We start from the raw sequence: 123,742 nt of genomic DNA, 5'->3' as shown, positions 1-123,742 counted from the left end.
GTCCTCCGTGGGCACTGGGCACGGGTCCCCGGGGTGCTGCCCTGTCTCCGGCCTCTGTGGGAACCGGAGCGAGGCCACACACCCGCACACCCGCACACGCGCGCGCATGCACGCACACACACACACACGCACACACACACACACAGACACGCACACACAGACATGCGCACACAGACACGCACACATGCACGCACACAGAGACACACACACAGAGACACACCCACAGAGACACTCACACACACATACGCACAGACACGCACACACACAGACACACACAGAGACATGCACACACGCAGGCACACATAGACATGCGCGCACACACGCAGACACGCACACAGACATGCACACACGCACACACGCACAGACACGCACGCACACGCTGTGTAAACACGTTAGGCCCTCCAGGTCCATGCCCTCCGGTGCGCTCCCGTCTTCCTTCCGGAGGGGCGGGCCGGGGAAGGCTATTCCCAGGGCTGGGCCTCAGCTTCGGCCTCTGCCTTTGCCCCCCCACCCCCTCGCTCTCCTCCCTCGCCCGGCTCCTCACCGAGGGGCCTGGGGCTGTTCTTTTCTGGCTAACGAGCGGCTCAGTAACAGGCCGCGGAGCGGAGCAGCGTGCCCCCTGGCTCCCTGATGGTTCGGTGCTGGAAAAGGTTCCGGGAAAAGCAGGCCACCTCGCCGCCTCTTCAGAAGATCAGGGCTGGTCCCTTCATGTGCGAATTTTTCTCCAGTTTTTCTTTTATTTTTAAAGTATATTTTATTGATGTTTTACAGAGAGGAAGGGAGAGGAATAGAGTTAGAAACATTGATGAGAGAGAAACATCGACCAGCTGCCTCCTGCACAGCCCCCATTGGGGATGTGCCCACAGCCAAGGCACATGCCCTTAGCTGGAATCGAACCCGGGAGCCTCAGTCTGCAGGCCGACGCTCCATCCACTGAGCCACACAGGCCAGGGCTTCTTCAGTTTTTCTTACTCACGCCCCTCCCCTCTCACAGCCACCGTCAGCCCGGGCTGTGTCTCTGTTCATCGGTTGTTTTGTGTTTTGGATTCCACACGAGGGAGGCCACCGCGTTGGGCTTCTGTCCGCCTGTCTCACCAGCGCCCCCGGGGGGACGGCCGGGGCGATGGCAGGTGCCCCTCTCCGGGCGGCGGGGTGCTCCCGCAGGGCTGCGCCTGAGCATGTGCCCTGCGGGTCCTGTGTTAGCACTCCCTGCGAGGCGGAGCTGACTGCCCCCCTGCGGCTGGCGGGGAAACCGAGGCCCAGGCCAGGCGCTGGGGCCGGCACCTCTGCGGGCAGTGCCCCTCCCTCCCGAGGGCGGTCAGTCCAGGCCGGTCTGTGCCCGCAGCTGCCGGGCCGCAGGGTGGCTCAGGGAGGGAAGCCGAGCACTCCTCCCAGGACGTCCCAGGAGGGCTGCCTGGGCCGGGGAGGGACCCGCTGTCCTCCTGGGCGTGTCCAGGCCACCATGCCTGGGACTCACACAGGCGCTTATTCTTGCTGGCGCTGAGGCCCCGTCCCACCCCCAGGCGTGGCAGGACCGTGCTCCCTCCGGAGGCTCCCGGCGGGCCTTCCTGCCTCCCGCCCTGGGCTCAGGAGATCCTCAACCAGAAACCACCCTGAGCCCGAGCCCGACCCTGACCCTGACCCTGAGCCTGAGCCCGAGCCTGACCCTGACCCTGAGCCTGACCCTGGGCCTGACCCTGACCCTGAGCCTGACCCTGAGCCTGACCCTGACCCCGAGCCTGAGCCTGACCCTGACCCTGACCCTGAGCCTGGCCCTGAGCCTGCGCCTGTGCCTGACCCTGACCCTGAGCCTGACCCTGAGCCCGAGCCTGACCCTGGGCCTGAGCCTGACCCTGACCCTGACCCTGAGCCTGCACTCCCACCACTTCCTCCGGGAGGCCCCCAGCCTCTTGCTGTGAGTGTGCCCCTCAGGGGTCTGGGGCTCTAGGCTCCTCCCTCTGCACACGAGCCCTCCACATGCCAGCACACAGCACTGCCGAGGGGGTGCGGGGCGGGGCCCCCCAAGTTCCCCCGGGGCACGGGCTGTGCTCTGCCCTTCCCCGTAGGCCACTGCCCGGGGGAGGATGCCGGCGGCTGACTAATTTGCTGACCACGATGGATCACTGGGTTGGGGCAGCGTGAGCCACTTTAATTAACTCCGTCGAATGCTATAGGAGACGGATTTGCCAACAGCAGCAGCTCCACGTTTTCTCTCCACAGTCAGTGCAGTAAGCCACCCAGAGGCCCCGCGGGAGCCGAGGAGCCGTGCAGCGCGCTGGGCTGTGCATTTACCAGACACGCCGACGCCGAGGGAGGCACCTAGGGGGTCCAGGCCGGCATGAGGGCCCCGCAGCAGCCTCACCCTCCCAGGCCTGAGGGAGGGCCACGCTGAGGGCGGCTCAGGGCACCGGCTCTGCCCGTCTGGGCACCTGGGCCAGGGCCACGGCTCAGCCCAGATGCTCCAAGGCTCAGAGTGAGCGGCCTGGCCCAGGCCCCTCCTGTCAGCTGGGGAAACCGAGGCGCGGGGATGGGTGCACTCGGGGGCGAACTTAACCCAGATCCCTCCTGGGTGCCTGACCCAAACCCCCAAGCAGGTCTGCGGGAGGGCTCTGAGCCCTGTGCCGGGGACGCGGGGGGAGGCTGGCCTCTTCCTTTCCCCGCAGCCGGGGGTCCATCCCGGCGCCCGGGAGGCCCCGGCCACCACCGCACGGCCCGGTGGGCGGAGCCGGGCACCATGCCCATCCGGGCGGTTTTAGGAGCGGCCGGGTACCCGTCCGGGAAGTGCCACCGCGTTCACTCCAGATGGGTTACACATGCGGCTGGCATTTACCTACGGCTCTGCAGCACCGTTAATTGGTTAATTGGTTAATTGTTAATTGGTTAATTGAATGATAAACGATTCCACGCTTGAGCCTGCGACTCGCTATGTCAGTCCCGGCCGGCGCTGCTCTGAAAACGCCGCCTGCCCCTCGCCAGGGGCCAGGGGAGTGGGGAGGGTGGGTGCTCTGGCTACCGATGAGGTTGGCATGGGGGTCAGAGGCGCCAGGCGGGGCCCTCGGCCTACGCCCAGGCTGAGGGCGCGGGCTGTGAGGGTCTCTGTCCCATCAGCGGTGTTCCTGTTTGGGTGCCTGGCGGGCTGCACCAGGCCCCCTCCTCACGGCAGCGCTGAGAGAGGCGCCATGTTGTCCCCCATCTTCCCGCCGAGGACCTGGGGTCTCCAGGTGGGCTGTGCGCTGCCCCCCGGGAGGCTCGGTGTGGGGACCGCCTGGCCGGTCTGCCTACACCGGCGGGCGACCCCGTTCTGGGCCGGGAGCACTGGGCACACGGTCCCCTCCTCGTGGGTGCCCCCCCCCCCGACCAGCCCTCCGGGGCCCCAGAGCCCAGGAGACCACCCACCGCCTCTGTCCGGGGTCACCGGGGGAGGGTCCAGCCCCGACCTTCAGGGCCACTGCCCACCAGGCCCTGGGCCGCCCGTCCCTGCTCAGGGCCCGGCTCGGAGACCAGGGCTGCCAGGCTTCGGTGCGCACCGGCGGCAGAGCCAGGCGGGGACCGGACCGGCAGAGGCGGCGAGGTTGGGAAGCGGGTCTTCTCCCCCGGGGCCTCGGGGCGCTAAGTGCTCAGCTCATTCCGGAACCTGTGGCCGCCGTGGCCTTCCCGGACGGTCCATTAGCAGCGGGCCAGTCGGTGCCCGGAGGCCGCTCGCCAGCCCGCCGGCTCCATTAGCACCACCGCCCGGCCGGCCATCTGCACCGGCTCCTCTCACAGCAGAGAGCCGTCCGCCCGGAGGCTCCGGAGCCGCCGCCAGGGACCTGGGGGGCCCCGGGGGGCAGCACCACGGGGCCGAGGCAGACACGCCCGTTCCGCCACCGGCAGCCGGGATGGCTCCTGCTCCGCGGGGACCCCGGCGGCCGGGCATGGCTCCTGCTCCGCGGGGACCTGGACAGACAAGGCTTTTCTGTGCTTCGTCCCGTTTCCGCGGCCGTGCTGCCCCGGAACAGACAGCAGCCGGCCCGAGCGCCCGGCCTTCCTCTCCAGGAGGCCCGTGGGCGCTCTCGCCACCTGGCGTGGGGGTGGCCTGGGCTCCGAGAGGCAGCCGGAGCCTCTGGGAGCCCAGGGAGGTCCCGTCAGGGTTCCGGGGACATGCCCTGTGGCCGCCCGCCCGCGGGAACCGCCCAGCGGCTGCACCCCGCCCGGCGGCCCTGCCCTCACTAGCTGCCCGCTCGCCTGGCAGTTTTATTCCCATCACGTCCCTGCGGCACCTGGCCCTGCCGGCCAGTGAGTCCCCGTGGGCGTGTCCCCACAGGAGGCCCCGCGGAGGGAGGCTCCTCGCGCGGTTCAGGCAACACGAGCCGCAGCGCCCAGCGAGTCAGAGGGAGATGGTGCGTGCGGTGTGTGTGCGTGCACGTGTGTGAGACCATGGGATGTGTGTGCATGAGTGTGAGACCGTGGGTGTGTGTAAGACCGTGGAATGTGTGCGGGTGTGTGAGACCCTGAGATTCTTTAAGGCCATTTATTTGCCTGCACGGCCTTTAAAAAGCCCAATTAGGGCCCTAACCTGTGTGGCTCAGTGGATAGAGCGTCAGCCTGCGGACTGAAGGGTCCCAGGTTCGATTCCGGTCAAGGGCATGTACCTTGGTTGCGGGCACATCCTCAGTAGGGGGTGTGCAGGAGGCAGCTGGTCGATGACTCTCTCTCATCGATGTTTCTAGTTCCCTGTCCCTCTCCCTTCCTCTCTGTGAAAAATCAATAAAATGTATTTAAAAAACTAAAATAAAAAGCCCATTAGAGCTCCAGCCGTGCTGTGAGGCCGCCTGCCATGCTGTGAGGCGGACCGCTGGGCGGCCCTGAGCTGCCCCCCCCCCCCGCCTCAGTCTCAGGAGAGGACGTGGGTGGCCTCTGCACCCCTCCAGCTGGGCGCAGCCGGGGCTCCGTGGGAGGAACCCCGAGCCTCCCAGGGAGAGCCCCCCACCCAGGAAGCGGGCGGCCGTCGGAGGCCCTCCCAGGGCCCGGGCCGGCTCTGCTGATGCACAGACAGCACAGCCGGAAGGAGACCCGCGGCCTTGGGAGGGGGAGGAGGGGTCGGTGCCGTCCGCCAGCACTCGCCCCGTCTGCGACGTCGTGTCACAGAGGGCGCACTACCGGCCGCCATCCAGGCAGTGCCAACCCTCTGTGGCACGCCGTCGGACCAGGACATGGCCGAACGGCCTCTCACGTGTGTTGTGTTTGCCTCTGCCCCCAGGACAGCCATGGGAAGCTGAGCGATGTGACACAGGTGGGCCACGAACCCCGAATCTGGTGCCCAGTTTGGCCTGAGGCCCACCCTGCAGGGAGCACTGGCCTGGAGTCCCCATGCTGCCCATCAGCCTGCAGGCACAGAGGCCCCGCCCTCCTGCCTCACCGCTGGCCAATCACATAGGACAGCAGTTAGCCCCACCCTCCCTGTCTCACTGCTGGCCAATCACAGGAGATAGCAGTAAGCCCCGCCCTCCATGCCTCACCTGGCCAATCACATGGGGCAGCAGTCAGCCCCACCCTCCCTGCCTTCTGGACCCAAATGACAGTCCTAGTCTCATGCCCCCAAAATATCAGAACCCCAAAGGCCCGGCCCGGGACCAGCGTGGGGGCGCCCTGGGGGGGACGGCCGGGTGCACAGGGCCTGTCCGTCACAGCGGGTGGCCTGGAGGGTCTCTGTCCAGCCCGGGGCGTCCTCCTGCCCAGCAGACCCCATGTCCCCGCTCCCGGTCCTGGCCTCCACGTGCGGCTCCTCCCCAGGACCTCGGAGCTGCTGGGAGCTGCGCACCAGGGGCCACGCGCTGAGCGGCTGGCACACCATCTTCCTGCCTGACTGCCGGCCGCTGGCCGTGCTGTGCGACATGGACACGGACGGCGGGGGCTGGACCGTGAGTGCCGGCGTGGGGGGACGGCTGTGCGGGCGGCCGCCGGCTCCCCGGGGGAACCGCACCGGGGCCCTGGTCACACTGTCCACCCCGGTGTCTGGGCTGCCCCTCTCCCAGGGGCCGGAGAGGACCGACGGGTGGTGAGCCCAGGCCGTGGGGCCCGGCCCGAGGGCGCCCCGTCCCTCCAGGTGGGGCCCGGCCTGTGGCGCCCTCTCTGAGCTGCCAGGTCCTCCCTGGCCCACGGGGGCGCCGGCCGCGCAGCAACACACACGCAGTCTCTGCAGCCTGACGCGTGGCCGTGGTCCCGAGGCTCCAAGCCGGCCGAGCGCTAAGCCCTTAGAGGCCAAGGCGGGGCTCCCCGGACTGGACGCTGCAGGCTCCTTCCCGATGCTCCACGAGAACGTGTCCCTGTTCCTGTGGCTGATCCTCACCCAGGGCATGCCCCACTGCGGGTCACAGAGAGGGGAAGGGGAGAGGCCGGGGAGACCGACAGAGACACCTGGATTGGTTGTCTTCCCACACCCCGCCGGGCCCCGGGATGGAGCCTGCTACCGGGGATGTGCCCTGGACCAGAATCGAACCCGTGACCCTTCAGTCAGAGGGCTGACGCTGCAACCACTGAGCCACACCGGCCTCTGGCAGTCCCTGGCCGAGGCTCCTCCCTCCGACTTCCCAGCCAGCGACACCCACCTCTGGCCGGCCCCCGGGGCCACGCCCCCTCTGAGCACAGCGTGGAAGGACTCTCCGACCCTCCCTTCCACCCCAGGCGCCATCCCCCTGGTCACCCAGGGTGGCATGGTCCCGGTGTGGGGTTCGGGCAGGAAGTCTGTGTTTTAAAGTAGGTTCAAGCCTATAAAAAGGGCCAGCGCTCAGCAAACGTGGGCAGAGTTTGGGGCCGTGGCCCAGGAATAGGGCCGCAGGGCCCTCTGTGTACGCAGCTTCCCCATCCCATTGTCCTGGGGAGAGGCTGAGGTTAGGCCTGGCCACAGCCGAGCGGGGACCCCCTCCCCCCCTTCCTCGGTGGTGGCTTCCACCTCCCTCGTAGTCACTCGCATCACTCAGTGCCTCCGACGTGGAAGGCAGCCGGGGAGGAACTGCTCTCGAGGACACACTCCCGGGACCTGGCCCGTCCCTGCTGGCGTCCGGGGTCCTGTTGTGGGCGACCCGCGAATGACGACCCCCAGCCAGCCACACTGGAATGTAGGAAGCCTTTATTACGAACTCGAGTCTGGGCTCCTGTCTCATCTGACAGAGCAGCGAGCAACGAGAGCCTCAACGAGAGCCTAAGCACGCTGCTTTTGTCCCCGTCTTAGGGATGCCTGGCAGATTATGATTGGCTAAAGTTTTAACAAAGAAACATCAGTTATAAGTTATAGAAAATTCCACTAGTGCAGTAATATTTAAAGTTTATACAACACCTGGGGTGGGGGTTTATTTTCAGCTTAAGCAGTCTCTGTTTGACCTGGTGTGGTCTGTTTGTTCTGCCTTGCGGCTACTGGAAACAGGACGTACCTGCCTGGGGGTTGAGCCTTGCAACAGAACTATTTTATGACTAACAGTTACGGTACATTCTCTGTTGTGGATCTGGTTGCTCGTTCCTTCCCTGGCCTGGAGCCCCGCCTCGACAGGGTCTTGCTGGCCATCTGGAGCCCCGCCTCCACCTGGTCTTGCCGGCCACTACAGTCCTGGACCCAGTCGCTGTGGGAGGGGCCTCTGCAGCCCCCGCTGACCCCTCCCCTGGGCCTGGCCGTAGATGGGACGGTCCTTTCTCCCTTGGGGGGTGAGCATCGTGGGGACCCGGGAAGGCTGGGGCAGGCCCCGAGGCCGGTGGTTCCCACGAGGGAGGCGGCTGCAGTGACTTCTGTCCTGGGGCGTCTGGACGGCTGCGCTGGCTCAGCCTTCCGAGGCCCAGAGAGCTGGCCTGGGACAGGTGCCTCCCAGCCCGTCGGAAACACGCGCCTCCCGTGGGCTGGCCCCCCGGCAGGGGTCAGGGGTCAGGGGCCGGGCGGGCTCTGCCTCTGCAGGAGCGCCTCGGTGCCAGGCCTGGGGACGGGGACCGGGTCAGGGGTCAGGGGGCTGGGGTCAGTGGTCGGGGGTCAGGGGCTAAGCGAGGACGCTCAGGCCTCGGCCGCCCCAGCGGGCCGCAGCTTCATCTCGGCCACCTTGTAGCTGTAGTTGTAGCCCTTCCCTGAGTGCCAGTTGATGCCGTTGGCAAAGCTACTGTGGGAACCCCCGAGGTAGCGCCCGTTCAGGTTGGACACGTGGCAGGAGTAGTACCACCAGGCGCCCTCGTACTGCTGGGCGCAGCTGGAGGAGCTGGTGTCGCTGTCCTGGTCTTTGGTGGAGAACAGGGAGCTGTTGTGGGGTGTCAGCGAGTCACCTGGGGGGGTACACAAGGTCACCAGGTCCCCCTCCCCTGCTCTGTGCCCGCCGGCTAACGGCACGGTGCCAGCAGAGGCCCCGGGGGAGGGGGCGCCATGAGCATGGGGCCGGGCACCCCTCCACCTGCTGCCACGGGGCGGGCAGGAGGCAGACCCCCGTTCCTGTGCTCTGTGCCGTGTCCGCCCGCGTCACAGCACCCACGTGGAGGCGTGGCATCCAGCACATGGGTGAGGGGCCGCCGTGGGCTAAGGCCCTGCCCAGGCCCCAGGGACACAGAGCCAGGACCCCACACAGACTGCCCACCCCACTGCCACTGCCCACCCCACTGCCACTGCCCACCCCACTGCCACTGCCCACCCACTGCCACTGCCCACCCACTGCCACTGCCCACCCCCACCCCACTGCCACTGCCCACCCCACTGCCATTGCCCACCCCAGTACCACTGCCCACCCCACTGCCATTGCCCACCCCACTGCCACTGCCCACCCCACTGCCACTGCCCACCCACTGCCACTGCCCACCCCCACCCCACTGCCACTGCCCACCCCACTGCCATTGCCCACCCCACTGCCACTGCCCACCCCACTGCCATTGCCCACCCCACTGCCACTGCCCACCCCACTGCCATTGCCCACCCCACTGCCACTGCCCACCCCACTGCCACTGCCCACCCCACTGCCATTGCCCACCCCACTGCCACTGCCCACCCCACTGCCATTGCCCACCCCACTGCCACTGCCCACCCTCACCCCCACTGCCACTGCCCACCCCCACCCCCACTGCCCACCCCCACCCCACTGCCACTGCCCACCCCACTGCCACTGCCCACCCCACCCCACTGCCACTGCCCACCCCACTGCCACTGCCCACCCCACTGCCACTGCCCACGCCACCCCACTGCCACTGCACACCCCACTGCCACTGCCCACCCCACTGCCACTGCCCACCCCCACCCCCACTGCCACTGCCCACCCCACTGCCACTGCCCGCCCCACTGCCACTGCCCGCCCCACTGCCACTGCCCGCCCCACTGCCACTGCCACTGCCCACCCCACTGCCACTGCCCACCCACTGCCACTGCCCACCCCACCCCACTGCCACTGCACACCCCACCCCCACTGCCACTGCCCACCCCACTGCCCCCCTACCGGCCTCGCGTGGCCCACACGCACCGGCGGTGCCCCCGGCGAAGGCGCCCAGGACCAGCTGGTACTTGTCGGCCGCGCTGCCCAGCCGGAAGGACTGGTACCGGGCGAAGTGGCGGGTGCCCTCGAAGTCCACCAGGTCCACGCGCAGCTCACTGGTGCCTGCGGAGGCGGTCAGTGGCAGCGGCCCCTGAGCTCCAGGACGGGGTGCCGCTCAGGGACGCGCACGTGTCACCCAGGACGTGCCCTGAGGCCCGCAGGACATCGAAGGCTGTGGGGTGGGGCACAGCTCCCCACGGTCCCTGGCCAAGGTCAGGCAGGGGGGCTGGGCCCCTCCCCCCCAGCCCAGCCGGCCTACCCTGGGCGGTCAGGGCGTGGATGTGGTCGTTGCCCAGCCAGAACTCGCCCAGCTGGCTGCCGAAGCCCCGCTGGTAGGCGGCCCAGTCCCGGTAGAAGTCCACGGAGCCGTCCACCCGGCGCTGGAACACCTGAGGGAGGGAGACGCGTGCCGCCAGCTCGGCCCGGCCGCGGCCAGACCCCGGCGGGCAGACGGGCGCCCCGTGGGCCAGGGAGGACCTGGCAGCTCAGAGAGGGCGCCACAGGCCGGGCCACACCTGGAGGGACGGGGCGCCCTCGGGCCGGGCCCCACGGCCTGGGCTCACCACCCGTCGGTCCTCTCCGGCCCCTGGGAGAGGGGCAGCCCAGACACCGGGGTGGACAGTGTGACCAGGGCCCCGGTGCGGTTCCCCCGGGGAGCCGGCGGCCGCCCGCACAGCCGTCCCCCCACGCCGGCACTCACGGTCCAGCCCCCGCCGTCCGTGTCCATGTCGCACAGCACGGCCAGCGGCCGGCAGTCGGGCATGAAGATGGTGTGCCAGCCGCTCAGCGCGTGGCCCCTGGTGCGCAGCTCCCAGCAGCTCCGAGGTCCTGGGGAGGAGCCGCACGTGGAGGCCAGGACCGGGAGCGGGGACATGGGGTCTGCTGGGCAGGAGGACGCCCCGGGCTGGACAGAGACCCTCCAGGCCACCCGCTGTGACGGACAGGCCCTGTGCACCCGGCCGTCCCCCCCAGGGCGCCCCCACGCTGGTCCCGGGCCGGGCCTTTGGGGTTCTGATATTTTGGGGGCATGAGACTAGGACTGTCATTTGGGTCCAGAAGGCAGGGAGGGTGGGGCTGACTGCTGCCCCATGTGATTGGCCAGGTGAGGCATGGAGGGCGGGGCTTACTGCTATCTCCTGTGATTGGCCAGCAGTGAGACAGGGAGGGTGGGGCTAACTGCTGTCCTATGTGATTGGCTAGCAGTGAGGCAGGAGGGCGGGGCCTCTGTGCCTGCAGGCTGATGGGCAGCATGGGGACTCCAGGCCAGTGCTCCCTGCAGGGTGGGCCCTCAGTCCAAACTGGGCACCAGATTCGGGGTTCGTGGCCCACCTGTGTCACATCGCTCAGCTTCCCATGGCTGTCCTGGGGGCAGAGGCAAACACACGTGAGAGGCGGTTCGGCCCAGCCCTGGTCCCTCAGCACCAGGAGGGGACAGAGGCCTTTTCTAGATCCTTCCATAGGAGGCTGGTCCCCCAGCAAGGCCCCTGCCTGCTCCCTGGGGTGGCGGGGGAGGGCACGCACCAGGCCTGCAGGGGGGAAGTAAGGAGCAACCAGGCCAGTGGGGGTGGGGGGGAGTAAGGCAGTTGGGGGTGACCAGGCCAGCGGGGGGGGGGGGGCAGTGGGGGGTGATCAGGTTCAGAGACATTTGGTTCCGGTGATCAGGCAGGCAGGGGGGCAGTAAGGGGCAACCAGGCCAGCCAGGGTGGGGTGGGTGGAAAGGCAGTTAGGGGTGACCAGGCTGGCAGGGGGGCATTTGGAGGCTTCCAGGCCAACAGAAGGCAGTTGGGGGTGACCAGGCCAGCCGGGGTGGGATGGGTAGGAAGGCAGTAAGGGGGATCATGTTCGGAGACAGGTGGTTCGGGGTGATCAGGCAGGCAGGTGAGCAGTTAGGAGCCAGTGATCCTGGATTGTAAGAGGGATGTCGACTGCTGGTTCAGTGGGAAGGGCCTGGTCTCCACCCAGGCCCCTGCTCCACACCCTGGGAACCCCTTGTGTTCAGGGTCCGGGAAGTCACCCCGGGGAGGGCGGGAAGGCCTCACCTTTCTCTCCACGTGCCCCCTTCTCCCCGGGGTCTCCTGCAGAGAGAGGTCAGCATAGGCTCGAGGGCGAGGACACGGCTCCTGCCAGACCCATCAGCAGGAGGAGGCCTGTCCCACCCGTCCCATCAGCCTGCGGACTGGCCTGTCCCCACCCGTCCCGTCAGCCGGAGGACGGCCTGTCCCCACCCGTCCCGTCAGCCTGTGGACTGGCCTGTCCCACCCGTCCTGTCAGCCGGAGAACGGCCTGTCCCCACCCGTCCCTTCAGCCTGTGGACTGGCCTGTCCCCACCCGTCCCGTCAGCCGGAGGACGGCCTGTCCCCACCCGTCCCGTCAGCCTGTGGACTGGCCTGTCCCACCCGTCCTGTCAGCCGGAGAACGGCCTGTCCCCACCCGTCCCTTCAGCCTGTGGACTGGCCTGTCCCCACCCGTCCCGTCAGCTGGAGGACGGCCTGTCCCCACTGTCCTGTCAGACGGAGGACAGCCTGACCCACCCATCCTGTCAGCCGGAGGACTGGGCTGTCCCCACCTGTTCTGGGGCTGAGAGAGCCCAGGGCAGGGACAGGTGACGGGGCAGAGGGAGCTGGGGTCTCACTTCTGTGCCTGGTAGGTGCTGGGCTGGGGTCGGTGCTGGGCTGGGGTCAGTGCTGGGCTGGGGTTGGGACCTGCCCTGGGCTCTCTGGGTGCTCTGGACACAGACCCAGGTCCTGGGTGAGGGAGCACCCTGTTTGGGCAGAGTTAGGGTTAGGGTTAGGAATAGGGTTATGGACAAGGATAGGATTAGGGTTAGGAATAGGGTTATGGACAAGGATAGGATTAGGATTAGGGTTAAGGTTAGGGATAGGGTTATGGACAAGAATAGGATTAGGGTTAGGAATAGGATTATGGACAAGGATAGGATTAGAGTTAGGGTTAGGGTTAGGGTTAGGGTTAGGATTAGGGTTAGGGTTATGGACAAGGATAGAGTTAGGGTTAGGGATAAGTTTAGGGATAGGGTTAGGGTTAGAGTTAAGGTTATTGACAAGGATAAGGTTAGGGTTATGGATAAGAATAGGTTCGGTTTAGGGTTAGGGTTTGGGTTAGGGTTAAGATTAGGTTATGGACAAGGATAGGATTAGGGTTATGGGCAAGGATAGGGTTAGGGTTATGGACAAGGGCAGGGTTAGGGTTAGGGATAAGAATAGGTTAGGGTTAGGGTTTGGGATAACATAGGATTATGGTTGCCGTTAGGTTACGGTTAGGAATTGTCCCATGTGACACCCAGGAAGTGCCCTCCTCTCTCTCTATCCACAGGGCCGGCCCAGGGCTCCCCACGCTCCGTGGTGAGTTACCTTTGGGCCCGGGGGGCCCCGCCTTCCCTGGGGCTCCGGATGGGCCTCGTTCGCCTGCGAATTCAAACATGTCCATGAGCAGAGTTCCCGGACCCGGGCCCGGAGCGCCTCCAGGTTTGACCCTCGGGAGCCGGAGGGTGGGACCCGGACCCCAGCCCTCCTAGGGCCCCGCTGCCCAGTCAGAGGCCACGACCTGCGACCAGGGCCTTCCCAGGGGACCGGGCCTGAGCCCAGCCCTTGTCCGGGAACCCGGGGTTTGCATGGCTGTGACTGCCGGCCGCTGTGGTCGCCCCTGGAGACAGGCCCCGGCTCAGCTGGGACAGGGAGGGCAGGGGGACAGTCCAGCCGGGTCCCCTCAGCACAGGCGTCATCACCAGGAGCCGTGCTGGCCGCCCCCCTGGCCCCGGCGGCCAGTGGGTGACCGTGACCGGCTCCCTCCCACGGGCCCACACCCTATGGCCAGCCCCAGTGCCCTCTGAGCCCTGGGGAGAGACAAGTCTCCTGGGCAGAGACAGGCCCCGCCCTCACTCACCTCTCCCGCCGTCCGTGCCCGCCTCCCCCTTGGGCCCTGCCGCCCCGGGCAGCCCCGGGCAGCCCCGCAGGATGGTCAGCTTGTCGGCCTCCAGCCCCAGCACCTTCACTTCTGCAGAGAAGACGGCCCATCAGTGCGGCCCTGCCGCCTCCACCCCTGCACAGGCCAGGCACACGTGACATGGCCCCCTCCCCCTGCATAGGCCAGGCACACGTGACATGGCCCCCTCCCCCTGCACGGGCCAAGCACACGTGACATGGCCCCCTCCCCCTGCCCGGGCCAGGCACACGTGACATGGCCCCCTCCCCCTGCACAGGCCAAGCACACGTGACATGGCCCCCTCCCCCTGCACGGGCCAGGCACACGTGACATGGCCCCGTCCCCCAGCACGGGCCAAGCACACGTGACGTGGCCCCCTCCCCCTGCACGGGCCAGGCACACGTGACATGGACCCCTCCCCATGCATGGGCCAGGCACACGTGACATGCTCTCCCAGCACCGCAGGCCGCTGGACCCCGGAGGCTCACCTGTCCCCGGCCCAGCCCCGCCCACAGCCCGGGACTCAGAGGGGGTGCAGCCCCTTTGGGAGCTCCTGGGCCGGGAAGGAGGGGGCCGTGGGGTGGAGGGGTGGGGAACCCCTGCCTCCTGCTTCCTCTTCTGGGACCCGGGGGCCGCCTGCCCGGAGGTTCCAGGTCCCCATGCAGGACCCAGCGGGGAAGCGGCCTCGCACGGACCGGCCGGGGCGGGCGCTCTCCACGCTCCCCTCACTCCCCCTGTGGGTGGGACCGCGCTGGCCCCCGTGGGAGGACCCTGAGGCCGGTGCCCCCAGACGGTGGTCAAGCCTCAGTCTGAAGAAGAATGTTCCGGAAGGACGGGTGGGGGGGGAGGGGGGCAGACACGCAGGCAGTGGTCGGTGCCGAGGCTCCCGGCTCCGGGCCTCCGCCCGGCCTGCCCGCCGCCCTGGCTCACCTGGACAGCTGTCGGCAGGGGTGGCGGCGGCGGTGCCCAGGAGGGCGAGGGCCAGCACCACGGGCCCCATGGCAGCGGCTGCTCGGCGCAGTGACATCCAGATCCTCTGGGAGGGCGCACCCCCTTTTATCCTGCGGAGCCCCGCCTCGGCTCTGGCTCCCAGGGCCGCCCGAGGGGAGGGCACTTCCTCCCGGCTGCCACACCCCACCCCCCCCCCAGCGCCCTCCCCCCTGCAGTGCCCGGTCCCCCCTCACCCCCCCAGCGCCCTCTCCCCTGCAGTGTCCGGTCCCCCCTCACCCCCAAGCGCCCTCCCCCCTGCAGTGCCCGGTCCCCCCTCACCCCCCAGCGCCCTCCCCCCTGCAGTGCCTGGTCCCCCCTCACCCCCTCAGCGCCCTCCCCCCTGCAGTGCCTGGTCCCCCCTCACCCCCTCAGCGCCCTCCCCCCTGCAGTGCCCGGTCCCCCCTCACCCCCTCAGCGCCCTCCCCCCTGCAGTGCCTGGTCCCCCCTGACCCCCCCCAGCGCCCTCTCCCCTGCAGTGTCCGGTCCCCCCTCACCCCCCCCCAGCGCCCTCCCCCCTGCAGTGCCCGGTCCCCCCTCACCCTCCAGCGCCCTCCCCCCTGCAGTGCTCGGTCTTCCCTCACCCCCCCCAGCGCCCGCCCCCCTGCGGTGTCCGGTCCCCCCTCACCCCCTCAGCGCCCTCCCCCCTGCAGTGCCCGGTCCCCCCTCACCCCCCCCAGCGCCCTCCCCCCTGCAGTGCCCGGTCCCCCCTCACCCCCCCCCCCCAGCGCCCTCCCCCCTGCAGTGCCCGGTCCCCCCTCCCCCCTTATTCCCATCCTGCAGCGGCGTGGGGAGACATCTGCCGTGCCCCATCAGCGGTGCTCTGTTGGAAGGACAGAGGTGGCGGGGGAAGCAGCCAGGGGGAGGCCACAGGGGGCTCCTGTCCCAGGGGCTGGGGTCTGCAGAGGGCGGCTCTGGCTGCTCATCGCTCCGGCTCACCGGCCGCTCTGGGCGGACGGGGAAGGGGCCCTCTTTCCGGGGGAGCCTGCCCCCCCCCCCCAGCAGGTGAGCGGGTCCTTCTCTCAGACACAGCCACGCTCAGCACAGTGGGGTCCGAGTGCGTAGCGCTGCGCTGGTCCGGCGTCCTAATCCCCCGCTCCCCCCGCCGTTCACTGAGCCGGCCACAGCGGGAGCTGCTGGCAGCCGAGGGGGACACGCCGGCCTCCTGCCACACGGACACGCCCCGGGGAGGGGAGCCCGGGGCGCAGAGCTCAGGACCGCAGCCCTGCTCCGGGGGCGGGGACGCAGGCCCCTCGCGAGGGAGGTGGCCGGGCCTGGAACACGCCTGTGCCCGCGGCCCTCCCCCGGGCCCCCATCCCCCGTCCCCCGGATTCATGCTCTAGTCCAGGACGCCGACCCCCATTCCTTTAACACCGTGGTCGGCGAAGGGCGGCTCGAGAGCCACAGGCGGCTCTTCCACCAAACACCGCGGCCCGGGCGCGTCTCTGCTGAAGACGTGGCGTTAGAAGGAGTTTGTTTAAAAAGTGTGGCTCTCCAAAGACATTTCCGTTGTTTCCTGTTGATACTTGGCTCTGCTGACGGAGGAGTTTGCCGGCCGCGGCGTTAACACGTTTTCCGTGAAGGATGCCTGCTGAGCAGCATGTGACTGCCCATAGCAGCCTGTTTTCTCAAGAATCCTGGGGACTAGTTCACAGGAAGCAGCCTCCGGCCTGCGGACATCCCGGCTCCGAGGCGTTTGCTGACCTCCCACCAGTGATCTGGCCGACGGGGTTTGCAAACAGCTGCCTCAAGGAGAACTGTCGACCCCCTCCTCCAACTCCTTTCTCCTGTCCCCCCCACCCCCCTTCCTCCTTACAAAACCTCTGCCTGAGTCCGTGTGTCAAGATGGTCTCTGTGCCCTGGACACTGTGGCTCAGTGGTTAGAGGGCTGGCCTGAGCACCGAAGGGAAGGGTCTCGGGTTTGACTCCCGGTCCAGGGCACGTACCTGGGTTGCAGGTTCACTCCCCGCCCACTGGTTGGGGCGTGGGTGGGAGGCGTCCCGCTGAAATGTCTCTCTCACACCGATGTTTCTCTCCCTTTCTCTCCCTCTTCCTCTCCATCTCCCTCTTCCTCTCCCTTCCTTCCTCCTTCCCACTCTCTGAAAAGCAATGAATGAACTATCCAATGGTGAGGATTCATGAAACAATTTTTTGAAAAAAGGGATGAATTTGCAGGGAGTCTCCCGTCTCCTCGGCCTGCTGGCTTCCGAATGAACCGTCCTTCCTCGCAGCAGCACAGCCCGGAGGACGGCGGCGAGCAGCGGGCCGGCAGCCGAACCCGGTTCGGTGTCCGATCGGCTCTTGGAGTTGGCAGCAGCTCGGCGGGTGGCCTGTGGGGTGACTGACAGCCTGCTCACCCAATGGGAAAGGGGCCCTGGAGTCGCGGGACCAGTGAGTGGTGGAGGTGCCCATCGGGGCTCGGGAACAGGGGCCAGGCCGGAGTCCCTGGCATGGGCACGCGACCCCCTTTCTGACCTCAGCTTCCGCTCCGCGGCTTCCGCTGAGGCAGACCGCGGAACGCCAGACACACGTCCATCCACCCGCTCTGCAGACGCAGTGAGCGGTGTCGGGTCCGAGCGGCCGGCCAGGGCCGCAGCGAGGATTCCCCCCGCCCGAGGGCTCACGGCTGTGACAAACGGGACAGGTCACGTCTGAATGAACCTAAACACACTGACGCACCAGGCGAGCGTCCCGGAGCGGAGCTGTGAGCAGAGCCAGCTGTCCCAGGTCCACCAGCTTGAAACTGACGCCTCAGGTCCGCCCAGTCCCAGGTGGGGGCTCCCGGCCCGCCCAGCAGGGGCTCCCGGCCCGCACCTCCCGGGGTTGGTGATGGCCCCAACCCTGCGGGTCAGCCGCTTCCCCCCCATCCCGGGGGCTGGAGCCCGGAGAGCCGCCCGGCGCCGGGGCCTGGGGCTGGCGGTCACGAGCCTCCCGCCCCCTCCCGCCTCCCCCGGGCGGCCCTGACCCTCCGCCCGTGACCCCGGGCCGGGCCGGGCCGGGAAGCGAGCTGCTGAGCAGCCGGACATCGGCTGAGATAGGCGAGGGCGCTCCCAGGTCACTTTGCATCCTGGGACTTTCCGGGCTCGGCCTCCCTCTGCTTGTCCCGGATGGGACGTGCTGTCTGTCACCGTGTCCCCACCGGACCCCGCTTCTCCCCTCCTCCTCGCCACCCCCACCCTCGTCCCCTCGTGCTCCTCTGTTTGTGCCAATTCCACCTAAAACGGGGGTCAGGGTGGCTCCGCCAGCACAGGCGGCTCGCAGACGAACCACACGCCTCCAGGGGGAGTCTGTGGTAAAGAGCGGCCGCTTCCAGGACGGGGCGGGTTTGTGCGGGACCTGCCGGGGGGCGCCGGGAGGGTGGGCGACCCCCAGGAGGCGGGAGGCAGCCCCAGCGCCGGCCGGGCCGCAGGCCTGCCTGTCCGAGCCCAGAGGGATGCCGGGAACTTTCTAGAATCACCAGCTCTCGGGGCCACGCACACCTGCAGGGCAACCCGTTCCGTAGCAACAAGCAGTGCGGCCGCCGAGTGGTGTCCTCGTCTGCGTCTCCCTCGCGTGGAGTCCCAGCCCCGAGGCTCAGGCCCGCGGTCCGCGTCCCCAACGAGGCCGAGAACGTCCCAAAGAGCAGCGGTCCCCACCGCCGGACACGCCCAAGAGGAGCCCCCCGCCGGGAAGCCGAGCCGGACGGTCCCGGGCAGCCGTGGCCCGGCCCCTGGGGGGACCACACTCACCTCACCCCGGCCCCGGCTCAGGCCGGCGAGACGAGACTCAGCCCCTGACGGCGGGACCGGGCTGGGCACGTGCCTCTGTCCCAGGACCGGAGCGAGGGCTGGCCGGCCCGTCTCTGCGCGCCTCTCCCGAAGGCCCGCCCGCCTGGGCAGGTGTGGGGGCAGCTGCGGGGGCAGGTGAGGGGGCAGCTGTGGGGCAGGTGAGGGGGCAGGTGAGGGGGCAGGTGAGGGGGCAGGTGAGGGGGCAGGTGAGGGGGCAGGTGAGGGGGCAGCTGTGGGGGCAGTTGTGGGGGCAGGTGTGGGGGCAGCTGCGGGGGTAGGTGAGGGGGCAGCAGTGGGGGCAGGTGAGGGGGCAGGTGCGGGGGCAGGTGAGGGGGCAGGTGTGGGGGCAGGTGAGGGGGCAGCTGTGGGGGCAGGTGTGGGGGCAGCAGTGGGGGCAGGTGAGGGGGCAGGTGTGGGGGCAGGTGAGGGGGCAGCTGCGGGGGCAGGTGAGGGGGCAGGTGCGGGGGCAGGTGAGGGGGCAGCTGCAGGGGCAGGTGAGGGGGCAGGTGAGGGGGCAGGTGTGGGGGCAGGTGAGGGGGCAGGTGAGGGGGCAGGTGTGGGGGCAGGTGAGGGGGCAGCTGTGGGGGCAGTTGTGGGGGCAGGTGAGGGGGCAGCTGTGGGGGCAGGTGTGGGGGCAGCAGTGGGGGCAGGTGAGGGGGCAGGTGCGGGGGCAGCTGTGGGGGCAGGTGCGGGGGCAGGTGAGGGGGCAGCTGTGGGGGCAGGTGAGGGGGCAGGTGTGGGGGCAGGTGAGGGGGCGGCATGGGGGCAGGTGAGGGGGCAGCATGGGGGCAGGTGAGGGGGCAGCTGTGGGGGCAGCTGCGGGGGCAGGGGAGCTCCTGCTGACATTGTCGGGATGTGCCTGCAGGGAGGGGAGGCCCGGGCCTGGAGTGCAGCCCCCAGGCCAGCGCCTCTGCCTGGTCCCGGGACGTACCTGCGAAAGCACACAGTCCTCCCGGGGAGCACGCCCCGGCTCCTGGCTCTCTCCACGCCGGCTCCCGCACCTGCAGGCCCGGTCCTGAGGCCCAGACGGCGGGCGCCTTCCGCAGCCGGGCCTCAAGGGTCAGGGAGCTGCACCCAGGCGTGGGGGCCTCTCAGGGCCTCCCCCTGGGCTTCCCGGAGGCCCCTCCTCCCTCCCTCTCCGCCCCCAGCTCACTCACCTCCTCACCTTCCAGGCTAAGCAGGGGCTCCTGCCCTGGCCGCCCGCCCCTGCCCGCCCACGGGTGGGTGCTCCTGGAACGCGCCCCCAGGGCCAGGGACTCCTGCGGGAGGCGGACCCTCTGAAAGGCAGGGCTCCCTGCCCATCGCCCTCCCTGTGCAGCCAGCCGCCTGCTCAGCCGCCCTCGCCGCCTGGCCTGGGCGGCAGCCCGCACACCGGCCCGCGGCCGGAGCGCCCGCCCCCTCTCAGCGGAGGACGCAGCTCCCAGCTGCCGCCTCGGGGCTGCCTGGCGTTCCCCCTCCGAGTGTTTCTCACTCTTTTTTAAAATATGTATCTTAATGATTTCAGAGAGGAAGGGAGGGGGAGAGAGACATCACTGAGGAGAGAACCATGGATCGGCTGCCTCCTGCAGGCCCCACACTGGGACCGAGCCCACAGCCCGGACCTGTGCCCTGACCGGAATCAAACCGTGACCCGGTGCATCGGTGGATGCTCAGCCCTGAGCCCGCCTGCCGGCTCTCCTCCGTGTTCGCTCTAACGCGGTGCCCGGACGGGGCCTCCCGGCCTGACCGTCTGCAGCCTCCGGGCGCGTTTCCTCTCGCCGGCCAGTTCTCCCCGGAGCTCTCTCCTCAGCCCGCCCGGCGGCCGAGCGGCCAGCTGCAGCCCCGGTGCCCCTCTCCCAGGCTCCTCGCCCGCCGGCTGGCACAGGCAGCCAACGACCGGCTGACCACAGGTGGTGCCGGCGACGGGAGGCAGCCTCCTCCTCCTCCTCCTCCTCCTCCTCCCACGTCCAGCGTCCCGCCATCGTCCGCTGTGCGCCCCCCATGCTGTTCTGAAAGCCGCTGCCCACTCTTGGGGCCCCTCTGCCCGCCCTCAGGAGCCCCAGGCCAGTGACCTGGGCCCCGAGGAGCCTGGGCACCCGGAGGCGTCGTCAGAGCACGTGGACAGCGGTAGCCGCAGGGCGGGGCCAGGAACCTGCATTCCTTCCCTTTCCTTCGTTAATCCTCACCGGAGGGTATTTCCTCACAGATTTTTATTTATTTATTTTTTAGAAGATATTTTATTGATTTTTTTACAGAGGAAGGGAAAGAGATAGAGAGCCAGAACATCTATGAGACAGAAACATTGACCAACCGACTCCTGCACCCCCCTCCCACCACCGGGGATGTGCCCGCAACCAAGGCACATGCCCTTGACCGGAATCGAACCCGGGACCCTTGAGTCTGCAGGCCAATGGTCTATCCACTGAGCCACACCGGTTTTGATTCATTGATTTTTAGAGAAAGTGGAAGAGAGGGAGGGAAGGAGGAGGGAGAAAGAGGCAGAGGGAGAGAGAGAGGCAGAGGATTTAAAAAAAAACCAAAAAAAAACCCAAACCCTTTTCTGCCCTAACCGGTTTGGCTCTCGCCCTGCGGACTGAAGGGTCCCGGGTTCCATCCCGGTCAAGGGCATGTGCCTTGGTTGCGGGCACATCCCCAGTAGGAGGTGTACAGGAGGCAGCTGATGGATGTTTCTCTCTCATCGATGTTTCTTATTCTCTATCCCCCTCCTTTCCTCTCTGTAAAAAAAAAAAAAAATCAATGAAATGTATTTTAAAAAATAAATAAAAACGCCTCTTCCCAGCGTCATAGCTAGCACGCTGTGGCCCTGTGGGCATGCACCGAGTCACGTGAGGTAGGCTAAGGGCCTGAGGTCCTGGAATCGTTCCCACAGGTTTTCTGACATTTCTCTCCCTCAGTGCACATCCGATGGATGGCACAGGCGAGGAGGGAAAAGAATAAAGCACGCCCACAGACGTCTGCAAATATAGAAGTATTTTATTGCAATATATGGTCGGAGGGGGGCACGTTCTGACTTCGGGACGAATTACAGCTTGGAAGGGCTGGCCAATGGAGGCGGACATGACAGGAGGGAAGGAGGGCGACGAGAAATCCAACCGGAATCACATGACCTGGAGAGCCCCCGGGCACGGCTTCTCCGCGGGGGGACGGACGGACAGGGGGACAGTCCTGGGCGTGGTGTGCCGGGCCCCACGGTCTCTGGAAGCGGCTTCTCTTTGGCAAGAGCGGGACGGACTTCCACGGGCGATGGGGGAGTCCTCGTGGGCGGTGGTGGTTCCGTGGCCGTGCAGGGGCTGCCTGAGCCGGAGCCACGGGTGGCTGGGCGGGCGGCGGCTGCGGGAGCCCAGGGGCTGCTTTCACAGTTCAGGCCGCGGTCCTCGCCCTCAGAGGGGGCAGCCCCTCGCCCCCAGGGGCGCGCCCAGAGCCTTGCGGGTGTTGCCGATGGAAATCCAAACTGTGTATGTGGGACGGGCCTGCCAAGTTCATCGCCCGCGTGTCCCCGTGGGCGGGGCCTGGGGCAGCACCGGGGCCGCCAAGCGGGTCCATGAATTAGCAACCACAGAAATTAGCACCAGACGTTCGGGCCGAGGACCATCTGCTTTGGCGACCGGCAGGCATTTTCAAATCACAGGAGCGAGGCCGGACGCGGGCCACGGGCCTGGAGGGTGTGACCGCGGGCCGCGGCGTCCCCGGCAGAGACCCGGACTGTGGAGGGCGGAAGGGGAGGCCCGGCCAGGCCGGCGTCGCCCTCAGGATCTCGGGACAGATAGCACCACAGAGAGTTAAGCACCGAGTGTCACAGTGACCGTCCGCAGGACACACGGCCTCCGGCCCTGGACACGCCGCTGGGGGAGGCACAGGGGCCACCGCCCGCCTTCCACCCCGGTGCCCGCGGAGAAGGCAGCGGGAATGCCTCTTCCTCCCCGTGGAAAAGCCAGAGCCGGTGGAAGCCCAAGGCAGGAGCCGGCCGCGCCTGCGTGTCCTCGCACCGCCTGCCCCTGCAAGGCCCGTGGGGCGGCGTGGGCTCCGGGTCTTGCCAGAGGGACAGCATCGGGTGCGGGCCTGGCACCCCTCCCCGTCCCCTTCTCCCTGGGACTGAGCTGGGCTGGCCTCCGTGGCTGGAAGTCCGGGACACTGAACGGCCATGACAACACAAGTCACACGTTTACTTCACATCACACGACAGAGCACCTGGGAGGTGGACGGCAGGGGAGCGGCTGGCACCTGGCGGGCGGGGCGGGAGGGCGGGCTCCGCGGGGGGCGCCGGGACTTTGTGGAAGGCACGTCTTCTAGCGGGGTTTTAAGTGTCGGCCCCGAACCCCAGGCCCGCCCCGCCCGCAGAGGCTCCCGGGCCAGGTCGCCAGGTCGCGTGGCCTGTCCGTCCGTGGAGCAGAGAGAGCCGGGCTGGAGCCGGCGGGCGGGGGCGTCTCGGTCATGTGATTCGGCGCTGAGGGGGCGCGGCCCTCTCCTCTCTCTGCGGTCGGGCGGCCTGGCGGGCGCCGGGCGGACGAGGTCGGGGCGTGACGCCCGCGGGCGCGCTGAGGTCAGGAGTTGGTGGGGCGGCGGCCCCTAGCCCAGGAAGCAGGCCGGCCCCACTTCGAACCCGAACTTCTGGGCGGCCTCGCCGAAGTCGTTGAACATGATGTCCACGATGGGCACCTGCTCTACCTTGGGCGTGTCGATCGCCAGCACCGTCTTCTGGTAGCCCTTCCGCGTCTGGGGGCGCGGGGGCGGGGGCGTCAGGCCGAGCCGGCCTCGGGGCGGCCCCCCACCCCCCACCGGCCCCCACGTCCCACCCCGGCCCCGCCCGCGCCCGGCCTCACCGCGCAGCCGTCCACCAGCGCGCGGATGTAGGGGCTGTTGTCGTAGGACATCTCCTCGTCGTTGGAGCCCAGGAAACGCATGGCCTTGTCGTAGCCGCCCGTGGCCGCGTCCTGCCAGGCCACCGACTGGTAGCAGTTGTAGGTGACGTTCTGGCTGGCCGAGGCGCTCAGCAGCCGCAGGAAGGTCATCTGCACCACGCCCACGGGGCTGCCCTCGGCGTCCACGTAGGACAGCTGCGGGGGAGGGGGAGGGCGCTCGGCTGTGGGGCCACGTGGCCAGACCACGCTCAAGGCGGCGCCCGCCCCGCCCCATCCACGGGCTCTCCCCCGCAGCGTGAGCCACACCGGCGACTGCCTCTCGCCCGCAGGACGCCAGCACACACCGGCTCTGAGGGCCCCTGGGCCACACCTCCCTTTTCAGGAACCCAAATAACTCCCCCACCTGTGCCCGGCCCCACCCTGCACATCCTCAGGGCTCAGTGCACGTGCCTTCTCCTCCAGGGAGCCCCCCTGGGTTAGGTGCCCTCACCGCCACCGTGGCCCCAGGGTGAGGGGCGTGGGTGCCTGGGGCCTCGACGGCAGCCCTTTCTGGACAGTGAGCTCCCTCCCTGTCTCTGTGCCCGAGGCCGGCCAAAGGCTCATTAGATCCCGTTAACCATGAGTGCCCTGTGCTGAGGGTCAGGGATGGGAGAGGCCTGGCCAGGGGCCTGAGGACGGCAGGTCAGAAGGCCAGGCCGTACGGCCAAGAGCTGGGAGGTGGGGTGACCCTGGGGTGTCCCTGCCCCCGCCGGGCACAGAACCCAGGTGGTCACGTGCGGGATGGAACCGGGCGCCTGGGCACCCTCCGCCAGCACAAGGCCGGGCGGGAGGGGGTGCTGATCTGGGGGACCTCCCCAGCGTCACCCACTGACATCCCCCCGGGCTCCCAGCCAGAGGGGCGTAGGCTGCAGGCTGGGCCTGGCGCGGGGCGGGGGACCGGCCTCTGGGCCCGGGACTCCGCCCGCCCGGGGCCCAGCTTCTCTGCCCAGACGCCCCTGCGGAGCCAGGCTCCCCTCGCTGGCAGTGCCCGCCGAGCCGGGAGAGGGTGGCACCGGCAGGGTCTGAGCCGGCCCCGCCCTCCCGGAGAGGGGCTGGAACACGGAGACCTTCCCGGGCTCTGTCCCCGCCCCCGACGTGGGGCCTGGCTGGAAGGGGCACCCACACGCCCTCCGAGGACCTTGGGGGAGGACTGATACCAACCGTGCGGCGCCAGGTGCTCCTGGGAAAGGTGACTGACTCGGGAGAGGACGCAGGCGGCGGGGGGAGGTGTGCGGGGGGGGGGGGCGCAGGGAGGCGGCGGGGGCTGGACGCGGAGGACCTGCAGCTCGCTGTGCCCAGGGCTGTGCGGACCCAGATCCACTGTGACACCCGCCCCCATGGGTAAAGGCCTGCACTGCCGTCTCCACGGGCACGGCCGCCCCATGAGCCCTGTTCCCTCGAGGGACGGCACCTGTCCTTCCACTCGCAGGTCAGAGCCAGACATGACAATAGGAGTGGGGACAACAGGAGCTTTGCCCTGGCCCTCCGGCCTCCCCTCGCCACCCCCCACCCCTCCGCGCCACCCTACCCCTTGCCAGCCTCCCCCTGCCAGCCTCGGCCTCCTGCCTGTGAAACAAACAGGACGTTCACCGAGGTGGCTCCTGGGCTGTGGCTGGAACGAAGGTCCCGTCATGTCTGGGGGATTCCACTTCCTCCCTGGCTCTGGGTACCCCCCCCCCCCCCGACTCCTGCGCCCGTCACCCTGACCTCCGCCCACCCTGCTGAGCCCCGGGCACTGGGTCCAGCCCCTGGCCCCAGGTCCTCCGTGTGCCAGTGCAGAGGGGCAGGAGCGGTGAGGAGGGCAGAGCAGACAGGAGGCCAGAGAGGCGGTGCCCCCGGGCGTGGCCAGCTCAGCACGGGCCTGCGTGACCAGCAAAGGTCGGGGCGATCGGGAGGGGCTGTGCAGGCCGGGGGGGGGGGGAGGGGCCGTGTGGGCAGGCGGGCGATAGCCATTGGCCACCATGCGGTGGAGGAAGGAAAGGCCTTCAGAGCGTGACCGGGCATAGCGACCTGGACGCCACCGCCCGCTGCTCACGGGGGCGTGGCCCTGTGCCCACGGGAGAGGCTGGGGCGGACCGGGGGCGGGTGGTCAGGTGGGAAGCCACGGGGCCCCAGAGCTCGCTTCCTGGGAGACAGAGCCTCCTTCAGGGCCGCTGGGGGCGGGACCGCCGGACGGAGGTGGGGACCACGGGACCAGGGGCACCCGGCCCCAGTGGCAGCGGCTGTTCAGCCCGGGAGCGGGCGCACTCAGGTCCACACCCAGAGGCGTGGGGTGGGGTGTCCTCTGGGCGCCTGGGCCACTGGCCTCGGGGGTACGGACCCTCGTCTGTCTCCCCAGGGACTGGAAGCGCCCCCCTGTGCTTTCCAGGCACAGCACGCATTTCACTTCGGGGAGGGGGTTGAGGCCGGCCACCCGGGAGCTGCAACAGGCACGGAGGCGGCCATCTGGGAGCATGTGAGACGCCCGGGCCAGCTCGGCCATCAGAACGGGCTTCGGGCGGGCAGGGCCCGCGGACGGGCCCTGGAGAGACCCGGGGGCGGTGACCTGAAACCTGCCCCAGCGTAAAAGAAAAGGCTGAGCATGGGAGAGCCTTCGTGGGGCCTGGGTCCCGGCCACGGTGGCTCCGGGGTCCTGGACGCCCGCCCCTGCCCGCAGCCTGGCACACCCTCTGCCCCAGGCCGAAGGCAGCGGCCGTGGGGGCGGGGCGGGCGGGGGTGCCTGTGCCGTGAGCGGTTCGGCCAGAGGCGGAGCAGGTGCGCCGGCGGCGGAGCCCATGCAGAGCCGCGAGCCAGGCGGGCGGCGAGCGGGCGCCGGGGCACTTACCAGCGACCCGCGCTTGAACTGACTATACCAGGTGGCCGGCCGCTCTTTGGGCCAGCGGGCCATCTTACTCTGGAAGATAGGACACGGCGGTGAGGGCACCGCCGGGCGGGCCGCCTTACCAGCTTCCCGCGCTTGAATTCGCTGAACCAGGAGCCCGGGTTCTCCTTGGGCCACGAGGTGATTCTGGCCTGAGCGCGCAGCGGGCGCCGAGGGGAGAGAGGACAGGGTTACTCTCCTGCTGAGCCACAGCCCTCCACCTGCCGCGCGGGGACCCGCCCGGCCCCCTCCCCACCCCCCGGTGGCCACAGTGCCCGGCCAGGAAGGACCTGTGGCGCCTCCGGCTGCCCCAGAGCGGAGGCACCTGCTTCCTGTGAGCAGTTTATCCCGCATCAGGGCCACGGCCCGGCCCCTGCCTGCTCAGTGCCTGTGGCCTGAACGAATGAGTGAATGAACGAATGAACAAATGAGTGAATGAATGAGTGAGCGAATGAATGAACAAGTGTGTGAACGAGTGAGTGAGTGAATGAACGAGTGAGTGAACGAGTGAGTGAACGAGTGAGTGAATGAGTGAATGAATGAGCAAGTGAATGAGTGAATGAACGAATGAATGAATGAATGAGTGAATGAACGAATGAGTGAATAAATGAATGAGCAAGTGAATGAGTGAGTGAATGAATGGAGTGTCAGAGGCTGGGATGCTGGTGAGATAACCAAGCATCATTGACTGACGGGCTCAGGGAAGGACCTGGCAGACGGCTGTGGCTCCGTGGGCGTGGCCCCCACCTGGGACAAGTGGGCAGGGCTCACCGGGTGTCAGTGACACAGCTGGGCCAGCTTGGTGTGAGCGGTGGGTGCATGTGCTGTGTGTGCACGCGTGGCTGTGTGTGTACGTGCGACTGTGTGTGTACGCGTGGCTGTGTGTGTATACGCGTGGCTGTGTGTGTGTACGTGTGGCTGTGCGTGTATACGCGTGGCTGTGCGTGTATACGCGTGGCTGTGTGTGTACGCGTGGCTGTGCGTGTGTACACGTGGCTGTGTGGCTGTGTGGTAGGTGCTCTCTCTTGGAGGAGTGACCTGGGGAATGCCCTGCAGCACAGCGCCTGTTCCCCCTCCCCGCACCCCCCACTGGAGGGAGGGGTCTCCCTGTGCAGTTTGCAGGGGCCGAGGCCGAGGCTGCAGGGACGTTGTGGGGCCTGAGGGATGAGGGAGGGAGGGACCCCCAGGGGAGCCGTGTGCCCCATGGGCGAAGGGGCAGAGCCACGGCTGCGGGCACATCCACGGGCTGCAGGACAGACTGTGTCCGGTCACACGTCCACGGGGCCTCTGCCTGGGCCTCGGCTCCGTATCCCTGTCCCCCCCACCCCCCCCCCCGAGCACGATGGGGCCCCTGGAGGACCAGGGTGTCCGAGCCCCCGTCCCCTCGTGGCTCCCCGCTTAGTGGCCCGCACCGTGGCTGTGGTGACTGCTCAGAGGGCCGCTCCTCGGGGACACCCCACCCTCCTGCGGCCCAGGGGACCAGGCGGGGTGTCCGCCCGCCCCGGCGCCGGGCTGGCAGCACACCGCCGGGGAGGGGTGGGCCGCCACCAGCCAGGGCCCGGGAGCGCGGCCTGCCGGCGGACGGGCAGCGAGGCCGCTGGCAGAGGCCGGGCAGTGACGGAAGCGGGAGAAGCTGTGCCGCCCCTGACGCTGGGCCCCAGCCTCTGCCCACGGGGCCCGGGCTGCATCTCCTCCCGACTGCAGGGGCCTGCTGCCCGAGTGCCAGCCCCCGGGGTCCAGGTTCCGGTGGAGGGCACACAGAAACGGGGTCCTCGCCCGGCTGTGTGGCTCAGGGGTTGAGCACTGACCTATGAACCAGGCGGTCATAGTTCGATTCCCGGTCGGGGCACAGGCCCGGGTTGTGGGCTTGATCCCAGGAGTGGGATAAGCAGGAGGCAGCCGGTCCGTGATTCTCTCTCATCACTGATGTTTCTCTCTCTCTCTCTCTCTCTCTCTCTCTCTCTCTCTCTCTCTCTCTCTCCTCTCTCTCCCTCTCTCTTCCTCTCTGCAATCAGCAGAAGTATTTAAAAATAAAATAAAATAAATAAAATTGAGATCCTTGCCGGTGGCTCAGTGGTTAGAGCGCGGCCCTCACAGCAAAGGGTCTTGCACCTGGTTAAAGGCACCCACCTGGGTTGCTGATCCACTCCAGCTCCCGGTTGGGGTGCGCGCAGGAGGCAGCGATCAATGTTCTCTCCCTCCCCCATCCCCTCTCCCCTTCCCCCCTCCCTTAGAAAAGCCACGGGGAATCCCCTCGGGTGAGGGGTGAGGGTTAAAGGATGAGAGGGCCTCAAATCGCCTGTCAGTCAGCGGGGAGCCCAGGTCCTGCGAGCCCCAGGCTGACTCCCTGTGGCTGCAGCGGGGTCTGGGGGGGGGTGGGCTGGAGGACGGGGTGCAGACAGGGCTCCTGGGCGCAGCAGCCACCAGGGAGCCGAGGCTGCGGCTGCTGACCGCCGGCCGAGCCTGAACCTCACGCAAACCCGGCCCCTGGACCAGCCGCCCTGTCCCAGGACAGCGAGCCGCCCAGGGGGACGGGGGGCTGCCAGGCCATGCCCAGGGCACTGTGGCCGCATCTCTGCCCTCCCACCGGAGGCCGTGTCCTCCCACCCGCCCGGGCCCAGCCTCCAGCTCGTAGGAAGCAACACACACCTGTACACACACAGACACACATATACCATCTACACGTCTGTCTCTGCATGTGTGCACATACATACACACACACCATCCACACAACTGTCTGCACACACACTCCATCCACACAACTGTCTGCACACACACTCCATCCAAACACCTGGCTGCACACACACCCCATCCACACGCCTGGCTGCACACACACACCATCCACACGCCTGGCTGCACACACACTATCCAAACACCTGGCCGCACACACACCCCATCCACACAACTGTCTGCACACACACTCCATCCAAACACCTGGCTGCACACACACCCCATCCACACGCCTGGCTGCACACACACACCATCCACACGCCTGGCTGCACACACCCCATCCACACGCCTGGCTGCACACACACCCCATCCACACGCCTGGCTGCACACACACACCATCCACACGCCTGGCTGCACACACCCCATCCACACGCCTGGCTGCACACACACCCCATCCACACGCCTGGCTGCACACACACATCATCCACACACCTGGCTGCACACACACACCATCCACACGCCTGGCTGCACACACACTATCCAAACACCTGGCCGCACACACACACCATCCACATGCCTGGCTACACGCACACACACACACACAGCATCCAAACGCCTGTCTGCACATGCGTGCATACACACACACACACACACACACACACACCAGCGTCCCCCTGGAGGGCAGGCTCTGAGACCAGAGGTAACTGAATTGACACCCACAAATCGCAGTGGTGAGCCTCGCTGGGAAAGGTCTCTGCCGACCACAGGGCTGACTGCTCGGGGCAGCAGCAAAGCCGCCAAAGTGGCGGCCCCAGAACCAGGGACACCAGCTTCTCCGAGATGCACCGGGTCCCTGTGCTGCATGGGCTAGGGCGGTCTGCGGTCATGCCGGATACCACTTCCGGCAGGTAATAATTACAAGAGTCTCACCAAAAGGTGGGTGAAGCGTGGGCGGCTCAACAAGGGTGAGCCACACATGTAGTTCACCTGGTGGAATGGCTAAACGGCACTTCCCCCAAACCTGAATAGGATTGTCTGTTGCCAGACAGCTCAGGGCACTTTATTGCCTCCTGTTGGCCAAACACGGAACAGCTGTGGGCTATTCCCCAAACCGGCGATCTCTGTAACCCTTTGATACCTCACCCTTTGAAGTGTGTATCTCCACCTTGTCTTTAGGACAAATTGTGTTAAATAACTAGCATGAGGTCCTGAGACAAGGTGAGTCTTCAGTTCCTTTAGCTGAAGCTCCTCTGACCCCCAGTGCCTCTCAAAATCATCTTTCATCTCCGGACTCCTTAGTCATCCACGCATCAGCCCCTTTCCCCAGAGTGCTGAACCGAACCCTTTGTAAGGCCGGGACAAGCACTCCGGCAAGGTGAGAACTGGGGACATGAGGGAGGGAGCTGACCAGCTGTGGCGGGAACCTGGACCAGCCCCAGCTGCGGGGAGAGAGGAGCCGGCCTCCGTCCATTCAGGAGCCCGGGGTGCAGTCCCAGCTCATCACAAGAACTCTCACTGCCCCTTACGGCGACCTCGGGAGCAGACCTCGACCAGAAACCGGCCGGTCCCCGTTCCTAACGCTGCCCGGGAGCCGGACCTCGCTGGCGGAGAGGGGCGGCAGGCGGGCAGGCGGGCACTCACCCCCTCGGACTTCTTGTCGGGGTAGACGCACGTGGCGCCCCCGGCCGTGAAGTTGCAGTAAACTTTGAAGGAGTCCCTGGAGCAGCCCTGGTTCGGGTCCACCCAGTATTCGCCTGCGGGCGGGGCGGGGAGGGGTGTGAGGACTGTGCGGGGCCTGGCCCTGCCCACCCGGCCGCTGCCCGGGCCGCGCCCCACCGTCCGGGAAGTCGGGGTGGCAGAGCTGCAGGTCCTTGCAGGTGCGGGCGGGGTTGTCCTGGGTGCCCAGCGGCCGCTTCATCTGCTCGATCTCCAGCTTGAGCGAGTTGAGCGAGCCGAAGATCTCCTCCATGCCGTCGGCGTAGTCGGCGTAGCTCTCGCCCTCGGCGTCCTCCAGCAGCTGGCTGGCGTCGATGTTCCGCCGCGCGCGGGCCTGGATCGGCAGCGGCTGGATGACCTCGCCCGGGGGGCCCTGGGGAGGCAGAGGGGGCGGCGTGGGTGCGACAGGACGGGCGGGGGGCCCTGGGCCCACACACCTGTCCGTCTCAGGACGCGTCTTCCCTCTCGCTGCCTCCGGAACATTCCGCACCGTCCCCGCCACGGGGCCTGGTCTGCACCGAGCACCTCCCTCCTCTGACCAGCCAGCCCCGCCGGGGTCCCTCTCTGTGCCAGCCCTCGGCCGCACACCCCAGCCAGGCCTGGTGTTCCCGAGTCTGTCCTCAGCGAGGCTCACAGCGCCGACGTGGGCTGCACACAGTGGGGCTGCACAGTCGGACTGCACACAGTGGGGCTGCGGGAGGCTGGCAAGGCCCGAGCCTGTGTCCCTGGGGCTGTGTCAGGGGCCCAGCCGAGGACAGGCACTCAGAGGCTGCGCTGCCAAAGGGTGCGCTGCCTGCACCTTAGGCCTTGTCTACTGCGCCCACCCCAAAGGCACACACACACACGGATGTGCACACATGTGCACATACATGCACACACCGGCATGCACACAGACATGTGCATACACACACGTGCTTTTTCCTGTCTCTCATCTCCATCCTGTCCATCCCTCCCTCTGCCTCCCCCAGGGAGCCCACCGGGGTTGCACTCCCTGGGCTTCCTCCGGGGACAGGCCCTGCCGCCATGGCCACGCTCCTGACGTGGCTATGGAAACGGAACGGCACAGACACATCTTCCCACGGGGCCCTCGGTGCTCGGAGAGCCCCACCCCACGTCCACGTCCTCGGCTGCTCACCGGTGGGCCGGGGGGTCCTGGGTGGCCTGCCTCACCCTTCGGGCCAGTGGGACCCTGTGAGGGGGGAAGAACCAGCTCTGACCACCGGGCCTGCGGGACCGGACTCCCCGGGGTCCCTGTCAGCCCCAGTGGGGGCCGGGGGGGGGGTCTGACATGCAGGGAGGTGACAGCCCCCCGAGATGGGAGCGTAGGGGACAAGGTGCTTTCTGTGGGGCAGACACAGCCACCCCCTCAGGCTGGGGGTGAGCTGGACAGGACGGTAGGAGAGGGGTGTGACCCAGGGGGGTGCGGGGCCCAGGGTGGGGACAATGCAGGGTGCACACCCTCCCCCGGGGGGCGGGCCCTGCAGGGTGCACCGCACTTACCGAGGAGCCCTTAGCACCTTTGGGGCCGGGAGGACCCTGTGGAGAGGGGGGAGGAGCGTTAGTGAGCGGGAGGCCCCTCCCCCAGGCACCCACCTCTGACCTGTTCCTCTTGGGCCGGGCCTGGCTGTCACCCTCTCCCGCCCCATGTCCCTTCCCGGGAGCCGGCACTGGTCTCATGGGACTGGGAGGCGGGGTGGCTGTGCTCACCCCACAGAGCGGGGAGTGTCCTGGCACCAGGGCCGGCTCCCCCCTCAGCGGAATCACATGCAGGTGGCCAAGGGCGAGGGCGAGGGCGAGCCGGCCCAGACCCTGGCGCCCTGCCCTCTGGCCAGGCTCGCACCAGCCGGGGGCCCGCCGGCCATGGGGACCCAGGCCCTGGCCCGGGGGGCACCGGCTCCAGGCCAAGGGGACTGACTGAAGTATGGGTACTGCCCGGCCGGTGTGGCTCAGTGGTTGAGCATCAACCCATGAGCCAGGAGGTCAGGGTTAGATTCCCAGTCAGGGCACAGGCCCAGGTTGCAGGCTTGATCCCCAGTGTGGGGCGGGCAGGAGGCAGCTGGTGCATGATTCTCTCTCACCACGGATGTGTCCATCTCTCTCTCCCTCTCCCCTCCTCTCTTTGAAATCAGTAAAAAATGTATTTAACATTTTTAAGAAGTTGAAACAATCATTAAAACAGTCCTGGCTGAGCAGAGCCGTGCCTCTGCTGCTCGGCACCCTCGTGGGGAGTGAGGACCCAGAGCCCCAATCCCGGGTCCTCACTGTCTGACTCCCAGCTGCACGGGGCCCACGCCCGGCCCCCCTCCCCGCTCTCCCACCTCTCCCCGATACACACCGGCAGGCCCGGGGGCCCCGGGGGGCCGAGGGGGCCGGAAGGACCAGTGATCCCCTGTGAGGAGCAGAAAATGCCATTATCAGGGTGAGGGGGTACGAGCTCATTCCCACCCACACGGCCATGCCCAGGCCTGTACCCCGTCTCCCCTCCCAGCCGCCCCCCGACCCTGAGCGGCCGCCCCACCAGAGGGCAGCCCCTCCCGCGGAGCCTGGGGCCTGACTCCAGCCAGAGCCGACCGTGCCCAGGTGCCCAGGTGCCAGGCTGAGGATCGCCCACCACCTCCCAGCCCCTGAGCCCGGCCGGGGCCCCGGCGGAGAGGTGGCCGGACTGTCTGCCCCCACGTGGCCACCGGGGGCAGGGCCCGGGTTCCGGCTGCTCCATCGCCCTGAGGGGCAGAGGCTGCCCGCCTGCCTTAGGCCTGCCTGGCACAGAGAGCCCAGCCCCGATGCCCTCCCCCAGGCGGGCTGGGCCATCACCCACCTGCTCTCCCTTGGGGCCGGAGGAGCCCTGGGGGCCCGGGAGGCCGCGGTCGCCCTTCTCGCCCTGCTCGCCCGGGGGCCCGATGAGTCCGATCAGGCCTGGGTGACCCTGTGGGGACAGAGGCGTGAGGCAGTGCCGTGGCAGAGCCCAGGCCCCACGCGGGCAGTGAGACGGGCGCCACGCCAGGCCACGGGCGCCACGCCACGCCAGGCCACGGGCGCCACGCCACGCCAGGCCACGGGCGCCACGCCACGCCAGGCCACGGGCGCCACGCCACGCCACGCCACACCAGGCCACGGGCGCCACGCCACGCCACGCCACGGGCGCCACCAGCTGACGCCTCCTGATGGAAAGGGGCCGGAGGGCAGTCGGGTCAGGACAGCGGGTCTGACACGGAAAGACCCTGAAAGAACGGCCAGACGCAGGCCAGGCCCCGGCTCCGGGGACCCTGGCCGGGCCTCCTGCCCGGGTCCGCGGTGGGCACGCGCGGGAGCGCCGGGCGGCATGTGGGGGCCAGGCTCCCGTGGACACGATTGCTCTTCACGGTGTGTTTTTAACGGGGAATCCTCTGCGTGGGTTCGAGTGAGACTGCCTGCTTTCTAGGAGCCGCGGAAAGTTCTGGAAGGGCTCCTCCAGCTTTCGCTGTGCTGGGGGCAGTGAGGGCGGAGAGAGGAAGACCCCACGCCGCCCGCTCCCCCGTCATCGGGCTGTGAGGGGCTTGGCGTTTACAAACAGATGAACGTTCCCCAGAAACCACTCCTGAGGGGAGGGCGAGAGCCCGCCCCCTTCCTGGGGCTGGAGCGCGTCCCCAGGAGCCTCTGCTCCTCGGACCCGAGGCCCTTCCCCTGTGCCCTCCGTGCCCGGGGCCCCCAGGCTCTGCCGGGCGAGGGCGAGGGGCCCAGTCCCAGCCCCACGGCCCCGAGCGCCCCTTACCTTTTCCCCTTTGGGGCCAGAGTCGCCTTTGAGGCCGGGGAGTCCTGGGGGGCCCTGCAGGAGGAGGCGGGTCAGGTCTCTCCCCGTCCCACCGCCACCCCTGCCGGGGGCTCCCGGGGTCACTCACCATGGGCCCGGGGGGGCCGTCGGGGCCTGGGGATCCTGGGAGTCCCTGTTCGCCCTGAAACACAGCCGCTCCGTGTGAGCCCCGTGTGAGCCCCCTCCCCGCCCCATGCCCCACCGCCCTGTGTCCACCCCGTATCCACCCCATGCCTTGCCCCGTGCCCCCCTGCCTGCCCCGTGGCCAACCAGTACCCACCCCGTACCCGCCCAGTACCCGCCCGTGCCCGCCCCGTGCCCGCCCCGTGGCCACGCCGCCCCTGTGCCCCCCTGCCCGCCCCATGCCTGCCCCCTGCTCGCCCCGTGCCCGCCCCCTGCCCCCTGCCCCCTGCCCCCTGCCCCCGCCGGCCTCGGGCACTCACCACGGGGCCGGGGATCCCCCGCAGGCCGTCGGGCCCCGGCTTCCCGGGGGCCCCCTGGGGGCCGATGGGGCCAGTCTTCCCAGGAGGACCCTCCAGGCCGGCTTCCCCCTGCGGGCGGAAGGCGAGTGAGCGCATGGGCTGTCAGAGGGGGTCACCAGGCCCAGACATCCGGAGGGGGGGGCCCCATTTTCCATGTTCCCGTGGGAGCCGCCTGGCACTCCCATAGCCAGCGGGCTCCCAGCCCTGGGGCACACCAGCGGCTGATGCCCGCAGCGACGGCGGCCCACACGTGTGCTGGCCGAGTGCGGCCCGTCCCCCTCAGCCTCGGCCCCGCCACGGCCTCGCCTCCGGGGGGGGGCAGCTGCGGTGGCCCAGGCCGGACCCAGTGCCAGCGCCCTCCGCGCAGTGCCCCAGCCACTGCCGAGCCGCCCTGTGGGGCAGCCAGAGCCGCGATCCTAGGCCCCGCCCCCCCAGCCCCAGGCCGCCTCCCCGCCCCAGCTCCTCACCTTGGCTCCCTTTTCCCCCTGTCGGCCTTCAGGGCCTGCGGGCCCCGGGGGTCCCTGGAGCAGAAGAGAAACACGGGGGGGGGGGTGAGTGGGCTGCGGGTCCCAGTGAGCACAGCGTCTGCAGGGGACAGGCCTGGGGGGCATGGGGGTAGCCCTGGGCCCCTGGCCAGAGGATGCAGCCCCCAGATGCAGCCAGGACTCCGGCCTGGAGCAGGCCCAGGCCAGCATGGGGCGCCCTGGCTGCTGTGAGGGGGCACCCTCCCTTGGCTCCGCCCTGCAGCTCCGTTTCTGCAGCAGCAGAAGCCGGTCACCAAATGGGAAACGGAGGACACGCTCACAGAGAAGCACTGTCCCACCAGCGCCCCCTCCCCCCCGCCCCCGGAGGGGAGCTGCTGTGGGACCCGGCAGGGGGGACGGGCAGGGGGGACCGTTACCCGTTTTCCTGGAGGCCCGGACGGGCCTGGCTCACCGGTGGGGCCCGGGGATCCCTGGAGGCAGAGAGAAGGGGTCGGTTGGCTGCGGGAGGCGCGGGGGGCTGGGCCGGAGGAGCACGCTGAGCCGTGTCCTGGCAGCCGACCCTGACCCCCGTCTCGGGGCTGATGGACCCGCCCGCTGCCCCTGCCCCCCGCTCCCCGGACCCCGGTGACGGGCTCGCCTCCGTGAGCGCCGCCTGCTGGAAGGGGGAACAGTGACACCCCGAGGGCGCGGGCGGGAGGGGGAGCTGGAGGCCTCAGGCCCTGAGCACCCCTCAGAGACGCGGCTGGACACCATGTCTCAGACCCTCTCGGGGTGCGGGTGCCGCTGTGTGGCCCAGCCCGGGGGCTGAGGGAAGAGCCCCTTCCAGGAGGGACACACCGGCCAAGCAGGAATAAACTGCCTCTGCCCTGGCTGGGGTGCTCAGTGGATAGCGCATCGGCCTGCGGACTGACGGGTCCCAGGTTTGCTTCCCGGTCAGGCCACACGCCAGGGTCATAGGCTCGATCCCCAGTGTGGGGTGTGTAGGAGGCAGCTGGTCCCTGATTCTCTCTCATCATGGATGTTTGTATCCCCCTCTCCCTCCCTCTCTGTCATCAGTAGAAATGAATTTAAAGATAAAATTAATTTAAAGCTTATTTGCTTCCCCTGAGGCTCCTGGGCGGCTCTGCAGGTTCCGGGCTCCCTGTGGGCAAACGAGTGGCAAGACGGAGAGCATGCTCCTCCCAGGAGGGGTCCATGCTCCCCAGACCCCACAGGGGGCCAGGCCCCATCACCGCCACCGGGTTAGGGTTTGTCAGAAATGAACAAAGCGTCCGGCCGGCGTGGCTCAGTGGCTGAGCATCGACCTATGAACCAGAAGGTCACGGTTTGACTCCCGGACGGGCACAGGCCCGGGTTGCGGGCTGGATCCCCAGGAGGCCGTGCAGGAGGCAGCTGATGGGTGTTTCTCCTCACATCAATGTTTTTCTCTCTCTCTCTCTCCCTCTGTCTTTCTAAAATCAATAAAAGCTTACATATATAAAAAGCTAGTTGCCAATCCCCAGAACCCACAGCCGCCTCCACCTGACCCGGAGGCCATGCAGGAGCACTCACCGTCTGCCCGGCCTCGCCGTCATCCCCTTTGTCCCCAGGGGGGCCGTCCTGACCCTGCGGGGCGAGAGCGAGGTCCTGTCTCCGGACGGAACGGAGTCCGTCCCCAAACCCAAGCCGTCGAGGGGGCGGGACACAGCGGGTCAAAATGGGACCGTCTGCCTCTGACCCCTGTGGATGCCCCGGGAGGGCACGTGCCCAGAGGAGCTCAGGAATACCTCCCCCCGCCCCCAAAGAAAGCCGGGCTGCAGGCAGGTCAGCATCGCGGGGGACGCCGGCTCAGGGCCCCAGACCTACCGCGGGGCCGGGCTCTCCGGGGGGACCGGGGTCTCCGGGGAAACCGACGGGGCCCTGGAACGGAGAGGGAGGCACGTGCTGGCCTCAGCCCCGCCCAGCGACCTCCCGGCCAGCGCTGCGTGAGGCCGTCCCCACCCCACAGCCACCCTCCCCCCAAGCCCCCCTCCCCCGCCTCCCCTCCCTCCCCTCCCTTCCCTCCCCCACAGCCTCCCCCCCCACGGCCTCCCCCCCGCCCCCCCGCCCCCCCCCCGCCTCCCCTCCCTCCCCTCCCTTCCCTCCCCCACAGCCTCCCCCCCCCCACGGCCTCCCCCACGCCTCCCCTCCCCCCTGCCTCCCCTCCCCCACAACCTCCCCCCCCGCCCCCCCCCCCCCCCCCCCTCCCCCCCCCCCCCCCCCCCCCTTCTCCCCGGGAGCCCTTCTTGGGCGTCACCGAGCCCCCCAGGCGCTGGGGCGGGCGGCTCCCCAAGGCCATTCTCCGTCTGAGGCCCAGCCGGGCCCTGGCTTCCAGAACGTGCAGCTCCAGGCCTCCGAGGGGAGCCGGGGCGGGGGGGCAGCCACACGGGGCTCAGTGCCATCCAGCACGCTCCCTGCCCGCTCAGCTCCCCGCCCGGGCTCTGGTCAGGTGAGAGCGTCTCCCTAGCCGCCTCCCAGGGGCCCGTGGCGCGGGGGGATCGGGGACCAGGGCCCGGACGTGGGAGGGGGGATCGGGGACCAGGGCCCGGGCGTGGGAGGGGGGATCGGGGACCAGGGCCCGGACGTGGGAGGGAGGATCGGGGACCAGGGCTCGGACATGGGAGGGGAGATCGGGGACCAGGGCCCGGACGTGGGAGGGGGATCGGGGACCAGGGCCCGGGCGCGGGAGGGGGGATCAGGGACCAGGGCCCGGACGTGGGAGGGGGATCGGGGACCAGGGCCCGGACGTGGGAGGGAGATTGGGGACCAGGGCCCGGACGTGGGAGGGGGATCGGGGACCAGGGCCGGGCGCTGGAGGAGGGAACGGGGACCAGGGCCGGGCACGGACGTGGGCGCAAGCGAGCGGCTCAGTACTCACGGGGCTGCCCTTGGGGCCGTCGTCGCCGGGCGGGCCTTTGGGGCCGGGGGGTCCAGCAGCACCAGAGGGGCCGGCCTCGCCCTTCTCCCCCCTCTCGCCTTTGGGTCCCTGCAGGAAGGGGCCGTGAGCCCAGAGCGAATGCAGACGGGCCCTCGGGGGCCGGGGGGGGGAGGGGGGCAGCTCCCCGGGGAGCCAGCACGGACCTGAGGGCCCCTCCTCTGGGGTACACAGCTGGGGGGCAGCTGGATGCCAAGGAGGCCTCTGCCCCCCAGCCGCCTCCTGGGCCCCAAAGACCCCAGCAGCCGGAGGGGGTTCCCACTGACCGCAGGGATGGGTCCCTCCCGGGGCCGAGGAGGGGACACGGCCCACAGGACCCAGCCTACAGGACAGCCTGTGGAAAGGCCCGGAACGCCGGCCACCCAGCCACTGCTGCCGCCAGTCATACCTGCTGACGTCTGTCTGCACCCCCATACCCTCCCACACACATGTGCACACACGCAAGCACACACACGGGAACATCTACACATGCACACACGTCCGCCCTTTTTTGAGGTGGGCATGGAGGATCTGTGGCTCCGACTCCTGGACGGCACCCCGAGGCAGATGGCCCCCCCTGTACCGTGCGCCCCCTCACTCACCGGGGGCCCCCCTTCTCCGGGAAGGCCATGCTCGCCAGCTTCTCCAGGCTCGCCCTGCGGAGGACACAGGTCACATGGGGCCGGGAGCAGAGGCCCCAACACCGGGTTCTCACACTCACACACACACGCACACACACATGCACACACACATGCACAGACACGCGCGCACACACGCACACACACACTCATAGGACACGGGGTGTCGGGGGTCACCTTCTCCCCCACGGCTCCGGGGTTGCCGATTCCTCCGGGGGGCCCCTGCGGCCCGTCAGCTCCGGGCGCTCCGGAGGGCCCTCGGGGGCCGGGCGGGCCGGGCGGGCCCTAGGAGGAGAGAGCGTTGGGCGCGGGGAATGCCACGTGGCCGAAGGGAACCGCCGCACGGCCGGCCCACACTTACCATCTGGCCCACGTCCCCCGTCTCGCCCTTCTCTCCCGGCGGCCCCGGCAGGCCCTGCGGACAGAGGGTGAGCAGGGTGGGGCGGGGCGGGCAGGGGGACAGGGCAGAGCGCGGGCACGCTGAGGGGCACCCGCCATCGGACACGCTCCCCCCGTTACCTGCAGCCCCACGGGCCCAGGGGGCCCGGGGAACCCTCGTGGGCCTTCGTCCCCTTTCTGCCCGAAGAGGCCCTGCTGGCCGCGGGGCCCCGGCTCTCCGTCGGCTCCCTGTGGGGACGGGCGGGCGGGTGAGGCCTGCGTCCGGCTGCCCGCCGCCCGGGGGAGGGGCCGGGGCCTGAGCGGCCTGGACGCAGACACTCACCGAGGGGCCCGGCTGTCCGATGGGGCCTTGCGGGCCCGTGGGCCCTGGCGGACCCTGTGGGGACAGACGGACACGGATGTTTCCGGAGCCACGGCTGCAGCCCGCGGAGGGGCCGGCGGAGCAGGCGGGCGTCCGGGGAGCTCCGCGGGGTCCTCACCTGCTCTCCTTTGTCCCCCTTGCTGCCCTTCTGCCCCGGCTCCCCGAGCTCTCCCTGTGGGCGGAAGTGGAGGCCCGTCAGCCGGGACCGGGGGTCTGACCTGCTCCCGCCGCCCACTGGCCTCCGCGCCCAGGGTGACGGCCGTCCCCGCGGCTCAGCAGGTTCCGTCTTAACGTGCGCGCTGGGCCGGACGGCCCCACCGACACCACACGGACGCCGCGCCGACGGGAAACGGCGGCCAAATCCCAGCGGAAATATCTACTCCGCTTGTCCGGCCGTCTGACCACAGCGGGCACCGATTCCCCGCCCGCAGAGCCACCGCCTTCGGCCCCTGCGGGCGGCTGGCTCCACCTCCGAGGCGGGGCAGTGTCTGCAGCGAGCTGACGGCTCCAGCCACGTCCGCGGGAGGCGGCGCGGGAGGGGCAGCCGGAGAGCCAGCCCCGGTGTCCTTACCTTGTCCCCGTCTTCTCCGGGGGGGCCCACGGGGCCGGCCGGGCCGGGCAGCCCCACCGGACCCTGGAGGCCGTCGCGACCGGCGGGGCCTTGTGGGCCTTTCTCGCCCTGAAGGAGAGAAGACCCACGTCACACGTGTGTCAGCTCAGCCGCATGTCACATGCGTGTCAGCTCAGCCCCATGTCACACGCGTGTCAGCTCAGCCCCGGGAGGCCCGGGCAGGATGTGGGGCATGACGGGCCTGTCCGAGGGACGTCAGCCAGATTGGCTGAGGCCGCCCTCACCACCCCCACACCCCCGCTCCCGAGCAGCACTCGCACCGTCCGGGGAAACTGAGGTACCGTGGTGAGCAGCCAGGCCTGGATCCGGCCCCGGCCCAGCAGACCCCCGTGTGTGCACGTGTGTGTAATGTGTGAGTGTGGGTGGGTGTGCACATGGGTGTAATGTGAGTATGGGTGTGTGTGCACATGCATAATGTGTGTGAGTGTGTACATGTGTGTTTGGCAGGGAGGGTGTTGGCGGAGAGCGGAGGTAATGACGTTGCCGAGGCTGGAACTGGGCCCTCCCATCACACATCCCCCGTCTTCCCTCCACCCTGGCCCCGGCCCACCAGGACCTGCCCGTCCCAATGCCACCTCCCCCACAGGCAGGGCGTGCACACTGCAGGCGGTGCCCCCACGTGGCACCGGGCCTGGGCGGCCACTCTGGACACACCGTCCCAGCCCCCGTGCCGGCACGTGTTGGCACAGATGCGCAGGCGTGACGGCTGTTCTTGCCGGGAGCTGCCCACACCCTCCGGCTCAGGACACGCCGTGGAAGAACCTGGTCAACTCAGGGACCCGCCCCCGGACTCAGTCAGGACACGCCTGACCCTGCACACTCACCTGCACACACTCACCTGCACACACTCACTCACCTGCACACACTCACCTGCACACACTCACTCACCTGGAGGACCACCTCAAACGCCCCCCCCCAAACCGCCAGGTGAGGGGAACCCCCAGGTGAGGGAACCCCCAGGTGAGGGAACCCTCAGGTGAGGGAACCCCCAGGTGGGGGAACCTTTAGGTGAGGGAACCCCCAGGTGAGGGGGAACCCCCAGGTGAGGGAACCCCCAGGTGAGGGAACCCTCAGGTGGGGGAACCTTTAGGTGAGGGAACCTTTACGTGAGGGAACCCCTAGGTGGGGGAACCCCCAGGTGAGGGGGAGGTACTCACCGGCGCTCCTTTCTCGCCGGCGGGCCCCGGGGGTCCCTGGGGGCCAGGTCTGCCTGGAATCCCGATGGGCCCGGCAGCTCCGGCTGGCCCTCTCTCCCCGGGAGATCCCTGGGGCGGGCAGGAAAGGGGTTCATTTCCGGCTCCCCAGCGGCACACACAGACCCCTCAAGCACTGCGATCGCCCCCCTGCTCCAGAGCCCACGGGGGCTCCTGGTGCCTCCGCAGACTCTGGTCCTGCGTCTCCCCTGCCGCTCAGGACCAGCTCCTGTCCACCCCCGCCCGCCGCCTCTCCCCCCAGGACCCGCAGGCGGGCCCTGAGCCAGAGGACAGGGAGGCCTGGGCGCCGCACTCACCGCGGGGCCCGGCGGGCCGGGGGGGCCCTCGCTGCCCTTCAGTCCGAGCGCTCCCTGCAAGGCGTGGAGACGGGGTCACGTCGGGGTCAAGGGCACGGCGGGAGGGCGCCCGGCCGGGCAGTGTCCGCCCGTCCCCGCCGCCCCGCACTCACCACGGGGCCCGGGAGCCCGCGGTCCCCGGGGAAGCCGCGCAGTCCTGGGGGGCCGTCCTTCCCGGGCAGGCCGGCAGGGCCGGGGTCCCCCTGAAACAGAGCGCGGGCGGATGGGGCCGGCCACGGGTGCAGGAGGGGGACTGTGGGCGCGTGGCTTAGGAACCGGGCCGGACCGGACCGGGGTGGAAGCTCCGGGTCCTGGCGCGGCCCACACTGTGCCCTGGGCCCGTGGTCTGTCACGTCTGTTCTCTTGTCCCTCACGTGGGGGACTGTTTCCAGAAAACGTGGGCAGTGAGGGGTCAGGGCATCCGTGTGTGGCAGCGGGGGAGGAGCTGGAGACAGACCCTGCCCCAGGCCGAGAGCAAGGACGGCTGGACCCCCAGGCCCTTTAGGCCCAGCGCTGCGGCCGTCAGCCATCCCGTTCTCATCAAGCAGCAGCGGGCTGAGGTCAGGGTCAGGGCAGGGGGCTGGGCTCAGGGTCAGGGCAGGGGGCTGAGGTCAGGGTCAGGGTCAGGGTCAGGGCAGGGGGCTGGGCTCAGGGTCAGGGCAGGGGCTGAGGTCAGGGTCAGGGTCAGGGCAGGGGGCTGGGCTCAGGGTCAGGGCAGGGGGCTGAGGTCAGGGTCAGGGTCAGGGTCAGGGCAGGGGGCTGGGCTCAGGGTCAGGGCAGGGGGCTGGGCTCAGGGTCAGGGCAGGGGGCTGAGGTCAGGGTCAGGGTCAGGGTCAGGGTCAGGGCAGGGGGCTGGGCTCAGGGTCAGGGCAGGGGGCTGAGGTCAGGGTCAGGGTCAGGGTCAGGGCAGGGGGCTGGGCTCAGGGTCAGGGCAGGGGGCTGGGCTCAGGGTCAGGGCAGGGGGCTGAGGTCAGGGTCAGGGTCAGGGTCAGGGTCAGGGCAGGGGGCTGGGCTCAGGGTCAGGGCAGGGGGCTGAGGTCAGGGTCAGGGTCAGGGTCAGGGCAGGGGGCTGGGCTCAGGGTCAGGGCAGGGGGCTGGGCTCAGGGTCAGGGCAGGGGCTGAGGACAGGGTCAGGGCAGGGGGCTGGGCTCAGGGTCAGGGCAGGGGCTGAGGACAGGGTCAGGGCAGGGGGCTGGCCGGGGGCCTGTCTGAGAAATGACCATCCATCAGCGAGGAGCAGAGCAAACAGACCCTCGGCGATGGTCCTGGGAGAGGCTGCGTGGGAGGTCTGAGCACTCACCTTCGTCCCCTCCTTCCCGGCGAGGCCCGGGAGGCCCTGCTCGCCCGGCGGGCCCGGCGGCCCCGGGTGGCCACGCTCGCCCATCGGGCCCGTCTCTCCGGTGGGACCCTGTGGAAGACCGGCACCAGCCACATTTCAGGGGCGCCCAGGGGAGCCCCTCTGCTCCCCAACCTAAGGCGGCCCTGGCTGCGGAGCCGAGGCTCGCACAGTGACCCGGTGACGCTCTCACCTGAGGGCCGACCACGCCCGGGGGGCCCGGGGGGCCGGTCTTGCCTTGGAAACCCTGTGGAGAGAGTCGCAGCTGAGAGGGCTGCAGCGGCCCGTCCCCCCCCCCTCCCCCCCCAGCCTGTGCGGTTCCCACGGGCTGTCCCGCCCATCCATCCCCGCGGGTCCCCACGTTGGGGAGGACCGGTCCCGCCTCCGCGCGTGCGGGCTCCAGAAGGCCACGAAGCCGACTGGGCAGGTTCCCCTCTCCCTCCTGTGTGCGGGGGACGTGCTGTAACACCCTCCATGCGCCCGCCCGCCCGCCCGGCAGGGCCGCGGCTGAGCGTGGACCGGGCAGCAGGAGCTGTGGTTTGATTCCCGGTCAGGGCACAGTGGGGAGTGTGCAGGAGGCAGCGGACCCCTGATTCTCTCTCATCCTGGGTGTCTCTCTCTCTCCCTCTCCCTTCCTCTCTGAATCAATAAAAAGGTATTTTAAAAAAACTGCTCCTCGTTATAACGTCAGGGAACGGTTCATTTTCTGGGCAGATTCGATGCTGTTTCCAGCGTCCAGAGCTGGGCCAGGCGCGGCCGCTGGGCTGTGCCTCGTCACCGACGCGCGGGGACCCTGCTGCTCACGTGGCCAGCGCTCAGATCGGGCAGGGTCATGCTGCCCCCCCCCCCCTTAGCCAGGAGCGCAGGCTCCTTCCTGGCGCAGCGTCTGCGTGTGCCAGGCCCGCGTCCCCAATCTCCCATGTCTGCTCTGCACACGGGCACGCACACAACCACCCGCCTGAGCGCCATGGGCTCCTGTGGGGAGGCGGCGGGCAGGCCCCGGACGCCACAGTACCACGATCCGCCATGGTCAGCCACGCTCAGCCACTCTCTGCCACGCTCAGCCACTCTCTGCCATGCTCAGCCACTCTCTGCCACGCTCAGCCACGCTCAGCCACGCTCAGCCACTCTCTGCCATGCTCAGCCACGCTCAGCCACACTCAGCCACTCTCTGCCACGCTCAGCCACTCTCTGCCACACTCAGCCACGCTCAGCCACTCTCTGCCACGCTCAGCCACGCTCAGCCACTCTCTGCCATGCTCAGCCACGCTCAGCCACACTCCACCATGCCGGCCCGGCCTCCACGTTCCTGCGGGCTCCCTGCTTGGGCCCTGCTGGCTGCAGGCAGAGGCCATGCCATTTCTGGAGCAGCTTCCTCGGCGGGCGGCGCTGACAGGGTCAGACACGGGAGCCGACGAGCCCAGGGCCCTGCTCAGAGGCCAGGAGGGCCGGGGCTGGGGGGCGGGGGCAGGGAGCAAGAAAGGCCTGGCTTGGCCCTGGCCGGGGACCCCGTGCTGCCGAGGAGGGCATCGTCCCTCAGGGAGGAAGGGGGGAGAATGACCGTGTCTGCTGCTGGTTTCATTTTTATTTGTTGGTCCTCGCCCGAGGGTATTTTCATTGATTGTTAGGGAGAGTGAAGGGAGAGGGAGAGACAGAGAGAAACATCGGTGTGAGGGACACACATCCATGGCTGCCTCCTGCACGCGCCCCGACCGGGGCCCGGCCGGGAGGAGCCTGCCACCAAGGTGGGTGCCCTTGACCGGGATCGAACCCGGAGGGCCTCTCTGGTCTGCAGGCCGAAGCGCTAGCCGCTGAGCCACACCGGCCAGGGCTGCTTCCGTTTTTAAAGGAAGAACAAAGCCGCGCCCAGGAGGCCCCTGGGCTCCCCGGGGAGGCAGCGGTCAGGGGGTCTGGAGCGGGTGCCCTGCACCTGCGGGCGGCCGCGTGGCAGAGGCAGAGGCAGCGCCCGGGAGCCCGCGGCACAGACGGGCAGCGGCCGCCTGCCAGCCTCTCCGAAGGCCCCGGCAGGGGAGCTGCCCGTGCGAGCCCAGAGCAATGTTTTCATTTTCCCGTAAACCGAGAGCAGAGCAGCTTCCACCCATCAGCCCCGCGCCTCGGCAGGGGAAGGCGCGGGTAAATGCGGCTCCGTCACCGCCAGGGAGACGGGTTTAAAGCCGGCGCCGAGGAGCGGATCACACACACACCAACGCCGCCCGCCCGCCCGAGTGCTGGGCCCGCAGAGGGCGGACCGGCGAGGGGCTGCGGAGAGAGGAGAGCACGCGCGCGCCCGCACACACACACACACACACACACCCGCCCCCGCGTGCGGCCACACGGAGCTCCCAGGCCCTGTGAGTCTTGAACCCGCTGAGCCCGGAGCCTGGAGGTCACTGGTGAGCTCAAGGTCACTGTGTTCCCACTCCCACTGCTGGGACACGTCTGCCGTGGACACAGCGTGAAGCTGGACCGAACCCCAAGTGGCTCACGGCGGGGCGTCCCCGCCTCTCTCACACCTGGCCTGGCAGGGCCTTCCCCTCCAGACGCCAAGCCCACCACGGGCGTGGCGAAGGGCAGGGCAAGGTCAGAGGTCAGCCCGGCTGGCCCAGCCGCTGTCAGCGGCAGGCGGGCGAAGGGCCCTCCAGGCCCCCCCGTGGCCAGCCCCGCGGCCGGAAGGACCTGGCTGGACAGCCAGCGTTGGTGCCAGGCCCACGGCCCTTCTCCTGGGTTTCTGGTTGGTTTGTTCAGTTTTTGGTAATCCTCACCCGAGGATGTTCTTCCCATTGATTGTTAGAGAGAGTGGGGGGGGGGGGGGGAGGGAGGAAGGGGGAGAGGGAGAGGGAGAGAGGAACATGGATGTGAGAGAGACACCGCAATCAGGGCTGGAATGGAACCTGCAGCCAGGTAAGTGCCCTTGACTGGGAATCGAACCCTCAACCCTTCAGTGCACGGGCCAAGCTCTAACCACTGAACACACCGACCAGGACCTTCTCTGGGTTTTTCACTGAGAAGCAGCCGAGCGGCAGCCGGCCCTGGGAGCCCACTGCGTCCAGCGAGAGCACGAGGGAGGAGGCGGCCGCACAGGCTCAGGGTGCCCGGGCCTTTCCGTGTGACCTGACCCGGGGCGGCGCCCGCCTTCTGCAGAGACGTCCCGTGTGGCTGGCCTGCGTGGCCTCTCCCAGGCTGACCCCTCCCCGCGGCCCGGCCGTGCCCACAGCCCAACTCACCGTCTCGCCTCTCTGGCCGGGGTGTCCGGGGAGGCCGTCCTTGCCGGGGGGGCCCTGGGGAGAAGCGGGGGACGGTGCTCAGCGCTGAGGAGCCGCCGGCATCGGCCCCTCGAACCCGGTCAGGGTCAGAGGTCAGCTCCTTCCTAACCACAGCCCCGCGGGGCCCCGTTAGGCAAAAATCCCCTCACGAGACGGGTCTTCCTTCCCACGTGGACCTGGGCCCCCCCACACTGTCCCACAGTCCCAGCCACGGGGACGGGCGGGGCCTCGCTGGAGGGAGGGCATTGCTCATGGCCTCAGTCAGGGCCTGGCCGATGACCGGTGTCCTGGTGAAAACAGCTCTGAGGACTCGGCCACGGGAGGGGCGTGGGAGCCACGGGAGGGGCGTGGGAGCCGCGGGAGGGGCCCGTGGGAGCCGCGGGAGGGGCGGGGGAGCCACGGGAGGGGCGCGGGAGCCGCGGGAGGGGCCCGTGGGAGCCGCGGGAGGGCGCGCGGGAGCCACGGGAGGGGCTCGGGAGCCGCGGGAGGGGCGTGGGAGCCACGGGAGGGGCGTGGGAGCCGCGGGAGGGGCCCGTGGGAGCCGCGGGAGGGGCGCGGGAGCCGCGGGAGGGGCGTGGGAGCCGCGGGAGGGGCGTGGGAGCCACGGGAGGGCCCGTGGGAGCCACAGGGGAGGCCCGTGGGAGCCCTGGGAGAGGCCGGAGGGGATGAGGGTGAGACAGAGGGCGGCCTATGAGCCCAGCTGCCAGCAGCACCAGGGGCCGGGGCGGGGAGAGGGGCGCCCCCGGAGCCCTCAGGAGCGAGCCCTGCGCACGGGGATGGCACTTCGGCCGCCGGAGGGGGGGGCTCCTGGTTGCGTAGTGACCGGGACTGTGGTGCTTGGTGATGTGGCCCCGGGACCTGACGCAGAACCAGCCAGAAAGTCCACGGCCCAGAGGAGAAAGGGGCCCACGCCTCCCCAGGCGGCTCCCCTCCCTCACCCCCTCACCCCGACACCCCCTTCACCTCCCCCCTTCCCCCCTTCACCTCCCCCCTCCCCCCTTCACCTCCCCCCTTCACCTCACCCCGACCCCCCCTTCACCTCCTCCCTTCACCTCACCCCGACCCCCCTTCACCTCCCCCCTTCACCTCACCCCGCCCCCCCTTCACCTCCCCCCTTCACCTCACCCCGACCCCCCCCCTTCACCTCACCCCTTCACCTCACCCCTTCACCTCTCCCTTTCACCTCCCCCCTCCCCCCCTTCACCTCCCCCCTTCACCTCACCCCCGCGCAGGAGGGGCCGGTGGACGCAGCCGCGGCCGCTCCGCCTGCAGCCCGCGCCGGGGGCTCCCGCCCGCTGACCCACGGCCCACGTGGAGGCCACATGGGGTCCCCAAAACCCCGTGTACTTACAGGGGGGCCCTTGGGTCCAGGAAAGCCCGTCGGTCCTTGGGGTCCGTTTGGTCCCTGGGGACAGAGAAGGGCCAGTGTGAGGTCAGGCGGCCCCTCCCAGCAGTGGGGGCGGGGCCTCCCAGGGCCTCGGGGTCTGCTCTAGGCACAGGCCCAGTTCCTGCCACCCCCCACCTCTGCCCCATCAACCCCAGCCTCCCCCCCGGCTTCCCCTCACCCCCCGGGCCTGACGGAGGGCCAGCCGGGGCCCGGAGCGGGTCCCAGGGTGAGGCCCCCCCCGCCCCCCGGAGCAGAGGGGACCGGCCGGCCGGCGGCCCCTCCCGCCTGGACCCAGGTCCCTCCCCCGGCTCCTCGCCCGCGGGGGACTGCTCACCCGCTCACCCGGCGGGCCGGCCGGGCCGTCGCCTCCAGAGTTGCCCTGGAGGGAGCAAGGGAAGCGCGGATGTTGTGACCGTCTGACCGGAGCCTCTGCCACGGCCGGTCACTGCCCCCAGCCGTCACCCGCCCCCCTGCCCCAGTCACCCTCCCCCCAGCCCGTCACCCTCCCCCCCCGTGCCCCGTCATCCACCCCCATGCCCGTCACCCGCCCCCCTGCCCCAGTCACTCTCCCCCATGCCCGTCACCCTCCCCCATGCCCGTCACCCGCCCCCCCCCCGTGCCCCGTCATCCACCCCCCTGTGACCCGTCACCCTCCCCGTGTCTGTCACCCTCCCCGTGCCCGTCACCCTCCCTCCTGCCCCGTCACCCTCCCCCCTGCCCCGTCACCCTCCCCCCTGCCCCGTCACCCCCCCCTGCCCCAGTCACCCTCCCCCATGCCCGTCACCCGCCCTCCCCGTGCCCCGTCATCCACCTCCATGCCTGTCACCCTCCCCCCAGCCCGTCACCCGCTCCCCTGCCCCAGTCACCCTCCCCCATGCCCGTCACCACCCCCCTGTGCCCCGTCATCCACCCCCTGTGACCCGTCTCCCCGTGTCTGTCACCCTCCCCGTGCCCGTCACCCTCCCTCCTGCCCCGTCACCCTCCCCCCTGCCCCGTCACCCGCCCCCCTGCCCCATTACCCCCTCCCCCCTGCCCCGTCACCCCCCTGCCCCATCACCTGCCCCCGAGCCCCATCATCCCCCCCCCCCCCCCCCCCCGTGCGGGAACGTACCTTGGGCCCAGGCTTCCCCGTGATGCCCCGAGGGCCCCTCTCGCCCCGAGGGCCCTGCAAATGGGAGGGGAGAGAGGTCAGCTCACCCGGCTCCAACCCCCCCCTCCAAGCCCTCCCCCCACCCCCAATGGGCTCCCGTTTCTGAAGGGCCCTCGGCCCAAAGCGGGGGCAGTTACCGTCGGGCCTCGCTGCCCCCGTGGTCCCGGCTTCCCAGGGGTGCCCTGGAATGAAAGAGGGGCTCAGTCCGCGCCGAGGAGTCCCGGACCACAGGCCCCTCTGGAACCCGTCCCGGTTCTGACCACCGTCCGGGAAGGAGCCGGAGCTCCGGGCCCCCTGCCGAGTGGCCCCGAACGATAACCCCCGAGCTCAGCGCGCAGAGCCACGCCCGGCGGCCTGTCCTTACCCGGCCCCCCTTCTCGCCATTGGCGCCGGGGAATCCCGGAAATCCGATGGAGCCCTGGAAGAGAGGGGGAGGGCGAGCCTGAGGCTGGGCCAGAGCCAAGCTCTGCTGTGTGAGTCCCGGGACACCTGTCCCCACCCCAGCCTCCGACCCACACTCCTCCATCCACCACCATCTACCATCCATCCTCCATCCTTCCTTCCATCCATCCATCCATTCATCCATCCACCATCTACCATCCACCCACCATCTACCATCCATCCACCATCTACCATCCATTCTCCATCCTTCCTTCCATCCATCCATCCACCATCTACCATCCATCCTCCATCCTTCCTTCCATCCATCCATCCATCCATCCACCCACCATCCATCCATCCATCCACCCACCATCCATCCACTCACCATCCATCCATCCATCCATCATCCATCCATCCTTCAATCATCCATCCACCATCTACCATCCACCCACCATCTACCACCCACTCCCCACCCGCCCACCATCTACCATCCACCCACCATCCATCCATCCACCCATCCACTCACCATCCATCCATCCACCCATCATCCATCCATCCATCCATCCATCATCCATCCATCCATCCACCCACCATCCATCCACCCACCATCCATGCATCCATCTGTCATCCATTCATCATCTACCCATCCATCCATCCACCCATCATCCATCCATCCATCCATCCATCATCCATCCATCCATCCACCCACCATCCATCCACCCACCATCCATGCATCCATCTGTCATCCATTCATCATCTACCCACCCACCCATCCATCCACCTGCCATCCACTTCATGGACATTTCCTAAGCATTTCAAAGACTCCAAACCTAAAAACCAAAACTGAGTCCTGACCGTGTTTTCCCTCCCTCCTCCCTCCACACCCTCCTCTCACATGGCCGTGTCTCCAGAGAGCTGTGTTGGGAGAAAAGGAAACACCTATGACTAAGATTAGCTGGCGACAGCGTGTGACTCTCACTGCACCTGTTATCACGTTTGCTGTCTTCCGGAGCGCGCTAAATAAAGCGCGGCTGTGAGTCAGAAATGCCAATCACCACCACCTGGAGCCCAGCTCTGGCTACGTCACCCCAGGCCCCACACGTGCACAGAGGCAGAGCCCCACACAGTGCACGTGGACAGAGGGAGGGCCCCCGTGGACAGAGGGAGGGCCCCTGTGGACAGAGGGAGAGTCCCCACACAGTGCACGTGGACAGAGGGAGGGCCCCCGTGGACAGAGGGAGGGCCCCCGTGGACAGAGGGAGAGCCCCCCGTGGACAGAGGCAGAGCCCCACACAGTGCACGTGGACAGAGCGAGGGCCCCTGTGGACAGAGGGAGAGTCCCACGTGGACAGAGGGAGGGCCCCTGTGGACAGAGGGAGAGTCCCACGTGGACAGAGGGGAGAGTCCCACGTGGACAGAGGGAGGGCCCCCGTGGACAGAGGGAGGGCCCCACGTGGACAGAGGGGAGAGTCCCACGCGGACAGAGGGAGAGCCCCACGTGGACAGAGGGAGCGCCCCACACAGTGCACGTGGACAGAGCGAGGGCCCCTGTGGACAGAGGGAGAGTCCCACGTGGACAGAGGGAGGGCCCCTGTGGACAGAGGGAGAGTCCCACGTGGACAGAGGGAGAGCCCCCGTGGACAGAGGGGAGAGTCCCACGTGGACAGAGGGAGGGCCCCCGTGGACAGAGGGAGGGCCCCACGTGGACAGAGGGGAGAGTCCCACGTGGACAGAGGGAGAGCCCCACGTGGACAGAGGGAGAGCCCCACACAGTGCACGTGGACAGAGGGAGGGCCCCCGTGGACAGAGGGAGAGTCCCCCGCGGACAGAGGCAGAGCCCCACACAGTGCACGTAGACAGAGGGAGGGCCCCCCGTGGACAGAGGGAGAGCCCCCCGTGGACAGAGGGAGAGCCCCACACAGTGCACGTGGACAGAGGGAGGGCCCCCGTGGACAGAGGGAGAGTCCCACGTGGACAGAGGGAGGGCCCCCGTGGACAGAGGGGAGAGTCCCACGTGGACAGAGGGAGAGCCCCACGGGGACAGAGGGAGAGCCCCACACAGTGCACGTGGACAGAGGGAGGGCCCCCGTGGACAGAGGGAGGGCCCCCATGGACAGAGGGAGGGCCCCCGTGGACAGAGGGGAGAGTCCCACGTGGACAGAGGGAGAGCCCCACGCGTGCACAGAGGCAGAGCCCCACACAGTGCACGTGGACAGAGGGAGGGCCCCCGTGGACAGAGGGAGGGCCCCCATGGACAGAGGGAGGGCCCCCGTGGACAGAGGGAGGGTCCCCCGTGGACAGAGGGAGAGCCCCCGCGGACAGAGGGGGAGCCCCACACAGTGCACGTGGACAGAGGGAGGGCCCCCGTGGACAGAGGGAGGGCCCCGTGGACAGAGGGAGAGCCCCCGTGGACAGAGGGAGGGCCCCCCGTGGACAGAGGGAGAGCCCCCCGTGGACAGAGGGAGGGCCCACGTGGACAGAGGGAGAGCCCCACACAGTGCACGTGGACAGAGGGAGAGCCCCGTGGACAGAGGGAGGGCCCAACATGGACAGAGGGGAGAGCCCCCCGTGGACAGAGGGAGGGCCCCCGCGGACAGAGGAAGGGCCCCCGCGGACAGAGGGAGGGCCCCCGCGGACAGAGGGAGGGCCCCCGCGGACAGAGGGAGAGTCCCCCGCGGACAGAGGCAGAGCCCCACACAGTGCACGTGGACGGAGGGAGGGCCCCCGTGGACGGAGGGAGGGCCCCCGCGGACAGAGGGAGGGCCCCCGCGGACAGAGGGAGGGCCCCCGCGGACAGAGGGAGGGCCCCCCGTGGACAGAGGGAGGGCCCCCGTGGACAGAGGGAGGGCCCCCGCGGACAGAGGGAGGGCCCCCGCGGACAGAGGGAGAGCACTATCTGCGGGGCGGGCACTGGCGCTTCTCAGGGGGAACAGGGGCACAGAGCTGAGGGGTGCAGAGAGGGAGCCGCCTGAGCGTGGCTGACGTGAGGAGCTGCGTCTGCGTCTCCCGAGTGCGAGCACAGGACCTTCTGGTCCCGGGGGCGTCCGAGCCCGCGGCTCCCCCTGAGCTCGGGGTGCAGAACCCGAGGCAGAGGTGCCCCATCTCGGCTGCGTGTCCCTCCTCTGACGCCACTCACTGCCCCAGCACCTCCGTCCCCTGCGGCCACGTCCCCGCCACGGGCAGCACGAGTGGAGCTGACACAGCGGCACGGGCCTCTGTGTCACGGCAGCCGCCCGCGAAGGGCCGATGCCGGCGGGGCGGGGGCGGGGGCGGGGGAGGCCGGTGCCAATGCCCCGGGCGGGAGGGGAGGGCTCGGTGGTACGTTACCTTCGGCCCTTGCCGGCCGGGGTAGCCCGGGAGCCCGGGGACGCCGAGCTTTCCCTGCGGAGAGAGGCTGTGTCAGGGGCCGCACGGCGTTTCTGACCGGAAGGACACGGTCCACGGGAGCCCCTGCCGGGCCGGGCCGGACATCCTCCCGCCCTGATGTGAAAGCACAGCCCCGCCCGCCCGGCCGCGTGGCTCCGGCTGAGCATCGACCTGGGCGCCAGGAGGTCAGGGTTCGATTCCCGGTCGGCACAGGCCGGTGGCGGGCCCTTGCCCCGTGCGGGCGGGCGGAGCGTCGGAGGAAGCCGGTGGGACGGGAGCCGTGTCGGGAGCCACAGCGCCCAGGTCCGGGGGCTCAGCCTGACCCGGTCCCCAGCCCGCGCCCGGCCGTCGAGCGGCCCTCCGGCCACAGGAAGTGCCGCCCTCGCCTGCGCACGTACCTTCTCCCCAGAGGGGCCCAGCGGACCGGGGTCGCCGTTCGGGCCGCCGCGTCCCTTGGGGCCTTCGGGGCCGTCCTCCCCTCGGGGGCCCGGGGGCCCGATCTCCCCCTGCCGGTCAGAAAGAGAGGGTGAGGGGCCGCCGTGGGCACCCCCACAGGGGACCCCACAGCTCGGCCACGGGCTCCCGAATCCGCCGCCTCCTCCTGTGGTGGCGAGGCCGGGCCCCTCCCTCCGGCAGAGCTTCCGGCCGCACCCACTCCCAGCACAACCCCCCCCCCCCCAGTGAACGACTCTGCAGCCCAGAACTGGTCCGGCTGAGCACTGGGCAGGTGCAGGCCGAGGGGGGAGAGCACACGGTGACCCCGGTCACCAGGAGGTCACCCCAGGGGCAGCGGAGAGCTGCAACCAGGAATCCTCAGAGGCGTCCCCCGCCCCCGCTCTGAGAAGCCGCCCCGTGGGCCCCCCAGACTTCCTGCGGGTACTCACCCGGTCCCCCTTGATGCCCATGTCTCCTTTGAACCCCGGGAAGCCGTCTTCGCCCTGGACAGCGAGAGAGGGGACCGTCTCCACGCAGGAACCCACGCCCGATGGCTCCCCCACCACACACGCCACGGGCCACGGGCCACGGCCCACGGCCCCGCCCCGCGCTGGGCACGCTGGAGGGAGGGTCCGAGACCCGTCCCCTGACCCGTGACATGTGTCCATCCCCGTGACGTGTGTCCATCCCCTGTGATGTGTGTCCATCCCGTGACGTGTCCACCCCGTGATGTGTGTTCACCCATGTGACATGTGTCCATCCCCGTGACGTGTGTCCATCCCCGTGACGTGTGTCCATCCCCTGTGACGTGTGTCCATACCCGTGACGTGTGTCCATCCCGTGACGTGTCCACCCCGTGACGTGTGTCCATCCCCCGTGATGTGTGTCCATCCCGTGACGTGTGTTCACCCATGTGACCTGTGTCCATCCCCGTGACGTGTGTCCATCCCGTGACCTGTGTCCATGCTTTGCATTCCCAGGGACGGAGCTCGAGGGCCAGGCCGGCTCAGCACCGCAGCGGTCGGCCCCCGGGGACCCGCAGGCCGCCCCCTGGGCGGAGCGGCCCTGTGGCCTGTGTGCCATCTCGGTGGGCGCCGTGCCCGCTGTGGGCCCGGGGCAGCGGCGTGCCCAGCTGAGGTGGGGGCGGGAGGGCCGTCTCCCCGGGGACGGGGCGGCTCTGGAAGGAGGGGGAGCGCCAAGGGGCCGGCCGAGGGCCAGCAGGCCCGAGGTGCACGACACAGGCTGCCCGGCCGGGCGGGCGGCACGCCGCGGGGACCGGGAGCCGGCGGGGAGACCTGACAGCGGGCCGGCTGGGGCGGGCGGGCCGCCGGGAGGAGGGACTCACCTTCTCGCCCTTCGTGCCCTTCAGTCCACGGATGCCGTCCGCCCCCTGCGCAGACGGGAGGGGGAGCGTCTCACCCAGAGCCTCGCTGGACCCGGGTCCGAGCCCCCCCAGCTCACACCGCCAGTCCGTCCCCGCGCCGGCGTCTGAGCAGGCGCCGCGGCCCGGCTGCCAGCGGCCTCCTGCGGCAGCACTCCGAGCCCACGGGGCAGTCTGGCCCTCTGTCCGCGGACAGGGCCGAGACCAGGTGGAGAGACGGAGGGATGGGCTCGGACAGACAGACAGGAGATGGCCCGGCCCCGCCCGGAGCCTGTCCCCCCGCGGTGAGGAGCCCGGGGCCAGGAGGCACCGTCCGCCATCCGCGTCGTCATGGACGCACGGGGACTGTCCGGCTCCGGAGCTGCCCTCCCGGCTCCGTGCTCACGCCCTGCCCGGCTCAGGCCCCGGCCGGGCCCGGGCCCACACGCAGACGGGGGACCGGCCGCTCCCGTCGGCGGCAGCAGGGAGGGGACCCGGAGGGATTCCGAAAACGGACACGCGCGCCGGCAGACCCAGCCCCGCCCCCAACCACCCACGGGGAGCCTCACCTTGACTCCTCGGGGGCCGGGGTAGCCGATGGGGCCCTGGGGGCCAGGGGGGCCCTGCAGCCAAGGGAGAGACCATTAGCGCCTCTTGGGGGCGGGGCCTGTGGTCAGACCCGGAGGGGCCACAGGAAGACACAGGCCGGTGCCACGGCCACGCACCAGCCCCGGCAAAGGCAGGCACAGGCCGTGTCCCCGGGACGAGCCATGGCCAGGCGCCCTGGGGCCACGCCCGGCCTCGTGCCGGGAAAGTGGTGGGAATCGGGGGCGAGCTGCCATTGCACAGACCCGCGAGGGGCCTGGAGCAGCACGGAGCCCGCGGCGGGAGCAGGCGGGCGGGCGGGCGGCCCACGGAGGGGGGTCCTCGAACTGCACACACACCCCCACAGGTAGAAACCGGGGGTGTCCCATGGCAGGGGGAGGGCGCAGCTGCCCGCCTCCCTTCTGAGCGGTGGGCGGGCCCAGGCGACAGCCCCAGGCCGTCCTGCAGGGGGCGCCCAGGCCGGAGCGCGGCTGCACCCACCTGGGTTCCTTTCTCTCCGGGGGGGCCCTCTTTGCCAGGGTGCCCCTGTGGGAAAGAGAAGCCGCGTTAGTGGGTGGGGTGCCCCCTCCCCACCATCCTCTCCCCTGTGCAGGCGGTCTGCAGTGAGAGTCAGAGCCAGCCCGGCCGGGTCCCGCCCACTCCTTCCCTGCACACACACACACACACACACACACACACACACACACACTGGCGCGCCCGCCCCCCTCGCCCCCGCGGACAATCTGCCACGGCACTGTTCCCGGCAGCACAGCTCGGCCACAGCTGTGCCCCACGTGGCGGGCTCCTGCTCACACCCTCCGCGGCGCGTGAGCCCCAAAATACACTCACAGACGCCTCCTCCTTCCAAACGGGGACACGGGCCCGCCTGCGCCAGCCCCGCCCCCGAGGGAAGCTGCGAGGCTGGGTCCCCACGTCCCCACTCCCACGGTCACCGCCCGGGGGACACACGTTCCGGACAGCGGGCCCAGCGCGGCCTCGGAGCGGTCCGGTCCGGCTGTCTCCGGGGCGGGCGGTGAGTGACAGCCCTCCCTGGGCCGTGACGGGGAGCGGCCAGCGGGTACTCACCGGGGGTCCGTCGGCGCCCGGCATTCCTGGGAGGCCCGGCTTCCCCAGGGGGCCCTGGAACAGAGCAGACCATGAGCAGGCGCCGGCTCCCAGCTGCCCCCCTGCTCTGCACGCCCCCATGGGGCACCCCCTTTCTGCTCAGAGACCACTGCTGAACGGGAGGCCCAGAGGCAGTCCCCACCGTTGGCCTGGAAGTTTCCGGCACACGGAGCACGGCCAGGCCGGTCAGCCTGCTGCCCCAGGGCCTTCGGGTGCTGCAACCGGAACAAACGCCTGGCCAGGTGGGGGCAGCACCCCAGGTGGGGGCAGCACCCCAGGGAGGGGCAGGCCTGGCCAGGTTCAAATGTAATGGGGCCCCCATGTTTACTCTTCTTCCTAACCTGGTCGCCCTACACAAGGCTAGAGAGTGAATGAATGAGGGAGTGAGCGAGAGAGTGAGTGAATGAATGAGAGAGTGAATGAATGAGGGAGTGAGCGAGAGAGTGAGTGAATGAATGAGAGGTGAATGAATGAGGGAGTGAGCGAGAGAGTGAGTGAATGAATGAGAGTGAATAAATGAGGGAGTGAGCGAGAGAGTGAGTGAATGAATGAGAGAGTGAATGAATGAGGGAGTGAGCGAGAGAGTGAGTGAATGAATGAGAGGTGAATGAATGAGGGAGTGAGCGAGAGAGTGAGTGAATGAATGCGGGAGTGAGCGAGAGAGTGAGTGAATGAATGAGAGGTGAATGAATGAGGGAGTGAGCGAGAGGTGAGTGAATGACAAAGATCCACGGCCTCTGGCCTGCGTGCCTCAGCCTTCCCCACTCCGGGAGGACAAAGCTCGCACGCCCAGCTGGCGATGCCCAGTGCCCTCCCGGCCTGGACCACACCTGCACCCGCAGGCCGGCGAGGGTGCCTGCACCCAGCCCGGCCACCTACCTTCTCTCCTGGAGGCCCGATGGCGCCCTGGGGGCCTGGCAGGCCCTGGGGAGGGGAGAGCAGGCCGAGGTCAGAAAGGGGTGTCTGGGAACCTCCCCCCCACGGACCCTCCCCCCAACTGCCCCCCTCCCCCACGGCCCCTCTCCCCCACAGCCCCTCTCCCCCATTGCCCCCTCCTCCCCAACACCCACCTTCCCCCTCTCACCCACCTCCCTCCCAGGTCCCCTTCTCCCTAACACCCACCTTCCCCCTCACCCACCTCCCCACCGGCCCCCCTTAGGCCCCCATCGCCCCCCTCCCCCCTCCCTCTCCTCCCGCACCTGCCGGTTCCAGCCCACCTCCAGGCAGCAGCCCCTTCAGGCGGCCAGCAGGGGGCAGCTCAGGGAACCAGCCCCACCCGCTTACCTGGGCGCCGGGGTTGCCCTGCTGTCCGGGGGGGCCGGGCTCTCCCTGGGGACCCTGCAGGCAGCGGAAGCAGAGCCATGAAGGGGGCTCTGGAGGGCGGGCCGGGTCTGCACCCCTCCTTTGGGGGCCCGGTCCCCCCTATCCTGGCCTCCGTCCTTCCAGTCTGTCCCCTGCGGATGCCAGCGCCCAGGAGGCTGCCCCCGGGAAAGGCCGGCGGCCCAGGCCAGCGCCCGCAGGCCCACCCCGGCCGAGCCCCCTGCTCTGGAACGCAGCCCAGTCCACCACCGGGAGGGCAGTGCCCGAAGTGTCCACCGGCAGGAAGTCCCCCCCCGGCCGGCCGCCAGCGCCCCGGGACCGCGGGGGCCGGGGGGGGGGATCGGGGGGCTGCCCACCCCCTCCCCCGCAGTGAGGGGGACCCCCCGCTGGGCTGGCCGGCCCGGCTGGAGCGGGCTCTCCCGGGGGGCTGCCCAGTGGAGGCCCGGGCCCAGGCGGGCTCCTCTCACCGCCCGTCTGGTGGGGGGATGGCATCGCCCTGGCTGGGAGAGGACCCGCAGACTTACCACGTTCCCTTTGGGGCCTGGCTGGCCGTCCATCCCCGTCACGCCCTGAGGAGAGGAAGCGGGGCTGAATGTGGGAGAAGGCCCGCTCCCCGCTCGGCCCGGCCGCCGGGCCACAGGACGCGCGGCCTCGGGAGGGGCAGCCGTGGCCCCAGGCAAACCCCCAGGCTTGATGGGCCCGGGGTACAGAGCTGGGCCCCGCGGTGGGCGCAGCCCCGCGTTCACCGGAAGCAGGTGAGCCCAGGGCGGAGGGCCGGCCCTGGGGAAGCCGCCCTGGAGCCAAGCGCTTCTCCCTCCTTCCAGAACTTCCAGAAGCTGCTGGAAGTGCTGTCTAGCAGGGAGCACGTGGCGTCCGGATCAGTGTTTATAACAGCACACGTGTGTGAGAACCGGGGTTTATACTGTACACGTGTGTGTGAAAACAGGGGTCTATAACAGCACACGTTTGTGCGTGAGGACAGGAGTCTATAACAACACACGTGTGTGCGTGAGAACAGGGGTCTATAACAGCACACGTGTGTGCGTGAGGACAGGGGTCTATAACAGCACACGTGTGTGCGTGAGGACAGGGGTCTATAACAGCACACGTGTGTGCGTGAGGACAGGGGTCTATAACAGCACACGTGTGTGCGTGAGGACAGGGGTCTATAACAGCACACGTGTGTGCGTGAGGACAGGGGTCTATAACAGCACACGTGTGTGCGTGAGGACAGGGGTCTATAACAGCACACGTGTGTGCGTGAGGACAGGGGTCTATAACAGCACACGTGTGTGCGTGAGGAAGGGCTGTCACGCCAGCTGGCTCTGGCCGCCCGCACCCTGGCTCTGGGAGCGGTGAGCCAGCCCGGCGGTCAGCGCGGGAGCCAGCGGTTGGAATGCCTGGGGGGCTGCGGGGCGACGGTGGGACAGACACACGAGCAGGGACAGGACTTACGGGAGGTCCCGGGGGGCCCGGGGGGCCCTTCGGCCCCAGCAGCCCGCGCGGCCCCTGGAAGGGAGAGAGCACAGGTGATGCGGACTCGGCCGGGGTCCGCCTCTGCCACCCCTCCTCCCGGCACAGACCCTGCTGCCCGTCCAGGCCATGCCGCCGGCTGCCACGCAGCTCTCCGCGCTGCCAGGGGGCGTGGCCAGCACCCGCTCTGCCCGCCCCTCTCCTCCCGCCTCTCCACGGGGACCGGAGCAGATGGGACTCCGATGGGCGCCATGGGTGCCTCGGGGAGAGGGGCCTCACTCCCAAGCCCGGGGCAGCCCTCGGCGTGTCTGGGCCAGGCGCCCGCGGGGCAGGGCAGGGCGGAGGCGGCCTCGGGTCTCGGGGCCCGTGGCCGCGCTGTCCCCCGGCCCAGGCAGCGAGGGCAGGTGTGGGAACAGATCTGAGCGGCCGCTCGGCGCCCGCCGCCCCCGTGGCTCCCGCCCCGGACCCCAGCGAGCTGGCGCCTGGGCCGAGGCGCCCGATGTCACGGCCACAGGGGGCCCAGCTGCGGGCGCCGTGAGAAGGCCCGGCCACGCTCCTGCCTTCGCGGCTGGAATCCTCGCCAGCGCTCAGCGCCCTGCTCTGGGGCTCAGGGCCCGGGGGGACCCCGGACGTGCGAGGAGCGTGACGCCCCTCCCGGCTGGTCCCCGCCCCGAAGAGGACCCGGAACCCCGTCAGCACTCACCGGCTCCCCGGGCAGCCCTCGGGGCCCGACCTCTCCGTCGTCACCCTGCAGGGAGCGGGGCGGGTTAGCCCGGACGTGTGTGCACACAGAGACACGCGCACACACACACACACACACACACGTGAACTCCAGTGCGCCGGCCCACGCCCCAGCCTCTGCCCTCCCGCCCCGGCCAGTCACCCCCAGACTGCCCACCCGAGCTCCGCCCCTCGCCACCTGCGGACTCCCCTCCTCCCAGCGACTCCCCCCAACCCCCTTCCACCCCCGCCCGCCTCCCCTCCCCTCCGGGCACCGGTCCCGCAGGAGGGGCTCCGGGGCCTGACGCCCATCAGCAGGAAGGAGGAGGGTCTACATCTGCCGGGGGTTGTTGTCTGGGCTCCGAGCTCCCCCCACGGTCCCGTCCGCCCCGCCCCTGCTCCCCCCACGGTCCGCCCGCCCCGCCCCTGCTCCCCCCATGGTCCACCTGTCCCGCCCCCAGTTCCCCCCGTCCTGCCTGTCCCGCTCCCCAGCTCCTCCCATTGTCCCTCCTGCCCCGCCCACTCTCCACACCGTGTCCCTCCACCGACCAGGTGCCACCTCACTCCCCCGCCAAGCCCGGAGGAGAGGGCAGGCGGGGACGAGGCCGGGGTACGTACCCGGTCTCCGTCTTCTCCGGGGGGTCCCGGGGGGCCCGAGGGACCAGGGTCACCCTGGAAGCCAACCAGAGCCAGGTGAGCGCCCGGAGCCGGCCACACAGGCCTGCCCCGCCCCCGTGGCTTCTCCCACCCCACGCAGCCCCTCGGGGAGTCGGGGGGGGGACCTGCAGGAGATGGTGAGGCCTGGCCGGCTCCCCGGCAGAGACTGGCCCCGGAACCCTGTGCCCACCCCAGACACCCACCGAGTCCCAGCCTGCGCCCCCCACTGGCCCTCCGTGATGGCCGCCCTCGGCGCGCCTCCACCAGCACAGCCTCACGTCCATGGCCCCCGGGGGGCGCCTCAGCGGCCACGTTGGAGTCAAGGGCCCTGCCGCACGCACCCCAGCAACCTGAGGCGGGAAGGGCCTCCGAGACCCGGCCTGCCCCGCGCAGACCGCCGGGACCTCGGGCTGGGTGCTCCCTCCCCCCTCCCCGGCCTCCTCCCCGCCCCCTCCCCGCACTCACCCGGTGGCCCTTCTCTCCGGGCAGCCCCGCCAGCCCGTCGAAGCCGCGGTCACCCTGGGGAGGACAGGCTGCTCCGGCCACACCGACGGGACCTGTGTGCCCCTGGCCTGGGCCCGCACCCCCAGCTCCCCCCTCCCCCCCCCCGTCCCAGGCCACCCTACTGCTCACCCCCCTGAGGAGCAGTCTGCCCCACACTCACTGACCACGTGCTCACGGAACTCACCGCCAACCCCGGACCACGGACCGACTGACCCCGGTCAGGGCCGTGCCGGGGCCAGTGGAACCCTAACAGGACCCCCTCCCTCTGACCCCGCCCCCATGGGGTGAGCATTGCTGCCTGCCCCCATAGCCACGCCCGTCACTGTAACCGGCGTGCCCGCCACGTCACCGGCACAGGACTCGGGGCCCTGCGTGGCGCCTACCTTGGGGCCGGTCTGGCCAGGCATCCCTCTCGCACCGTCACTGCCAGCCCGGCCCTGGAACACACGGCGAAGGGTCAGCCCGAGCGGCTCCTGATGGAGCCGAGGACAGTGCCAGCCCGACGGCCAGACCCTGCATCCGGGCCGGACCCTCCCGCTCTGCTCCCCGGCCTCGCCCCCGGGACGGCCGGCCGGGCGAGGCCACGCGCCCTCTGTGCTGGGAGGCGATGGGGCGGGGCGGCAGGCGAGGCCTCTCGGGAGGGGGGAGAGGGACCACAGGGCCAGGTCCGCCTGGGTTGGCCGGCCGGGACTCGGGAGCAGGGCAGGGGAGGGGCACGGGGCGGGAGCGAGGGCCCTGACAGCCGTCCCGCGCAGCTCCTTCTCGCCGCTCAGATTCCGGCTGAAGCCGGTGCTCAGGCCCGGCCACGCGGCTCAGGGGCGGAGCATCGCCTGTGAACCCGGACGGAGGTCCCAGTGCCACTCCCGGGCGGGCACAGGCCCGGGTGCAGGCTCCATGCCCCATGGGGGCGTGCAGGAGGCGGCCGGTCCACGATTCTCCCTCACCCTCCATGTTTCTCTCCCTCCCTCTCCCCTCCTCTCTGACTTCAACCAAAACAGACTTTTGAACACGTTTGTTAAACTCACTGCGCAAGCTCAGGACGGAGGCCGGGAGGCCGGGAGGCCAAGGCCGGCCAGTCCTGGGGGAGGCACCGCGGGCTCGGCTCGCCAGGGACGGGGACCGGCAGGGGACGGCCATGCCTGGGACACGGGAGGCGGCCCCCGGCTCCCCGGCCGCGCCCGCTCGGGGAGCGTGGAGGCCCAGGCTCGGACCCGCCCCGTCGGTGCCCAGCCGGTCAGGGGCCAGGAAACACTCACCCTTCGTCCAGGCTTTCCGGTCGGGCCGGGCGGGCCCTGCACCCCTCGGGGGCCCTGTCCGAGGTCAGAGGGCAAAGGTCAGTTCCTGCCCAGTGGTCTCAGAGACAAAAGCAGACTCTCGTCCCTGTGGCTTGTCCCCCTGGCTGCACCCACCCTGGGACAGGGCAAGGGACTCGCCGCCGAGGGAGGGCCGGGCAGGGGAGCGCCTGCCGCCGCCCGCCGGGGTCACCCGTGCTTCCGGTCCCTCCAGCTTCCCACCACGCACAACACCCACGGACGTCCCCCCCCGCACCCCGAGTCAGCCGCCCCCTGAGACGCCCCTCAGAGACCCAGCCGGGGCCCACGCACCTGCGGGCCCATGTCGCCCGGCTCGCCCTTCAGGCCTCCGCTCCCGGGGGGGCCCTGTGGGGACACGGCGGTTAGGGACGCAGGGGTAACGGCTGCGGGGGGCGGGGTTGGGGTCCCCCGTGGACAGGGCTCCCCGTGGGGGCGGAGACCCAGCCCTGCCCGCCTGGGACCGAGGGCTCATGGTTTGGGTCTCTTCCTGTTTCCATGGAAACTGTGGACAGTGGGGACCAGAGCCGCAGAGCCACGGTGACCTTGGGGGTGAACTTGACCATGGGGGCCGGGGGGCAGTCTGTGGCTCAGGCGTGTGTGAACATCCCAGGGCCCTCAGCCAGGCAGGACGCAGAGGGCGCCCGGGCCACGCCCCCGGGCAGCGCTGAGTGTAAGGGGGGGGGCGCGGGGGGGCGGGGGGAGGCGGGAAGGGAGCACTCACATCCCTCTCCCGGGAACGGCGATGGGGACACGGGCCCACACACGGCACCCGGCTGCCCCCGAAAGGAGGGCCCAGACCCGGGCAGAGCCGCAGCTGATGCCAGACCCACGCTGGCCCCAGCACCAGGGCTGCTCCCACCAGCCACAGCCTGCTCCCCGCCGGGACTTACCACGGGGCCGGGCCTCCCGGTCAGACCCATGGGGCCGGCCGGGCCCCTCAACGCCAGCTGCAAGAGAAGACGGGGTGGCTGAGCGGCGAGTGGCCGCCAGGGCCAGGGCCCAGAGCCGATGGGGCAGGGAGGCCGGGGCAGGGGGAGGCCGGGCAGGGGGAGGCCGGGGCAGGGGAGGCCGGGGCAGGGGGAGGCTGGGTCAGGGGGAGGCCAGGGCAGGAGGAGGCCAGGGCAGGGAGGCTGGGGAAGGGGGAGGCTGGGGCAGGGGAGGCCGGGGCAGGGGAGGCCGGGGCAGGGAGGCTGGGGCAGGGGAGGCTGGGGAAGGGGGAGGCTGGGGCCGGAACCGCTGGGGCAGAGGTGGCTCGCTGAGAGGTGGTCGGAGGCAGCCCAGAGCCACCCTTGGGCCCCTCTGGGCTCCCACGCCAGCCGGAGAGACGGGACAGGAACAACGAGGCGGTGGACCAGGTGGTGCCTCTCCCTCTGGGGAGGGCGCTCCTCCCGTGGGTGCTCAGAGCTCGTGCTGACCGCCCGGCCCCCAGCCCCCTCCCGGCTGGACGGAGGGGCGTGCGTCCCACACGCTGCTCCGGCTGGGCAGCGTTTTGTTCCCAGGCGTCTGGCGCCCTCCGGTGGCTGGAGAGCCTTCAGCCGGGGAGCCGCCACCAGCAGACACGGGGTGTGTGTGTGTGTGTGTGTGTGTGTGCGCGCACATGTCTACTCCCGACCCGCCCGCCCCCCAGTCAGCCTGCCCGCCCCATGGGGACTGCGCCCACCCCCCACCCCTGCCCACAAGGAGCCATGTCCTGCAGGAAGAGGCTCTGTGCCCCCCGTGCCACACCCCCAGGCCCCCACTCACCCAGCCCCACCCCCAGGCCCCCACTCACCCGGCCCCACCCCCAGGCCCCCACTCACCCGGCCCCACCCCCCACCCCCGGACCCCACTCACCCACACCCCACCCCCCACTCCCCAGGCCCCCACTCACCCGGCCCCACCCCCCACCCCCGACCCCACACACCCACACCCCACCCCCCGGACCCCACTCACCCAGCCCCACCCCGGACCCCACTCACCCACACCCCACCCCCAGGACCCCCACTCACCCGGCCCCACCCCCGGACCCCACTCACCCGGCCCCACCCCCCGGACCCCACTCACCCACCCCCCACCCCCCGGACCCCACTCACCCGGCCCCACCCCCGGACCCCACTCACCCACACCCCCCCCCCAGGACCCCCACTCACCCACACCCCACCCCCCACCCCCTGGACCCCACTCACCCGGCCCCACCCCCCGGACCCCACTCACCCACCCCCCACCCCCGGACCCCACTCACCCACACCCCACCCCCCACCCCCCGGACCCCACTCACCCGGCCCCACCCCCGGACCCCACTCACCCGCGCCTGCTGCAGGATGGCTTGGGCCTGGGACTCCTGGGCGGAGACCATGGGGCCTTTGGATCCGGCATCGCCGCCCCCTCCGAAGCGGAACTGCGGGGGAGGCGGGCCATCGGTGCCTGTGGGCGCCACACCGGGCCCCGGCCGGGGACGTGCATCCTCGCAGGTCTGCCAGGGCGGCTGCTACCCCTCCGTGCACGCCGCCCGGCCACATGCTCTCCCCGAGGCCTGGGCCCCCAGGGAGATGCCCATGACCTTCCCCACACGGTCACAGGCAGGGCGAGCTCAGGGGACCTGCTGGCAACCTCGCCCACTCGGGGCCCAAGTGGTGACGGGGTGTTGCCAGCAGCAGCTCAGCTCTCCTCCAGGGCCTGACCCCACGCCCGCTGAGGGGCACCCGGGCGCCCCTGGGGTCCACTCCTCTGCGAAGGCCCCTCTCCCCCGCCAGGAGCCTGCCTGCCGGACACGGCGTCCTGGTTGGGGCAAGTCTGGGGCCAGATTGTCCCCCTCAGAAACAGAGCCCGGGCCCACGCCCCATCGGCCACAGCCTCCCATTGGCCACGCCCCCATCGCCCCCCCCCCCCAGCCAGGTACTCACGGGCAGCATGAGCATGGTCCCGGGGGGGCCGGGCAGCCCGTCAGCCCCCGGCAGGCCTGGGCGCCCAGGGGGGCCCTGTGGACAGAGGGGGCAGGGTGGTCAGAGCGCAGTGGGACGGAGCTGGGCCGGGGGGGGGGCCACGGCCAGCTGGAAAGACATGGACCAGCACAGAGCAATGTAGGGCCTGAGGCTGGAACATTCCAGAGCCCAGGCCGGAGCAGGGGTGTCGCTTGGGGTGGGGTGGGGAGGTGCTCCGGGCGGGTCCAGAGAGGCGAAGCCCCGGAGGTCAGGGATGGAGCATCGGGGCGTCCACCCTGAGGCACCCCTTCCAGGTCTCCTCCCAAACCGGACGGAGGCAGAGCCGGCCGCTGCTCAGAGCGACTCCTCTGGGCTGTCACCGAGGGCCATCTGCACCCTGTCTGTGTGGGGCTGCCAGAGGGAAGGGGTCAACATGGCCACCTGCTCCGACAGACACGGGGAGCACCTGCTCAGACACGGGGAGCACCTGCTCCGACAGACACGGGGAGCCCCTGCTCAGACACGGGGAGCACCTGCTCAGACAGACACGGGGAGCATCTGCTCAGACAGACACAGGGAGCACCTGCTCCGACAGACACGGGGAGCACCTGCTCAGACACGGGGAGCACCTGCTCCGACAGACACGGGGAGCACCTGCTCAGACAGACACGGGGAGCACCTGCTCAGACACGGGGAGCACCTGCTCAGACAGACACGGGGAGCACCTGCTCAGACACACGGGGAGCCCCTGCTCCGACAGACACGGGGAGCCCCTGCTCAGACAGACACGGGGAGCCCCTGCTCCGACAGACACAGGGAGCACCTGCTCCGACAGACACGGGGAGCATCTGCTCAGACAGACACGGGGAGCACCTGCTCAGACACGGGGAGCACCTGCTCAGACACGGGGAGCCCCTGCTCAGACACACGGGGAGCACCTGCTCAGACACGGGGAGCACCTGCTCCGACAGACACGGGGAGCCCCTGCTCAGACACGGGGAGCACCTGCTCAGACACGGGGAGCCCCTGCTCAGACACACGGGGAGCCCCTGCTCCGACAGACAACGGGGAGCCCCTGCTCAGACAGACACGGGGAGCATCTGCTCAGACACGGGGAGCCCCTGCTCTGACAGACACGGGGAGCCCCTGCTCAGACAGACACAGGAGCACCTGCTCAGACAGACACGGGGAGCCCTGCTCAGACACACGGGGAGCCCTGCTCAGACAGACACGGGGAGCACCTGCTCAGACACGGGGAGCACCTGCTCAGACACGGGGAGCCCCTGCTCAGACACACACGGGGAGCACCTGCTCAGACACGGGGAGCACCTGCTCCGACAGACACGGGGAGCCCCTGCTCAGACACGGGGAGCACCTGCTCAGACACGGGGAGCCCCTGCTCAGACACACGGGGAGCCCCTGCTCCGACAGACACGGGGAGCCCCTGCTCAGACAGACACGGGGAGCATCTGCTCAGACACGGGGAGCCCCTGCTCTGACAGACACGGGGAGCCCCTGCTCAGACAGACACAGGAGCACCTGCTCAGACAGACACGGGGAGCCCCTGCTCAGACACACGGGAGCCCCTGCTCAGACAGACACGGGGAGCACCTGCTCAGACACGGGGAGCACCTGCTCAGACACGGGGAGCCCCTGCTCAGACACACGGGGAGCACCTGCTCAGACACGGGGAGCACCTGCTCCGACAGACACGGGGAGCCCCTGCTCCGACACGGGGAGCACCTGCTCAGACACTCGGGGAGCCCCTGCTCCGACAGACACGGGGAGCACCTGCTCAGACAGACACGGGGAGCACCTGCTCAGACACACGGGGAGCCCCTGCTCCGACAGACACGGGAAGCACCTGCTCAGACACACGGGGAGCCCCTGCTCAGACAGACACGGGGAGCCCCTGCTCAGACAGACACGGGGAGCCCCTGCTCAGACAGACACGGGGAGCACCTGCTCAGACAGACACGGGGAGCCCCTGCTCAGACACACGGGGAGCACCTGCTCAGACAGACACGGGGAGCCCCTGCTCAGACACGGGGAGCACCTGCTCCGACAGACACGGGGAGCACCTGCTCAGACACACGGGGAGCCCCTGCTCTGACAGACACGGGGAGCCCCTGCTCAGACAGACACGGGGAGCACCTGCTCAGACAGACACGGGGAGCACCTGCTCAGACAGACACGGGGAGCCCCTGCTCAGACAGACACGGGGAGCCCCTGCTCAGACACGGGGAGCACCTGTTCAGACAGACACGGGGAGCACCTGCTCAGACAGACACGGGGAGCACCTGCTCAGACACGGGGAGCACCTGCTCAGACACACGGGGAGCAGCACTGAGGTTGAGAGCTCAGCCATGTCCAGCACCATGCACAGCGCATGCTCCCCTGCCACATCTCAGAGAAGCAGCATCTGCTGTGCACGGGGATTGGCCATGCCCCTGGGTCCAGCTGCGGACCACTGTGCGGCCCATGCCACGTCTCCCGCGGGCCTTTGGAGCGAGCCGGGCAGACAGGCAGCCACGGCAGCATTCGGGCCAGGAGGCAGGAGAGCAGCCGCCTTCTTGTCTGGAGCCAGGATGCCGACGGGGGAGGGGATGCCAACTGGGGGAGGGGGCGGGGGGAGCAGGATGCCAGCAAGTCGGGACCATGGGGCCAGGCAGCCTATAGGGGAGCTGAGGCCCTGCCACAGAGAATGAGCTGCCTATTCCAGGCCCCAGAGCCACCGGCCACACACACACACACACACACACACACACAGATACACATGTGTCCACACAAACATATTTATGCACATGCACGCACACAAATACACGGTTTACACACATGTGCACCCACAAACAAATACACACAAACACGCACACACAAATGGCAGGAGTCCTGCTCGAGGCCCCACCCAGCGGGACACTGAGGTCACGGCCACAGAGAGCCAGGGAGCCTCCTCCTGATCCAGCTGCTGACCCAGCGCTCAGCGGCTCCACCGGGGCATCCGGCCAATCGCCCGGGGCCTGACAGGCAAACCCGGGGCCTCCCTGCCGGGCAGCTTTGGGGCAGCTTCCGGGCAGGCCTCAGGCACCGGCTGCTCCCGGCCCTGCCGGGTCCTGGGGGGGATGCCCATTGGGCACACACGCTCTCTCCCCGGCTCAGCCAGCTGCCACGCGGCTGCTCATAGTCCCCACGGAAACCAACGTGAAAGGAACAGACCAACAGCCAAGCTGAGCCGGTACCCCAAGCTGCAGTACCAGGAAGCCCCACTAGGTGTCAGAATGGAACCGCCACCTCCTGGGTCCAGACCTCATCCCTCCTGCAGGGACCGGAGGCGCGTCCCTCTGACCAGGGTGACCCCAGACGCACCCCTCTGCTCCAGAGCAGCACCCCCCGATTCCCAGGAAAGCGGGGTCGAGGGGTCGAGGCCGGGGTTCCCGGACGGGGAAGGGTCCTTGCAGACCCCGGTGAGCACACGGCCTGAGCTCTCGGGCCGGCGCTGTTGGGTCGCGGTCCCAGGATGCGGGCGCCGGCCCTCGCCGCGTCCTGACGCCCTGGCGGCCTCGGTGGGCAAGAGCGTGCTGGGCCTTTCGGGCAGGGGCCGCCTGCCCCGGCCGGGCCGGAGCACCCCTCACCCCGAGGAGACGGCCCAGGAAGCGGGTGGCGTGAGAGGCTGTGGGGCCCGGGCACGCGGAGGACGACGTCGCCGTGGCAACGCCGCCCCAGAGCGGGGACGCGGGCCGGGAGCCCAGGCGGCCTTACCCGTTCTCCAGGGTCGCCCACTTGGCCGGTGGGGCCCATCGTCCCGGGAGGTCCTGGGAGGCCCTGGAATCAGAAATAAATTCAGAGCGGAGCTCAGCCCGAGGTGGGCGTGAGGCGGCGAGCCTTCTCCCCGTCAGGGGTCTGAGGGGTCCCCGGTGGCCCCCTCCACCTCCCGCTTGTCATGGGAACAAAAGGGGACACTCACCGCGGGGCCTTCGGGGCCTGGGGGCCCCTCCAAGAGCATGCCCTGGAAGAGAGGGGCGGGGCGCTGAGACGGGAGCCCGGCCCTCAGGCCCTGCGGACCCTGGCAACCCCGGACCCTGACTCCCCCAGACCCTGATCCCCCACGAACCCTGGCCCCCCATGACCCTGATACCCCCCGGACCCTGGCCCCCCCGGACCCTGGCCCCCACAGACCCTGGCCCCCCCGGACCCTGGCCCCTACAGACCCTGGCCCCCCCGGACCCTGGCCCCCCCGGACCAGAGAGACCAGGATGAGAACATGTGCTTACGGGTTCGATGATGGCGGGCTCTCCCTTTTGCCCTTTCTCGCCCCGCGGCCCGTCGATCTGGGGTGAGAAGGAGGGGGCAGGAGGGCGGAGGGGACAGTGACTCCGTGATCACGCTGCCCCCCCCCCGTCCCGCCCGGAGGCCCCTGAAGGCCGCTGCTCACCCCCTCGAAGATGGTGTCCTGGTTGGCGGGCATGCCCGGCCCGATCTCGGACGGGGACACGGTGGGGTCGTAGTACGGGTCGTAGTAGCTCTCGTTCTCGTCCAGGTTCTTGATGGTCTCCTCCGTGAAGTCCGCGTCCAGGTCCTCCTTCCCCTCCCCCGGGGGCGGGGCCGGCTGGGGGCAGAGGCGGCGTCAGGGGCGCAGAGAGGGCCGCCCGCTGGGCTGCGGCCTCGGTCTGGGGCTCGGCGGCCCCCAGGCCTGCAGCCTGACTCCCAGGGCAGCTGCCGGGTGCCAGGGTCTCTCTGCACCCCCTCACTCTCACCGCGCCCCGGCCCCTCGGCCGTGCCTGGGGAAGCGGTCCCTCAGGGCGCAGCCCCGGGCCTCAGGGTCGTGGGATAACATGACCCTAACCCCACGCCAGGAGGACAGCGTGTCCACTCCGTGGCCGCCGAGAACGTGGCCGGCTAACTGCCACGCGCCCAACACAGAAGCCACCCTTGGGTCTGTAGCCGCTCACAGCACACAAAGGGTTAAGTTTCTATGAGGGGGCGCTGTGCTGGTCCCTCCCCCCAAAAGCTGGGCGACTGAGGACACAGATCCGTCATCCCGCCCCCCCGGCCACGGCCCAGGAGCAGCCACCTCACGTGGTGTCCAGGTCCCCGGCTCCAGCCCCCGTCCAGCCGGACCGCCCGGCCACAGCCCGGCCACGGGGGTCTGCGCGCCCTCCTCGCCCCCCTCGCCTGCACCGGACGCCAGTGACCCGCGCTCCCCCCGCCCGGTGTCCGCAGGGAGAGGCCGAGCCGGGAGCCCGCCCGCCGAGCCGGGGGAGGCCATTACGTTGGAGGCGTTGGCGGTGCCGGCCGCATCGGGCGGCGCCTCGGCGCCCGGGCCCTCGCCGTAGCTGTCCTCGTACGGGGCTGGTGTGTAGTAGTCCTCGCTGGGCACGTAGTCGTAGTCCGGCGGGTCCAGGTCCTCCTTCCCGGCCCCCGCGCTGGCATCGGGCACAGCCGGGGCCCCCGTGGGGGGCAGAGTCAGCTCCTGGGGGGCGGGGAGGCAGGGCTGGGCCTTGGGGTCCCTCCGCCCGTCCAGCCAGGACCCCGTGGGCCCGGGAGGAGGCAGCCCAGCCAGGGGGATGCTGGGAACGGAGCCCACACGTGGGAAGGGGGAGCTGTATCCCAGACACTGGTCTTAGGGGTAAGAGGGCGTGCCCCGGCTGGTGTGGCTCGGTGGATGGAGCGCCAGACTGAGGACCAAAGGGTCTCGGGTTCAATTCCCGGCCAAGGGCATGTCCCTTGGGTGCAGGCCTGATCCCCAGCCCCAGGCACGGGCGTGCAGGAGGCAACTCATCGATGTGTGTCTCGCACATCAATGTTTCTCTCTGCCTCTCCCTCCCTCTTGCGCTCTCTCTAAAAATCAACGGGAAATACCCTTGGGGGAGGATTTACTTTAAAAAGTGAGAGACGGTTCCAGACAGAACAGGATAAGCCGGGCTCCCAGCACCTTGGGGAGGGACAGCGCCCCCTCACCCCTCAGCCCCTGAGGTCACACATCACCACCGACACCCTCTCCCGGCCCGCATCCCATGGGGCCGCGCCTCCACCCCCGCCTCCTGGGCGGCCCCAGCCACTCCACAGCTTCCCCCGCCCCGCGCCGCCCCTGCCCGGCCGCCCCTGCCCGGCCGCCCCTGCCCGGCCGCCCGCACCTCGGGGACCTCCGTGGTCTCCTTGGCGGCCTCCGCAGGCGCCGTGGTGGCGGCGGGCGCCTGGCTGGGGCCGTCGGTGTCCTCGTAGTAGGGGTACTCGTAGTAGTAGGGCGCGCTGTCCCCGTCGCCGTCCGGGTACTGGGAGGAGACAGCTCGTGAGGACCAGACCCTGCGCTGCACACCGGGCGCGGCGGGAGGCGTGGACTCCAGCCGCCGTGTCCCCCGCCGGGCACCCCCCTCCAGCCGGGGCAGCTGAGCCGCCCCCAGAGGTCCGGGGCGGACACGGCCGGTCCCCTTCGAAGAAAAGGGAGTGCGAGAGGCCCAGCCGCTCTGACCTTTAGAGCCCGAGGGTCAGCCAACCGGCCCGACCCCGGCTCGGTCCTGGCCACCGGCCACCGGCCACCGGCCACCGGCGCCGCGAGGCCCCGCCCCAGGACGTGTGCACGCCCGGACCAGGAGGCTGGCGCTGGGCTCGCTGGGAGCGCCGCCCAGCTGTGGGGGAGGGTAAGACGGGCTGGGCACCTGCGGCCTCCGGGCCACGTCTCGTCTGTGGGACCGAGGGGGCGGGGGAGCCGGAGAGCGGGATGGGTGCTAGTAAAGAGAAGGGCGTGGAGCTAGCAGCGCAGGATTCTCGCTGCAGCCGGGGAGGAACTGCCAGAAACGTTAGCCAGGCGCTGCCGGGCCGAGAGGCAGGAGTGAAAGCCGGACCCCAGACCAGAGGTCACGGGAGGGGACGGAGCTCAGAACACACTCCTGAGGCCCTCGGGACCAGGCTGCTCCCGGGCGCAGCCACACTGGGTCCGAGGGCCCATCGTTCACAACAAGCGGCCCTCGGCGCTCCGCGGACTCCACCCAGGGCTCCTGCAGCACATGCCCGGGCCACTGACCGCCCCCCCGCCCGGGCCACTGACCCCCCGCCCGGGCCACACCCCCCCTGCCGGGCCACTGACCGCCCCCCTGCCCGGGCCACTGACCCCCCCGCCCGGGCCACTGACCGCCCCGCTGCCCGGGCCACACACCCCCTGCCCCGGCCCACTGACCGCCCTGCCCGGGCCACACCCCCCCCGCCCGGGCCACTGACCACCCTGCCCGGGCCACTGACCGCCCCCCTGCCCCGGCCCACTGACCGCCCTGCCCGGGCCACACCCCCCCCACCCGGGCCACTGACCGCCCACCCGGGCCACAGACCATCGCCCGGCCCACTGCTCCCCGCCAGCCCAGCTGCTGACTCACGTATTCGTCCGGGTTGGGGTCCTGGGACTGGGGGGTGTCGGGGACGGCGGTGTCGCAGTCGGGGCTGTAGTGCTCGCAGTAATCGTACGCCGCCCGGTGGTCCGAGACGAAGAGCAGCTGCTGGATGTCGCCCTGGAAAAGGACAAGAGCCCTGAACGCGCAGCTCAGGGGCCCCAGCTGGGACCCAGCCCGTCCTCAGCCAGCCTTCCTCTGGGAGCTGCTGCCTCCCAACCACCCCACCAGGCTATCTGCCCACCTGTCCATCGTTATCCGTCCATCCACCCAAGAAGCCACCAACACACCCAATATCCACCCACCGCCCATCATCCATCCATCACCCACTATCCATCCATCCACCATCCACCATCCACCATCCATCCATCATCCATCCATCACCCACTATCCATCCATCCACCATCCACCATCCACCATCCACCATCCATCCATCACCCACTATCCATCCATCCACCATCCACCATCCACCATCCACCATCCATCCATCACCCACTATCCATCCATCCACCATCCACCATCCATCCATCATCCATCCATCACACACTATTCATCCATCCACCATCCACCATCCATCCACCATCCACCATCCACCATCCATCCACCATCCACCATCCATCATCCATCCACCATCCATCATCCATCATCCATCCACCATCCACTATCCATTATCTATCCACCATCATCCACCATCCATCCACCATCCATCCACCATCCATCCATCCACCATCCATCCATCCATCCATCCATCCATCTACCATCCATCCATATATCCCTCCCTCCCCAGTAGCAATCAGTAGCAATCCTGAGCATCTCCCAAATGCTAGCCGCTGCATCGCACACAGGGGCACAGCCATGCCCAGAGCCGCACTGCCTGGTGGCCCCACTCCCCCTAACATCTCAGCAGGCCTTCCCTGAGGCCCCTCCAGCCAGGCCGCCCCCTCTGGTCGGAGGCTCGGCGGCTCCCGTGCCTGTGCCCCCTCCCACTCCGCTGGGTCCAGCCACAGCCGGGAGGGCAGTGCCATGAGCTCGGCCGGAGGAGGGAGGCACTGCCCGTCAGACCACAGGCCCAGCCAGGCGCCGGCCCTCCCGCCTCTCCGTGGTGGAGGTGTGCGCGCCCTGCTCTGTGCCAGGAAGGCAGAGCGCCCAGGAGGGCCGGAGCGGCCTCCATCCTGTCACTAAGCCTGGTCCCCCGACGGCCCGGGGGTGGGGCCAGGCGCCGGTGTGCACCGCTCTCACGGGTCTGCACCCTCCCGGTGCCCACACGGCCCGGGCCGGGTGACTCGATGGCAGAACGGAGTCACGTCCTAGAGTCAGACTGGACCCCTCAGCACCTGATCCCGGAGGCACGAGGCCCAGCCCTCCCCTCCCCTTCCTCCCTTTCCCCCGCTCCTCTCCCCTCCCCTCCTTTCTCCCTTCCCCTCCCTCCCCTCCCCTCCCCTTCCCTCCCCTCTTCTCCCTTCCCCTCCCCTCCCTTCTCCCTTCCCCTCCCCTCCCCTCCCCTCCCCTCCCCTTCCCTCCCTTCCCCTCCCCTCTTCTCCCTTCCCCTCCCCTCCCTTCTCCCTTCCCTCCCCTCCCCTCCCCTCCTCCCCTCCCTTCTCCCTTCCCCTCCCCTGCCCTCCTCCCCTCCCTTCTCCCTTCCCCTCCCCTCCCCTCCCCTCCCCTTCCCTCCCTTCCCCTCCCCTCTTTTCCCTTTCCCTCCCCTCCCTTCTCCCTTCCCCTCCCCTCCCCTCCTCCCCTCCCTTCTCCCCTTCCCCTCCCCTCCCCTCCCCTTCCTTCCCTTCCCCTCCCCTCTTTTCCCTTTCCCTCCCCTCCCTTCTCCCTTCCCCTCCCCTCCCCTCCTCCCCTCCCTTCTCCCTTCCCCTCCCCTGCCCTCCCTCCCCTCCTGCCAGATGTCCGGCTCCTGGCTCACAGTGTAAACTCTCAGCAGAGGAGAACTGGCGAAAGGAACAGTGAATCAAAACCACACATTTTATGAAGCATCAGGACTTCTAGCTCAGATCCCTTCCAACCCAAACAAAACATCCGCCTGCCAGGAACCGTGCTCTCACCGCAGTCACCGGAGGCCAGGCCCTCGGCGGCCCTCGAGGGAGCAGCTGCCTGGAGAGGGGCCTGCAGGCGCCCCGCCCACCAGGGCGTCCCCGTGCCCGGGCGCCACCTCAGGAGCACAGGCCTGATCCTACCTCTAATCCCTCACTCAGCTCTAATGCCCACCCCGTGGTGCCCGCTGTGCCCAGCCCCTGGCTCTGACCACGCCAGCTTCTCCTTTCATACACACTTCCTTCCTGGCCAGGTCAGTAGGCGCGGCTGAGCCCTAGAAGCTTGAGCCAGCCCGCTCTGCTGCCAGCCTCGATGCCAGGGCAGCCCCCGCGCCCGTCTCTGGGGCACCAGCTGCCGGCCCCCGGGATGCATGCGTCTGCGGCCACGCTGCTCCGGGAGCATTTTGCTGCGGGATCGGCGCTGCCTTTTCCGACCCTGAGGCCGCACCCACGATCCGCTGTGAGTGGGCGGGGCGGCCACAGAGCCACGCAGGGAGCTCTGCCACCGGGGCCGTGGGCACAGAGCATGGACGTCCGTTTGCCAACCCGGCCGACCCCGCCTTCCCAGCCTGGCTGTCCGTGCCGCCCTCCGCACCCCTCCCTGCACCCCAGCTCTGCACTCCGCGCCCTGCACCCCAGCTCTGCACTCCGCGCCCTGCACCCCAGCTCTGCACTCCGCGCCCTGCACCCCAGCTCTGCACTCCGCGCCCTGCACCCCAGCTCTGCACTCCGCGCCCTGCACCCCAGCTCTGCACTCCGCGCCCTGCACCCCAGCTCTGCACTCCGCGCCCTGCACCCCAGCTCTGCACTCCGCGCCCAGCACCCCAGCTCTGCACTCCGCGCCCTGCACCCCAGCTCTGCACTCCGCGCCCTGCACCCCAGCTCTGCACTCCCCTCCTGGCCACACCCCGGCCCCCGGCCTCTCCGCCCAGCAGGCCGGGCCCGCGCGGCTTTCCCGCGATTTGACAGCTGATTTTCGCTGCAGCGCTTCCCGCGCAGGAGGGAACCCAGACGCAGCCCCCGACGGAGGTCAGCCTGCGGATCAGCCCGGCCGCACGTGTGCGGGGACCGGGACAGAGGGGGCCAGCACACCGGGCTCCATCGCCACCAAGGGAAGCTGAGAGTCTCCCAGGATGGGGGGGGGGGGTAGCAGAGGGGGCCACGCCGGGGGCGGGGGCTGCGGGGACAGGAGCCGGGGCCGCACGGCCTTCACACGTGACCGGCCGCGATCCCTGCCCGGCCGGTGTGGCCGAGCTCCTCGCCCTGACGGCGGCCGGATGTCCTCGCCGAGAGTCACCCGCCAGCGCCAGGCCATTCTGTCCACGGCTGTGGGGGGCGCGGGGTCGGGACCAGCCTGACACCGTGAACGTGAGAGCAAAGGAGGAACTGCCTATGCCCCGCCCCCTCTCTCCTGCCCCTCCAGCCCGCCCCTCTCTCCTGCCCCCCACAAGCCCCGTCCCCTCTCTCCTGCTCCCCACAAGCCCCGTCCCCTCTCTCCTGCTCCCCAGCCCGTCCTCTCTCTCCTGCCCCCCTCCAGCCCTGTCCCCTCTCTCCTGCCCCCCAGCCCCGTCCCCTCTCTCCTGCCCCACCAGCCCTGTCCCCTCTCTCCTGCCCCCCAGCCCGTCCCCTCTCTCCTGCCCCCCCAGCCCCGTCCCCTCTCTCCTGCCCCTCCAGCCCTGTCCCCTCTCTCCTGCCCCCCAGCCCCGTCCCCTCTCTCCTGCCCCTCCAGCCCTGTCCCCTCTCTCCTGCCCCCCAGCCCGTCCCCTCTCTCCTGCCCCCCCCAGCCCCGTCCCCTCTCTCCTGCCCCCCAGCCCGTCCCCTCTCTCCTGCCCCCCAGCCCGTCCTCTCTCTCCTGCCCCCCTCCAGCCCTGTCCCCTCTCTCCTGCCCCCCAGCCCTGTCCCCTCTCTCCTGCCCCCCAGCCCCTCCCCTCTCTCCTGCCCCCCAGCCCTGTCCCCTCTCTCCTGCCCCCGAGCCCGTCCCCTCTCACCTGCCCCTCCAGCTGCCGCCCCCGGGGCCTGGGCCTGGGCCTGGCCACTCACACCTGCGCTGGTGCAGCTATAAATGCCACACGAGAGGTTCCGTGGGGACCGGGGGCCAAGGGTGCAGGGATGGGTGGGGGGTGGCCACGTCCCAGCCTCATGGGACCCTGAGTGGCTGGAGGGACTGAAGGGCCAGCCTAGTGAGCTGGGAGGGGCACTGCGTCCCCACGCCCCGGGGCGGGCTGCAGGGCCAGCGTCAGGGCCTCCTCCTCCACAGCCCACCAGGCCTTACAACGGGTCTCAGCCCCGTTCCCGCCACTGTGCCGCCCCGGACAGCGGGATGCCCGGCCCAGCCAGGCACTCGGCGGCCTGGGCACTCAGAGGACCACATACTCGGAGGCCCGCACATTCAGAGGTCACCACCACCATCACCATTACCACCGTCACCTGACAAAGACTCACCATCCCCACCCCAGCCCCCCACACACACACACGCACACACACACACGCACACACACATGCACACACGCACACACGCACACACACACGCACACACGCACACACACACACACACACGCACACGCACACGCACACACGCACGCACACGCACGCACACACACGCGCGCGCACACACACACGCGCGCACACGCACGCACACACGCACGCACACACGCACGCACACACGCACACATGCACACACGCACACACGCACGCACACACACGCACACACGCACACACACGCACACACGCAACACGCAGCAACCTACGACACACACGCACACATGCACACACGCACACACGCACGCACACACACGCACACATGCACACACGCACACACGCACGCACACACACACACGCACGCACACACGCACACACACACACACACGCCGCACACACGCACACACGAAACGCACGACAACACGCACAACCGCACGCACACGCACGCACACACCACGCGCGCGCACGCACACGCGCGCGCACACGCACGCACACACGCACACACACACACACGCACACACGCACACATGCACACACACTCACACACACGCACACACACACGCACACATGCACACACGCACGCACACACGCACACACACACGCGCGCACACGCACACACACACACACGCACACACGCACGCACACACGCACACACGCACACGCACGCACACACGCACACACGCACACACGAAGGCCGCCATCTCGGCTGCTCATTCTTTCACTCGTTCCCCAGCACGCGCGGCCCCCGTGCTGAGCCTCACGGACGCGGGCGAGCACGTCCGAGTTCCTGACCTCAGGTCTCAGCCCGCGGCCCCTCCTCCGGCAGCAGCCCCAGCGAGCGGGCGGCTGGCTGCCTGGGGAGGCCCCCGCACTGGCTCCTCACCCCCCGAACACCCGGGGGCCGTGACTGTCCCTCTCACAGACGGGACCCTGAGTCTGACAGGCCGGGAGCGGCCAGGCCGGTCCCGCCCGCCCGGCCTCGGCGGCCGCCGTCGCAGCAGGTCCTTCCCGTCTGTGCTCGTGGGAAAACGCTCTCCTGGCTCAGGGGAGCCGTATCTGCGTCAGGACCTAATGTTTTAAACACTCGATAAAGCTGTTTCCTGGCTCTCAGTTAAAGGCACAGTCACACACAGGCCTGGCCATCACAGGCTGACCCGCCCCCGACTCCACTCGGAAACAGGCGGGGGCAGCCGCGCCCGGCCCCGGAGCTGAGTGGTGCCCGCGCCAAGCCGCACGGTGAACCCAGGCAGGCTCCGCCCCCGCCCCCGCCCCCGCCCCGCCCCCGCCCCCCGCCACGGCCACGGCCACGGCCACCGCCTCCGCCCCCGCCTCCGCCACGGCCACGGCCACCGCCCCCGCCCCCGCCACCGCCCCCGCCCCCGCCCCCGCCCCCGCCCCCGCCTCCGCCACCGCCCCCGCCCCCGCCCCCGCCCCCGCCCCCCGCCCCCGCCCCCGCCCCCGCCACCGCCACCGCCATCGCGTGGGCGGCATTCCTGGTCCCTGTTCACTGCGGAGAGCCCTGAGGTTCACCCCGCTTCCCGCTCCTCCCCCAGCCAGGTCTGCGCCAGCCCCGCTCCCAGGACGCCAGCCACCACAGCGCGCCCCGAGGGTGTGTCTGCGTAATTGCAAAAGTGGACACGGCCAGCGGGGTCCAGGCGCCAGCCCCCTGTCGCCCCGCTGACCCCGTCTCCACCAGGGGTGGCTGCTCGGACCCCTTCCTGGGTGTCCACGCCTCCCCCACCTGACGCTCTGGGTGCCAAGGACAGCCCATCGCCGGTCAGCGTGCTGTCCCAGGAGGGCAGTGCGGGGGCTGCCCTCACCCTCTCAGTGCCCGGGACACCGCTGGCTCAGAGCCCGTCTGAGCCGGGCCGCACGTTTTCCCAAAGCCCCACGCAGGCCGAACTCTACCCCACGTCCACCCACAGCGGCTGCCCCGTCCCAGGCCGGCCGCGGTGTGAGAGGCAGTGTCCCCTCCACGCCGGTCCTTGGCAGACCCGGGTACCGAACCCCCTGGACGAGGGTGGCCTCCATGGTCCTCACGGGGCCTCTGCACCCCCACAAGCCACACACTCATCGGGATGGCGGCAGGGGCTTCAGAGCCACAGAAGCCACGGCCACGGTGACACCGACGCGTCCACGCCCACCCACCGAGGACACCGACACGTCCACACCCACCCACAGAGGACACCGACACGTCCATGTCCACCCACGCCAGACACCAACGTGTCCACGCCCATCCACACCGGACACCGACGCATCCACGCCCATCCACACCGGACACCGACGCGTCCATGTCCACCCACGCCAGACACCAACGTGTCCACGCCCATCCACGGGGGACACCGATGCATCCACACCACACCCACGCAGGACACCGACGCGTCCATGCCCATCCACGCCGGACACTGACACGTCCACACCCACCCACGCCGGACACCGATGCGTCCTTGCCCATCCATGGCGGACGCCCGCCGTCCCGGCCAGCAGCGCCTCCGAGCAGCGCCCGCCCCCGCGGCCGCCCGCTCACCTCGAACACGTCCTCGTCCAGGATGCGGGTGCCGAACACGATGATGCCGTTGGTGTCCACCACGGGGTGGTCGCTGCGGTCCAGGAACTTGGTGGCCTTCTTCTTGCAGTCCAGGAGCAGGGTCACGTTTTTCTTGTGGACGCTGAGCGCGATCCTGTGCCACCTGCAGGGGCGCGGACAGCGGTGGGTGGAGGCGGCGCGGTCACGGGCGCCAGTGCCGGGGGCTCAGCGCAGGTCACAGGGACACGGGGGGACACTGAGAGGAAGTCCCTCTCCCTGCGCTCGGACCCCGGCCACGCCATGCACCCCCACGACACGCCCTCCGCCCCGACGCCTCCGATTCCTCGTCTCTCAGGCGGGTCACCGTCTGAGCCCAGAGTGCATGGCGAAGCCCTGAGAGCAGGCTCTGGAGCCCTCGTGGGCTGGCCGGTGGGCCACGGGCCGGGACACAGGCGGGACAGCCTGGGGGGCCGCCTGAACCCCACCAGAGGGCAGGCTCCGGGGAGGGGAGCTCGGTGGGGAACCCTGGCCCGGGGACCCACACGGCACTCTCCGGCGTGGCAGAAGGCCTTCCTTGCATGTGGCGTCCTCCGGGCCAGCCACCAGGGAGGCCACGGCCACGCCGCCGGGCCTGGGTGTGCCCACGGAACCCGGGACGGTCTGCCTGGGTTTCCTGGTTCCGTCCCACACCCGGTGCACCTGTGCCGCCAGGGCCCCGAATCCTCGGGGGGACACGTGGGCACAGCCGCTCGACCTCCCCGCGTCCCTCCCGAACGGAGGGCTGGTGTGTGCCCGGCGCCCGGGGGAGACGGGGGCCCAGGGAGCAGGGCCGGGACCAGCTCTGGGTGCTCCCCGCCGGTGCTCCCCGCCGGTGCTCCCCGCCAGTGCTCCCCGCCGGTGCTCCCCGCCGGTGCTCCCCGGGGGCCCTCCGCCCGCTGCTGTAGCACAGCCTGTGGGGCGCCCCACCTGCCCGCGGGCCCGGGGCTGCCAGACGCTCCCGGGGCCTGGGGGCCGAGGGCGCCCACTCACTTGCCGTCGGACAGGTTGATGCCGCGGAAGAGGGGGTAGTCCTCGGGGCCCGGCCGCCCCGTGTGGTCCTCGTACAGGAAGACGGGGGAGCGGCCCATCTCCAGGCCGAGCTGCTGGATGCCCTGCTCGTTGTACACGGACACCAGGAAGGCCTGGCTGCCCTTCTTGGCCTTCACGGTGGCGAGGATGGAGAAGTCCTCGGGGAACGCAGACGCTGGGGCAGAGGGCAGAGGGCAGAGGTCAGAGGGCCCAGCCACCTCCTACCAACCCGCTCAGGGACCTGGCACCCCGGCCGCCTGGCTCACACTGCTTCTGCAGCCCCGCCTGTCCCCACATGGCCACGCCCGGCCCCTTCGAGGCTCCGTTCAAGTGCAAAGCTACCGGGTCCTCCCAGCTGCGGGCTCCCCGCGGCCGGCCCGCCCGCCCCCACCCGGTAACACATCTGCATAGACATCCTAGCGGGGCCTGGGATGTGGGGGACCCCGGATGTGAGCGTCTGGGGGCAGTGCTGTCTCAGGGCCCCCGAGCCCTGTGCGCGCCCAGAGCTGGGCCAGCAGAGGGTGTTGTTCAGCGCCTGCGGGGGACCGAGGGCGGGCGGTAGTGGGGTCGGCTAGAATCGCACTTGTTGCCATGTCCTGGTTGACACGCAAAATAGAGAGAAGGTAGAAAGAAACCAAAACTTCCATCCAGATTGCAAAGAACCGAACACAGAAACAAAAGGAGGGACCTGCTGTGTCGGTGGCGGGAGGCTCCTACGGCCGGCCAGGCCCTCGAGGCCACCAAAGCCAGTCCCCTGCGGGCCTGCCCCGCTCCTCCAGACCTCTCGGCACGCACACAAGCACACACATGCGCTCGCACATGCATGCGTGCACCCCTTCCCTCCAGCCAGGTGCCCCTCGACTCTCCTGCCTGTGCACCCGCAGCTCTGCCGGGAGCCTGGTCCAGCAGCCAGAACCGTCCGGTCGGCACACTTCTCAACCCCCTGCGCGGGGAGGGGACACGCTCTGTGCTGTGAGGGCTGTGGGTCAGGCTTAGGGCCTGCAGGACAAGGTCACCCAGATGGCCGATGGCCAGCCCTGCAGGAAGCTGTCTGGGGCGCCCTCTGCTGGGGTAACGGCCACATAGTCGGGCAGCTAGCCTCTGCTCTGGTCACAGGAGCAGGGCGTGCAGGGTGCCAGGCTGGGGGGAGGGGACATCCAGGCGGCCTGAGACTTCACCTGCTGTGACCTCGCATCCCCTGGGACCAGGGTGGAGCGATCAGGCGAGGGCGAGGGCGAGGGCGAGGAGAGGGCGAGGGCGGGCACGGGGGCACCGCCGTTTCAGACACTAAAATCAACATCCCCTAACTCAGAGCAGGGTTTGGAGGGAAGGCAGAGGCGGGCTTCTCTGGATGCACAGAAACCAGACCCCGCAGTTCTCTGTGAGCTCAGCGAGCGGGCCTGACAGTGACCTCCGTCTGCACCGAGGGTCAGACAGTCCCTAGGCTGCATCCCGGACCCGGGGCCACTGGGGCGCCCCACGGGGGGCTCCCCAAGGGGCTCATGTCCCCGAGTGACCTCATCAACCAGAAATGGCTCCTTACAAAGCGCCGGCCGCCTGGACAGACCTGAGGGGGCGGAGGGAGGGGTACAGGCAGGGTGGGGGAGAGGGCGCGGAGGCCAAGGCGCAGCCCCTGAGGAGTGCGCCCCTCGGGGACCCAGCGGGGACGCGGGGCGTGCAGAGAGCCGTCACTGGTCAAAAGAGAGCCTGTGGCCAAAACCGGTGTGGCTCAGTGGATAGAGCGTCAGTCTGCCGACTGAAAGGTCCCGGGTTCGATTCCGGTCAAGGGCATGTACATTGGTTGCGGGCACATCCCCGGTAGGGGGTATGCAAGAGGCAGCTGGTCCATGTTTCTCTCTCATCGACGTTTCTAGCTCTCTATCTCTCTCCCTTCCTCTCTGTAAAAAAATCAACAAAATATATTTTAAAAAGAGAGAGAGAGAGAGAGAGAGAGCCTGTGGGGAGAGGGAGTATGTATGGGGGGGGCAGTGTAAAATATGTACACAGATAATAATTTAATAAAAATAAAAAAAAAGAGAGAGAGAGAGAGAGCCCGACTCTGGGTCAAGGCCATGTTCAAGCCACGAGAAGGCGGCCCAGCTGCTCACAATCACAGGGCACGTCCATGGCGGCCGCCTCAGCCCGGGCCCCGCCCTCCCGCCCTCCCAACGGGATCAGAGACGCGCTCCCTGGGGCCGGGAGGTTATGGCCCTCGGCCCCTCCTCCAGGTGAGCCGAGCCGCTCCTGACGCCGGGCGGTGGGAGCGGTGCCTCTACCACCATGGCTGATGCCAGGACAGCTCGGACAGGGTCTCGGCAGCTAACATCCCCTCCCCCCCCCCGCTCCGGGCAGGAATCAGCAGTCCGCTCTGTGCTCGGCCAGCGATCCTCGTTAGGAGATGGCTCTCAGCTGGGAGGTGTGATGTGTGATTCATGCATCTCTCGGGGTCACTGTCCCCCATTAAGCTTCTGTCTGGAAGTGCTGCCTTTCCCAGGACCCTGAGGCTTCCCTCCGCGACACCCCCCTCGCCCAGGCCCAGGAGCAGCCCCTCCATGCCCTCGGGCCTGGCATCAGGGAGGACGGACACCTGCTGGAGGGCAGGTCCTCCAGGCCACCGCCCCTTCGGGACAGCAAACCCGGCTGGTTCCCGGGGCTTCCCAGCATCCCGAGCGTGACCTCGCCGCTCCTGGACGAGGCGGGAGGGACGGGCTCACATAGACACACCCCGCGCCCCGCGCCCCGCGCCCCGCGCCTCACCGGGGTACAGCTGCTTGGTGGGCGCGCTGAGCTGGGCATCCTTCGTGACTCTGTAAGCCACGTCCGGGCCCCGGGAGGACCGCCGTGTGGAGCAGAAGCCTGTGGTCTTGGTTATGCCGTCGGGCAAGGTGTGGAAATCTAGAACCTTCAGGAGGTCGGCGGGCTGAGCTGGAAGGACAAAGGGGGGTTAGCCACAGGCGAGCAGAGCACCCGGGAGGGGAGAGCGGTGGCTGCACCCAAACCCACTCAGAGCCGCCCCGACGCCGGGGCCAAGTGGGGGGGGGGGCGCGGATCCCACTTTACAGATACCCCACCCCAGGCAGGCAGCTGGTTCTGTCCCAGGCCCGCACCCCAGCAGCCTCAGTGCCCACCTGACAGCCACTCCGTCCCAATCGGAACCAACACCGATCAGAACCAACACCACGTTCCCCCAAGTCCCAGTGCGGGGGCAGGGGGTGCAAGGGCCGGACACGCCAGCCTGGCTCCCAGACTCGGCCCCTCCCTCACCGGGAGGCGATCAGGCCGCTGCGGAGGGGGGTGGCGTGCGGGCACTCAGGCTGGACGGCGGACAGCACAGGGACCTCATGTGCAGCTGCCGCGTGCTGGGGCCTCGGTGTCTGCAGGCAGCGGGCCCCTCTGCTTCCCACCGGCACCTGATTCAAACGCCATTTCCCACAGCCGCTCACAGCGTGTCGGCTCCCACGGCCCCGGAGCCCCAGGCCTGCGTGCAGGATGGCGCGGAGCCATGGCGAGGAAGGAGCGGCCCCTGAGCCCACCGGGAGGCGCCGCCCTCACCCCGGCCACGGAGAGGGCGGGGACACTGGCGCCCACGGAAGCCACCCACACACAGACTGCACAGCTCGCCTCTCCCGCGCCCACACGAAAAGACGGCCTCCGTGCCGCCCCACACAAGCCAGCTTCACATGTTGAGTTCAGTCCCGTCACCACCCTCGCAAGGCCCCTCGGCGTCCCGGTGAGGAACTACACGCGGGCGTGGCATCACGGTGACGGGGCTCAGGGGCAGCCGGGGGGCCGCCTCCCGGGGCGCAGGGAGAGCCCGTCTGGGATGCAGAGACAGACTCCCACCAGCTTGTGTGGGCGCCTGGATCGAGCTGTTCCTGAAGAAGGCTCAGCTTATACCAGTTGGCATTCGATTTGACGCCTGCTAGGAAAAGGCTGGCGCCCTCTGCTCGTGCCTCTGTGCCCCTCGGGGCCTGGCCAGCTCACTGCCTCCTCCCCAGGGGGCTGTTACCGGCCTGGGGCCCACTCAGAGGGGAGCCCCCCCTTTTAACCAGGGCGGGCGACCGGAGGTGAGAAAGGACCCCCATGGGGGTCTCCCGTGGAGCTCAGCACAGCCATGGGTGGCCCTGTGTCCCCTCTGTTGTCCAGACAAGACAGACAGAGCCCTGTGCCCGGGAGGGCGGCCTGGGAGGGAGCAGTGCCCGGCCAGGGTGGCCAGTGCCGGCCCTGCGGAGGGCGCCATCCCCAACCACGACAGGCTGGGAGGGCGGGCCCACGCAGGGTGGGCGGGTCCGCGGTGACAGGTGGACGGGAGAGGGAGCTGCTCTTCCCGGGCACAAAGCACGGCCCAGGCGGTGGCCGCTCGCACCCCGCACCAGCCCCCGTCCCGAGGCCCCGCCTCCAGGGGAGCATTGCTACAGCCCAGCTCCGCGCAGTCGCCTGTCACCTCAGCAAGAGCCCGGAGCCCGGCCGTGTGGCTCAGCGGCTGAGCGTCAGCCTAGGAGCCGGGCGGGCCAGTGTGATTCCCGGTCAGGGCACAGGCCCGGGGGGTGGGCTCCGTCCCCAGGGTGGAGCGTGCAGGAGGCAGCCGATGGATCTGCCTCATCACTGATCTTCTCTCCCTCTCCCTCTCCCTTCCTCTCTGAAATAAACAAAATACATATTTAAAAAACTAAGAGAGACCAGAAGCACGGGACATGGATTTCCCAGCTCAGGAAGGAAATGCCCGGTAGGACAGAGGGAGGGGCAGTGTGGGGGCCGGCGCCCGGGGTCACCACCTCCCGCGGCCTCTGACCTTCCTGGGTGGTGCTCGGCTCGGACCCAGCGCCCAGCCCCCACGGAGGGGTGGTCCGTCCCTCGCACGGGGGTGGCACCGCCGAAGAGCTCGGCGCCAGGGACTCCTGCCCCGGCCGCCACCGGACACCAGAGCAGCGCTGGCGCAGGTGCCCGGCACGGCCCCAGGCCTGGCCTCGGCCGTGGGAAGAGACGGCCGTGCCAGCCGCTGGCTCACCTGCCGCCGGGACAGCCTGCCGAGCGCTGGCTCATCCCTGAGCCCGGCTCCCAGGCGGGCGGCCAGGGGGATCGGAGCGGCTGATGCTCTTCCCAGACGCCGTGTTCTCCGTCGCTGGCGGTTTACAGCCGCTCGCTGCCACCGCGAGTTGAAAAGGCCACGGACCTTTCCAGGCCCCGTGCCACCTGCTGGCCGGGGCGCCGGGCAGCCCTCGCCGTGTTTTCATGTTCATGTGGCAGGCGTCCGAGGAAGCGGGCGGGACAGGCCTCCTGGGCGTGCAGCCTCCCCGTCAGCCGTCTCTCGGCTCCGCCTGGACGGGCCCCCGGGGAACAGGCCCCGCCCGTGCCCACTGCCCAGAGCGGGCGGGAGGGACTCGGCCCGATGCCACGGCCCCGGTGACCTGCCCGCCGACGGGAAGCGCGGCCAGCGGGAAGGCGGGGAGGAGGCAGTGGGAAGGTAGCCGAGTTTGGGTACCAGGTGCCAGGAGGCAGCAGGAGGACTGAGAGGAAGGCGAGGGGGCCGCAGTGACACGGGGGAGCTCAAAGCAGACCGAGGGGCAGACCGGCCACGCGAGAGCCATCTCAGAGCCGTCGCACCATCTCACCCCCTCTCGGTCAGCTGCTGAACCGAGACCCGAGACCCATAGGACACGGGGTCCCTCTCACCAGCCCTGCCCTCACTTCCCGGCTGCGACCCCGCCGCCCAGCCCGGAGCACGGCCACTGTGGGCGATGGGACCCAGAGTGAACCCCAGGGGAGGACCCAGCCCACGCGGTGGCCCAGGGGCGTGGCACCGGCCCTGCCAGCAGGATGGCCCTCCGCAGCCAGCCTGCCGGGCCCTGGTGGGCAGCACCGCTGTCATCCCAGGAGCCGGGCTGGCTGCTGGGGGCTGGCTCTGGCCTCGGCACCCGGGGCAGCAGGTGGGGGCGGAACCTGCACTGGCTCCTGGGCATCGGCTCATGCCGGGCTTCAGGAAGCCCCTCCTCAGCGCTCAGAAGGAAAGATGGCGGGGCCAGGCCCCTCACAGGCTCAGCAGCCCCTTCCTTTGCCAGTGGGACCCCCGCCCCCAGGGCAGCACCCTCCTCCACAGACAGCGGGCAGCCCGCCTTCAGGAGGGGCCCGGGAGCGAAGTCAGACAAGCAGGGGGCGGGCCTGGGGTCACCACCGTGAGCTACCAGCACCCTGCCAGCCCCCTCCGGAGGGAACACCCAGGAAGGGGCTGCCCTGAGCAGGTGCTGATGCCAGCGGCTCCAGTCCCAGCCCTCCCCAGCCCAGAGCCTGGTGCCAGCAGCAGGGAGGGGCTTCAGACAAAGGACTTAGCCAGGACCCACAGACTGCCCTGCAGGTTTAATTATGCACCGCAGGGAGGGGGCGGGCCTTCCGTGTGGGCGGGGCTCAGACCCAGACTGCCCTATAGGGTTTCATTATTCACCCCAGGGAGGGGGCGGGGCTTCCGAGTGGGCGTGGCTCAGTCCCGGGGACGGTACCCAGGGCCCTGGCTCTGGATCTGACAGGCAGGGACAAGGGAATGAGGACTCGGTGGGGTTTCGCCTTGTAAATAAGCCCACCTGCCGCCCGGAGTGGGGAGCTGGGGGGGGGGGGTTGTGAGAAGCCTGAGAGTCTGGCTCAGCCCCCCTAGGGCGCACAGGGCCTGCCTGGCCCTGGGCCTGCACCCTCACTCTGCCTGCTCTCCTCTGCCTAAGGTCACACCCACCGGCCGCTGGTGAGGGTGCCCAACGCCCAGGCCCGTCCTGCCTGTGACAGTGTGCTGGCAGGGGGACCCCAGCCTGGGTCCGGGTTCGGGGTGGCGGCTCTTAAGAACCTGCCCTCTGAGCCTAGCTTCTCGCCAAATCGCCCCTGGTTGGTCATGGGTGCCCTCTGTCTGTCCTTAGGAAAACGGATGGCATGTATGTCCCTCTGCCCGTCATTCCTCACAGGGTCTGACCACAACAGGCCACGCGCAAACTTTAACCCTGCGGGCACAGAGGTGGCGAGGCGGTGGGGCGTGGGGCGGGGCACACACGCTGCCAGCAGGCGCCCGTCCAGGAGAAGCGCCCGCAGGTGGCTGGATCGGGCGGCTCGTCTGGGCTTCCTGGGGGTAATTTGCCTCCCCGTCTGAGGAAAGGGGAGGGGATGGCACCGGTGCCAGGCTCCGCACTGCGGTGGGCAGTGTGTGTGGCAGGCTCCGCCCCCGCCCGCTCCCGGAACCGGAGGCGCGGCTGCCAGAGCGCCGTGCAGGGGGGCGGCAGAGCGTGCTGGGGGTCTCAGGCTCCGGGGCCTGGCCCGTGGACTGGCAGCTTCCGTCAGGCTGCCCGGAGCGGGGCGCCCCCCTGCAGCTCCTCCCGAACGCCGGGGACAAGGGCCTCGGGAGAACGGCCACAGCGGGCGGCATTCCTCCGGCTGCACCTGCCGGCAGGGCCCTGGGCGCCAGCAGCCAGAAAGGGCGATGGCTGCTCGGGTTTTCTTCTTTGCGCTTCCCTGTGGCTTCCTGGCGGGCGTGTGCGCTTTCACAGTGAATCCGTGGAAAACCGCTGCCCGCTGAGTCTGGCCGGAGGTGGGATTATATAACCGCCCGGCCACTCAGGCGCCCGACACCCCGAGGCGGCCCCGGGCCACGGTCTCTGCTGGACAGTGGACACTGTGACCGGTCCGCGGGCAGCCGGACCCCGTGCCCGTCTCAGGAGCACCCCTGTCCCCAGCCCGGGTCTGACAGGGGCGCCCCCGCAGGGCCCCGTGGCCAGGCCACCCTTGCCCTTGGGACAGGAATGTGGGACGGGCCGATGTGTGTGCCCTCCGCCCTCCGCCCGGCCTGGGCGGCGCTGGCCTGGCGTCCTGTCGGGAGAGGCAGCTGAGGCTCAGGGGAAGCCGGCCCGGCGGCGGCTGGGCCCCTTAACCTTCCCAGAGTGGGTCGAAGGGTCGGGGAAGTTACCAGAAAGTTCCCTGTGACACTTTCAAGTCCCTGGAGAACCCACAGGGGTCCGTGGCTCCTCCCACAGCCCCGCCAAGGGCACCCGAGGCCCCGCAGACATGCGCGCTGAAGCTGCCTCATCACGGGGAGCAAGCAGGGGCGCTGGCCGCTGGCCGCCGCCCGGGGGTACGGCCCCATCACTTCCTGTCCCGCCTCTCTGGGACCTCCACCCCTGTCCCCATCCAGCCCGCCCTGGTGCCCCAGACAAGCCCCACCCAGGCCGAGAGACGCCGGGACCCACGGCCCCTCCTCCTCCTCCACGCCCTCGCCAGCCCGGGGCTGTGCCTGTTCTCCCATAGAGATGGGCCCGCGCCCTGAGGGGCACTCCTGGCGCTGCTGTCCGTCCCCCGACACGCCCTGGGGACCGGCCAGCTCAGCAGGCGCAGCCTCCCCGTCCGCCCTGAGCCGCACGGCTCCTGTCTGAGGGGCTCCCACGGGGGCAGGTGGTTAGGTGGATCCTCTGCTCCTCCCAACTGTGCCACGTGACTGCCCGCCTATCGGTGTCTGCACACACCTGTGCCTGTCCGCGGCAACATCCCAAGAGAGAGCCTGTGTCCGGCCCGCCTGGCACCTGAATTGGCACAGCGCTGCAGACAGTAGGTGCCCAGCGCATGCGCCTCCGAAGGCGGTCTCGTCACCCGGCCCCTCGGCACGGCCGTGCCGGCTGCCCACCAGCGCGTCCGCCGGCTTCCACCTCGAGCGGGATCCCCGGTCCCTTCCCAGGTGGGGGCTCAGCGGGCGCCGGCTGCGGCAGGAGTGTGCGTGCGGGTGTGAGGTTGTGTGAGGTGAGGTTCGGAGCCTCTGACTGCAGCCTCTCCGGGTTCAGAGCCACGGGCTCGGGCGCTGACCGTGAGGCCCAGAGAACCACGATGAGGGACGCCCAGGCTCCGTCCCAGCCGGAGCCGCACACGGGTCATCGCTTTCCCAGCTCCGCCTCCTCCCCGGAGGCCAGGACCCCGAGGCCGGGCCCCCGCCGTGAGGACAGAATCCCCGAGTCTCCCGCGGCTTTGGGGCTGTGTCCCCAGCAGCCTGACTCCTGCCCGGCCACCCGCCTGCCCAAGGGGTGAGAATGTCCCCCTGGGGGGCCTGGCGGGAAGCGCCCGCACCTGGCCGGGGGCAGGCGGGTTCTGGGAGCCGAGCCTCCCAGCTGGCACAGCTGGCGCCTCCCAGGGCGCGGGGAAGACAACGGGACGGGAAAGGCCTGGGCGGCCGAACGGACAGGAACAGTGAGTCGCCGGAGAAAAATGCGCTCGGCTCCGGCCTGACAAACCCAGCGGCGGTGCCCTGAGGATGGCGATGGCGGCCGGGGGCCCGGCGATCCCGGCTTTACCGGGAGGCATCGCAGCGGTTTAACCAGCGGCCGGAGAGACACCAGACTGCCCGCCTCCAGGTGGTGCGTGTGGGTTTCTTTTTGGCCAGACACTGACAGGCATGGACAGGCCTCTCCCGGGGGCTTAAGCTCAGAGCAGGGGCAGAGCGCGGGGACCAGGAGGCATGTGCAGTGCAGGGCTGCCGGCCACAAGGCTGCTGGCCTGCTGGCCCGTGGCCATGGCTCGTGGCTGTGGCCTGTGGCCGTGGCCCATGCAGGTGAGAGGGGGGAGGCGGCACCCCGGAGCCACCCTCAGCCCCTGCGAGTCCCCTAGCAGAGCCGCAGGAGGGAGGGCTCCGGGGAAGGCGGGCCCCGAGGAGGCAGGGGCGGCGCTAACTTGCTGAAGGAATTCCACAGCCTGGGGAGAGTTTCTGGAAGTTATCCACAGGCTCAGATCACTAATCCCCCGTCCAAGGAGCCCAGGCGCCGGGCCTGGAGAGCCTCATCTGGAGAGATTACGGCAAAGGCGCGGGGCGGCTGGGAGAGTCCTCCGGAAAGAGGAGGGGGGGGGGCAGGCAGATGCAGCCGGGGGCTGAGTCCAAGGCCTCGGGCCCCAGCCAGCCCTGTGCCCCGGGACTGGAGACCCCGCAGGGCAGGCGGGTGCCCGCGCCCGCTCGGGCCCACTCGGCTCACGCACACCCTGCCACGGCTGGTCCGGAGCTCCGGTCCTTGCTGAGGGGAAGCCGAGAGCAGAGTCCCTGGCGTCCGGCACTCCACCGGCATCTGGCCGAGGGGATAAAGCGGGGCTCCACACCCAGGCCTCAGGGCCTGCCTCTCCCGGAGATTTTTCTTTTCTGAAAGGCTGATGGTTTAAAGATGTGGACGGGGCTTGGTGCAGCTTCCCTCTGAGCCAGCTTCACTCTCGGACACCTCATGGGCCGCTGGGCCACCCTGCCCTCCGCGGGGGCTCCCAACACGCCCACCCTACCTGCCGCAGCACGTGGCTGCCGGCACGGACTCCCACACGCCTCTCTCACTGTGTGCCAGCAGAGTCCACGGGCCAGGCCCACCTGGCTGCAATCCCTCGCCTATCACTCTTTCCTTCCCCCTGAAACGGAAAAACTGACTCAGACCAGGGCAGCTCACCCTGCACACACACACACACATACACACACGTGCGCACATATGCACACACACACACACACACACACACATGCACATACACTCGCATGCACATACACACACACTCACGCACACACACACCGCTCGCAGCTGGGTGCAGGCTCCAGATCCTGAACTGTCCTCAGACGTGTGTGGACACTGAGGGCCCGGGACTCAGGCGGCTGGGAAAGCGGGTACCAACAGGCAGGGCCCACATGTCGGCTTCCTCAGGAGACCGGGCCCAGCACGCACCACCGACGGGGCCCGAGGGCAGGGAGGTCCCGTGGCGGTCCCGGGTCGCACCGCCTCCTCCCCCCTTCTCAGCCCTGCTGCCGGATGAAGACCCCGGAGAAAAGGGGAAAGTGGCCGTGGCCGGGCCGGCGTGGCTCCGTGGCTGAGCATCGACCTATGGAGGAGGTCACGGTTTCTTTATGGTCGGGCACAGGTCCGGGTTGTGGGCTCGATGCCCAGGGTGGGGCGTGCAGGGGGCAGACGATCGGTGATTCTCTCTCCTCGTTGATGTTTCTCTCTCTCCCCCTCTCCCTTCCTCTCTGAGATCAATAATAACTAAAAGTGGCTGTATCTCCTCCGTGGGGTGAGACCCCTCACGCAGACTCCAAGCATCGCGTCTGCTCCCCGGAGGCCAGAACCCGGAGGCTCTCGCGATGGGGCTCTGAGGGCCGGGCTCCCGTGTATTTACTTTACTGGTTTGTGGTTGTTTGTTAATCCTCATTCAAGGCTATTTCCCCCACTGATGTTTAGAGAGAGCGGAAGGGAGGAAGGGAGGGAGAGAAAGACAGAGAGAGGAGCACCCATGTTGCCTCCCACACATGCTGCCTGGGGGCCGGGGACCGGACATGCAACCCAGGTGCATGCTGTGCCCTTGACTGGGCCTCGAACCCGAGACCCTCCGACTTTCAAGCCAGTGTTCGTCCAGTGAGCACACTGGCCAGGGCCGGGCCTCGGGTTTCCTGCCTGTAAAAGGCGGATGACACCTCACCTTGGGAAGATGTCAGCGGGATGAAAGAGTGCAGGAAGCAAAAGCACTCAGGATAGGTAACAGGGATGGGGGGGAGAGAGGGGGAGGGAGAAGAGGAGAGGGGGGAGGGGAGGGAAGGAGAAAGGGGGGAGGGAAGGGAAGAAGGGAGGGAGGGAAAGGGGAGAGGGAGGGAGAAGAGGAGGAAGGGAAGGAGGGAGAGAGGGAGGGAGAGAGGGAGATAGGGAGGAGGGAGGGGGGAGGGAAGGGTCCCAGAGAATCATATTCTTTCCTTCACCCCGGCTGTCCCTCCTGAGTCCCATGCTCTTCCCACTCTAGTTCACATTTCAGCCGTTAGACTCGGCTGAGGCCTGGGACGGTGCTGGACCCAGGGCCCGCCCGGCCCCAGCCACCCCTCACCCCAGCCGGGCCTGACCACTCCTCGGCGGCCTCCAGCTGAGCACACCGTGGTGGGTGGGCCCGAGCCCGCGGGACAGCCCAGGGGACCCCTGCCCTCACCTCCGCTCTCCGGCGCAGAGGAACCCCGCCATGTGCCTCGCAGGCCTTGGCCAACAGCCTCCCAGTGTTTGTAAACCAGCTCCGGGCCAGGCAGCTGTTTGCAATCCGGAGGCCCAAAGGGGAGGCGGGGCCCGTCCCCAGGAGGGCCGCCTGCGGGGCGCGTGAGGACAGCGGACTGAGGGGCAGAGGGCGGCTCCGCTGAAGCTCGGTCCCACCGCCCAGCCCCCTCGGGCCAGGCCCTCCCCCCCCAGCAGAGACCTCGCCCACAGGCAGGAGAGGAAAGCCAGAGTCCCCTGCTTGAAGGGGCGCCCCCTCTGCCCTCCTGGCTCCTCCCTGGGAGGTGCCCTCCCCCATCTCTAGGCTGAACCCTGCAGGCTGTCAGATGAGGGAGGACGATCCTGCAAGGACCTCCGCTCTCTTTGGTCCCAAGATCCTCCCACCTGAGCACACTCCGCCCACCCTCCTAGCCCCGCCCACCACCCGCCCCGCCCACATTCCTCACTCCCTTCTCACACGTCGCCCCGCCCACACTCCTCGCCCCGCCCACACTGTCCACACACATCGCTCCGCCCACGCCGCCTTGCCCCGCCCCATCGCTGGCACCACCACACTGGGTGCCCTGAATGCTCCCAAAATACAGGTCAAACACAGGGAGACCAGCCACTGCCGCGCGGCCTCGGTAGACTCTGCGCCTGGACCACAAGCCCAGTCCCTGGACCGTCTACACTCAGGAACCTGTTCCTGCTCTTCCATCCCAGGGAGTGCCCTCCGCCGCCTCCTCCGGGGAACCCCTCTAACGGTGCGGAAGGTGGTGTCCCTCCGTCCTTCCTACCTAACCAGCGGCCCAGCCCCCGCGCCGCCAGGAAAAAGAAAAAGAAAAAGAAAGGCTGCCATGGGGCTGTGGCCCCCGCCCCGTCCCAGGCGGCAACCCGCACCAGCACAGGCCCGGGCCACGCGGGCTCATCTCAACTCGCCAGGCCCCATGTGCTGGCAGTTGCCTCCCTCTGATTGGCCAGTGCCCCACTGATGTGTGGCAGTTGCCTCCCTCTGATTGGCCAGCATCCCCCATTGGTGCTGGCAGTTGCTCCCTCTGATTGGCCAGCGCCCATGTGTTTGCAGTTGCCTCCCTCTGATTGGCCAGTGCCCCACTGACGCTGGCAGTTGCCTCCCTCTGATTGGCCAGCATCCCCCATTGGTGCTGGCAGTTGCCTCTCTCTGATTGGCCTGAGCCCCTCTGGGCGCTGGCAGGTGCCTCCCTGTGGGGCTTCCTTCCTCGGATTGGCCAGTGGCATGCCCTACCTGCCTCCCTACCAGCCTCCCTACCTGCCGCACTGGATACACCTGCCTGCTCAGGGTCTGACCCCCACTGCTCCGGGGGCTCCTGTCGGGCAGGACGGCGCACCTACTGCTCGCTGGGCACTGCTGCCCCGAGCCCGGCACAGCCTGACGAGGCAGAGGTGCCCAATGGCTCACCGAGGCTTCTGCCCTCCCAGGTCTCCCTCCCAGCCTCTTCCAGTCCCTCTGGACCCCCTGCAGGAGAGAAACCCCAGGAGCCCAGGCCACCGCCGGCGATGCGTCCTCAGGTACCGCGGCTCCCTCCGCCACAGGGAGGACATCAGTCCCACCTCCCACCGAGGCGAAAACTCTCCCACGTGAGGTCACTATCGGTTCAGTGCAAGGGCCAGAGTCTTTACAGCCATTTACGTTTATTGACATCAGAGAGGAAGGGAGGGGAGAGAGAGAGAGAAACATCAATGATGAGAATCATCAACCGGCTCCTGCACGCCCTCCATTGGTGATCGATCCCCCAAACCGGGCATGTGTCCTGACCAGGAATTGAACCATGACTTCCTGGTTCAGGGTCAACCCTCAACCACTGAGCCACACCAGCCAGGCCAGATCACACTGCTACACACACACACACACACACACACACACACACATATTTTGAAATAATTTGTGGCATTTGTGTTTTCAAAAACAGAGATGTTATTAGGATCCCTAGGGCTGGAAGGAACAGAGCATTTCCCCAAAATAACACAGAGCCGGGACACAAAAGAGGGGGACACTCCCCCCTCCCCTTGCAGAGACATGGCAGGACCGGCGGCTTCTGTCTGAGTAATGAGTCTGGAGAAAAGTGGGTCAGACTGTGGTTCCACGGTCTGAGTCACCCCAAGTGGCAACACTGACTCGCAATGTGGGGTCATTGCTGGGGTGGGAGCTGCCAGAAAACCTGTAGGGGGGGTGGGGTTCGAACCCGCAGAGAGGAGGGCTGAGACTGTGTGCCGTGTATAACCAAGTTCCCCCATCGCCCGAGCCAGGAACCCGCACTCATCCATCCACCCTACAGACTCCCTCCAGCGCCACCCCCTGTGCCCACCGGGCCGCCCCCTCCGATGTGTCATCATCACCGAGGGCGTGTCTGGGAGGCGGGCGTGGGCAGGTCCGTTCCCTTGTCTGGACCCCGATTCCTCCTGGTCACGTAGAGGTGGCCTGAGGACAGGGAGGGGTGTGGGCCACATGGTGTGCCCACGTCTGCCCACAGACACGCCCCCCGCCTGGGCTCAGAACCTCACCCCGGGGGCCCCGCCTGTGTCGCCTCTTCTCATGCTCACCCCGGGCAGGGGGCCCCGGGGTGGCTGCGGGTCAGACAGAGCAACCGGAGGCCGGCCCACAGGCAGAGCCAGGCGCTCAGGCCGTCCCGCCCCGCCCCGCCCCGAGGGGCCTGGGAGGACGTGGCAGCGGTAACGGGGTTTCCCCTGCGCTTCCTACATGGGATGCATTGAACGCTCATGAAATCCTGCAGGAAGTCCCACAATCACCCCTTTCGCACAGAGAGGGAAACTGAGGCACGGGCAGCTCAATGCGCAGCCAGGAGGCAGGCCCCAGGACTGGAGCTGGCCGCCCGCCCCGGACCACGGCCCCGCCCTGGGCGTCGTGCTGCACCCGTGGCGGCAGCGGCTCTGCCAGGAGAAGGCCCCCCGGCCCCGCCCCGGGACCTCAGGCCCCAGCTGGGCCAGAAACCCTCAGCCTAGCTGTGGCCAAGTGCTGACACCAGCACAGCGGTGCCATGGGGAGTATAAATAGAGGGAGGCAGAAGCCATAATAGGGCTTTGCCCTCTGCTGAGTAAAAAAAGACTCGACAAATTATCGGATCCAGCTGGCCCTGCGGCAGCCCGCGGCCTGGGGTGGCCAGCAGGCTCCGTGGCCACGTCTCAGCCGGCGTCGCCCACACGGCGGGGCGGGCGTGGCAGCAGGAGAAATGGCGTCTGACGTGAGCTCCCCAGACAGCCGGCCCCTCCTGCAGGAGCCGCTTGCCAGACAGTGTGCACGCGTGTGCATGTGCCTGGGTGTGTATGCTCATACACACGTACACACACACACACACACACACACACACACAATGGTCCATGCGAACCGCACAGCCGCACACGCACGTGCTCACACAGCCTCAAACAGGCCTGCAGCGCGGTTCCACCCGTGTGGCCTCGCATGGCCTGGATGGGACCAGAGGAAGCAGACCCACCACGCAGACGGGGCCGAGGTCCGGGAGGGAGAGGCGGGCCCAGCGGCTGTTGGGGGCAGAGCCCTGGCGTCTCCCCGGCGACCGGAGCCTCTGAGGACACTTCCACGGAGCGAGGACCGTGGCAGTGCTGTGCCGTCTGCTTTGGCAGAACATCACCAAACCAGGGCCAGGTGCTCACCTCGCCGGCTCACAGCGCTTCCAGGTGTGGCCTCACTCCATCTTCACAGACAGCCCTTGAGCGAGCTGTCCGCCCTCCCTTCTCCATCCTCCATTCTTCGTCCTCTCCCATTCTCCGTCCCCCATTCCCCGTCCTCCATTCTCCGTCCTCCATTCCCCGTCCTCCATTCCCCATCCTCCATTCTCCGTCCTCCATTCCCCGTCCTCCCTTCTCCATCCTCCATTCTCCGTCCCCCATTCTCTGTCCCCCGTTCTCCGTCCTCCATTCCCCGTCCTTCATTCTCCGTCCTCCCATTCCCCGTCCTCCATTCTCCGTCCTCCATTCTCCGTCCTCCATTCCCCGTCCTCCGTTCTCCATCCTCCGTTCTCCATCCTCCATTCTCCGCCCCCCATTCTCTGTCCCCCGTTTTCCATCCCCCATTCCCCGTCCTCCTTTCTCCATCCTCCGTTCTCCGTTCTCCGTCCTCCATTCCCCGTCCTCCCTTCTCCGTCCTCCCATTTCCCGTCCTCCCATTCCCCGCCCTCCATTCTCCATCCTCCATTCTCCATCCTCCATTCTCCGTCCCCCATTCTCTGTCCCCCGTTTTCCATCCCCCATTCCCCGTCCTCCGTTCTCCGTCCTCCTGTTCTCCGAGAGGAAGGCTGAGGCCCGCCCGCCAGCCGCCAGGGTCTCAGAGGGAGCAGCTCAGTTTGCACTTTCTCGACTGCCCACCTGCCTGGGGTTTGCCAAGGATTGTCCCCCACACCCAATGCCTGTGGCTCAGCACAGGGGACCCCCCCGCCCCCCAGTCAAGCTGTCAGTGTCTGTCTGTCTGTCTGCAGAACACCAGCCTCGTGTGCAGGGCAGAGAAAGGCGAGAGACCCCCAGATCTCCCACTGCCCCCTCGGAGACCCCCTCTTCCTCACAGCAGCACTCCTGCGCCCAGCACTCCGGGGGATGCCCCGCCGGCCCGGTGACTGAGGGGCTTTCCAGCGGGAAGCTGGGCGCCCTGGGAGAGCAGCCCACGTCCTGCCAGGAAGGAGGGGCCGGACTGCACCGGGGGCCGGGCACCACGAAGGAGGCGTGTGGGTGCATTTCTGAGATGAAAGGAAGGGAAGAGGGGGAGGAGAAAAGGCCGAGTTCAGCGCCACCTCCTCCAGGAAGCCTCCCCAGATCTCCCCATGTAGACGACCCTCCCGGCTGCTTTGAGGGACGCTGGGCATGGAATGAACCGTGAGGTGAGTGGGTCCGTGTGCACCTCCCTCTGAATGCAGCTCCTGGAGGGCCCTGCCACCCTCGCCTCTATCTCCCCGTAACCCCAGGCCAGCCTGGGGTGTAAGACAACACCCTTCAGGGGCAGGAGGCCATGCAGGTGGGAGGAGGGCCCGGCTAAAGGCAGGCTGGGGGCTCAGGCAGCTGGGACGTGCCGATCAAAAAGAAGGGAGAAAGGAGGAGAGAGGAAAGAGGGAGGAAGGAAGGGAAGGAGAGAGGGAAGGAGGAAGGGAGGAGGGAGGGAAGGAAGGAAGGATTCTGCTGGCAGAACCCCCTCCCCAGGGCAGAACTCCCCTCCCCCGGGCCATACACGGGCTGGTACCCAGGCCCGGCCACAGCGCGGGGTGCCCTCCCAGGGGAGAGCGGATGTGGAGTGAGAAGGTAGCCCCTGACTGTCAGAGGCACGGAGGCCTGGTCTTGTGGGGCAGGAAGGAGGGAGAAGCTCTCTCGGGGCCCAGAGGGCAGACAGACCCAGAATCCGCGGCCCCTGCTCCCCGCTTCCCAGCCTCTTAGAGCCCCAGTCAGCGACTCCCTGACCAAAGGCTGCGTGAGGGTCCGAGGAGACGCCGTGGGCACGGGCTCAGAAGCCCCTCACAACCGTCCCCCACGTGTGGCGGTCTCCCTGAGGCAGGAGCCCCCCCTCTTCTCCCAAGAGACCCCAGCGCCTCAGGGCTCTGGGGACTGATCCTGACCCTCCCGGGCTCCGAGCCAGCCCGTGCCCCGTCACTGTCAGGAAGGGGGTCCAGGAGCAGCGGGTGCCCGCTCCCCGGGGACCAGGGAGGCGGCAGGGACAATGGCGAGGCGGGGCAGGCAGCATCAGCTGTGCTGGCCGCGGGCGTGGCCGTGGTGAGGATCCAGAAATATCTGAAGGGCGGGGTCCCAGGCAGGCTCCGGCCAGCACCCCGGGGACCGCGCTGGAACAGAGCATCAGAGAGGGGACCGCCTGGGCCGGGGGCAGCAACGCCCGCCGGGCCACGGCTGGTGGCCACTGCCGCTGGGCAGTGACCACACCGCCAGCCACCGAAATCCGGAGCAGATGAGGGAAGGCCTTGGGTCCGGGGCCGCCCACCGCTGTTCCCTTCTGGGGGGGAGAGGGGGTGTCTCTGCAGCCAACTCGATTGAGTCAGAGGAAACTTAACCCTTTGAACCCGGACGAGTCCCACCAAACTTGGACGGTTCTTCCCACAAATTATGGCAAGAAGCGGTCACGTGACCGGGGCCGGCCAATGCCGTGCAGAGGAGATGACCTCAATTTCCAAATATTGGGGTCATGTTTCATTTCACATACTCTCCTTTGCCCGTTACGACGCTAAACGGCCCCAAATGCAATCTTAATAACTTCTCGTTCCCCCGCTCCTTGGCCGCGGAGGGAGGAGAGGGAGCGCGTCCAGGGAAACGCAGAAAACATCTGGAGCCCCGGCCCGCGCCCCTCCCGGCCGGCCACGCACGGCGCTCCCTCCAAGGTCCCACCCTGGGCGGCGTGGCGGGCCCGCCAGGGACATGGCTGCTTCTCACGCTTCCAACGTCTTCTGGACGGAGCACACGCCTGGAGCGGCCGCCAGGCCCACCCCCGGCTCCGGCTCCGGCTCCAGGCCCGGCCCTCCGTTTGGAAGGGAAACCGAGAGGAAGCAGGGGCGGCGGGCAGGGGGCAGGGGTGGGGAGCAAACTGCCAGCCCCGTGCCCAGGCACACGCACGCTCTGCACGCTGCTGGCCTGCACCCAGCTCCAGCTTTTTGGGGTGGCCGCTCCCCCGAGCTCCTGGGAGAGAGCACATCCGAGGGGCTGGGGCCAGGTCCCTGGTGGGCTGGGGGTCCCCTGAGCACATCCCCAAACCACTGGCACCCTTTCCTGGAGGCTGCCCCTCCCCCCCCATCCAGCTGACCTGACGGGGCTTGCCGGCACCACGGTGGCAGCCCAGGGGTGAGACCTCAGGTCCCCCGGCCAGGCAGGCGCCCCCCGCCCCCAGCCCCTGCCTCCTGCTCGCCCCCCTCCGGGGCCCACAGCACTCCGTGGCCAGGAAAAGGGGAAGAATCACTGCCTTGGCGAGTGAAACATGGAAACTGGTTCTTCCCACACATCCCCGAGCCAGCAGCGAGGAGGGGGAGGGGGGCTGCCCTTCCCTCTGCCTGTCCTCCCCCCAGCACTCTGGGGCTCATCTCCCGTGTCAGCGGGGACTTGGGGGGCTTCCCGAGGAGACCCGGCCATAGGCCCCAGCAGGCGATGCTTAGAAAGTCACTGTCCAATCAGGAGTCTCGCCACCAGGGCAGCTCCCAGGGCGCCTTCTAAGGGCAGAGCTGGCAGGGGAGCCTGAGTCTGGGCACCCAGAACCCGCCAGCCTGGCCTGCTCCCCTGCCCGTCCCTGGGGGCTCCGGGTGGGACCCCCTCCCCCTGGGGTCTCAGGGCCAGGACTGCCAGAGGCCCGGCCCCTGCGAGGCAGAGCCAGCGGGTCTGAGGGGGGAGAGCGGTCCAGGGCGGAGCAGGGCTGGGGCTCCTCCAGCTTCCGGGATCCCCGCCGGGGCCCCCACCCCAAGAATGGACAGACTGTGACTCTAGGGGGCGACCCTGCCCGGTTTGGGGAGAGGAAGCTGTGCAGGCCCCTTGGCTGGGTCGTGGGGCGGAGACCGCGAAGTTTCTGCACAAAAGTGTGCGGCTCGGGCAGCCCCTGGCGGGTCCCACGTGCAGCGCCGGCCCGCGGGCAGCCCCACCCGGCCTGCCACGGCGCGGGGGGCACGGTCTCCCTCCCGGGGGCCCCAACTCCTGGCATTCGGGGTCCCGCCCGTGCATTCCACAGCCGGGGGGACCCGTGCAGGCGCGAGACAGGCCCGTGGCCGGCGCCGGGGTGACAGCCGCACCGGTCCGCGCGCCTCCTGCAGCCCCGCCCGCGCCCCGCGCCCCGCGCCCCGCGCCCCGCGCCCCGCGCCCCGGCCCCAGCCCCCGCCCTTACCTGCGCGGCTCGGGGGCGGCGCCCACAGCAGGAGCAGCAGCAGCAGCGGGCGTTGGGACCGGGAGCCGGGCGCCCGGACGGAGCGGGCTGCGCGCTTTCCAGCGGGTGTGGACGTCCATGCCGGCGGGCGCGGGGCGCGGGGCGCGGGGACTCTCGGGCGCGGGCTCGGCGGGCGGCCCGGCCTCAGGAAGGCATGGGGGGCGGCCCCAGCCCAGGCCCGCGCTTTGTGGCCGCGGCTCCGGGCGCGCTCGCCCACGGGCGGGAGGGCTGGACCGTGGCCCCGGGGCGGCCGGGACCCCGCTCGGCGCGCTCTCCTCGCCTCCTCCGACGCTTGCAACTCCCGCTCGTCCGCCCTGGCCGCCGCCGCCCCGCGACCGTGCTCCGTGGGCGCTGCGCTCGCGGGAGGTGGGCGCCGCGGGGACCGAGTGCGGGCCGGGCCGGGGCGCCAGCACTTTTCCCCGCGCCCGCCCCCCGCCCGGGCCGCTCCGCCGGCTGTCGCTCCGCCGCGCCGGCCGCCAATCAGAGCCCGGGCTGCGCTCGGCCGGGCCGGCCCCCGCCTCCCATTGGGCGCCGCGGCGCGGGGCGGGGCCGGCGGGCCGGCCGGGCGAGGAAGGGGCGGCCCGGGACGGAGCGGACGTGGGCGGGCGCGGCCCCCATCCCGCGGGGAGCCGAGCGGAGCGGGGCGCGCGGCGGGCGAGGGCGGCCTCGGAGCCCCAGGCCCACCGGCTCCGCGCCCCAGGAACCCGCGTGGAGGCCCGATGTGATCACTCGGGGTTTCGAAGAAGGGGGGAGGGGGAAAGTGGGGGCTCCCCCCGCCGGACTGTCCTCGTTCGCGGAGGAGCCAAGCTGCTCTGGGTGGAGCAGCTTCGGGCCGGCCAGTCCGGGCGCCCCAGACTGCAGCCGGGACAGGCCCGCCCTGCCTCCCCCGCGGCGGACCGGACCGTGGAGGCCGGGAGGGTCTGAGCTCCAGGGAGGCCTCCATGCTGCACATCTGGGCCAGGAACCCCGAGAAGTCTGACCCACACCCCGAGCTCCCCTCCTCACTCAGCGGGACGCCCCCCTGGAGCTGACAGCAGGCCAGGGAGTGAGGGGCCTCGATCCCCCGGGGCTGTGGGCGCTGCAGGCACTGCCTCCCGCCTCTGAGCTGTGAGGTCTCCCTCCAGCAGGCCCGCAGGTTCCTGGCTGTGGGTGGGCACCCGCCCGGCAGGCTGCCCAGGCCCAGGAGCCTCTGGCCCGGCTGCAGAAGCAAAATAGAGGGTGTGAAGTGAGGGGCTCCCCCCACCGAACCCATCCGTCCCCTTTGCACACACAGCCCAGCCCTGGATGCGGAACCGGGGCTGGACCCCGGCCCTGACCCCGTTCCATCTGCAGCCTCAGCGAGAGGTCCCTCCAGCCCCTTCCGCTCCCTTCACCTGGGACCTGACAGGAGGGTGCAGGGAGGGGGGGCTGCTGGGGCCCCTGTGGCCTCTGGCTTGTGGGAGGGTGGCTGGTGCAACCTAGCAGGTTAGGGGCCACATCCCTCTGCCCCCTCTGCCCCCTCTGTCCCCCCTGTTCCTCCCCACCCCGCTCTGAGGGGTCAGATTTGCCTGGGCACATACCCGGGGAATGGATGAGTGAGATGCATTAAGGAAAGCAAACTTTGCAGTTTTCTTCCTTTCTTATTTGGCTTTTTTGCCACGTGCACATCATTCCTGTGACGGGAGAAGACGTGTTTGAGTTGCATGCATGTGTGTGGGTGCATGTGTGAGGTGTGGGGGGGGCAGGCTAGACCCGCTGGATCCTCACTGTCCTGTGAGTTCATGAGAGACGTCCCATTGGGCTCCCTGAGCCGCAGCGCCCCCAGGCGCCCCCTCCCCCAGGTGCCCACCGGCGCCTCAGGTGGGAAGGCCAGTGTCCCCCTGAAGACAGCCTGGGCATCAGAAGGGAGCACAGACACTCAGGCTCAGCTCTTCCCGAGCACCTGGGTCGCCTCTGAGCCACCTGAGCCTTCGTCCCGGCCGCCAGCCTCCCAGCACCTAGGGCTCAGGATGGCACCTGAGCTGGGCTGGTGTGGGCACCGCTGGTCCCTCAGGAGCTGAGGGTCAGGACCAGCGGGTGCCCAGAGAGCGGCCTCTCAGGTACGAGAAGAAGACGTGGACCCGGCCGGCGTGGCTCAGGGGCTGAGCATCAACCTATGAGCCAGGAGGTCAGGGTTCGATTCCCGGTCAGGGCCCGGGCCCAGGAGGCAGCCGGTCTGTGATTCCCTCTCCTCACGGATGTCTCTCTCTCTCTCCCTCTCCCTTCCTCTTGAAGCCAATAAGAAATGGGGCCTGTGGTGCAGACAGGGGCCCCGGTGGAAGGCGGCGAGTGTGTAAACCGTGGGATGTCTCGCTGAGGCGAGGGTCCTGCTCCCCTCGGCACCAGGTGCTGAGGGTCTGACTCTCCCGCGTCCCTGCGGGATGCCGGCTGCTGCGGCCGCCGCTGTGCCGGCCCCTCCCCGTCCGGGGAAGCCGCTCCGGTGCCGGGACACGCCTGCCCGTCCGCAGAACACCCCCGCTTACTGTTTAGGAAGCTGCTGTCACCCCCACAGCGGCCGGGTCCGTGCACACGCCGGCTGCTCTCCTCACGACCAGACGGGCGATGGGAACGAACGGCAGACGTGTGTTCCCTCCGAGCTCCGAGGCCGGAGGTCTGAGACCAGGTGTCCTCCGCCTCACGCCCCCACGGGCCCAGGGGAGGGTCCCCCCTGCCTCTCCGCTCCTGGCCGTGCCAGGCGGCCTTGGCTTGTGGCCGCATCCCTCCGTCTCTGTCTTCTCCTCCACACGCCCTCCTCTGGCGTCTGTGACTCCATCCCCCGCCTCCCTTTCCTAAGGACGCTCCCGATGGCACCGAGGGCCGCAGGGACACCCCGCAGGCCTCCATCTCCCTCCCGGGCCTGAGCCCAATGACGCCTGAAAGACCCTTTTCCCAACACTGGGCCACCCACCCACCGCGTCGGACAAGTACGGAGCCCCCGAGCCTGGAGCCCCTGGCACTGCCCACACCGAGGCCGAGGGGACACCGAGCCAGACACTGGTGTGAAGGGAGGGGTCAGCCACGGTGTGGAGGGAGGGGCAGTGGTACCTGTTGGCAGCCGGCGTCCTCAGGGCTGGCACCAGGCAGGCCCAGGCGGCAGGAGGACAGGGACTGGGAGCCCGGAGCCCGCCGCACGCCCCTGGCCTGCCCGCGCGCTGGGCGGCTGCTTTGCCCGCGGGGCCCGGTTTTGCTTGTTTGCATGGTTCGTATTAAGCCAACATTTTCCACGGAAACAGGCCCAGGTTAGACCTCCATCGGGGAAGCACCGGGTGGACGGGGTGTGCGGGAGCCTCCTGCTGGGAGGCGGCCCCGCACACATTCGTTTGTGCCTCGCAGGCAGTCCGGAGCGCAGTGCTGTGCTGGGTCCTGAGACTGCGCGGGACTCGGTCAGACGGAGCCTGCAGGGCCAGGAGCGGTGGCGGGAGAGGTGCCGAGCTAATGCGGGGAGCCTGGCTATGTGGCTGTGGAGGCTGACAATGGCTCTCCCCCCCGAACCTGGGCCGTGACCTTATTAGGGCACAGGCCCTGCCGATGCGCCTGCGTTTAGGGCCTGGAGATAAAGCTCATCCTGCTCAGTCCTGGCCCAGCCACCACCCACCCCACTCCACCCCCCGGGCCCAGCCGCCGCCCCGGCCAGTCGACCCTCCCTGGGGCCTCCGGAGGGAACACGGCTTCTGGCCTCCAGAGCTGAGAGTCCCCTCCTGTCACTTTAAACACCCAGTCCGCCCGTCCACCCAGCCGTGGTCCTCTGTTAGGGCAGTTGCAGGGGACAGCCTGCGCCGGGCGGGCCCCGCTCCCCGGGGAGCCCAGGACTCAGAGGAGGGAGCGACCAGCAGGACGGGGTGGCGGCTGGGAGGCGGGGTGTCTGGCGATAGGAGGCACCTCCCCTCGGGGCACCTCGGCTCTCACACCTGCAGGAGCTCAGCCAGCTGTGGCCGGGCAGCCGCTGGCATGACCACCCGCTGGGCATTCACATGCCACCCCTCAGCCCGGGAGAACCCGCACTCCGTGCCAAGAAACACGAAGCAGAGAGTGCGAGGGGGCTAATGAGGCCCTGGGCGGGCGTCTCCCCGAGGCCCTCCCCGCCCCAGGCAGGGATCGCCTGGAAGCCCCCGCCCGCCTGCTGCCCGGGGAGCAGCTCCTGGCGGCGAACGGCGACGGTTCCCTCCGCGCTGGCGGCCAGGCTCGTTCCAACGGGAAGCAGCGGCGCCCGCAGCAGCGTCCAGCGCACAGGTCCGCACAGCCCGCTCCCACGGCTCTGGGTGGGGAGGGAGGGCGCCCGGAGGGGGCGGCCGCCTGCCGACTCTGCCTCTTGGCGGGCACCGGGCCTCCTGCCCTCGCCCTCTGCCCACGGCCCCAGCTGCTCCTGCCGAGGTGACCCCGGGACAGAGGCAGCCCCTCCCTGGGGTGAGTGGAGGCACCAGCCCGGAGGGCACACGTGGCCTTGCCCGCAGGCTGGGCGGCCTCGGAGAGCCTCGAGGACTCGGCAAGACGGTTCACGCCTTACCCGGCCCGCAGAGGGCACGGCTCCGCTCACTGGTGTCAGGCTCGCTCTGGCCTGGGTGGCGTGTGTTCCTAAACTGGCGTCACGCAAACCGCGGCCACTCGGAGGCCTGCACACGGGATCATCACGGAGCTGGTGTGAGCCCTTCCCCACGGGCCCGGACCGGGCTGCCCCCGGCCGCTCGCACCCCCGCAGACGCCGCTTCGCTGAGCGTCCTCGCCAGGCGCCAGGGGGTCCGCGGAGGCCGGAGCTGGGCGGACGGGCGCAGAGCAGCGGGCCGTGCGCTCTGCTCGGGGCCCCGGGCTGCTGGCCCAGAGCCAGCGCGGTGGGAGCATTTACACCACGGACATTGGCGAACTGGTGATCTGGGCCGGTCATCGAGCCTCTACCAGCGCCCGCCGGCCTGCCCTGAGCGGACCTGACCGCGGCCACTCCCCGGGGCCGGGAGGCCAGCTTCCCCCGAAGCCCCTCATGGCACGTCACCCTGAGGGGCGGGCGGGAGGAAGGCGGGAGGAAGGTGCGTCCCTGACCCCTGGCAAAGCCGGGATTTCCCGCGGGCGCCGTCGGCTCTCCCCGGAGCCCTGGTTCCTGCACAGCTGTCCTCAGACACGGGAGGAGCTGTCGTGCGGGGAAGGAGGGTCCACGGGGGCCGGAGGGGAGCAGACACCGGGGCAGACAGGGCGCACGGCTCTCCGCCCCCACCAGGGCTCGGTGCCACCCACCTTTCCCGGGGGCTCTGTCTGAGGGCCCCCAGGCCTCAGCCATCCTCAGAGCCAGGAGACAGCTTCCTGTGAGTGCACTCCCCTCCCCCGGCCCTCTCCCCACGCCCAACTCCACCTCCAGAGGGTCCCCGGGGAGGTGGGGCCCCGCCCGGCCGGGTGCACGGCCCGCCCAGGTCAATAACGCAGGCACGGGGGTCACCAGCTCCCCGATGTGCATTCCGTTTGGACCTGAACGGGGCGAAATCAGGAGGCGGGCGAAGAGCAAACTCAGTCCCGCCCGCTCTCAGCAGACACGCAGGGGACAGGGTCCTTGTCACAGCCCCCGACCGAGGCCTGAGACACCTCCGTGCACTGTCCTGCCCGCCCTGCCCCAGCCCCACGCCGACCTGGGCCACTTTTGCGAGAAAACTACTGGCTTCCACTCAGACCAGCAACCCAACATCCTGGATGCAAAGCATGCTGGGGCTCTGTTTACTTTTTAAACAAAACAACGAACGGCCGGTTTAAACTTGGGTTGACAGATGGCCTTTTTTTGGGGGGAGGCAGGGGGGGAGTGGTGTCGGTTGCGTTTGCCTGACAGTCATGCTAATGTCACAGAGAAAGGACAGCGCTCCCAGCGAACACAGGGATGTTTTCATCGCTCGTCACGGTTATGTAACGCTCCGAGCACATGTGTTTGGGCTTCACCAGGAACTCCGCGGAATGGGAAGGAAAACACGAGGCACCCTGGCAGGGCGGCTCCGCCGGCGGAAGCACCGTCTGTGCGCCCAGAGCGCCCGGGTCCGACTCCCACCGGGGCCCAGAGCGGCACTCTGCGTTCAGTCCCGGGTCCGGGCGTGCGTGGGAGGCAGCCGGTCGATGTTACTCTGTCTCCTCTCTTCCGCTCTCTTCCTCTCTCTCCAGTAAAAATCAACAGACGTGTCCTCAGCTCACAGAGCCGTGTGTGCAAAGCCCGCGAGAGCCCTGGTGTTGAGAACCCCCCACAGGGGGTCGACTCCACCCAGATGCAGAGATGACTGGGACGCTCACCCCGTGCCCTGCCTCGTGTGTCTGGAGTCTGCAGGCTCCGTGTGGGCACCTGGCGCAAGGAGCTGTCTGCCTCTCACAGCTCCTGGGACCCGGCGCTCACCGGCCTCACCGATGGGACCCGGGGCTCCGTCCGGGCCAGTCTTCCCTGAACACCCTCATCGCCGAGGGCCCTGGTCCAGCTCCGGGGCCGGCACAGCGGGGCCTGAGCGGGCGCAGGGGAACCGCGGCCCCGGCCGGAGGGAGGTGGAGGCGGGCGCTCGGAGGCCAGCGCAGGTGGAACCGAGGCCCCGGGCTATCAGAGACCGCCAGCCTCCGAGGCAGGAGGCCTGCGGGGTCCCTCGCTGCCTGATGCCCAGGGCTGACCTACTTTCCCTCTGGGGATGGCACTTCCAGGAGGACTGCGCCCGTCTGCTGTCCCCCCCAGCGGTGAGTCAGCGCGGGAAGTCTGGGCCACCTCCGCCTGGCAATGCTGCTGGGGGGGGGGGGGGCGTCTGCCGGCCCCCGAGAGCCCCGTCCTCGGCAGAGACGGTTCTCGAAGGCTGGACTGCGGGGCTTCCTCCAACGCAACTCACACGCCGGCCCCGCCGCAGGGCCCGCCGGTGGCTAAGGAGCTCCCAGGCTGAGGCTGAGGTAGGGGACCCTGTGCCCCGACAGGCCAGGTCAGGGTGAGCAAGAACAGACAAGCTGATCAGAGTTTGAGCCGCAGGCCAGTGTGTGGGCATGGGCGGGACCGGCCATTCTGAAGCTGTGCAGCTAGGGCTTCTGGAACATTCTGGAAGCTTCCGGAAGGTTGGCAGCCCCCTGTGCGTAGATGATATCCGAGGTCGACCAGACGGCCAGACGAGTTTCTGGCCCATTCTTTCTTAGGGGGTTTGAGGCACTTTTTATGGGGTTCCGGAACATTTTTCTCCTTTCTCGGTTCTGGAGCAAGAATCTCAGAGCATCTGGATGCCCAGCTGTAAACCAACCAACCGTGTGCTCCCTGCGCCGCCCCGGGGATGGAGTCAGACATTGAACTCTGACCCACAAACCCTGGCCGGGTCGTGACCTTTCACTGTCCCCTCTGGCCGCCGGTCCCGGTGCACCTGAGCAGAGTGGCTCCGGGTGCGGGCCCGGGTCCCGGCAGGAGAGCCACACCTGGCCCTTGTTCGGGGCGGGGAGACCGCGGCCCAGCCACCGGCAGTCCTGCCACCGTGCTGAGCGGTGTCACAGCCACTAGCTGGGCATTAAATTCTGTACAATTTAAATTCACTGCCCCGGCGGCACCACCACATCACAATGTCAAGTGGCCACCGCACACAGCATGGGCACGTCCGTCCCATCCACACGCAGAGGTCCCGCCACGTGGACAGCGCTGGTCCATATCCACAGCAGCCACTGTCATCCAGCCACATCAGCCAGCCACAGTCAGCCAGGCCCACAGTCAGCCAGGCCCACAGTCAGCCAGGCCACGGTCAGTCAGGCCCACAGTCAGCCAGGCCACGGTCAGTCAGGCCCACAGTCAGCCAGGCCACAGTCAGTCAGGCCCACAGTCAGCCAGGCCACGGTCAGTCAGGCCCACAGTCAGCCAGGCCACGGTCAGTCAGCCAGGCCCATGGTCAGCCAGGCCCACAGTCAGCCAGGCCATGGTCAGCCAGGCCACGGTCAGTCAGTCAGGCCCACGTCAGCCAGGCCACGGTCAGCCAGGCCACCATCAGCCAGGACTCAGACGCCAGCCCGGCCGGCGTGGCTCCGTGGTTGGGCATCGACCCATGACCCAGGAGGTCACGGTTGGGTTCCCGGTCAGGGCACAGGCCCAGGTTCCAGGCTCGATCCCCCGTGTGGGGCGTGCAGGAGGCAGCCGATCCATGACTCTCATTATGGATGTTCCTCTCTCTCTGTCTCCCTGTCCCTTCTTCTCTGACATCGATAAAAATAAAGAAATGTTTTAAAAAATAAAACGCAGACCCTGTGCTCCGTCCTGGGGACTCTGCGGGAGGAGCCGGGCCTGAGCCGTGGCCGGCATGGGGAGGAGCTGCAACTCGCTGAACAACAGACACCCGCACAGATGGGGCCACGGGGGCCACAACCCGTGCACGCGGGGGCCCAGCCTGCTCCCCAGCTCCTGCCTCGGGACCCCTTGTGTCCGCGTCTCTGCGTGGTCTGGGCTGGCCAGACCCCATCCGTTCCTGCCTGCCTCTCGGGGTCCCCGGCCACACCCACGGCCCTCGGCGGCACCGGGGCCCTGGCGGGAAAGAACCAGTCACGTGGCTGCCAACCCGTGGCTCAGCCGCGCCGGGAGCCGCCTCGCCTCCGGGACGTCTTCAGGAACCACGGTCACAGGGCGGCGGGCGGCCAGGACAGCTTCTGGGAAATGAGTCACGGAGTGCGGCCTCCCCTGTCCATTCAGGCTGTAAGCGGCTCCGGGCCACGGCGGTTCTGGAAAATCCATCAGCGTGGCCCGCAGGAGGGCCCGACGCCCGTGGCTGCCCCGAGCCAGCCCTCCTCCCGCAGCTCCTCCCGCAGCTCCCGCGGGAGCCCCTCCCGTCCACAGCCGGCTCCTCCCACCGCCCACTCCCGACCACGTGACGTCAGAGCGCTGCGCTCCCCTCTGGTCACCAGACACCACCCCCCGCCACGCGGGACGTGCCGGCCCCCCAGCACCAGGCTCCCGACAAGACCATCTGAGCTGCCTGTACACACGCGTCAGACTGTGCTGGCCATGGGTTTGACATGCATGTTGTACAAGGCAGGGTGGGTGTCCAGAGGGGGCCGGGGCTAGTTCCGGGGGCAGGAAGTGGGGGAGGGGGTGGAGAGGAGGGAGAATGGGAAAGGAAGAGTGGGGCAGGGGACGGGGAGGTCAGAGAAGGAACACCTGAGTGAATGATGCCCAGAGCGTTAAAGAGCCAGAGCCTGCGTGGGCAGTGCGGGCATCGTGTTTGGAGAATGGCGGGGGGTGGGCGGCAGTGGTGGGCGGGGCTGTTAATCATCGAGGGCCTGTCAGTCATCAGTGGTGTGAGTTTTGTCCCCCGACTGTCACTGAATGAATCACAGCACTGAAAGCATGGCTTCTGGGCTCCTTGGCTGATCTTCCGGTGTGAGCACGGGTGTGAGTGCGGGTGTGAGCACAGGTGTGTGCACGGGTATAGTGTGGGTGTGTGCACGGGTGTGAGTGCGGGTCTGAGCATAGGTGTGAGCACGGGTGTGAGTGCGGGTGTGAGCACAGGTGTGTGCATAGGTGTGTGCACGGGTATAGTGTGGGTGTGTGCACGGGTGTGAGTGTGGGCATGTGCACAGGTGTGAGCACAGATGTGTGCACGGGTGTGTGCACGGGTGTGAGTGTGGGTGTGAGCACAGGCCTGTCCTCCGGGGAGAGTGACTGTCACCCCCAGCATTGCTCCCAGGGCCACGGCCCAGGAGGTTCAGGCCCGACACCTGATGCATCAGGACTTGTCGGGAGGGGCTGGACGCGCTGTCCTGGCTCTACAGGCCACGCGCCTCCGCTGCCTTCCCTCCACCCCGGCCGGGGGCCAGGCCGCCGGACAATAGTGAGTGAGGGGCGTGGCCGTGCCCAGCCCGGCCTGATTCATGGACGTGACCTTTGAGTTGCACATCACTGTGTGTCCTCAGACCGCCTTCCCTCTGGCTAGCCTTTGGCGGCGGGAAAGCCTCACCAGTGTGGGCTGTGCGGGCTCAGGCGGCGGTGCTGGGGTCCAGCTTCGCTGACCCGCCCAGGCGCACACAGACCTCAGCACTGTGCCGGGGTCTGCCCAGCCTGCAGCCATCGGACAGGCCCAGCCTCCTCATCCTCCCGCGGCTGGCTCACTCCCCCGCCCCATCGGGGACGGCAGCCTCTCCCGGGAGGGGCGGCCCATGGCTTCTGTCCGGGACACTGAGTGGAGACATCGTCCCCCGGGCAGGGCGGGTGTCTGGAGGCGAGTGGGCAGGGCCGCCCTAACGGGGAAAGGCCGGCTAACCAGGCCACGGCCTAATCCCGCTCCGGGGAACGTCACAGGAAGTGACAGGGTGTCGGGGGCGCCCGAGCGCTGGGCCATCAGAACGCAGCTGCTCCACGTGTGGGGGAGGGTGGGCCGCCCCGGGCCCTCGGTGCTGTGCTCGCTGGGGGCCCAGCCAGAGGGGTTCGCCCTCCAAGACCGGCCATGCAGGGTGGCCATTCCGTGCCCGTCCACTGAGCTGCAGCCCGGGGCTGGGAGGCAGCCAGGGGCCGAGAACCACCGCGCTGGGCTCCCCAGGGGCTGAGGCCGGGATGCAATTAGGATGCCCGGCAGGCGTGGTCTTGTCCGCGGCGGACACGCTGGCTGTGGGCGAGGGTGGAGCCCGGGGGGGGGGGTGCGGCCGCAGGAGGACGCCGAGCGGCCAGGGTGAGTGCCTCCGGCCAGAGCCAGGGCAGTCACGGGGAGCCAGGCTGAGCCACGGACCCGCTGTGTGGGCGCTGGGGGTGCAGGCCTGTCTCCCCCCACCTGGCACATTGCAGAGACAGAGGGCAGGCACCCACGCCCGTGCCACGTGCCCACAGGACACCAATCTCTGTGAACCCACGAGCCCAGGCAGCCCAGTGCCAGCCTTGCCAAGCCGCACCGCCTGCGGCCCCTCTGGTCCCTCCCCCAGGACGGCTGACCGTCTGGTCTGTGTGAACCAGCGCCTCTCCTAATCCCACCCGTGTCAAGGGTGATCCCTGACCGGGTCTGGCCGCCATCCCAGCACCGATAGGTTATCTGCCCGATGGTGACCCCAGGGCAGGCCGAGGCTGCTGGGGGTGGGGGTGGGGGAGGCCCCGTGTTGCCCGTCCTGTGCCGTGGATTCCTCTGGGGACACACAGACAGGGCGTCGCTCCCACGGTCACACCCCCCACCCGGCCCCTCGGTCTCCACGGGGCTGCCCAGCGCCCGGAGCTGACGGGCCTGTCACCCACCCGGGGCTCCGGGGCACGGTGCCCCTCCCTGCCAGGAGCCCGCCCCCTCGAGGAGACAGACATGGACGGGGCGTCAGAGCCCCCCACGGCGGAGAAGGCGGGCGGCGGGCCTGGGGGCGCCCCGGAGACATGGCGAACCCCGCTCTGCCGCTGACCGCGCTGGCGGACGGTGCCGCCGCCTGTGGAGCTGGGCCCTGAGCCAAGCCCAGCCAAGCCCCCACCGTCTCAGCGGGGGCACCGGCGCCCACCGCTCGGACCCGTGGGGACGGGCTCCGTCCTCAGCCAGTGGCGACGGGTCCTTGCTTCCCCCCTGGGGCGGCCGCTCAAGGCCTCTCTCACCCCGAACAGCCCGTGTGTGGGGAACATTCCAGACGCATCGCATCCCCCCCTCCCAGCCTCCAGGCTGGAGCGGGACCGGGGAGGCCAAGGAGGGAGCCACCGGCCACGGGGTCTCGGGAGAGGGGGGGGAACTGCCTCTCCGTCTCCCTCCCTCCCCGCCTCTCTCTCTCTCTCTCTATCTCTCTCTCCTCTGTTGGCTCTAACACCTACGCAGGGTCACTGGGCACATCAGAAACAGGCGAATGAGCCCCCGGACGGAGGCCGTCTCCCCAAGAAACAGGGAATGCGCCGGCCGCTCCGTTCCCACGGGGCTGCCCGCCCCCCGGGCCCCCGTGGCCCCGTAGCCGGAGCGGAAGCTGGCCCATCGTGGCCGGACAATGGCCGCCTTGTCTCGCCCCCTCCCCCCTCCCGCCCCCGCCATGGCTCTGAGGCCCAGGGAGCCTGGTCCTGTGTCTTTATCTCTGATCGCCTGGGGAGGGGGCGATGCCGCTTGGATAAAAGGCAGAAAAGCACCGCTTCTATCAGCAATCACCCATCAACAGGGGGCCTAGGGGTCCCAGCGTGTGCCCAGCCAGACGAGGGTGGCGCCATCACCCACACCCGGGCATCGTTCGGGGCGGGGGCGGGGGCGGAGGCGGGGGGCAGGGGCGCGGGCTCAGCCAGGGGGCCGGTGCCCGTCTCCATGCCTGAGCAGCCGCCCCCCGGGGCGAGGGGCCCCCGGAGCAGGCAGTTCCTCGGCCGCTGCAGGCATGCCACACGGGGTCTGGGTGTGAATCACTGTGGGTTTGGAAGACGGTGCGGAATCAGAGCGGACGGCCAGGGCCCCGGGCGGCGGCGGAGGCCAGGCGCGGCCCTATCTGCCGATCGGCCAGGCCTCAGGCAGCATTAGTCACAGGCTGGCCGGCCTTCCCAGAAGCCTGGCCTCCCGGTCACCGGCCCGACCACAACACAGCCCCTCAGCCCTGCGCTCCCCCCGACCAGCCCGAGCGGGGGCTGGGGGGCCGGGACCCAGGACCGGCACAGGAAGCCCCTGTGCGGGCGACAGCACCGGAGCTGAGAAGCCGAGAGACAGGGAGGGCAGCGGGTCAGTCAATGGTCAGCGGGGCGCCCGGATAGGAGGCTGAGTCTCCCTTGTGTCCACAGAGAAACTGAGGCAGAGCAAAGAGGGGGACCCTCCCTCCCCCAAGCAGGTCCTGGAGGGCCCACAGCATTGGCCACAGGTCACTCATCTCCTCTAGAAAGTTCCCTCATTAGCTTCCCTCCTCAGTGTCTCAGGGTCTCAGGGGGCATGTCTGCCCTTTCAATCTCATTTATTTTTAAAGATATTTTTTCATTGCTTTCCGAGAGGAAGGGAGAGGGAGAGACAGGAACATCCATGCTGAGAGAGGGTCATGGACCGGCTGCCTCCTGCACGCCCCCCACGGGGAATCGGGCCACACCCCGGGCCTGTGCCCTGACCAGGGATTGAACCCTGACCTCCTGGTCCACAGGTCGGTGCTCAGCCACTGAGCCTAGCCCGCCAGGGTGCCCTTTTCAGTTTTATCATCAAACACATGGGCCGGACGCGCACGGCGCCCCCACGCTCTCCCGCACAGCTGGAACGCACCCTTCAGGAATGTTCTAGAAGAACAAGCCGCCCGCGGGAGGGTGCCTTCCCGTTCACGTCACAGGAGGTAACTGGCCGGCTGGGCGTGGAATGTAGGGTCACGACCTTTATCTTTCCGGGTCACCGGGCGTGGCTCCGGGCACTTCCTGTTGCGGAGACATGGGGCGGCTGCTCTCTGCCCCTCTGCAGGTGCACGTCCTCTCCCTCCCTGAGGACCAGCGTGCGCAGGTGGCTCGCTCTCCCACAAGCAGCGGGGAGCAAATCGGCCGGGTGCCCCTCAGCTGCTGGGGCACCGCTTCGGGTCAAGGGTCAGGCGTGGGCCAGACGGTCGATGCGATCACTAAGGGGTTGGTGACCGGGAGGTGTCCCTTCAGCTTTCTAAGGCACGTGTGACCCCTTCTGAGCAAGGTGCCCAATCTACCCTTCTTGTAGATTGCCTTTCTGTATCTGTCAGCGCGGCTCAGTTATGCTGAGAAACAAACATCCCCACATCATCACCGTCAAGGACGGGGCCGGGAACCTTTTTTCTGCCAACGGCCATCCTGGTGTTTATAACATCGTTCGTGGGCCACACAAAATTATCAGCTTTAAAAGGAGCTGCACCCGGCCTGCAAGGCTCAGGGGTTGAGCATTGACCTATGAACCAGGAGGGCACAGGAACATGCTAGGGTTGTGGGCTCGGTCCCCAGTGTGGGGTGTGCAGGAGGCACCGTTGTTTCTCTCATCTCTGAAATCAATAAAAGGAACAGGAAAGACAATCAGCCAGCTCCATTTATCAGGTATTTCAGTAACTCCCCCCTGATGTCTGGGCAGGGCCCGCTGCCCGGATGGTCCCAAGGCCCAGCCCAGAACGAGGACGTGTGTCCTGCCATCTGCCCTGGGCCGCCGGCCGATGACGGGTTCCTGCCTGCAGGGCGGGCGTGAGAGCCTCCCCTCCACGCTCTGCTCAGCAACAGTCTCTTCCCTCAGGTTTCTCCTGCGAGGCTGGAAGGGAGGCCTAGGCCGGCCTTCAAGGGGGAGGGAGAGCCACTGGCTGCTGGGGTGCAGGGAGCACACCTCCCAGAAGGGGGGGGTCCCCGGGAGCCGGATGGCCAGGTGGGGTGCCTGCAGAATCTGCCCCCCACTGGCTGGAAGCTGGAGCAGCCAGAAGGCCGGGTGGGAGTCTCTCCTCACTGTGGGAGCCCCAGACAGCAGCAGGGTGACGGGCTGGGGTGTCTGGGGGCAGGCTTGTGTCCAAAGAGGTCATGAGGGGGCAGCAACGTGCTTTCACATGACCCTCACATGGGATGGGGCTCAGCGGGGAGCTGGCCTCCAGTGAGAATGGGGTGCATCTCAGCAGGGCCGTGGTCTGTGCCTCCCTCTGTCTCTCCCTCTCTCTGTCTCTCCCCTCTCTATCTCTGTCTCTCTATCTCTGTCTCTCTGTCTCTCCCCCTCTCTGTCTCTCAGTCTCTGTATCCCTCTCCTCCCCCTCCCCCTCCCTCTCTCGGCCAGCCAGGGAAGATGTAGCCACAGCCTGTAAGCCTGAAGGATCCAGGGGTTCTCGGAAGCACTGCCCCTTCCTGGAGGAAAAGGAGGGAAGCAGCCTCGTCCGGGGGTCCCTGACATGCCCGCTGGGCGCTGGAGCGGAGACAGCCCTGCTGGTGGGAAGGCCCCCAGGCGCTGGTCTCCCAGCCGCAGCCCCGGAGCTGGCAGAGCTGAGGGTTTGGGCTGATGAGCATCGCAGACGCCTGGCCGCCGGCCTCCCTCCCTCCCAGGCAGTGTGTTCGCTGCACTGTCCTCCTCTGCCGCCCGGGTGCAGGCCACACTGCCGTGCCAGGGCCGCAGGGAGAAGTGCTGGGTCCCTGGGGAGCCGGTGAGAGGGGCCAGCACAGCAAAGGAGGGGTACGCCTCCAGTGCAGAGGGATGGGGCTCCCGTTCCATCCCGTCCCCGGGCCAGGACCAGGCCTCACGCTCAGGACGCCTCTGTCTCCCCCACCCACCCCCGTCGCCCCCGAAGGAGGCCCCGGAGGGAGCGGGAGGCCCACAGACAGCCTCAGAACGCATGCCCGTGCCCAGGCCGCGTGGAGGGGGCATCTGAGACGGGAAGGCTCTGCTTTGCCCTGAGAACCGTCTGTGGAGCAGTGGGCACGGCTCCCATGCCCGCTGGGGCGAATATAAATGGCGGCTCCAGGCGGGCAGCCCGCAGGCGCGGGGACACGATTACAGGCCGACCGCTGCCTCGGCCGCCACCCTCATCACACAGTCACAGGTGCCTCGTGGTCCCTGCAGGCTCAGAGCCGTCCAGCGGCGGCCACGAGGACAGTGGGTTCCAGCCGGCCGGCCTGGCTCAGTGGTTGAGCCAGGAGGTCCTGGGTTCGATTCCTGGTCAGGGCATGTGCCTGGGTTGCAGGCTCCATCCCCAGTAGGGAATGTGCAGGAGGCAGCCGATCGGTGTGTCTCTCTCATTGATGTTTCTCTCTCCCCCCTCCTCTCTATCTAAAAATCAATAAAACATATTTAAGGGGGGAAAAAACACACAAAAAAACAGTGGGTCCAAAGCATCGGGGACTCTGCCTGCCCTGCCAATGGCTCCTGTTTTGGGAACAGAAACCCGCTCAGCAGCTCTTCCTGTGGCAGAACATTCTGGAAGGCACCAGCCTGAACATCGCTGCTGGCCACAGCTCCTGCTTGTCCTGGGGCAGATTTTGGCCAAAAGACTGCGGGAATGAAACCAGGAAAGAGCAGGTCAGTGTCTGGGCTCCCAGCAGGCCCAGTGGGCCGTGTGTTCGCCCCATGGACGGGATCTGTCAGGCCATGAGCGGCCGCTGGCCGGGCTGGGCATCGGGGTGAGCGGGCGAGCCAGCCGGGAGGGGCGGGCGCCCAGATGCCCAGCAGGGGCCGTGTTTCGGGACCGTGTCCGGGATTTAACTCAGGGTGACGGGGCCGCCACGGAGGCCCGATGACGTGGAAACGCATCGGCTCCTTACTCTTCGAAGGCGGGGGCCACAGCACACGGCCACACGGGAGGCACGGGGAGGGGGGCGGGGGGAAGAGAGGGGGGACACGGCCCGGACACCTGACTGTGGTTTCTGAGGGCGGGGCGGGAGAGTGGCGTCACAGTGACCTTGGCCTTGTCGACATGGGCTCTGACGCCGGTTGTGGCTCCGGCCTGTGGTTGGCTGGAGGAATGGCTGTGTGGGGGGCAGGCGGGGCGGGGCGGGGCTCCCGCGGAGGCTGTCAGAGGGAAGGGAGCGGGGGAAGGGGTCCTAGTCGAGGGGACAGGAGAAGGTCCGATTGGGGGAGGGCACCCGGTGCCTTAGCCGGATCTTGTAAGGGAGACCCCACACCGGACCCGCATGTCCACTGCCACGCCAACGCCTTCACAAGTGAAACTAAATGTAAGCGGCTGCTTCTGGGAATGAGCTCTGGTCTCGAAGGGACGGTCTCTTCCCGGCCAGCGAGGTCCCCAACACGGGAATAGAGAGCGTGACCCGTGCAAGGGGGCGGGTCTCTGGCCTGGAGCTGGTGCCCGCAGAGTGGTCAGCACGGCCGCCACTCACGTCCCCGGGGCCGCCCCCGCTGGGCGCTGGGCGCTGGGCGCTGGGGCTCCTGGCTGGGGCTCCCCACGCTGTGCCTTCCTTCTCACTCCTCTGCCTGCCTCCTCAACCCCGAACGCTCCTCTCCCATCGCTGTCCATCTCTGTCTGCTCCCCTGAGCCCCACCTCCCTCCCCCAGTGCACCCCCCACCTGAGTCCCCTGGAGCCCCCGCCCCCACCTGGCTCTGTCAGCCTCAGCTCCCTCTGCGTCTCCCTGGGGACCGCCACCGGCCCGTCTTCTCCGAGGCCCCGTGTGGGCAACGTAACCCGTGGCCGCGGACTCTGTCAGGTCAGCACAGGCCGGCACCTGGGCCTCCGCTCGCTCCGGGAGGACCGCCTCCTGTCCGGTCCTGGCGGGGTCTGCCGGCCGCTGACCCAGGCCCCGCTGGCCAGGCGGCGGGTGCTCCCTCAGGCCCTGCCTCCGGGCCCCTGGGTCAGCAGAGCAGGACGGGGCGGGGGCCCGGAGCCCTGCTGGGTCCTGACCCTATCTCGCTTGCTGAGCAGCTTCCCCTCTGTCTGCCTGTCAATCACCTCCGCAATTTCCTCTCCCGTCGGACCCTGATCCCCACCAGATGCTCATCCCTCGGCCGCACCCATGGGGGAGGGGCACACGCACCAGAGAGGCCCGGCGAGCAGCGGCCACGGCTGGGCCGGCACATTGTCAGACCGTGAGTCAACCGGCCGCCAGCGGAGGCTGTTCAGTCCCCGTGGCCGGCGGCCGGCAGCCCTTCCCACCGGGCAGGGTTGGGGGGGGCGGGGGGCAGTTTCTAGAAGGAAGGGGGGCCACGGGGTGAGGGAGCCCCCAGGCCTCTAGGCCCACCTCCACTGTCCCATCAGCCACGGCACCACGTGGCACCCCCTCTCTGACCCAGCGGTGACCTCACACACCAAACCTCCCGCCTGAGCGGGGCCTGGGGGCCTGTGGGGCCTGAGCGGGGCCTGTGGGGCCTGTGGGGAGGAGGGTGATGGAGACAAAGAAGAGAGAGCAGGAGAAGAAAGGCGGGTCCACGTGAGGAAGACGGACACCGGAGGGGACTGGTGGGTTTATTTGAGCCAAACGGACCACCGGAAGCAGACCCACCGGAAGCAGACCCACCGGAAGCAGACCCACCGGAAGCAGACCCACCGGAAGCAGATGGAGAGGAAGCCCGGAGAGGAGCGGCGGCTCAGCCCTCGCCTGGGTGCCCGGGGGAGCCGGGGGGGAGGGGGGACATGACGACACGCGGAGTCCGTGCGATAGAGCAGGGGCGGGGCGGGGCGGAGACAAGCGGGGAGACAAGCGGGGAGACCTGGGGTTGGATGAAAAGTGAAATGATGGACAGGTGCTCTTTCTTGAGAGCATGTGGGGGAGGCAGGTCGTTAACGCTAACAATGAACAGATAACGGTAACGCCGAGGGCACCGGGCACGTGGGCTCCGCTCGGCCTGGAACAGGGAAAGCCAGCCCCGCGGGGCTCGGGCTGAGTGTCCGCCTACGAACCTGGAGGTCACAGTTCCATTCCCTGTCGGAGCACAGGCAGCTGGTCCATGATTTCCTCATCATCGATGTTTCTATCTCCCTCTCCTTCTCTCTTCCTCTCTGTAATCAATGGAAACGTAAAAATAAGTAGATGAGCCCTGACCGTGTGGCTCAGTGGATAGAGCGTTGGCCTGCGGACGGAAGGGTCCCGGGTTCGATTCCGATTGGGGGCATGTACCTTGGTTGCGGGCACATCCCCAGTGGGGGGTGTGCAGGAGGCAGCTGGTCGATGTTTCTCATCGATGTTTCTGGCTCTCTATCCCTCTCCCTTCCTCTCTGTAAATCAATAAAATATTATATATATATATTTGTAAAAATGAGTAAGTAGATGAAGTGGGGGGAGCGTGGCCGCCCTCAGTCACCGGGAGCGCGGCTCCCACCGCACAGCTGGAGCCGGAGGAATGCTGACCCAGTGCTCTGGCTCCGCTACTTCACTCGGAAGGAATGCGAGCCGCAGAGCCCCCGCCGCCCGCCGGCCAAGCCCTGGCCCGGAGGCACCCTCAAAGCCAGCCGGGGGCTCCCCCGGGTCCTCCGGTCACGGAGGGGCGATCGCCGGCCGGCGGGGTCTGCAGGCGTCACCGTCCACGCCACCCCCCTCAGCGTCAGCACAATCTCCACCCCACACGGCCCACACTCACATTCACACACTCACTCACGTTCACTCATACTCACACACTCACATTCACACACACTCACACACTCACACACATTCACACACTCACACACTCACACACACACTCACACTCACACACTCACTCACATTCACACACTCTCACACACACTCACACTCACACACACACTCTCACACACACACACTCACACTCACACTCACACTCACACACTCACTCACATTCACACACTCACTCACGTTCACTCATACTCACACACTCACTCACATTCACACACTCACACACTCACACACACACACACTCTCACACACTCACACACTCACTCACATTCACACACTCACACACTCACACACACACACACTCTCACACACACACACTCACACACACTCACACACTCACTCACATTCACACACTCACACACTCACACACACACACACACTCTCACACACTCACACACTCACTCACATTCACACACTCACACACTCACACACACACACACTCACACACACACACACTCACACACACTCACACACACACACACTCACACACACACTCACACTCACACTCACACACTCACTCACATTCACACACTCTCACACACACTCACACTCACACACACTCTCACACACACTCTCACACACACTCACACACACACACACTAACACACACACTCTCACACACACTCACTCACATTCACACACTCTCACACACACACACTCACACTCACACACACACACACACTCACACACTCACATTCACACTCACACACACACTCACACTCACACACACTCTCACACACACACACACACTCACACTCACACTCACACACACACTCACACACACACACACATTTACACACACTGTTATTCACATGCACTCACAATCACACACTCACACACACTCACACTCACACACACACACTCACACACACACACACACTCACACACACACACACACACTCACACTCACACACACACACACACACACACTCGGTTCAGAGTCAGGAGGGAAGATGGGCTACAGATGCTAAAAGTAATCCCGGGGGCTTTGCAAGGGGCACGATGGGAATGGGGGGGGGGGACCTCTCTGTCCTCCATCTTCGTACCAGTGGGTGTGTGTCCGAGGGCGGCCCGCCACTCCCTGAGCCCGAAGCTCCAGAGGCTCCCGCTGGGCTTTGCGGCTCAGACAACCATCGCAGCCAAACGCCCGGGAGCGGTTTAGCCTGGTTAACGGGACGCAGGTGAGGAGGCGGCTCAGACCCGCCCGGCGAGGGGGAGCGAGCACGGAGCACGTGCGGTGCGGGTGCGGGAGCGACAGCCGGTCAGGAGCCCCGGCCGCCCCTGCCCACGCACAGCCGGCACCGGACAGCAGCGCCGGCAAAGGGCGAGCGGCCCGCGCACAACGCACTGAAGGCCCACAGCTCAAGGCAACGAGGACGCGCCGGCGCCGGAATCCACGGGGGAGGCGAGAACGGACCACGTCCATGGGACAGGGCCCTGGCGGCTCAGTGGTCAGAGCGCGGCCCCACCCCGGAGGGTCTGGGTTCGATTCCCAGGCAAGGCATGTGCTTGGGTTGTAGGAACACCCCCACCCCTGTCAGGACGTGTGCCGGAAGCAGCCACCGATGCGTCTCTCCCACATGGCTGCCCTCCTCCTCCACCCCTACCCCGCTCTCTCTAAACGCCATGGGAACGTCCTGAGGACGAGCAAGACGAGCAGAGCGGGGAGAGCAGCTTCCCGTGGACAGGCCGCGTGTCAGACACGAACACGCATTTCCTCCCAGACCCTCTGCCAGGGCCACGGCCTGACACCCTCACTCCCCGTCCCACAGAGTCTGCCCCGGGACAGGCCCCCCGGCAGCCCGCACGACGCCAACCACCATTTCAGACGGCCGGGGCCGGCCCCCGCGGACCCAGGTCAGCCCAGAGCTTCGGGACCTGCGGACACGGCGGCGAAGGGGCGGTCCCTGAGCCGTGGCCCATGGCGCTCACCCGGAGACAGAAGCGGGAGGAAGAACCGGACTCCTCCCGCCACCTCGCCCTCCGGGAGGAGGTCCCGCGGGGAGGGAGGGGAGAGCTGTGGGTTTGTGAGACACGCCTGGAGGAGGGGGGACCGTCTAGCAGGGCCACGGAAAGTGGGTTCCGCCCGGCTGGCCGGCGTGGCTCCGTGGCTGAGTGTAGACCTACCAACCAGGAGGTCACGGTCCAATTCCCGCTCAGGGCACAGGCCCGGGTTGCAGGCTCGATCCCCAGTGTGGGGCCTGCAGGAGGCAGCCGATCAAGGGTTCTCTCTCCCTCTCCCTTCCTCTCTGAAATCAATAAAAATATATCTTTTTCTAAAAAAAATTGATTGATTTTAATAATACAATTTGAAGTGTTACACATCACATACATGCGTGTACGTGTATGTCGAGGTGTGTGACACACCGATACTGAGATACCACAGGCATGTCTGTGTGCGCATGTGTCCCAAATGCCCCCCGTCCACCTTCAGACACCAAGGGGAGCTGGCAACGAGAAGCTGCCACGGGGCGGGCCCAGCCGATGCCTGAAGCCAGGGCCGCCCACGTCGTCCACAGACAGGCTGGCACATGGAGGCAGGAGGCAGAGGACCTGCCTTCACCACATCCAAACCCACGTGGTCTTCAGCAATGGTGGCAAACATTGAAAGTTTACCCCTGACCGGCGTGGCTCAGTGGAGAGCGTCGGCCTGCGGACTGAAGGGTCCCAGAGCACAGGCCTGGGCCGCAGGCTGGATCCCCAGTAGGGGGTGTGCAGGAGGCAACCAGTCAATGATTCTCTCTCATCATGGATGTTTCTATCGCTCTCCCTCTCCCTTCCTCTCTAAAAATCAATCAAATATATTTTAAAAATAAATAAATATATTTGCAGCCACGGGGAGTGCCTTCGGAAAACAGGCAGAGGGGAGGTGGGTGGGAGCAGGGAGCCTCGGGCCCGACACAGCCACTCACACAGGAAGTGACCTTGGCCACACCCTTCCCTCTCAGTCCTCAGTTTCCCCGATGAGGGGCTGCCCGCGTGAGGGGACCTCAGGTCCCCGTGGCTCCGTGGGCGTCTTCGTGGGGCTGCGGGTGCGTGGTGGTGCGAGGGCAGCTGGGCCGGGGCTGCGGAGGGACAGGCAGAAGCAGGCAGAAGGCAGCGGGGCTGGGAGGGGGGCGGGACGCCCACTGAGGGCTTGGATCACACGGAGGCCCAGCTCCGGCAGGTCCCGCACCAGCAGCGCCGAGTGAGAGGGAGGGGGCCTGGGCCAAAGCAGGACTGCCCCCTCCCCCCTCTCTCCTTCCCGCCCCTCATCCCCCTCTCTCCTCCCCACCCCTCATCCCCCATCTCTCCTCCCCGCCCTCTCCCCTCTCTCTTCCCCGACCCCCCTCCCCTCTCTCCTCCCCGCCCCCCCTCCCCTCTCTCCTCCCCGCCCCCAACCCCCCCCACCCCGGCCTCCCCGAGAAGCCGCTGGGCCGGCAGCCCAGGCCCTCCCCCCGCGGCCACAGCTGGGCAGCAGCTGTTTTCTCCAAGCCGCTCCCCCGGCGGCCTCCGCTCCGATGCTTTCTGCTCCAGTTGGAACCTCCAATCGCGATAACGATTGGTCCCCACCCCGGAGCCCCCAGAGGCGCGCTCTGCCGCGGCGCGGCCAGGGTACACCGCCGGGGTGCGTGGCGGGTGGGCAGCCGGCCAGCGCGTGTGCCCAGGGCAGCTGCTGGCAGGGCCCCCCCCCCCGGGGCCAATAAGCCACAGGAACGGGCTCCCCCCTGTCCGGGCTCTGGGGCGGGAGATGACCTCATGAGGCTGGAAGCAGCAGCCACGTCCCGGCTCCTGTCTCTGTCCTGTCCTGCCCGGCCCTCCCCCACGGGGCGCAGCGGTTAGCTCCCAGCTGGGGAGCCCCAGGGAGGTCCGACCCTCTCTGGTCCCTGCTGCCCCTGCTACCAGGAAGGAGCCGCGCCCGCGGCACAGACTCGCCCGCACAGAGGAGAGGGAGGGCCGCCCAGTGCTTAGTCAGCGACTCGCACCAGCAGCTGGAACAGAGACTGTAGCCGGGCCGTGTGGCTCAGCGGATAGAGCATCGGCCTGCAGACCGAAGGGACCCGGGTTGGATCCCGGTTAAAGGCATGTGCCCGGTGGCAGGCCCCCTGGTCGGGGCACGTGCAGGAGGCCGCCAGCCGATGTGCTGCTCTCACATGGATGTCTCTCTCTGTCTCCCCTCCCTTTCACTCCCGAGCGGCCAATGGGACAGTACCCCGGTGAGGATGAGCAGGGAGAAAGGAGACAGAGGCATTGTGGGGGTTCGTCCCCAGTCAGCTCCGGGAGGGGGAGCTGCTGTCGACCCCCGGCAAGCCCTGCGGGTGCAGCCCTGGCCGAGTCTAGGAAGGCTGCCCCTGGGGTGCCTTTCTCCTCCGAGAAAGAACGCGTGCTGTGGGAGCCCTAGCGGGCCTGCCGTGGCCTGCGCCTGCCGGCGTGTCCCGGGTTCGTTTGCAAAGGGGACATGGGCCGGGCGAGGGGCCCCAGCTCACCCTGGCCGCGGGCCCCTAACCAAGGTCACACCCGGGGCAGCCGCCTCCGGAAGGTGGATCTCGTGAATTCCCCGGAAGACGGTTTACTTTCCACGTGGCGCC

General features: G+C 68.8%; 2 protein-coding genes across 3 annotated transcripts; both read right to left on the bottom strand.

Annotated features, from left to right (window-relative positions):
• Nucleotides 1-8,004: 8,004 nt before the first annotated feature.
• Nucleotides 8,005-14,515, bottom strand: FCN2 (ficolin 2). Of its 2 annotated transcripts, XM_036416984.2 has the most exons (9): nucleotides 14,394-14,515; nucleotides 13,425-13,535; nucleotides 12,893-12,946; nucleotides 11,564-11,599; nucleotides 10,854-10,886; nucleotides 10,225-10,352; nucleotides 9,784-9,913; nucleotides 9,453-9,587; nucleotides 8,005-8,277 (listed from the first exon to the last, which is right to left on the bottom strand). In XM_036416984.2, exons 1-9 carry the CDS (start codon nucleotides 14,488-14,490, stop codon nucleotides 8,015-8,017), a joined length of 987 nt encoding a protein of 328 aa, XP_036272877.2. In that variant the 5' UTR covers nucleotides 14,491-14,515; the 3' UTR covers nucleotides 8,005-8,014. The 2 variants fall into 2 exon arrangements, with proteins under 2 accessions (XP_036272877.2, XP_045429795.1); XM_045573839.1 differs by lacking the exon at nucleotides 12,893-12,946.
• Nucleotides 14,516-21,166: 6,651 nt separating this feature from the next.
• On the bottom strand, nucleotides 21,167-100,346 carry COL5A1 (collagen type V alpha 1 chain). Its single transcript, XM_036416983.2, is given in 67 exon segments — nucleotides 21,167-22,930; nucleotides 23,038-23,271; nucleotides 26,059-26,127; nucleotides 30,287-30,399; nucleotides 30,482-30,734; nucleotides 31,497-31,550; nucleotides 31,862-31,897; nucleotides 32,697-32,750; nucleotides 33,177-33,284; nucleotides 34,110-34,163; nucleotides 34,237-34,290; nucleotides 34,592-34,699; nucleotides 35,098-35,151; nucleotides 35,532-35,585; nucleotides 36,667-36,720; nucleotides 36,961-37,014; nucleotides 38,012-38,119; nucleotides 38,650-38,703; nucleotides 38,863-38,970; nucleotides 39,047-39,100; nucleotides 39,205-39,312; nucleotides 39,407-39,460; nucleotides 39,564-39,617; nucleotides 40,017-40,124; nucleotides 41,234-41,341; nucleotides 41,587-41,640; nucleotides 41,739-41,828; nucleotides 42,926-43,033; nucleotides 43,155-43,208; nucleotides 46,186-46,239; nucleotides 47,576-47,629; nucleotides 47,946-47,990; nucleotides 48,723-48,776; nucleotides 48,899-48,943; nucleotides 49,126-49,179; nucleotides 52,470-52,523; nucleotides 52,907-53,014; nucleotides 53,393-53,446; nucleotides 54,289-54,333; nucleotides 54,873-54,926; nucleotides 55,390-55,434; nucleotides 55,975-56,028; nucleotides 56,893-56,937; nucleotides 57,298-57,351; nucleotides 57,858-57,902; nucleotides 58,789-58,842; nucleotides 59,510-59,554; nucleotides 60,145-60,198; nucleotides 60,649-60,702; nucleotides 61,071-61,124; nucleotides 61,944-61,997; nucleotides 62,292-62,345; nucleotides 62,891-62,947; nucleotides 64,285-64,377; nucleotides 64,883-64,957; nucleotides 68,657-68,719; nucleotides 68,862-68,903; nucleotides 69,169-69,225; nucleotides 69,330-69,503; nucleotides 70,167-70,367; nucleotides 71,032-71,169; nucleotides 72,265-72,396; nucleotides 79,321-79,483; nucleotides 80,350-80,563; nucleotides 83,146-83,313; nucleotides 100,228-100,276; nucleotides 100,278-100,346. Coding segments are annotated over 67 exon segments (5,490 nt in total). The 3' UTR covers nucleotides 21,167-22,783.
• Between the last annotated feature and the right edge of the window lie 23,396 nt (nucleotides 100,347-123,742).

Source organism: Pipistrellus kuhlii, unplaced genomic scaffold (genome assembly GCF_014108245.1).
Source record: "Pipistrellus kuhlii isolate mPipKuh1 unplaced genomic scaffold, mPipKuh1.p scaffold_m20_p_57, whole genome shotgun sequence".
NCBI lineage: Eukaryota > Metazoa > Chordata > Mammalia > Chiroptera > Vespertilionidae > Pipistrellus > Pipistrellus kuhlii.
This window is presented reverse-complemented; position numbering and strand designations above follow the sequence as displayed.

Excerpts from the sequence above, each read along its gene's own strand:
- FCN2 (XM_036416984.2), bottom strand. The coding sequence starts at position 14,490 with ATGTCACTGCGCCGAGCAGCCGCTGCCATGGGGCCCGTGGTGCTGGCC. Across the intron at positions 9,588-9,783 it reads CCACGCCCTGACCGCCCAGG|GCACCAGTGAGCTGCGCGTG; the intron begins GTAGGCCGGCTG and ends CCGCCTCCGCAG. Across the intron at positions 8,278-9,452 it reads CTTCGCCGGGGGCACCGCCG|GTGACTCGCTGACACCCCAC; the intron begins GTGCGTGTGGGC and ends GTACCCCCCCAG.